Source organism: Triturus cristatus, chromosome 10 (assembly GCF_964204655.1).
Source record: "Triturus cristatus chromosome 10, aTriCri1.1, whole genome shotgun sequence".
Lineage (NCBI taxonomy): Eukaryota > Metazoa > Chordata > Amphibia > Caudata > Salamandridae > Triturus > Triturus cristatus.
The window spans coordinates 754,248,236-754,392,414 of NC_140593.1; the positions used below are offsets into that span (position 1 = coordinate 754,248,236).

The 144,179-nt window shown below is 45.7% G+C and overlaps 1 protein-coding gene across 4 annotated transcripts; it reads left to right on the forward strand.

Annotated features, from left to right (window-relative positions):
• The first annotated feature begins 26,154 nt into the window (after nt 1-26,154).
• On the forward strand, nt 26,155-117,025 carry LOC146789955 (uncharacterized). Of its 4 annotated transcripts, none has more exons than XM_085628269.1 (3): nt 26,156-26,270; nt 83,885-83,979; nt 107,977-117,025. In XM_085628269.1, the coding sequence occupies exon 3, from the start codon at nt 108,120-108,122 to the stop codon at nt 113,274-113,276; it is 5,157 nt and encodes a 1,718-aa protein (XP_085484395.1). In that variant the 5' UTR covers nt 26,156-26,270; nt 83,885-83,979; nt 107,977-108,119; the 3' UTR covers nt 113,277-117,025. The 4 variants fall into 4 exon arrangements, with proteins under 4 accessions (XP_085484393.1, XP_085484395.1, XP_085484394.1 ...); XM_085628268.1 differs by having other exon boundaries at nt 26,169-26,270; nt 83,880-83,979; XM_085628267.1 differs by lacking the exon at nt 83,885-83,979 and having other exon boundaries at nt 26,155-26,270.
• The last annotated feature ends 27,154 nt before the right edge of the window (nt 117,026-144,179 follow it).

Here is a 144,179-nt window from a genome sequence, read left to right on the forward strand (position 1 = left end):
AGAGATCATCACCACTAAACCTTCGATCACATTCAGACGTGGAAGAACTTTGCGCAACAGGCTTAGCCCTACCGTTCCTCATTCTGCCCCTACACGCTCTTGGCTCACACCACACACCATTGGCTTCCACAAATGTGGATGCTGTGGTGTTTGCAAATGGGCATTGAATGGAGTCAAGGAATTCTCCAGCCATCATAAACGCCGTTTTGAAATCAGGTCTAACATTAATTGCAACACCAAATTCGTTGTGTATGTGCTTGAGTGCACCTGCAAGAGCCAATACGTGGGCAGCACCATCAGAGCCCTGAAAGAAAGAATCAGCGAACATGCCAGAGCCATTCACACCAACGACTCAAGATACCCCATGGCCATACATATAGGCTCTTGCCCCACTCAAGGAGCTCACAAGAGATTTTCCTTTTTTGGAATTGACATTGCCCAACCCAACATAAGGGGTGGCAACCGTGAACTAAGATTGAGACGCCTTGAAGAAACCTGGATAATGCGTCTTCACACAGTGAGCCACGGCCAAAATTCTGACCACGAACTTCAATATTTCTTGGGTTCTTAACTTGTACTGCTCTTCTTTCTTATCTCCCACTCATTGCTTTTTTGCCCTTTTTTGCTGACTACTCCTCTTGTGCTCTTTAAAAGCTTTTTTAACTTTTTTCCATACTTTGTTGTCCACTTCTTCCCTCTAAAAACTTTTTCTCTCTTCCTTCCTTGTTTTTCTCCACTAGTACTTTAGCCTTATTTTCCTATTTCTGAACTTTCAATTATTTTGTTCGTTTGATACACTGCGAAATATATACTATTTCTAAGACATGTTATTTCTTTTTAAACGTTTACTTTTTGTTACTCATATTCACAGCACTTATTATTCTCTTTTAGTCTATCTTTCTGCATTAATTGTAATTATGTGTATTCTATAATTATGCTTCCTCCTCTTTTTCTATCTTTCCCTACATTCATCTTGCCACTCCCCCTTTTTTTCTACTATGTCATGTACATTTCGTGTTTACTTGCTCACAATTTATTTTGTTCTGTCTTTAACACTTGTACTGTTGATGTGGCATTTGCCCATTTCGCGATTGTGTATTCATGCTTTTTGCTATTTAAATACTTTTTCACGTCATTTTGCTTGCAACAACATGATTCATTGGGCGTAGAATCTCCTTTGTTTTACCTACGTCACCAGAACCCTCACTTCCGGCTTTTTTCACGAAGGTTAGCCTTCTAGTCTTAAGTTGTATTTTCCTTTATAACCGCTTTCCGGTTTTCCCTCCATCCTCCCGCACTTTGGCAGACAGATCTCCTACTTTGCACCGTCATATACAGGTATTTGTTTTATCCCCGTACGCATTGGCCCTCATGCCGTACCTTTGTTGTGCCCTTTAGTTCCTCATTCCTACCGTTTCCTTCCAGCCCATTGGTTTCCTGGTCGCACCGACCCATGGGAGACCGCTTTACTTTTGATCCCGACGGCTTTTCGTTATTTTCTCGTGACATTGCTCATCGTGGTGAGTTTTGTGTGCAGTTTTTCTTCCGCACTACGTTGCTATTGATTTCACTAGTATACCCTCCTCTCAGCCTGCTCCTACATTTTCCGTTTTGCCTTTTGCTTTTCTTCACAACCCTGCTGTTTTTTCATAGTCTTAGCTGTCTTTTGACATCACCTGTCGACTTAGACTTGTTGTTTTTAATCTTATTTACATGGTGCCACGCACCGCTTGTTAGTTGCATGTTCTAGCGCCTGTGTACTCTTTTCATAACTTTTCACTCTGTTCTTTTTACGGCACCCATACCTCGTTTTCTGCCCCTTTGCCTCACAGTTGTTGCATCTCTTGACGTTTAATGTTCTACATGTTCTCGCATCTGCAGTTTTAATTTTCCGTGGTTTTGCGCCATTGGCTGTTTTTCTTAAATACGATTTTTTTTCTAAATTTGATTCAGCTGAATGTTTCCACCACTTGGTTTGCTTAATATGTCAAGACATTCTCTACAATTTGTTTCGTACCAATATTATTTCAATTAGGCAGCACCACTTGTTGAGACCGTATTTATCCTAGAGTTGTTCATTTCTCATGCTTTTTGTCATTAAGTCTCCCTTTATGAACCCTTACCTTTCTTTTCAAATTCTCTTGCCGTTTTCCTTCTCCCTTTTTGTTTTTACCCCTTTTTCATTGGCATTTGTCCTTTTTCATATAGTGTAATGTCACTTATTGTGTCACTTTATTTACCATGCTCTGGGTTTGTTTTTCCTTTTTAATTGACTTTATGTTTAGTCACCACCATGTTTATTTTTATTGTCACTCCGTTCCTTTTGCTTTGTGGTTTTTTGATCCAATATCATATTGTTTCCCAGCCCTGAAGAGTCACAGTTGTTCTACTGTTGACGAAACACGTGTCGGCTGGCGCCCTTTGTACTGATGAAAGACATCGTTTGAATTAAAACAACATCTTTCTATTGTTCTTTGAACTTTGTTGTTTTTTCTGTAATCTCATTAACAAAATTGTCACGTGTGCACAGGATTTGCTTATATTTGTTCTGGTATGGGCTTTTGCCCACACCTTATACAGGGGTTTTGGGTATACCCCTGACCTGTTTGCACCGTTAAGCATTGGTTCTTTGTTCTTCTTACTTCATCTGTCCGTTTATCTGCCTTAGCACCATTTATCCTGTCTCCAAAACCCTCTCTGGTCCATAAACTAATGAAAAGACTAGCCATTGCCGTGAAGGTCTGAGTGATGTGGAGCGTGCAGTTTCTCACCAGATTGCAGCTGCTACACAAGATCTACATAATGAATGGTACCAAAACTTTGATCTGAGAGATGCTGTGAAATGGAAAGGCCTGTTCCAAATGATCCTGGCAAAGACTGTTTTGAAATGTGGTGTCCTTCCAAATTGGGTGCATGCCTCTCACACACGTACGGTCCTGTGTCCCACTGATGAAACAGCTCCTCTTCAAGAAAAAATGCCGGCAGTGGTCAAAAGTCCACAGAAGAGGGTCAGTCAAGCTGTAAGGGAACACACAGAGTTTGAAGCAGCACTAGAAAAAACTGAGGTGGCACTGGAAAAGCAAAAAGTGGAAACTGACTCAGATGAAAGCAGTATCCAAAGGGTGAAAGAGTCAGATGCAGCCTCAATAGAAGAAATTAGTGCTGTGGGCCTACGAGTGGAGGTAGGAAAAAGCTGGCTGAAAGGGAAACCACAAAGTTTGCAGTGGTCCCTTGAAAAATCATTTGCACCCATAGCTGAAACATCTGAATCAAATTGAAAATAAAAGTGAAAGGCTTGGATTGGAAAAGTGCACGGAATTGATGGTGCTCTGTCAACGTTTTTCAGCACCTGAGTGGTCAAAATGCATGGAAAAAGTAAAGGATGCCACACTGTTTGAGCCACCCTGAAGGCAAGCACGTGACACGGAGCCAAAAATTTGCTGAAACAGATAAATGAGAACTGTCAAACTGTTCCAAGAAGCTACTTACAGAAATCTGCACAACAACATTTGAGCTTGGCTATATATGATCTGCTTACAGACCAAATTTGTGTGGCCTTAGAAATAAAGGTAACATGGTTATATGCTCAGCTTTTGTAATAACCAGTGATAAAGAACATACTAATTTAGAAGGGTTTTTTTTTAGACACCTGTGTACTAAAGATGAGTAGTAATATTTTAGGTAGAGAAAAACATATATTTGACTCAACTAATGATGTGGTTTTTTTTTTTAAACAAAGGTAACGTGAAATTTAGTGTGATAAATTTCGAAATCATTTAAGGTACAATGATTTGATATTTATCAAAAGGGTGAATTGATGGAGCTTAGATTTCACCTATAAAATGTATGCATTATTATATGACAAAAAGCAGCAGACATGATTTTTATAATGGCACGCAGATTGTGGAAAAGCAAGATTGAAAACATAGGGCTTCAGTTTGGAGGTGTTTTTATGTGAAAACATGCTTAATTAGTTGAACAGCCATGCTTATATGTGATTAATCCATATGTAATCTCACCATGGAATGCACATTAATTTAGAAAATGTATTTGTACTTTTAAAATTGCATCATGTATTTTTGCAAGAGTAGAAATGTGCTGAATTGTGTTTCACAGTGTAGAAAACCACGTGATTTTAGTTTGCTTTAGTGGACTAAACTGAAACAGTTTGGAATGTGCTACTTTTTCCCTAGCAACTTTCAATGAACGGGCTCTGATAAAAAAAAAACCTGCCTACCGCTTCCTCCGACCTTCAAAATGTTGTAGCCTGTTTAAACGTGGAGAGAAGAACACACTTTTTTTTCATAAATCACAAGACTGAAATTTGAACAGGAACAAGCCTGATAAATGACGTATCCAGCCAGCCCATGGGGAGATGATATGTCTTGAAGTTCTGATTGGACCAGCTATAGGACTGAGCACGTGAACTTTTACTTGAAATATGGCTTACAAGTGGGAGGAGTGCTCCTTTTTGCCTTGCTATTTGCCTCTCTCCAGGCCCAGTTTCTGTGCTGGACACAGACAGGGAGGGGCTGCATTCTGTGGGGGCTATGGTGCAGCTTGAGACAGAGACACAGACTAGCACAGCGAAGCAGAGCGAAAGAGCTGAAAGGAACAGAACAGATTTAGATTTTAGGTGCTAAACTGCATTTATTTCTCTTTATGGGATATTTTTACCATTATTAATTATTGATTAACCTTGTAAGACTTACTCTTTTTCTTAGAAACTCTTTAAGAGTTTTGACTGACAATTTGCGCCACATTTCCCTTCCTATATGTGATGCTTATATGCAGACTGTAATATGTTCTGTATTCATGCTATTTTTCCTATTTTTCAATTATGTAACCTGATTGATATTTGACTAATGAATAAAGAGTCAGAGAACCTTAACTTTTGACTTAAATAAAACCCTTTAAAATAACTCACCACTCTCATTATTGCCTCTAACATTGTTTGCATTTAATTTTTATATATATGTAAAGTCTCCTGTTTGGTGAAACACGGTCATCAAAAGATCCATCATTTTTCACCCTTTACAGCGGTAAACCATAGGTGATGTGTGTAGGAGAGTAGGGTCTGCAATCCTATGATCACCCAGATTTTTTGCTTTTGCTTCATTGGTTTACGACTTTCTCCGGCTGTGGGCCTGCCAATCAGACCCACAGCCTAGCTGTTCTCTCTCGAAATTAACACACATGTACATTAGGTGCATCCACTAATTGGAACTGGGCCGCCTTGTCAGTCCCTGTCTCAGCATACCACAGGTATCCAGGGCATCGGTGTACCCAGGGCCTACCAGGGGCTGCAGCATGTATTATGCCACCCCTGGATGGCCGCCCAAATCTGACACAACTGGCTGCACGACAGCTGGGGCAGCGTGGTGTAATCACCCGTTGCTATAGGTGTAGTATTCCTACACCTAACCCTAAGATGGACACATGGATTCCCGTCAGTCACTCCTATGGCAGGCCTTATCAATCCTGAAGGCAGAGTGCAGGGAATCATGTGGGACGGTGCTCTGGCGCGAGCTGAGCCCGTCGACGGCTTGCGGAACCAAGTCCTAATAGCCGTTCCATGGTGACGCGGGCCAACCACTTTTAATGCATAATAACCCTTGCGGTTATTTGCTAACTTTGGCATCGCATCACCTACACATGTCGAGTAAGGTGTCATACAAATGGGAATACGAACCCCTCGCCAGTCCTGGCGACGGGGTTAGCATTCCCCCCCTTTTAGAGGGACACGACATGGAAGTAACCTTGAACCCCGGTTAAAGTTGACTCAAGCCTCAGCATCACAAAATGGATGCTGCCACCAGACACAAGTCTGACCTCCTGCTGCTGGGAGACCTTCCAGCGGAGGGAGCTTGGACAAAGGGTTTCCTGTCGAGGGCGGTGTTAGCACCATCCCAGACAGGGTTTGTGTATCCCAGGTAGGCAGGGCTGAAAGGAAGGTGATTGCAAGTGGCACCCCGGTGCTCACTGTGCATAGCCCGGCTCAAAACAGTTTCGGGGGCACACCAGCCCCTGAGCTGGGGCGAAGCCGGACAAAGGATAGGGGTGTAACCACCCCCCTCCTGGCTCCACCCCAAGGTAGGACCTAGTCACGGGCCAGCCCCTTTTCTTAGAATAAAGGTAGGAGCGAGTCCCCTTCCCAAATTGGATAATCGGATAATTAGACAATCGGATAACTCCGAATCACGAACTACTTTCCCCGAAAGGAACTCTTGACTATTTCTGAAGACTCTCCCTTGTGGCTAAGGAGTAGCCACCCTGCACCAGCAGGCACCACCTAAGCGCTTGCGGTTTGCTGTACGTCTCTCCTACGGATCAAGACTGCCCAGCTCGACGAGACCCGAGTTCCCTGCCATCTCTGACCTCTTACCTACCTCATCAGCCCAGCTGAGAGTCGTAGGTGTGACGAGACCTGCGGGACCGGCTATCTTCAGAACCTGCACGACGCTTATCTAGCACGCCCACCGAGGGACCCTCGAGTGAGTGCACCTAGGGTTTGAGAAGCCCTAACCCTGAGCAGCTCCAGCACCGAAGTCTGCCTCCCCAGCATCCACGAGATCTGCGTGGGGGCCCTTCCGCTCCTTGCTGTTCACCGCGTTGTCCGACCACTTGCCGACCGGCTGGTGGCCCTCTTCACGACGCTCCAAGAATATTTTCACCACCGGTCTGGTTGCTCCAGACTGGCTCTTGCTCCCCTTCAACAGAGGAGTACCACGGACCCTCCTGGTCCACTCCAGACGCCATCTTGACTCCCCCGCTTGGGTTGCCACTGCCAAGATCCGCTGCCCCATTCCTGGGCCCAGCATCATCGACAGCAGACACCTCCGTGGGACAGCTCGCCCTCCATCCTGGTCGCCGCCGCGCCTCCTGGTCCGAGGAACAGCCGAGTCCGACGTCATCCACTCACCTGGTCGAGGTGACTTCAGCCGGTACCCTCCGGGTGCCCACACGATCGCTGGCTAGCGGTTGAGAACTGAGTCCCCTCTGCTTTCAGGTTTCCTTCATCACCGATCCAGGCTTGGATCTCGCTGAACATCGTCACTGGTCGCCTGCCAGCAACTTCTTCTTTCAGGCTCCTGAGACTACAACGAGGACTCCCGACATCTTGCCGAACTTCACGCAGCCGCAGCCTCTGGGCTAGGTAACTCGAGCATTTCGGTGCTCCATCGCAGGTTCGCTCTACAAGTGTCCAGTTCCTTTTTCGTTTAGTCCCACTGATCGGATCACTCCAGAATCAGTACCTCCAGACTCTAACCATTCGCATTTCACTGTAGTGTAGATGGTCTCTCGTGCCCCTCGGGCATTTGTGTAAATTGTGCAACTGAAGTATTTTCCTAAGAGTTTTGTAGTGTGCTTAGCTCCCTGACTCATAAAGAGCCAGGGTAGTCTTGTTATAAATAAATATCCTTTTATTTTTCATAACAACTTGTGTGGTGTCCTTTCACTTGGTGTTCAAGGGGTATATGTGATGATAAACAGCTGGCTTAACACGCCCTCTAGAGTTTAGCCTAAGACTGCTCGTATCCACGCTACTAGGATAGCTGGTCTATAAGGTTGACTTACAACCAATCATCAATAAGGGTCGTTTGGAATGATACACAGTGATCACTAGAATAGTGAGCACTACATATCAGGCCAACTTCTCACATTGGTGGCAGTGGTGGGATTTGAGCTTGCTGTTGTTTTACCACACACGTATCCTAAGAATATCGAAGTGAAAGATCACATAAGTACCCAGGTACATATAACTTAACTTAGAATACTCCGAGTTCTACTGAACCGGCTGTTGTAGTGTAACAGGGATTAGCACACCCTGACTACAACTCTTAGCAAGGGATCAGTAGGTAAACCCATAGTGTAGGTAGGTGCAACACTTACACCTCACTAGAAAAGCATGTCGGTCCACGGAGAGTCTGCAGGGACTCCCTTAGTGGTTAGTGACCCTCCACAGGTCGTGTCACGATATGCAACTCTTAGCTTCAAGGAGATGAGACAACTGTGTGCCTCCAGGAAGCTAAACCAGGGTTCTAACCCTACCATCGCAATACTGATAGGTCTCTTAGAGGCGTACGATGCTAGGAGGTCCTCTAACACAGGTCCCCCCAGTGCTGATGGGAACATGCCTCCCTTAGAGGGAACCCTCGGTGACCCAGACCTCGACCTCCACACAGAGGAGGAGGACGAGGACGAGTTATCAGGAGACGAGGCAGACAAAGGTCCAGTGGTAGTCGGCAGGCTTACAAGGACCAACTTAAGCAGGCATGAGAATGGAACTGGGGGAGCCCCGGGCCCACGCTCAAGCAGGCCTAACATTGGGAACGGACGAGCTAGGTCTCTCTCCAGAGGCTCTGGCAGATCGGTTCATACACATGTCTCTCAGGCATCTTCTCAGAGAGGAATGACGTCCCCTCAGAGAAGGGAGCATGAAGCGAAGATGCGGGAAGTCAATCTGAGGATCGAGCGGGAAGAACTTGCCCTCGCCAAAGAAAGACTTGCCCTAGCCCGAGAGCAGAAATTAAGTGGGTTAGATCCCACTGGTGGCAGCATTCTCAATAGAGAGAAAGACAGGGGTATAGACACTAGACACCTGAGTAAAATAGTGCCCCCCTTTAAACAAGGGGACGACATCCACAAGTGGATAACTGCCTTGGAGAGGGCCTGCACTGTCCAGTGCGTCCCCCCAAGTCAGTGGGCAGCTATACTGTGGCTTTCCTTTGAAGGTAAAGGAAGGGACAAGCTCCTCACTACAAGAGCTAAGGATGCTAACAACTACCAAGTCCTGAAGAACACACTGATTGATGGGTTCGGCTTAACCACGGAACAGTACCGGGTGCTGTTCCGGGACACCCAGAAAATTCAGTCTCAGGATTGGGCTGACTTTGTCGATTGTGCCACTAAGGCTTTGGAAGGCTGGTTGCTGGGTAGCAAGGTTACTGATTACACAGGATTGTACAATCTTATCATGCGAGAACAGATTTTAAACAACTGTCAGAACCAATTGTTGCATCAGCACCTTGTCGACTCAGATCTGACCTCTCCCCAAGAATTGGGAAAGAAGGCAGACAGATGGGTCAGAACAAGGGTCAAGCAGAACCAGAATCAGAACCAGGGTGGTCAGAAGAAAGCAGACCAGAAGGGTAGTAACAAGAACGAACAAAATGACCAGAAGTCTTCGACAGGTCCCCAACAAACCAAAGAGGGTGGGGGTCAGGCTTCACAGAAGAAGAAGACTCAAGAAGGCCAGTCAAAAAGGTGGTGCCAATACTGTAAAAGTAAGACTCACTGGTTTAGTGAATGCACCAAGAAAGGAGGGCAAACTCCTGCCACTGCAGCCCCTAAGGCACCTGCACCCCCTAGTACAGTCAGCAGTGGTAGTGCGCCTCCCAAGGCATTAGTTGGGTTAACCTTGGGAACCGAGGGGAGTGACGACTTAGTCGGCACGCTCACTCAGGCCGTCCTTGTCTGTACAGGGGATATGGATATGTCCCCTGATGCCAGTCCCAATACTTTGGGCAAATACAGAAAGACACCTTTGATTAATGGAAAAGTGGCTCAGGCCTACAGGGACACTTGTGCCAGTGTCACCATGGTGACGCCTAACTTTGTGGACCCTGGACAGATCATGCTAGGTACCAGTTACCTAGTGACCAATGCCAGCAACGTCACTACCAATCACAGTATGGCAGTTGTTGATTTCTCCTGGGGAGGGGTAAGTTGCCCGAAAAAGGTTGTGGTTAGTTCAGACCTCCCCGTAGAATGTCTGTTGGGCAATGATTTGGAAACGTCACAATGGTCAGAACTGGAGCAGAGGACTCACATGGAGATGTTAGGCTTGCCAGCACATGTCCTTGCTGTGACCAGGTCACAGGCCAAAAGATGCCCCACTGAACAGGTGCTGGATCCTGGAAGAACGGACCAGACACCTTCCAAGAAAAGGAGCAGTAAGGGTAAGGCTTCGCCTTCCCCCTTGCCCCAGGTCGTGGATCAAGTCTCCGAGGAGGCTGACCTTAAAGAACTGAGGGAAACTGAGCCGCAAGAGCTTGAACCTGGTCAGGTTGAGTTTCTGGGCTCAGGGGGACCCTCTAGGGAAGACCTGGGGAAGGCACAGTTAGACTGCCCCTCACTTGAACCCCTCAGACAGCAGGCTGCTGCTGAGGCTGCAGGGAACGCCACAGGTACCCACAAAGTGTACTGGGACGATGGACTCCTGTACTCCGAGGCAAGAGACCCCAAACCTGGCGCGACCAGGCGGCTGGTCATCCCCTTGTCTCTGAGAGGTTTCCTCCTTACCTTGGCCCACGAGATTTCCCTTGCAGGTCACTTAGGCCAGAATAAGACTTGGGACAGAATTGTTCCACACTTTCACTGGCCCCACATGTCCGAAGATACGAAGGAGTTTTGCCGCTCCTGTGTCACTTGCCAAGCCAGTGGTAAGTCAGGTGGCACGACAAAGGCCCCCCTCATACCACTACCGGTGGTGGGGGTACCCTTTGAACGAGTGGGGATCGACATTGTCGGACCAATGGAACCCCAGACAGCATCAGGGCACACGTTTATACTGGTGGTGGTGGACCACGCCACCAGGTATCCTGAAGCTATTCCCCTTAGGACCACTACAGCACCTGTGGTGGCACGGGCCCTACTTGGAGTGTTCTCCAGAGTGGGCTTCCCTAAGGAGGTCGTCTCAGACAGAGGTGCAAACTTCATGTCGGGATATCTGACTGCTATGTGGAAGGAGTGTGGTGTCAACTACAAGTTCACCACACCCTATCACCCACAATGCAATGGGCTTGTTGAGAGATTCAACAGGACCCTAAAAGGGATGATTCACGGACTACCGGAAAAGCTTCGGCGGAGATGGGATGTCCTGATACCCTGCCTCTTGTTCGCCTACAGAGAGGTCCCGCAGAAGGGGGTTGGCTACAGCCCTTTTGAGCTTCTGTTCGGACATCCTGTAAGGGGACCCCTTTGTTTGGTAAAGGAAGGATGGGAGAGACCTCTCAGAAAGCCGGCATCAAACATTGTGGACTATGTAATCGGTCTCCGCTCGCGGATGGCGGAGTACATGGAAAAGGCATCTAAAAACCTGGAGGCGAGCCAAGAATTACAGAAAGCTTGGCACGACCAAAAGGCTGTCCTGACTGTGTACCAGCCTGGACAGAAGGTGTGGGTGCTGGAGCCAGTGGCCCCAGCAGCACTCAAAGACAAATGGTCTGGGCCCCACACCATCATTGAGCAAAAGGGAGAGGTCACCTACCTGGTCGACCTGGGAACTCCCCGGAGCCCCCACCGGGTGCTCCATGTAAACAGGCTCAAGGCATATGTCGACAGGGAGGGCATGGGCTTGCTCATGGCCACAGATGAGGGACAGGAGGAGGAGAGTGACCCTCTCCCGGACCTGCTCTCTCAGAACCCTGACGATGGGTCAGTAGATGGTGTTGTCTTTTGTGGCAGCCTCTCTGGACATCAACAAAAGGATTGTAAACAGGTTCTTCAATCCTTCCGACATATGTTCTCTCTGACACCCAGTCAGACCAAGTGGTGTACCCATGAGGTCGACACTGGGGACAGTCTGCCCGTAAAGAGTAAAATCTATCGGCAACCTGATCATGTCAGAGACTGCATCAAGACAGAGGTGCAGAAAATGTTGGAGCTGGGAGTCATTGAACCCTCGGACAGCCCCTGGGCTAGTCCCGTAGTGCTCGTGCCAAAACCTCACACCCAGGGCGGTAAGAAAGAGATGAGGTTTTGCGTGGACTACAGAGGTCTCAATGCAGTCACTAAGACTGACGCCCACCCGATACCAAGGGCAGACGAACTTATCGACCGGTTGGCCTCGGCCAACTACTTAAGTACGTTTGACCTGACAGCTGGGTATTGGCAAATCAGGTTAGCTGAGGAGGCCAAGCCCAAAACAGCATTTTCTACCCCGGGTGGGCATTATCAGTTCGTGGTAATGCCCTTTGGTTTGAAAAATGCACCTGCCACCTTCCAAAGGCTGGTGAATCGAGTTCTCACTGGGTTGGACGACTTCTGTGCGGCGTATCTGGACGATATCGCTGTCTTTAGCTCCACCTGGGAGGATCACCTGGTCCACCTGAGGAAAGTGTTAGAGGCCCTGCAAAAGGCAGGCCTCACTATCAAGGCCACTAAGTGCCAGATAGGGCAGACACAGGTTGTATACCTGGGCCACCTTGTAGGTGGAGGCCAGGTTCAACCATTGGAGAGCAAAATACAGGCCATCCAGGACTGGGCTCCTCCAACCACCCAGACTCAGGTTCGAGCTTTCTTGGGCCTGACTGGTTATTACCGGAAATTTGTCAGAAATTATGGATCCATTGTGACCCCGCTAAACGACCTGACAAGTAAAAAGATGCCAAAAAAAGTTCAGTGGACAGCAAGCTGTCAGAAGGCATTCGATGACCTAAAGCAGGCCATGTGCACAGCACCTATCCTAAAGAGTCCAGACTACTCCAAACCATTCATTGTCCAAACAGACGCTTCGGAGCTGGGTGTGGGAGCTGTTCTATCTCAACTGAATTTCGATGGTCATGACCAGCCCATAGCTTTTATTAGCAGGAGGCTGACCCCCAGAGAGAAGAATTGGTCAGCTATTGAGAGGGAGGCCTTTGCTGTGGTTTGGGCCCTGAAGAAGTTGAGGCCATACTTGTTTGGCACTCACTTCAAGATTCAGACCGACCATAAGCCCCTCTTGTGGCTAAATCAAATGAAGGGTGAAAACCCCAAACTACTTAGGTGGTCCATTTCCCTACAGGGGATGGACTTCACAGTGGAGCATAGACCTGGCACTGATCATGGCAATGCAGATGGGCTCTCCAGGTATTTCCACTTAGAGCAAGAAGACTCACCTGGTCAAGGTTAGCTTATTGTCCCAAAGTTTGGGGGGGGGGTCATGTAGGAGAGTAGGGTCTGCAATCCTATGATCACCCAGATTTTTTGCTTTTGCTTCATTGGTTTACGACTTTCTCCGGCTGTGGGCCTGCCAATCAGACCCACAGCCTAGCTGTTCTCTCTCGAAATTAACACACATGTACATTAGGTGCATCCACTAATTGGAACTGGGCCGCCTTGTCAGTCCCTGTCTCAGCATACCACAGGTATCCAGGGCATCGGTGTACCCAGGGCCTACCAGGGGCTGCAGCATGTATTATGCCACCCCTGGATGGCCGCCCAAATCTGACACAACTGGCTGCACGACAGCTGGGGCAGCGTGGTGTAATCACCCGTTGCTATAGGTGTAGTATTCCTACACCTAACCCTAAGATGGACACATGGATTCCCGTCAGTCACTCCTATGGCAGGCCTTATCAATCCTGAAGGCAGAGTGCAGGGAATCATGTGGGACGGTGCTCTGGCGCGAGCTGAGCCCGTCGACGGCTTGCGGAACCAAGTCCTAATAGCTGTTCCATGGTGACGCGGGCCAACCACTTTTAATGCATAATAACCCTTGCGGTTATTTGCTAACTTTGGCATCGCATCACCTACACATGTCGAGTAAGGTGTCATACAAATGGGAATACGAACCCCTCGCCAGTCCTGGCGACGGGGTTAGCATTCCCCCCCTTTTAGAGGGACACGACATGGAAGTAACCTTGAACCCCGGTTAAAGTTGACTCAAGCCTCAGCATCACAAAATGGATGCTGCCACCAGACACAAGTCTGACCTCCTGCTGCTGGGAGACCTTCCAGCGGAGGGAGCTTGGACAAAGGGTTTCCTGTCGAGGGCGGTGTTAGCACCATCCCAGACAGGGTTTGTGTATCCCAGGTAGGCAGGGCTGAAAGGAAGGTGATTGCAAGTGGCACCCCGGTGCTCACTGTGCATAGCCCGGCTCAAACCAGTTTCGGGGGCACACCAGCCCCTGAGCTGGGGCGAAGCCGGACAAAGGATAAGGGTGTAACCACCCCCCTCCTGGCTCCACCCCAAGGTAGGACCTAGTCACGGGCCAGCCCCTTTTCTTAGAATAAAGGTAGGAGCGAGTCCCCTTCCCAAATTGGATAATCGGATAATTAGACAATCGGATAACTCCGAATCACGAACTACTTTCCCCGAAAGGAACTCTTGACTATTTCTGAAGACTCTCCCTTGTGGCTAAGGAGTAGCCACCCTGCACCAGCAGGCACCACCTAAGCGCTTGCGGTTTGCTGTACGTCTCTCCTACGGATCAAGACTGCCCAGCTCGACGAGACCCGAGTTCCCTGCCATCTCTGACCTCTTACCTACCTCATCAGCCCAGCTGAGAGTCGTAGGTGTGACGAGACCTGCGGGACCGGCTATCTTCAGAACCTGCACGACGCTTATCTAGCACGCCCACCGAGGGACCCTCGAGTGAGTGCACCTAGGGTTTGAGAAGCCCTAACCCTGAGCAGCTCCAGCACCTGCCTCCCCAGCATCCACGAGATCTGCGTGGGGGCCCTTCCGCTCCTTGCTGTTCACCGCGTTGTCCGACCACTTGCCGACCGGCTGGTGGCCCTCTTCACGACGCTCCAAGATTATTTTCACCACCGGTCTGGTTGCTCCAGACTGGCTCTTGCTCCCCTTCAACAGAGGAGTACCACGGACCCTCCTGGTCCACTCCAGACGCCATCTTGACTCCCCTGCTTGGGTTGCCACTGCCAAGATCCGCTGCCCCATTCCTGGGCCCAGCATCATCGACAGCAGACACCTCCGTGGGACAGCTCGCCCTCCATCCTGGTCGCCGCCGCGCCTCCTGGTCCGAGGAACAGCCGAGTCCGACGTCATCCACTCACCTGGTCGAGGTGACTTCAGCCGGTACCCTCCGGGTGCCCACACGATCGCTGGCTAGCGGTTGAGAACTGAGTCCCCTCTGCTTTCAGGTTTCCTTCATCACCGATCCAGGCTTGGATCTCGCTGAACATCGTCACTGGTCGCCTGCCAGCAACTTCTTCTTTCAGGCTCCTGAGACTACAACGAGGACTCCCGACATCTTGCCGAACTTCACGCAGCCGCAGCCTCTGGGCTAGGTAACTCGAGCATTTCGGTGCTCCATCGCAGGTTCGCTCTACAAGTGTCCAGTTCCTTTTTTTGTTTAGTCCCACTGATCGGATCACTCCAGAATCAGTACCTCCAGACTCTAACCATTCGCATTTCACTGTAGTGTAGATGGTCTCTCGTGCCCCTCGGGCATTTGTGTAAATTGTGCAACTGAAATATTTTCCTAAGAGTTTTGTAGTGTGCTTAGCTCCCTGACTCATAAAGAGCCAGGGTAGTCTTGTTATAAATAAATATCCTTTTATTTTTCATAACAACTTGTGTGGTGTCCTTTCACTTGGTGTTCAAGGGGTATATGTGATGGTAAACAGCTGGCTTAACACGCCCTCTAGAGTTTAGCCTAAGACTGCTCGTATCCACGCTACTAGGATAGCTGGTCTATAAGGTTGACTTACAACCAATCATCAATAAGGGTCGTTTGGAATGATACACAGTGATCACTAGAATAGTGAGCACTACATATCAGGCCAACTTCTCACAATGTGGTTTTGAATAGGGAAATTACCAGGTAATTACCGCTGGATCACTCTGTGTAAATAAATAGAAAAAGAATGGCAGCTGCATGCTTTTTTCCTATTTATTTACTTTTGTTACAATCCCGGCACCCACCCTTTAGCTTTTAACATCTTAACCAGTTCCCTGCGTGCGTCGGCCAACGGCCGTCACGAGCACTACCTGGCTAGTGCTGCGCATGTCTGTTGGCCGACGCGGCCCCGCCCACTCATTAAAAGTCCTGCGGCGGAATTTGCGCCGCGGTTAAAGGGTCAAGCTAAAGCACGGATGCTGCAATTGCTTCAAACGTGCACAAACATTTAAAAAATGCTAAATTGTTTCAGTTTGTTTACTTTTGAAGCAATCGAGGCACCCATGCTTTAGCTTTAGATGTTCAAACCTGGAGCACGGTACCACCATTGTAAAAATAAAACATAAATAAACATAAAATGAAAGGCATGCGACCGGGTTCGGTCACCAAATAACAAAAATAAAATGTGGCCTCCATTATTCTTGCCAGGCGTAGCGCATTAAATAAATCTAAAAAAAAACACGACACGACAACGCTATTTAACCCCTTCGGTGCTCATGACGGAACGGTTCCGTCATGAGCCACGGTTGAGCTGTGCTCATGACGGAACCGTTCCGTCATGACCACGCCCGCGCAAGATTCCGTCAGCACAGCGGCGGAATTTGCGCAGCATGGAAGGGGTTAAGAAAATAGTGCTCGGAGGCTGTAGATAAAGCCTGCCGAGTAACAACATGTGTAACAGGGGGTGTCCTCATGGGAGGTTACAAGAAAAGGCAAGGCGGTACTAAGGAAGGACTAATAAGCCTGTTGGCAAATAAAAAGCCACTAATTACATCGGACAGGGACAAGAGCCAATTAAAAAGATGGGCAGAAAGTGGGCGGAGCTTCATGTCCTAACCTGACAACAGCATGTCTTGCAGAGACAGAGCAAGCACTGCCTAGGCGAAACCTAAAAAACTGTACTAAGCATGTAGTAGTAGCAAACACAATTTATTTTATTATTTTTTACTGTTCACGACCACCAGGTGGCCATGAACGCTGTTTGTACATGGTTAATCTCCATGATCACATCAAAAATCTTGATTACTCTTTAAGCACTGCTTGCTGACCGATTTTGAACACAACTCTTCTGAAGAGACAATATGGTTGGTATGACCTGTAGGAAAAGAAAACAGGATCCTAATAACAACAGACCCGAGAGTCTTAGAGTTCGACAATCAGAACTAGTATTTTGACAGTCTGGGCAAAATGTAAACCTAAATGGCAACAAGCAAGCTCTGCCTAAACATTCTGAAAACTGAACTTCTTGTGGGGCTCCGTCGAATGAGAGAAACATATGTGATCGTGTTGAATACCAACATGAAAGTGCTAAAATAACTTGATTCTAACAAAAGTAAACAAGCATTGCAATGCAATAGGTCTTGCGTTTGTAAAAATTAAAGCTACTGGCGTTATAAATTATAATGTTTTTTATTTATATTTTTGGGTTTACAGTGGAGTGGGTATTTAACAAAAAAAATTCCCTGTGCATCAAGTAGTTTTCAGGCAAAAATAAAAATATCAAGATAACTCTAGCTTGTTTTAAAGTAGCATGGAGGGTTAATGTGCCTGCTGCAAAGAACATGTACCATGAAGATCACCATGGCGGGTGGATAGTTGGTGGTCGGAAAAACCGACTGCAATGCATACGACATGCTCTTTGAGCCCACCGGTGCATCGGAAGGAAATCCAATCCCTACAATGGGGCAGTGCCTACCAGGCAACATCGTAGGAATTAGGATGTCCCTTTCCTTGCAGTTAACTGGCCATGAAAAGGCAGGCAGAAAGTTACTTTGTGGGTCCGTAGTGGGCTCTCCTTCCTCACTGGCCCTAAGTTGTGGGTTTTGGGGGGCAACTAACATGCCCCCCTACATATCCCTGCACCATGTAGTAGGCACCGCATGCAGGGATATGTAAAGTGTCCCCTTTTTGCTTTGCGGCATGTGCTACATTCAGCAGCACCCGCCGCAATGCAAAAGATAGGCATTGCGATAGCCGTGGTGGCGTTCGAATCCAAATGCCCCTGGTGGGACTGCTGACAGCGTGTCAGGCAGTCCCACCATCCTAATCAGCCCCCGAGTGTGAGTGAACTATGAGTAGCACTATAAAAAATTAAATGTACGTCAGAGAGAGGCTATGGAGAGATGAGGTGCACTGTTGGAGAGTGGTAGTGAGGGAATTCATGGAGAAGGAGGATATGGGGGAGGAGAGTGCCAAAAAGACTGCTGTAATGGCTGCTACCAGATCTCAAGCCGGGCCTGACTGGGAGTGTAAGTAATCCACTCCTTCCGGAAGTACAGGTCTAGTTGCGTCCCTGAACCCCGTCCATCTATCCAGGGCCTGATGTGGTGCAGTAATGTGCAACATCAGAAAAAAATGACAGAATCAGAAAGATATGTCTTAGGGAGAAGGTAAGTTGCATGAGGGAAAAGAAGGAAAGAGATGGGTAGGAAGAAAGTGAGGCTATAGTGGAAGAGGTGGGAGGGAGAGACAGACGGTGTGGTGTAAGAGGAGGAGGTGGAAAGAGGGGAGCCGCTGCGCCTTCTGCTTTTGCCTGTGAGGGGAAGACAGGACTTCATTGCCCAGGAGGCTGTGTGCTGCTCAATCTCCCTCACCTGTGCAGCTCGTCTGGGGCTACAAAACATCTTGCCACTCCCGCTTCGCGGGAGCCACTGCGCCTTCTGCTTTTGCATGTGAGGGGAAGACAGGACTTCATTGCCCAGGAGGCTGTGTGCTGCTCAACCTCCCTCACCTGTGCAGCTCGTCTGGGGCTACAAAACATCTTGCCGCTCCCGCTTCGCGGGACACGTGCAGGCGCGCGCCGGGCCAAGCCCGGGCCAAGGGCGGGCCCATTTGAGCCCGTTTGAGTCTGGAGTAGGCTGGGCTGGGCTTACTCTCTTTCGTGTGCTTCAGCATATGTTCCCTGGGGCAGCTGCGGTAAGATCTACCACTTCTATTTTGAATCACTTAGCTGCACTTGTTTGACTGTGTAATGCCTCCAGCGGCCAGCAAGATTAAAAAAGGCACTAAAAGTGGGAGCGTAATGGGAACTCTAGATCAATTTATCACGCGAGCCTCCAGTGTTCAAAGCGCGTGAAATAGCGGATACAGAACGACGGCTATCCACTGAGCCAATATTTACAAAACGTTCCTCCTTGGGTCCCATTATGAACGCACGTACGCCAACTCCTTGTTCTGACGATGAAAGGACCGCTTGTACATCTGATGCGGATCCCTGCGTGGTAGCATCGCCAACCACTACAATTATGGGGGTTGGTCCTAATAGCCACGCCCAAGATGAATGTGGGCTGGATGGGATAACTCAAGAAAAAGCGATGACCACCACAACTAGGCGAAGTCGATTCCGACACCTGCCACCTCCACGAGAAGTAAGAAAGTATCAAAAAATGTGGTTGCTGCCAAGAAGAAAAACTGTAAAGGTGGCCAGCTTAAGAAAAATAACTTTAAAAACTCTAAAACATCAAGGTGTGAGGGTGGAGGAATGACATCTCGGGAATTGACTATGGAGACCGCAGGGATTGTGGAGAGTGTGGGGACCCAGTCCGAGCCTACTGCAGTATGTCCGATGAATTTCATGGAGTCAGTGGCTCCAGTTCCATTATTTAATGATGCACTTTTGGAAAAATTAGGGGGCTTAATTACTGGCTGTTTGTCACCACTTATTAAGAGATTGGCAAATATTGAAGAACAATTGGAAATGATTGCTAACACTGCTGCTCAAAACTGTGGGGGTGTGGGAAGGAAGAGCCATTCCAATGTTGAATTAACGCCCCAAATACCATCTCCCTTAACTGCTGATTGTCCCTCTACTTCAAATGATTCAATCAATCTGGGGAAATTGCGGCCATCGGCTACGGTCCGAAGTAATAATCCAGCCGGGGGGGGGGGGGGGGGGGGTACCATTAAAGAATGCAGGTTCAGCTTTGATAAACTCTAGCGGTGGCCGTGATCAGCACTGCCAACTTCCATCTCGCCCTGAAACTACCCGTCTCCCTGCTGTATCATCTCGCAGCAATAACAAAATACCGCTTGCAAGAGTTGATTTACCACCCAAATCTAGTCCATATGTAGTTGTTTTGACTGGTGTACCACACTTGGGGAATGATACTGAGGAGTCATACCCATCACTTAAGAACAAGGTTATGTTCTGGCTCAATAAGTATAGACCATTGCCACCACACGTAACCAGTGAAGTTTTGTTTGCCAGGAGGGTAGCACGGGTGGGCCATAAGATAAAGGACACCAGGGGGGATTGTATTTTGATTAATTTTAGGAATACGTGGCCGGTGAACTATGTTTGTGGTTGGGGCCAGTATAGGTCTGTGGAAGGTATTGAGTCCCACCCATTGTCCTATTTCTATCCCACCACTCAATTGCAACCTAATTCGGGCTCTGATCGGGCTATTGATGTTGCAGGGACAGTGACAGGCGGTATTTACAGCAGAGGGAGACACTGTGAACCACCCCCTAATACAGCTTTTAGCCAGAACAATAGATACAGTCCTCTGGATTTGGCCGACTGACTGTATTTTGAGAGCCCGCAACTTGCAATTGCAGCTGAAAATATAGTCTGGTATGAAAAGAAGGGTGTCTCAGGGAGTACTGGTATGTGTAACCAGAATATTGTAGGGAGTGGTAGAATTACCACTAGGGGTAGACTAGCCAGTGGGATTTTGACTACTACTACTAGTGGCCGACCTCTGATTGTCATATCGAGAAAAGGGGCAACTGATGTAATTATGGCACCGTTTTCTCTGGTGCCACAAATAAATAGCGAGCCCAATAGTGGGGAGATAGCTGTTGGGGCAACTACGAGTTCATATCACGCGTGTAGTATTAACCAGGAACCAGGGCCTCAGATCACAGTGAAGGGACAAGAAACGTTGCAGAGTGTTTGGAACGCGTCCACCCAGAGGTTCTTAGTGTTCTATCCACCAGTTCTAATAACAACAGTATTACCCACACTACCACACATGTCGCAGATACTAGTTTCCAAACCAATGAGTCGGCAACACCCTGCCCATTTGATGGGGCATACAGCAAACCACACTGCAGTAGGCTCGCCTCAGCGCAGGTGCTGCGAAGGAGTGTGGGTGGAAACGTGGAAAAACTTAGAATTCTCTCATGGAATGTTGCGGGCTTAACCAGTAAGATGATGAGTGTTGAATGGGGTTCCCTTGTGGATGACTGTGACGTTGGTCTGTTCCAAGAGACCTGGGCTCGCACGGAGCAGCATCGGGTGGGTTTCACTTCATTTTTTGTTCCAGCAGTGTGGGGTGGGTGAGGTCGCCCCTCGGGGGGTTTAACCATCTGGATTGGTTCCCACTTGGGATATACGTGCAAAATATTAAATCCAGGCTCTGTGGATATCCAGTGTGTTGTTCTTGTCTTCCCAGATGATCACAGGATAGCATTAATTAATGTATACTCTCGTCCTGTTGGTCTAGCTAAAGAGTCCAAAGTTATAGAGGACCTGACTACTTTTATCTTAACTGTACCAAGTAACATCCTTGTATTGCTGGGAGGCGACCTGAACTGCCAATACGAGCCCTTGGTAGGCTTTAATGATACTGACCATATGGAAGAAGACCTCTATGGGGTCATACCTATGGTGCAGGCAAACCCGGTGAAAGTCTGGACACCTTTAGTAATACAGACAATGGCGTTGACTCTAACCCATTCTCTACAAGCGTGCAATGGTCGCTTTTCCTCTGACATCCCTGCAAAAATGACGTACAATAAATTTGGGCAAATGTCTCTCCTCGACTATATCATGGTAGAAGTTAGGTCATGGTCGAGAATTCTAGATTTTGCGGTTGTTTCTAGAATTGATAGTGACCACAATGCCCTGATTCTGGACATGGAATTACCTAATGTTGGTAAGATTGGTGTATTGCCCTCTGAATACAATTCAGGCGACTTAACTCTAACAAATGATAGGCGCAGAGTCAAATGGCAGCTATTGCTGAAAAACCCTGGTAAAATTGAAAAACTCTACAGCTTGGCTATTCCAATCTTAGAAGACCTTGTAGCTCTTGTTGATTCACCTCTGCCTGCAGATTTTTATGGTCAGCTGGAGGTTCTCCACAAGTGACTAATTACCAATATGGCTGAAATAGTCAATCCCTTGGTTCCCAAGAAGGAGAAGAGGGTCCTTCCTAGTTTGTGGTATAACACTGCATGTAGGAAGGCTAAAAAGGAACTACTGTCGGCTGTAAGAGCAAACAACCGGGATGAAATTAAAGTTAGAAGGACAGACTATAAATCATTAACCAGGGCTGCAAGGGAAGAATGGGAGAACGAAAAGTGGTCTTCTTTAATAGTGGCGCTAGACACTAAAGACTTTCGCAAATTTTGGTCCATAATTAACACCGGCAGTAGTGAATCAAACCCGGCCAATGACCCTAATTTAGCGGCAGATGTCTGGGAAAATTACTTCCAGGCCCTGTATTCTCCTGAGGTTTTGCCAGGTCACCCGGAACTATTTATGACTCCATCCATTGCAAATATGCAGTGTGAGGTGACCGAGTTTACGGTTGAGGAGGTTTGCAATGATATTGCTAAACTGACCTCGGGAAAGGCTCCTGGTCTTGACAAATTACCAGGCGATCATTTTAAGCATGAACCGAAAGTCTGGGGCCCTTACCTTCAGATTTTGTTTAATGCGGTCGTGGGTGGTATGCCGGTACCATACACATGGATGGGTGCAGAGATAGTGCCTATATACAAAAAGGGTTCTCCTCTCCTACCCTCTAATTACAGACCTATAAGTCTAATTGATGTCTCCCAGAAATTATTTGCAAGACTCATCTTGGATCGTCTTCAGGTGTGGAAGGAGGAGTTTGCAATTTTAAGTCCTTATCAGGCCGGGTTTCGGGCGAACACCTCCACCGTGGACCAGATTTTCCGATTACTACTATTATATTGGAAAACGGTGAAAATAGAGGGTGGCAGCCTCTATATGGTGTTTGTGGATCTCCGAGCAGCCTTTGATCTCGTGCCACGGGGTAAGCTCTGGTCTGTACTCCTCGAGATGGGCATTCCCATCGACTTATTAGAGGTCCTGATGAGATTACATGAGGCAAATTATGCCCAGGTTAGATGCGGGAAGAATGGTTCTTTGTCGTCACGGTTCCCAGTTGGCAGGGGGGTAAGACAGGGATGTGTGCTTGCACCGACCCTGTTCTGCCTCTTTGTCAACGGGGTCATTGCACATCTTAATGCAGTGCAGGACAATGACGCTCCAAAGTTGGCTGGCAATAGAGTGCCTGCTATCATGTTCGCTGATGATACCCTTTTACTATCTAAGACACCCATGGGTATCCAGCGAACACTTGATAGCTTTGTAGAATTCTGCACTCTTCGGAGTCTTGAGATAAATATTCTCAAGACTAAATATATGATTTTTAATCCGCCCCGTTCTACACGCCCGAACCCTAAACTGGGGGACACAAGACTTGAAAGGGTAGCTGTTTTTGATTGTCTGGGAGTCACTGTTAATGAAAATTTGACGTGGGGACACCAGATAACTAAGACACAACTTAAACTGGCTCAACTTTCTGGGGGAATCATCAAATTGTTAAGCAAGTCTTCTAGCAAACTAATTGGTCCTCCGTTGGAAGTCTACAAGGCACAAGCCAGGGGGTCTTGTATGTATGGGGCCGAGCTCTGGGGACATTCTAATAGGCTTGCTATTACAAAGGTTGAGAACAAATTTCTTCGGCAGCTGCTCGGACTTCCTTCGAGCACCCCGCTTTTACCGTTGAGGCTTGACCTAGGGATTAGGTGAATCGACGACGAGCTTGCATTAAAACCCCTTAGGTTTTGGCGCAGGCTCTGGGTGACACGAGAGCTGATCAGCTACAGACAAGAACTAAAAGAAATACTGTCCTTCTCTGGAGCTCAAAAAATCCCCTGGCTTATTTACATTAAGAATGAACTGACGAGAATTGGTGTTCCTGCCTTGTGGGCTGATCTAGAAAGTGAATGTAAACTAATTTCACGCCAAATGCTAGTAGCTATTTTTCGTTCTAAAAAAAAAATAGCCGCTCAATCTAATCCCTCCTCTGGTTCGGCCATTTGTTCTTTTTTATCTGTGAAGGATTCCTATCTTTTTGAGCCTTTTCTGGACGTTATATACCCCATCCTAGCCAGAAAATTGTATTTTCAGTATAGGCATGGTGTTCTCCCTCTCCGGGCCTTTACTTGTAAGTGGGCACTTCTAGCACCAATGAATTGCCCAGCCTGTGAGTATGAGAAAGAAACGGAGACTCACGTCTTTTTTTTCTGTCCGGCTTATGCTAAATCCAGGAGATATTGGCTGCTGCCCCTATGTAAAAATATGGGGTTTCGTTGTTGTATGCAAGCGCTAAGAATACTGAAGTCTGACACATCCGAATGTACTGTATTTGCTGTCTTCAAATTTTTAACAGCTATGTGGCACAAGTGTAGAAATTTGGTTTAATCAGCTATATTGCTGGTTATTAATATTGTGTATTACTGTGTATTAATAGTGGTGGTAACTCAATTTTAGTTTTTAATCCTTTTTACTTTTTTATTCACTGTTTAAATTTTTCTTGATTTTATGAATCATTTTAAATGTTCTGTCTCCCTGTGCTATTTCGGCATTTTACCTACGATTTCCAGAATGCACTGATTGAATTATTTGGTTGATTGTGATTCTTCACATGTGTTCCTTATTTTATGTGCTCACTTTTTATGGTCATTACGTACCGAAATAAAAGTTTTTGATGATGATGTTAGGATTATTGTTAAATGGGACTACAGTAAAACTTCAAGATGAGGGGGCAAAGAACCAGATCAGGAGATGTGACTGAATGGAAAGCAGCAGGAGACGACACAAAAAGAAGGCAGAGAGGTGAGAGAATGGAAAGGGGCAGGAGACAGCAAAAGCTGAAGGAGGAGAGGTGGCACAGAGAATGTCAAAGTGCCGGATGAGAGGCAAGAAGAAGTGAGAAGTGTGCAGAGGTGATCGGGAAACAGACACGGAGTAATCATTAAGTGACAAGTCCAGACTGAAGTCTGAGATGACTAGGCTGGAGAGAGAAGTGGGACGGAGGCATGGAGTAGCATGGGTTGTGTAGCTGCTCCATGTGTTACTGAAAGGTATTGTGAGATTTTTCTTTTGGGGTATTAAGTTAGATACTACGAGGATTATCTAAAGAAGGTTGGGAGAAGCTAAAATATCGTTGTGCGCAATATTAAACAACTCAATTAATAAATGCATAAAAATGGGACGGGGTACTTCACTACATCAGGCACAGAAACGGCCATTTCCTCATTCATTCGACTTGTTACAATTATTTTTCACAGTTTTGCAAAGGGAGGCTGTTTTTGTCTTTGTCCACTAGATGGCGGGATAACACCACAGCATGTATGAAGATATCGAGCCAGTAGCTGATTCTGCTTTCCCTCTTAATTTGGTGGCTCTCCCACGCTAGAGGTCCCTAAATAAGTGGCTAAAAGTATATTCCATCTTCTGTGCTAGTGCTCGCGTGCTCCTTCCTGCCTCCCTTGACAGCACATGTTGCCCACTCAGAGGAATTTCTACACCCCTGTCCGTCACAGTACCAGGCACCTTACGGCATCGTGTCCTCTCTTAACTTTTCCTATTCCAAGATGGTAAAGGGTTAAATTTGTTATTTTTACCACAAATGATTCTAGGGCTCGCTTAAAAATAGAAATAGATTAATGGAATCTAAAACCTGAGCATACTGACGATTTGGCAGCCATGGCTCTATAATTATTCAATTTCTCGCAAAGAACGATTTTATCAAAAACTGCAAAAAGGATAAATAACATATGCAATTTATTGAACAAGAACATCGAAGCCCCTTAGAGAGTCATACAGAGTACTTGTTGCCTCTCCTGTGAAATCACTAGTTTGAAAGCGAAGGGGCAGAAAGCCCCAGTACAGTAATGCCTTGGAGAGACGACGCCGCTGTCTTCCTGGCTTTGGCCCGAGTGCTCGTCATCGCCACAGACAAACGCTACAATAGTGCACAGCACTACTAAGTAGCAACCAGTAGGGCAGGTACTACTGAATAGACCCTTGCATCATCAGACCTAATGCTCGTCGAAGATCCCCGTGACCAGGAGAAACCACCTCTCCAGCCGGACTCGACCATGCTATAAACTGCCAATTTAAAACATCCCATTGCCCTCCCCTCAACCCTTCCTCCCCTCGACCCTTCCATCGAGAATTGTGTGTGGCTGTAATAAAACTTGTACAGGCGAACACGGCCGACACATTCGTTACAGTAATATGAGATCTATAAGGTATAGGATACAAAAGGCCAGATATAATCAAGCGGACTTCGCTAATTGGAGAAGTGGCTAGAAAGGTACTTATATACCGAAAGACACCGGCAGACTCTACAGCCAATGAGCACCTTCAAACATCGTGCAGGGTACAAAGCCTGGTTGACGCGCTGCCAGTGCTCCAATCCTACGCCACCTTACGTATTACGAACCCTCTCCTTCCTAGACACTCTTAGAATATGTTCAGACGCGGGATTGGTCATCATGTTACCCGGAAATGAAAACATTATTACTAAAACATCAACCCTTAAAGATTAATCACGAAGAGCAACTATGATGTTGAAGACACGGCTCGTGTGTGTAAGTAGAGGATGTACTTCTCTTGATGGCAGCTTTTACTCTTGCCTGCTTAGTGCTAGTCAAGATTGGTGGATTCCCACAATGGAAACATCTTTCCTGTCTTCTCTCTCTCCCGGTTAGCTCCACGACCCACCTGCTACAAATGAAGTACGACAGGGTGCACCTTAGAGCTACACCTAACCAGCAAGGAACTGCTTTACTTTAATATATCAGAACATGAAGTGCAGCTATCGTTGCCTTTCCACTTACTCAGCATATAAACAAACGGCCCTTAAAGTGGTATGTACCTTGGCAGTGGGTGTTTGTCGACCCCTTGAGCTAGTCACCATGTCGGCTTCGCCTTTGCTGTCGGGCTTCGCAAACATTACCACCGGTTGGGGCAGGGCTTTGAGTGGGCCGGGTCTCACCGGTCCTGAGCACTGGCAGTTTTTTAAATGATGCCTCGAAACGGGTCTCTATCGGGCTCTGTTTTGTGACCTGGAATAGGCGGTCCGTTTATTTCCAGACTGTAGTGACAGCAGGCACATCGATGTGCGCTGCTCACTTCTTACTAGTGAAGTTATGGTATGACCTCGTGCCAGGTGAGCGTTGTAGAGGAAGGAAAATCCTTAATTTTTCGCTGTGTTTCCCTTCTTTTTTGGAAACACAGGAGCAACAAAATTGTCGTGGTGTCACAAAGGCTTCAAGTGGAAGCTTTTTCAAAATTATATGCAAGCCATAGTTGCTCCTTATTTATCTTATGCAACTAACAACCATTGACAAAGCCAATATACCTGACTTGTTGTAGTTATGATGTCACTTGTATCATATATCTGGATGCAATGACGGAAACCGCAAAATACAAGCCAGGCAGCACACTATGCTAAGCACAGACTTTTTGCGTAGGTGTTTTAAGCCACGCCCTTAATTACATTAACCACGCCCTTCTGAGAGACCCCCCAATTTTTTCATCCCACTTAAAGCCCTGGGTTGGGGTACGTATCGCAGATTTGAGTTTCATACTTTCTGGTTCGCCCTTATGGCAGCAGAGAGTTTGGCGAACACAGAGAAGCAAATATTTTAAATGTCATCTTTGATATTTAGGGAAAGTGCAACTTTTTATAGAGTACTTCAGGGGGCTTGTTAACCATTTTAACTCCATTCCTGGAATATTTTAGCTCAGTTAAAACTTTTCCGGATATTTTGTCGTGCAAAAAATGAGGAAATCCTGCTGCATTCTAATTCCAGCAGCTATTATTAAACCAGATCTTGGCCGGTCCCATTAAAATATGCTATATGTAAGAGATGTATGTGCATGGTAAGAATGTAAGAGGTATATGTCTACATGAGTACTTAAGTCAATAACGAAAGATAAAGCATTTACTAATTTATTTTTGTTTCTTTAATTTCTTCCACTTCTCTACTTACCCCACTATAGGGTGTCCAAGCGCTTTAGGTTACACATATATTATACTGTTGCAATACATCATGCAACAAAAAGTTAGTCAATATACAGGGAATGTTACAGAAGACAATATGGGTTAAAAGTTGTAAAAATTGCATATTATCCGTCCAAATACACAATACGTGTTAAGCTGGCCTGTTAAGGGGGGTAGCACAAGTCCGGATTTAAAACAAGTGGCGTCTGCAGAATGCAGTGGCTAGGGTTGCCTGTACTAAGCCTTTATCGTTAGCCAAAGGAACTATTTTAGCAATGTTGGAATAACAAAAGCCTGAGGGAAAAAACCTAATAAAGTTCTTGCATTTTGTAGGCAGCTACTCAAGTCTGGTTCATAACTCATTGTGCTATATTAAAATTACTTGTAAAGTGTGGCTTAGAGGCAACACAATTGTATGTGCAACAAAAGCATTACCTCCTCGTAAGTCTTCCTCGCCATATGATTAACTCAGGGAGCTTCAGCTCCACACCAGAACCCTCCAAATCAAAAAAGTTAGCCTCCCATCCCTTCCCAATATGGCCGACCCATTACACCCCTGACCTCTATAAGAGGCGGGCCGGCCCAACCCAGCAGCCTGTTTTCTTTTGTTCTGCATGCAGATTCTCTAGAGCATGCTGTTGTATCAGGTAAGTGGGGGCGAGGTCCTGCTCTAGCAGGTCCCTGGGGAGGAGGCCCTGCGCGAGCGGGCTCATGCATTGGGTGTTTCCCCCACCTTGTGGCTAGTCCTCGCGCTTTTTTGTAGCCCTGCTGTAGTGGGCTCTGGCGGTAGCAGGCTCCTCGGTGTGTTTTCAGCCCTGCCCTAGCAGGCTGACCTGTTGTTTGGCCATTTCGATCCTCGCGCATCTCCTGGTCTTGGCTAGCACATCGGTGGGGCGTCTGGAAGTTTTTACGGCCTCCGGTCTTCTTGTCTCCTGCTCGCACAGCCGGCTTCCCGCTTGGCTGCCGGGGGTGGGTTGCCTGGCATGGTGTGCTTGCTGTCCTCCCTTCCGGCACTCTGGGGTGTCCCCGTAAATACCCGAGCTGTGTCGGGGCCTCTCTGTCCCTTATTGTGTCTCGTGGGAATGGGGAATGGGCTCGCCGGTGGCTTCATGACCTCTGAGCCTACGCTGCGGGTGATTTGCAGATTATGCCTCTGCCTCTCTCTGATGCTCGTTCTGGGGCGCACTGGGTCCTCTAGCTTCCTGTGGGCTGGGGGGGGCTCTGCTGCACGGGGGCGGGTGCTCTGCGCCTGAGGGTGCATGGCGTGGAGGCGTTTCATCCGGCAGCGTGCAGTCCCATGACCTTTGGTGTAGAGGGGGTCTTGCAGCCCTGGGTCCCGCTATGGGGTTTCCTTGTGCTCCTTGTTGACGCTCCCGGCTGTTTCACTGTTTGCCGGAGTTTGTGTGCCGGTTGTCCTCCCTGTTCGGGGCCCTTTTTCCGGCATTGCTGCTTGACTCGGTTCGGCGCTTCGGTTTCTTCCTCTTCCCGTTTGGGTCAGGATCTTTTCCGGGCTCGGCTTACGCCTCCGGCCCCGCCCTTCCTCCTCCCACTTCTCTACAGGGGGTTGGCGGCCTGTCATGCCCTGCTCGGACTCCCCTCCTCCCACCTCAGTGGGCTCTGTCCGTGCCCGGGCTGAGTGCTATGCCCCTGGGGCGTTGGGCGTCTGGTTACTGTGGTGTAGAGCTGAAGACACCAGCGCGGTGGTCAGTGGCGGCAGTATGTCTGTTTTTGCCTAGCAACTTTCATTGGTTGTTGTTGGGCTCCCCTGCTCGTGTCCAAAGTGCTGTGGCTCCTTGGTTGGTCTGCTGCGGGGTCGCTTTTTTGGCTATCTCTCTGGTCCTTCTCTGGCGGGTCCTGTTTCTCCGGTTCCGGTTTGCCGGTGGGGTGTTGGTGTTTTCCCCTTCCAGTTTCTGGTTTCCCGGTTTTTGGTGGCCTTCCTCCTTCTGCCTGTCCCCCTTCGGCAGGTTTCGCGTGGCCCCCAGGCTGTTCTTGTCGGGGTTGTCTACCTTGATAGGGGCGTTCCTCAGGGAGTTTTTTGGGTGTCTGTGTGCTTGGTTGACAGACGGGGCATGCCCGGTCTGTCCATTGAGGGTCCTCACCGTCCAGTTGGTCTCAGTGCCTCTGGGCCTTCCTTGGTTCCGTTCTTTCCCAGCTTCGCCTGTTCCTGTAGGTGTCTCTGCTTTTGCCCCAGTGGTTCCCTTTCCGCCCTGTCTGCCGGTGCGGCTGGTGGTCTTTCTGTATCCCCTTCCCGGGTGGTGTCGTCCTTTGCCGTCCTGTGGGGAATGCTTGGACCTGCAGCCATACCACCCTTAAAACTCCTGATCTTGTCTGATCCTAGATGTTAAGCAGGGTTGGTCCTGGTTAGTACCTGGTTAGTACCTGGTTGAGAGACAGCCTGGGAATACAGGTGCTGTGGGCTTTTAAGTTCCCGGTCTCTGCTGGGTCAGTTGGTTCACCTGATGGCAGGTTTTCTTGTCTGACATCTATTGGCCGCTCCTTGGCTTGCCTGGGGTTTGCCCATGCCCTGCGGGGCCTTCTTATTGCTATTTTGGGCAGTTTTTCCCCTTCCATGTTTTCTGGGGTGTTGCGGGGTTTGCCCCTTTGGCTTTTTGGCACGGTTGTGCTGTCCTTGACTGGGTCCTTTTTATTCCAGTTCCTGTTTGAGTCCCCGGTATTGGCTCTGTCTGCCTTCTCGTCTGGGCTCCTGGCTTTGCGCTTTTCTTTGGTCCCTTTTCTTACGTGGGTTCCGGGCTTGTTTGGCCTGGTCGGGGCATTTGGCCCGTTGGGGGTGCTCACCTGGGTGCTTCTCCCTTGGTTTCTGCTACTGCGGGTGTTGGTCCTGGGAGCTCTTGCTCTATGGTCCGTTTTGTGCTTCTGGGAGCACTGGCTCGCGCAGGACATGGATTTGTCTCCTGTCCCTACTTTCAATGTTTCCAGCGTTGGTATCCGTTCTAACGGTGCCCTTCCTTGTCCGGGGTTGCTGGGTTTTCCAGGTTCTCCTTCCACGGGCGGGGCCCGCGCTTCCTGTGCGTATTTTGTATCCTCTTCTTCTTTGTCCCTCGTTTTGGGGTACTGGGGCCTGCTGGCTCGGGATGCTCCCTGGTGTTGTTGACATTGCTTGTGCTCGTTTTGCCCGGCTCTTCTGTCCTTCCCGCCTTGGGTGTGTTTCTGCCTGTGGCCTTGCCTCCCTGTCCGCTCCTGTTCATGTCGGCTCTTCGTTGTTCAGGTGGGTCGAACCAGGAAATTGGCTGGCTGTGTGGCCTCCAGGGTGCTTGCTTCGGCAGCTCGCTTGCTTCTTGTGGAACGTTATGGGGCAGTTTTCCTGGCCCCATGGCGAGGCGGTCTCGCTCCTCCGGTCTGCGTTCTCCTCCCTGCAGAGTTCTGTTTGCTTTCTTGTGCATGGTGGCCCCTGGTGGGCTTTTGCTTCCTTTCTGGTGGCTGGGCCCTGGGCCTGGTCCCTTCTGCTCTTTGGGCTCCATAGGCGTCCTTATGGGTTTTCTGCTTTTTTCGCAGTTGGCTGGTTGGGTTCCCTTGGGGGCTGGGCCATTCCTGCGGCTTACTGGGTCTGTTTTTCCTTGTGCCTGCCTGGGTTCTCTTATTGGTGTTGCGCTCCCTTCCAGGGGGTCCGTTTTGTGCTTCTGGGAGCACTGGCTCGCGCAGGACATGGGTTTGTCTCCTGTCCCTACTTTCAATGTTTCCAGCGTTGGTATCCGTTCTAACGGTGCCCTTCCTTGTCCGGGGTTGCTGGGTTTTCCAGGTTCTCCTTCCACGGGCGGGGCCCGCGCTTCCTGTGCGTATTTTGTATCCTCTTCTTCTTTGTCCCTCGTTTTGGGGTACTGGGGCCTGCTGGCTCGGGATGCTCCCTGGTGTTGTTGACATTGCTTGTGCTCGTTTTGCCCGGCTCTTCTGTCCTTCCCGCCTTGGGTGTGTTTCTGCCTGTGGCCTTGCCTCCCTGTCCGCTCCTGTTCATGTCGGCTCTTCGTTGTTCAGGTGGGTCGAACCAGGAAATTGGCTGGCTGTGTGGCCTCCAGGGTGCTTGCTTCGGCAGCTCGCTTGCTTCTTGTGGAACGTTATGGGGCAGTTTTCCTGGCCCCATGGCGAGGCGGTCTCGCTCCTCCGGGCTGCGTTCTCCTCCCTGCAGAGTTCTGTTTGCTTTCTTGTGCATGGTGGCCCCTGGTGGGCTTTTGCTTCCTTTCTGGTGGCTGGGCCCTGGGCCTGGTCCCTTCTGCTCTTCGGGCTCCATAGGCGTCCTTATGGGTTTTCCGCTTTTTTCGCAGTTGGCTGGTTGGGTTCCCTTGGGGGCTGGGCCATTCCTGCGGCTTACTGGGTCTGTTTTTCCTTGTGCCTGCCTGGGTTCTCTTATTGGTGTTGCGCTCCCTTCCAGGGGGTCCTTTGTGCGCCTGAGGTCCGTGTCCCGCCTGTTTATCTCCTTGATGGTGGGGTTTTGGTGACCTTCGTTTTTTATTGTTCGGTTGGCGTGCTGGGTTCCTTTCTGCACCTCCTTCCGTTCTTGCGACTCCTGCCTGCCTGCCTGTCTGTTTTGTTTTGGCTGGTTCCACTGCTTCGGTCCTCGGGTAGATTCGACTCGCTCTGTTGGTGGTCCTCCATGCGGTGTTGCTGTGTTTCGGTCGGGCTGCGGCTCTTCCTGCTGTGGCTTTTTGTTGGGCCACTGTGGTAGGGTTGTCCTCTGTTCTGTTCTAGGCATGTTTGTTGTTGTTGGGCCAGTACAATCTGGTTCCGTGCCTTCTCTGTCCTCCTTCGGTTGTTGGTTTGGGCAGATTTTCTGGCGGCCCTACGAGTCCCGGGCATCTGGGTTCTCGGCCCTCTCTGTGTCTTTCTGTCCCGGGCTGGTTCTTTCTGCTTGTGGTTGCCTCTCTTGAGTGGTCCTTCCACTCGTCTGGTCTTTTGGGTTTGCCTGCTTCATTGGCATCCCCTTCTGGTCCATTGGTTTTTTGTGAGTTTTCCATGAAGTCGCTTGGCTTTGGTGTGTGCTCACTGAGTTAATCTTGTGGCGAGGAAGACTTACGAGGAGGTAATGCCCCGATTACTTACTGGTAATCTTCATTACTCCGAATATAGTCTTCCTTGCCACATAAGTTCCCATCCATCCCTCCCTCCCTGTCTGACTATCGGCTTTTATGCTTGGTAGTTCCAGACTGATGGGTTGGGTCGGCCCGCCTCTTATAGAGGTCAGGGGTGTAATGGGTCGGCCATATTGGGAAGGGATGGAAGGCATGGGAGGCTAACATTTTTTGCTTTGGAGGGTTCTGGTGTGGAGCTGAAGCTCACTGAGTTAATCATGTGGCAAGGAAGACTATACTCGGAGTAATGAAGATTACCGGTAAGTAATCGGGGCATTAACCCACTGAGCTTTCTACATACAATATGAATCCGTGATTTGCATGTTACATGGTGTGCTTTACAGTAGGCTCATTAACCATCTATGCCATCTTGTGGTGAACCTGAATTTTGACTAGTCAGCACACAGACCTCTCCAGAAGTAAGTGCATTACCCTCCAGGTTATCCTACTATTATTGTCCCCTGGAAGTTGTTGAGTACAAACAGGTATTTGCAGCAGGTGCCTTAGCCCATAAGATATTTTTAATTACAGTCTATTTATGACCAATTACATTAGCAAGATTAGTTTTATGGTCACATTTGTTGTTATTGGTAATTATGTTGGGTCAAAGTTAAAAAAAAAATATGAGTTGACTGCCCCATCGTAACTACACCCCCTTTCTGGTCCACTCCATGACCACCCAAATTGTGGCATTGCGGAGTACATTTTTGCCATATCCAGCACTGAACTGTTGTATTTTTGCATTGCTGGTAAGTACTGCTCTAAGGGTATTGTTGGTGACACATAGGACTACAAATACTGTAGTGGTCCTTGTGTGGGTGTATTCTAAGTTAACTACTCTGCTCTCCAACATAGGAAACATAGGCCTCCCCACACAAAAGGAGCAACTATCGGTTATTGACTCAGTTCCTGGGAAAGGAAGGGGTGTGGGGAAAATCTGCATTCGATAACTAGCTTGTCTACTCAACCTAACTAATGTTCTTGACTCATAAACCGATTTAGGGTGAGAGAGGTCAGTACTGGACAAAATGTATTTCATTACTTGTGCAATGGTCTAGCGATACCTTTGGAATGTTTTAGTATTTTGCTGTGTAAATTGTACTGTGCATCTTTTATGGTTATTTTAAACCGAAATAAAGATTACATTGAATTGAATCGATTAAAAAAATTATGTGATCCCGTGCAAATATTTTAATTCACTGAGCTACCATTTTCTCCATTATTACATATGAGAGTACCTTCAAATATGCAAGTTTAGCATGTCTACTGTACATAAAACTATTTTGTTTGATTTAATAGTTTAAACATTTACTCCATATATAAATCAAATCTAGCCACTTATAGGATACACATGACCCCTGACTTGACTCTTAGTTCGCTAACAGCATTGTCATCAGGGCGGGGCAGTAATGTTTCTCACATTATGTTTAAAATCTACCTCTTTCAATAAAAATGCAACTAAAGCGTGAAGTGGTAGCACACTGTCATTTGCAGTCAACACATTTTCCATTGAAATAGCCACAAAAGTTCTCACTGACATTATGTTTTACTGATAAAACTATACAGTGCATAAAAATAAGGTTTTGAAATCGAATCTCTGCAAATATTTGTCATTTGCACATCACAAAATAGTGTTCTGATTTGTTTTTCCCCTATTTAAATCTTTGTTTGCATCACACTTCTGAATTACAAAAAAGTGCTTTCGTAATTCCCAATATATTTTGAAATATTTGTACTATTATTCATAAGCAATTTAAATGTGAGTTAGAAAAAAAACTGACATCCTACAGCCTTTTGTTTCACCATGGATGTCATACAGCTCACTTGACAAAATCCGCTAGCTGTAGTAAGGAAAAGTATACACCATTTTCTAGGATAAGATAAGCAGCAGTTGGTAAAAAGACAGACATTTGACCTCTGTCATTGAAAAGGCACTGCATGTGTCAAGATAGAAACAATATTTAAAGGCATCTTTATTGCTAATTCACTTCCTGAATTAACAGAACACCTGTTTCTTTCCAGCTCCGGTTCACTTGCCAGAACGGGCCAGTAGGTGCTACAAATTGCTCGATCTGATAAAATCTGACTCACCATAGCGATTGGCCGAGTAGATTTTTCTAGGCCTGTTGGGGATCCCCAAGCAGCTCCCTAACAAAGTCAGTGGGTGCCCTGGGTGGGACAGGGGCACAAAAATAAAAAAGCAAGAAGAAAGTGGAGAGTGGCTGTAAGAAGCTTATGAAAACAGCAGGCGGACCGGCTAATTAATAACTCCTTGAAGAAGCACTCTATAATGCCCTTCGCTGGGCCGTTTACATGTTTTTCTTTCCTTACGTTTGCTCCCGGATGGCAGGGTTATCTCCAACTGGTTCACAAAGTGTCAAGGGGGCTGCGGGGAGTGCAACAGCCCTTCCAGAAATATATTTAAATGTCGTCCCAAGTCTCATGGCATATTGAGTTCTAGGCCTCTGTTGGGGTTTACGCTGTTTTTAAAAATGTACTTTCTGAGCGGGAGTTGTTGCTCTTGTGCCCTAGAGTGGGGAGGGACTCCAAAAACTTGGTTTTATGGCTGCCTTTTGTGATCTGAAACAAGTTGAAGAAGACTGACATACATGTTTGTAATCATTTTGAACATGAATGACTTTTTGTAAGATTGATTTTAATAGTGATGATATGGTGGTATAGGGCTAAAGTGTAACATTATTATTGTTATTAGTGTGGTGACTCCCATACAAAGCCAATAGGGCTGCTTTATATTGATGTTGTGATCCCTTGTCTGACCAAGCCAGTAAGCCTGCCTTATGTATGATGAAACTCTGTTATAGTGGGAGGTTAAGTGTGGTTTAGGTGGGGGAGCATTCTGATTATGGTGTTTAGGACCCATTGGGGTGTATTATGACATGAGATTGTCACCAAAGGTACGCCCATCTATCTGAATGTATGTATTTGTAATTAAATTCACAGTATTTAGTAGTGTGTGTGAAATAAATGTACTTTCCTCTTTAAAATAAAAAGCCCTGACTGGAAATGATTTAGTGTTGTTGTTCAGCGTCAACTAATGAAGATCCCTAGCCTACACTGCCTCCCCTGAGTAGGCCTTGGACTGATCTGCCTTACTACCCTGAGATGCATCTAGTCTAATGGGATGAACCAGTGCCCCTCAGGACCTGGGTGTACAGGAATGTGGAGAAAGTTGGTTCTGTCGGGTCACAGAAATGATTCTTGGTATACTCCATAAAATGCAAAACAACAGTACTCAAACTCTTCAGTGATAATCAAGGAAAAAGTAGAAAAAACAAGGAACATGAATCACTGACGCACCAAATTTGAATCCATCACAGACTGTATTTAAGTAAAAATCCATATATTCATTGACATTTTATGATGTTGAACTGACATTACACGGGTGTCAGAGTTCATGAACATACAATTTGTTCATACGGCGCAGGTGCTATGGTGAAAAAGTGCAAAAGAAGGTGCTAAATGTCAACATGATCTCTATACAGTGCTGTACGAATTGTTGAAAATGATCATTTAGAGGAAATCCATCCCTAGGTACATGAAGCTCTGAACCACTCGGGTTTTAAATTTCCATTTCACGTGCAGCGGAGAGAGTAGGACGTTTCGACCCCAAACGTGATTTACTAATAAGCATACCGGGTCTTCCTCAGGACAAGGTGATACAAGGGACAGCCAGAGTTAATGGAGGAAAGATCTTCAGGGATTGGTCCATATTTGGTTGGACTCTGGGACATTGAATGAAGTATGTGTATGTTCACGAACTCTGACAGCCGTGTAATGTCAGTTCGACACCATAAAATGTAAAATAATATATGAATTTTTCCTTAAATACAGACTGTGATTGAATCAAATTTGGTTTGTTGGCGATTCATGTTCCTTTTTTTTTTTTTTTCTCCTTTTTTATTGATTATTACAGAAAATTTTGAGTACTGTTATTTTGCATTGGTTATTATTGAGTATACCAAGAATCATTTCTGTTACCCGACAAAACCAACTTTCTCCACATTATTACCCTGAGAGTCAAGTGCTAGTATAGTGTACTTGGTGTCCAATGAGCTTGATACTTGTGTACAACTCAAATCCTTCACAACTAATAACCCAATGTCTTACACCATTGTTCAGCAATTTTAGCACAAATTTGTTAGTGGGAGCTGATGGGCAAGGAAATTTGACTTACTGTGCTTTAATGTCTAGGTCCTAACTCTGGTTGCCCACTTATAATGTTGGGAGCTGGTTATGGTCCGTCGATAACACGAGTGTGTTTGCTGGATAGCTTGGGTTGGCATCACAGAAGACTCTCTTTTTGGCTATTTTAAAGGTGTTTCCCCTTTCAATTGTTTTATGTTTAATGTGGGCCACTGCGTTTTGCCCAAACTGTGGTGTTTGTTTTTTGCTTAACAGGTGGAGGCACTGACTATTGCAACATGTATTGGCAATGCCAATAGGACAGCCTTGTAGTGGAAAGAGCCTCTGCAGTCACCAGGAGGTTTAGGCACTGGAGTCATCCTACATGCAGTCTGATACTCATCTTTGCATTCATTCAGTCATACATCCCTTACATACACCCTCCCATAATAAAACGAAAACGCGTATATAATATAAATTAAAAGACAAAAAATTGAAAAAGCAGAACATGTAGTCCCAAATTTAGCGCACATATGCTTGCAATAAAAAAATTGAACACAGCAGCAGGCAGTCGTGTTTCAAATAATAGTATACCTAGTTTATCATTTTAACTCTCCAAGATGGCTGATGACTTTAGAAGCAATGTGTTGGCAGCTTTAGAGCGGTAAAACAAAGATACACTATGCAAAATACCATTCACAATATCTGCATTAGACTGACAGACCATCTTGAAATGGTACAAGTGCATAGAGCTCTATATTGATCCAAGATGACTGAACTGATGCTTCTAAATTTGGCTGACACCTAGGAACTGTTAAAATAGTGATACAGAATCGACAACATCATTCCAAGGTGGCCACCCAGTTTAGAAGCAGTCGCTGCGTCGAATGTGGCTTACTTCAGATAAAAAGAGCAGCAAGTGAACAACCCCATAGCACTGTTTGAGGAGCTGCAGGATACTCTAAAAATAAAACAAAAACAAACAATAATAGAGAAACCACATGAAGGATGAACTATAAAAAGAGAAAATTGGATAACCTAATGACTGGTCTACTGACCATGACAATGAAATGCTCTTCTTTTCAGTTGAATGTGCAAATGTGCTCAAGAAAAATATAGTCATTTGTAGGAAAACTGATCCAGTTGCTGAAGGGGCTCAGCCCATTGTCCCATGCCGTATGCTGTCCCGGTTGGAAGCAGAATGTGAATAACGATTGATTAAACCGATTGTAGTAGAGGAATGACCCATAGTCCCTCTATGTATGTGTATTTTTGACAAACTGCTTTTGATTACAATACCCTGGAATAAAATTAAACCTTTCATGCACTCCTCAGAGGGTCTAGCGTGGATTATCACAGCGCAAATCCTTTACTCTTCAGTTTTGTCACTGGGGTAGCCAGTGCCAAAGTCGTTAGATGGAACCATATTCTGTGAAAATTGATTTAACAAAATACCTCTCTAAAGGCTTTAACACCATGTCAAACCAATTCACATTCTGGCTTTAATAAAGGCTTTTCACACTAAATCGTGTAAACAGACCCAATATATGGCATCTGCCTTCTTTCAGTCAAGTTTATAATCTTTATAATTGTCTTGTCACCCTAACCAAGTCAAGTCTACTCTAAGAATAACATTTTCCTCGAGCCAACCACCAGGCCTAAAATTACAACTATATGGAAAATGTTCATTGTCAAGGCAATATATAATCCCTCCACTACCTAGGCAGATTCAAAAAGCTCACCAAACGAACGCCCTACAGCCTCTCTTACGAAAAGTTCATTGCCCCCTCCACTCCCCCCCCCCCCCTCAATCAGAACCACTCCAAAAGAGTCAAAGAACTGACACTTTGCCTAACACCACCAGTGTTAATATGCACCTTGTCAGGTGTGGGGCACGCAGTCATGCATTTATAATGGCAAACAGAATAAAAAGTGTCAATTCTTTTTTATATAAACCTGGAAATTAGTCAAATTATCCCCCCCAACAAAGCAGCTCCAGAGCAGCATTATTTGTCAGTGTGAAATGAAATATGCTATGATGTTTAAGGGAATGATATGGCACTGAAATCTTTTAATTTGGTCAGGCCACGATGATAATAGTTCCACGGCTACTGTACCGCTTCACAAATCTGCCGGTAATCCCACTCAGAGCATTCTTCCGTGATTTAGACTCGCTCCACAGTACACTAATATGGGGAGCAGGCAGACACAGGATAGCACTTGCCAAATTACAATTTCTCCACTCACCGGGAGGACTAGGCACACCCTCCTTTGAATCGTACTTCCTGGTGGTGCAACTGCAGTGGTTGTCCTACTGGACGGCAGGCAGACACATGGGTGAGACGCATACGGCGACCTGCCGGACTCCCATCCCAGAACTCCGTTGTCTACTACCACCAGATACCAAACCGCGGCGCACATACCTGATACAAGTGTCGGTGGCCCACAGGTGTATGAAGAGGATACATCGGATGTCGGCGGGGGCACCACAATGCTCCACTCTACTTCCCCTTTTTTGCTGGCCCAGACGAGAAATGTACTATACATCAGGCATGCTCCGCATCTGGACAGAACACTCACTGACTGAGATAGAGTCCCTGCTGGAGGACGGACAGCTGAGACCTTTTGGTCAAATAATGGATGAATATGACCAAGAAAAAAATTGGGATGCGTTTAAAAACAGAAAATGAAACGTTGAAGTGTCATTTTTAGGTCTCGCCTAGCGTTGCTGCGCACATAAGTAGCTCGCTCGGCGAAATTTAATGCAGATGAGTACTTTCTGAAAAGGGCTTGAAGCCCCGCCCCTTATTCTCATTGGCTTGCGTCACCGTTTATGTTAAACAGTGCGCCGGCATTGGAATTAATTTATCCAGGGTGCCTCCTTTTCACTTTTTTGGCCGGCCCACCCTGACTGGCTCTCCTGCTTTCCTTCTGTCGTAAAGGACTTTCTTATCTTTATGGGGCCATGTGTTTTAGAAACCCATGGCCCCATAAATACAAGAGATCCGTGGAATTTTTTCTATGTATCCTGTCCTGCTTATGGGTGTATCTTTCTTGGTATGAGTTAATGGATGTTTCGCTCCTAAATTCCACATACTTTAATCGAGGTTCTATCGGGTTGAGCTTTTCAGAGGTTATTTTCTTTTCATTCTGTGCATTATATTATACAGTTTGAAAGAAAATGTGCGGGTGTTCGGGGTTGTGGGTCGGGATGGGCTGTTGGTCAGATGTCTTACTGGGGATCTGACTTAGCCTCCCAATTTTCAGTCCGGTAGGGGTGTCTTCATGCAGGAGTGCTCTGCGACCGCATGGTCCTGGGACTGTCTCACCGAGAGCCGCTTGGAGGTCGGTCTAGCCTGAAAATATTCTCTTGTCCCCTTTGGAAAATCGGTATGATGCTGCGCGTAGCAATGCAAGGACTTGATAGAGACAGGTGTGGGGGCGGCGGCTGCCGTTGTGAAATGGGTACCCCACGATAACTAGAGGGAGCGACACTTTAAAGACCAAGTTCTGATAATTCCGGACCTAAGCAGGGCAATGCGAACTAAAAGACGAGCTCTTCAAATCGTCAAGGAAGAGTTCACGCTGGGTATGAGGGCGCTGTACCGAGGGGAAGAACGTGGTGTTCTCACACCCGCAAGAAGCCAGGGCATTTGCAGGCTGGGTGAATTATCCAACACTGCTTTGCGAAAAAACAAGGCATTTGAAGTTCGGGTGTCTAGAGAATGTTTGAGAATTCGGACCGATTCTCTGGTGCGTAAGCTCTCAATGAGCTTGAAGACTGAACTGAGGAGGTAGATGGTTTTTCTCCACCTCCCCTTTTTTCCCTCCATCTTCCATTCCTTAAGTATTCCCTTTGAATAGAGTTTAAAAACATGCCATCAGTGTGCGATGTTACTCCTATCGGTGTGTAATTCTGAGATACTTGATTGCCCTTTTAATTATAAAGGGCTTTGTTCTCGAAATCCTGGCTTGGTGAAAATGACTTTATTGACCCGTATGTAGTCTGTGTCCAATAGAAATGCTTTGAACCTAATTGAAAACCCATTATTCATAACTTAAAATAATAGTATTTGCTCTCTTCTCTTTGTTCTTATAATGAGGCAGCAAAGAGACTGTTTGAGGGGATATTTTATGAACAGAAAGCTGTATTTATTGCTTCCCTTGAAGCCTAGCTTATAACAGCGTGCACCTCTTATCACCATGGCCCTCGTCCCTGAGTCCACCCCGGGCCTTGGGGTCTCAGACTGGGGAGGAGGCTTGGCTGCAGGGAGGAGGGGATTCTTCAGTGGCATTTACGACGATGATAACCAAGTCTCTTTTCCCTGAATTGTATTTTGCGTTATTGTTAACATGCACTCAGGGCTTTAAGTGGGATGGAAAAAACTGGGGGGGTCTCTCAAAGGGGCGTAATTAGGGGCGTGACTTCAAAACGCGTGAGAGAAAAATCTGCACCTAGCATAGTGTGCCACCCGACTTGTATTTTGCTGTTTCTGTCATTGCGTCCAGGTATGATACAACAAGTAACCTCATACGTACAGTCAGTTTGCACTCTGGTTTACCCTGAATTAAAACTTTAGTCTGCAGCAAATTGGCGCAGCCATTGGAGCGGGCCTCGGCAATTTCTGGCCGAGGAGAGGAGCATGGCGGCGGCAGGCTGAACGCCGGTCGTAGGAACGCCGAGGGATGACTCGCCCTGGTTTTTTTTTTTTTTAGGCATGAGAAGACCTAGGCGGTATGAATATTTATCCTTAAGAGTGCTTTGAAGGCTGTAAGAGTACGGCGAGGCTGGTGTGTGGCCTCGACCTCAGTTTCGATTTAACTTGTGTGTCTCCTTCGCTCGTTTCCCACTATCCCGAGTTTTGGGAATTATCTTCCGTGTTCAAGGCGGCAGGCACTAAGACCCTGTGTCCAAGGGACGGGTGGTCCATATGGTGTGTGGAGGGGCGGAGAAGGCGGAGCTGACACTTCAGGAAGCCGGACCTGCTCCGGGGTGGCTATTTGGACATCGCCGGACGGTTTTTTGGTCTCGTACCCGCTTTGCTTTATCATTATTGCAGTTTCGAGGACCTGCCTGCAAGCGCACTGTTAGTGCCCCACGTTTCTGCCAGATTGCAGCGCCTACGCAACCTACAGCGGTAAGGAGTTTAGGGAAAGGGGAGGTCGAACAGAGGGGGTGCATGGAGCAGGAACCTATAGAGATAACCGCAGATATCCCCTCAAGAGAAGGGGGAGTATCAGTGCTGTGTCTGGACTACGAGCTGGAGCAAAGGCAGAGGCTGCGACAGGCCGTAAAAACGACTGTTTTACCGAATTCTGACTTTTCGATCAGTCCTGCTTCTGCCATTATTAAACCTACAAAAGTCCGCAGAAAACAGCCGTCAGTACCACTATCACCATCAAAGAGTCACAGAAATCGATATCTGTTAAGGTCACAGCAGGAGTTGTGCCTGAAGGGCAGACAGGATTCAGCGGATAAAGAGCTTCTGATGCCTCAAAACTTCAGCAAGGAGAAGAAAGCGGGTAGTTTTAATAAAGGAAAAGGGTTGAAAGGTGGTCAACAGTTCCAAAACAGTTCACCCTCACTTAAGTCTTTTTTTAAAATAATGGAGAGGGTTGCTAGTTCTGGCCCGCAGATGGATAGAGGTACAGCGGCTGAAGGGACCTCGGGTCCCCCTATCTCTACAGAGAATAGATTTGCGCTTTTGGAGGGCCTGCATGACAACGGGGGTGAGGAGGCGAGGGCAGGTAACACTCTTGACTCAGGTTTGTTAGCGGAGCAGTTAGCAGGCAATTTTACAGTCAGTCCCCCTTCTCCCTTTCCTTTTCCTCAGACCATATGTGCTTTACAAGCACTGCAGGCTCCGCAGATTTCTGCAAAAGAGACGCTCCTTTTGCCCCAACCACCCATAATAGAGTGCAGTACTAACAGCCACCCTAAGAACTTAGTTCTGTTAGACGCCTCGATACAGGGGGATAGACAGAGACCTGAGAATCCGGATGGAGATAGGCTGGGAAATCTCTTTCAGTCACTGAGAGGGGACCTAATGTCCAAATTTGAGATCTCAGAAAATAACCAAAAAGCTATCCAGGATAGGTTTGATTCATTGGAGTCCAGACTGGATGACCTTGCTACTCGTACAGGAAATTTGGAGCTGAAAGTCACAGCCCTATCTGAGTCACCTCGGGGAAACGCTAAAGACATTGACATTCTAAAAACTCAAAATAGGACCCTCTCCATAGATTTGGAGAGATTGGAAACGCAAGCCCGCAGAAATAATCTTAGAATCCTGAAGATACCTGAGGGAGAAGAGCAGGAGGACATTAAGGGGTTTGTTTGTAAGTTACTCAAAGAGGGAGTCCTAAAAGATCGGCCCGATATTGTCCTTGAGACTCAGATACAACGGGTGCACAGGGATCCTTTTAAGTTACATACGGATAGGAAGGCACCCAGGAAGATTCTTGTTAATTTCCTATCTTACAGTGTCAAGGAGCTGATTTTAAGCAGATGTCTATCCCGCTCAGTCCTTCAACATCGGGATAATCCATATCTTATTCGATCAGATATAGGGGGAGAACAGCTCAGAGGCAGTGGGAACTGGGTTCCAGAATGCCGGAGTTAAGATCATATGGAGCACAAGTTCAAATGAGGTTCCCCGCCCTATTAAAAATCATGTGGCAGAACAAAATGTATAACTACACTCTGCCGGAGGACGTGGATGATCTTTTATCCCAGATGAGACTGAAAAAATCATAAGTAAGATCAAAATTGGACTGGGGACATGAATATAGGAAGGAGGATGGAGAAGAACATATGTGTATATATATGGACATCATAAGAAAAGTGCGAAGTAGTTATGTTACAAGTTACCGGAGGGAGGGAGAATAAAGAAGAGGTTTAAAATTAAAAAAAAAAAAAAAATAGTTAGAAAAATAAAATAAAAAAGGGGGCGCACATAAAAATAACACTTATTCTTACTAGGTAATATCTCTACATAATTAAATCATGTCGCTTGGGTTAAAGTGAATCACTTAGTTGGGGGTTGTCCTTCGGGGTTTCCTAAAAGGCGGCTTTTTCGCCAGGTATGAGGGGAGGGTTCCTCGGGGGGGAGGTGGGGGGTCACTGGGTGGAGTGGAAAATAGGAAAAATTGTCCTCACATGCAATCAAGACATTATATGTTTCCAAACTGGGGATGTTAAGTGGGCACAGGTCGGGCTATGAGTAGGGCAACAAGTTTAAAAATTATCTCCTGGAACGTGAATGGTTTAGGGGGAGGGAGAAAACAGTCCAGGGTGCGTGAATACTTAAAAAATTTGGACCCCCATATCATTTTATTACAAGAAACTCACTTGGAACTGAACCCGTGCAAAATGATATTTGCTGGAGAAGGGTGGGTTCAGGAAATCTTGTGCTCAAGGCAGAAAGGGGTCACCAGAGGAGTAGCATTGATTGTTATGGCAAACAGAGGGATCAGGGTATTGAAGTGGGATACTGACCAGTCGGGTAGATGGCTGGTGGCATCCCTTTCGATATGTGGTACTTTGTATACGTGTGCTATTTATTATGGTCCGAATGAGGATAACCCCGGTCCTCTTTTGAGGCTAGCGGCCGGACTATTAGGGACATCGGCCCCGGTTTTTTTAGGGGGGGATTTTAATTTGGTTTTTGACCAGGTTTTAGATCGGACCTCCAGGGCTAAGTATCAAACGCCCTTTAAAATGACCTCAGCTTTGGGAAATATTATGAGAGACTTTAATTTGCTGGATGTGTGGCGTTCTAAATATGGTGAAAGGAGAGGATATTCATTTTACAGTAAAAAATATAAAGTTTTCCAGAATTGATTATTTCCTACTAGATCAACGATTGCTCGCCGATATAATCTCAGTGAGCCATACTCCCGTAGGGATTTCAGACCATTCTGTAATAGAATTAGTCTTTCTGCTGAGTTCTAAACCAGTAGAGTCCAGGTGGACGTTAGATAGGGCACTTCTTTTGGAAACTGATGTAAAAGTAGAACTAACAGAGAGAATTAGGGAGTTTTTTATATTTAACATTGGTTCCTCTGCAGTTCAAATAGTTTGGGAGTCCTTTAAAGCCTTTCTTCGCGGATTGTTGAGTTCTTTAATGAGTTATAGGAGAAAGATCTTGAAAAGAAAAGAGTCGGAGGACTTTAAGGCAATAAAGGAAAAAAGATCTTGAACTACAGCGGGCCACTGTTTCAGACAGGGGGGGAATCCCTAAGTTGGAGAGAGAACTATTAGACCTGCAAACATCATTTAAAGCAACCACAGATAAGATCATAAAGGAAAGATGGGAGGTTAGTAAATTAAAAAATTTCGAATATGGAGAAAAATGTGGAGCCCTCCTGGCCTGGAAATCCAGAACAGATAGTTAGGAATAACATTAAATTGTTAATTCAGAGAGAATCAGCCCTCCCAATCATTGAGGATATGGCCATCCGAGAGGAAGCAAGGGGGTTTATGCAGGGTCTATACAAGGAAGACAACAATAGTGGACCTGAGGAGGTTAGAGCTTGGTTAGGTCAGAGGGATTTGCCCCAGTTATCCGATGAGAATAGGTCTTATCTGGAGAGTGAAATCACGGAGGGGAAAATAAGAAACCAACTCAAGAAAATGAGTCGTGGTAAAGCAGCAGGCCCTGATGGGCTGCCGACTGAGGTTTACCTGGATTTTCTTGATGTGATGGTCCCGGTGTTAACCATACTTTTTAACAGTCTGTTTAAACACGGTCATAGTATCCCCCCTTCTTGGTTTGAAGCCACAATAACTCTCATAGCCAAGCCGAACAAAGACCCCCAAAAGATAGAGTCCTACAGGCCTATATCTTTATTGAATTCTGATTTAAAGATCTACTCTGGGATACTGGCCACGAGACTTGCTAAAATTATATAAAAACAATTATCCACCCAGATCAAAGAGGGTTCATCCCTGGGAGGCAATTGAATGAATTAACATTCCAGGTGATCGGGGCAATTGATTTTGCGGAAGAGAGGGGGTTGCCATTAGCAATAGTCGCAATCGATGCGGCCAAAGCCTTTGATCAGGTTAATTGGGAGTATCTTTGGGCAACAATGGCCAGATTTGGTTTTCCACAAGTTTATATAGAAGGGTTCAAATCACTTTATCAGAGTCCGCGAGCTAAGGTCTTGGTAAATGGGGGTCTATCAGATTGGTTTAACATCTTCCGCGGAACCAGACAGGGATGTCCTTTGTCCCCTTTATTGTTTGATATCTACATAGAGCCTTTTGTCTCTCTTATTAGAGCTGATCAAAAAATTTCACCTTTTAAAATAGCAGATTTAGAGCTTAAAACAGCGTTGTATGCGGACGATCTTCTGCTATATACTTCTAATCATACTGAGGCAATCCCTAGACTATTTGAATTAGCTGAAGAATTTGGACGGCTATCTGGGTATCAAATTAATAAGGGGAAGACTGAAATAATGGTGTGGAATAATTCAACAGGCATCCCGGGGGCCAGAAATAAAATCAGATACCTGGGAATTTATCTTACCCAGAAACTGACTGATATTCCTAAAATCAGTTGGCAGTTAGTCGTTAAGGAGATTTCTAAAACGCTATTAAAATGGGCCAATTTGCCACTGAATTTGTATGGGCGAGTCAATCTGGTTAAAATGACAATCCTCCCTAAAATAACTTTTTTGTTCAATGCTATTCCGCTGGCTTTCCCTATAAAAGATATTACGAGCCTACAAGGGAAAATAGGATCCTTTATATGGGCCTCGAAATCGCCTAGGATTGCATGGAAGAAATTAAGGAGGGGATTAAAGATAGGGGGTTTGGCCCTACCTGATCTGTTGTTATATTGTCACGCCTTCCATCTTAAGAATTTCAGATTATTGGCTAACAAATTGGACTCTTCTTCACAGGGTCGCCTATTTCAGGCCCTATTGTATGACCAGCCTCAGGGTCAGGAATTTTTCCTTTTTAAATTTGGTGATCAAAATTTTTTTAAAAAGGTTCGCCTTAAGATCCTGCAGACAGCATTAAGCAACTGGATATATTTCCGGAGAACGTTGGGGATCCCCTATTATAACATTCATGCCCCAATCTGGGATTCGCCAGGTACTCCGGAATGCCTGCAGGACCAACTATCCCAGCCACTTAGGAAAGCAGGTTGTAGGAGATGGGGTGACCTCTGTCTTGATTCGTGTCTTATGGGCTGGGAGGCTATAGCGGCTTTGACCAACGGGTCTTTAACAAGATTTAAATATTATCAACTTTCTGCCTGGTGGTCAGGGCAGTCGCTGGTGTTTGAAGATGAAAGGGGGATCTTAGATGCTGTCTGTAGAGGCGGAGTTTGGAAACGGGAGGTTTCATTTTGGTATAGGTCACTATTAGGTGTAAAAGAAACTCTGAACCAGGAACTGGGGGGCCTTTGGGGCAATGTTTTAGGTGGCGGTCTGGAGACGGTGCAAAAAATTTGGATGGACTCATTTTCTATCTCACAGAGTTTAATTAAACCAGCAAATCTGAGGAGAAACCACCTGTTTACGGCATATAGGATTTACTGGACTCCGGCAAAGCTATCTAAGATCACGTCCAATAATTATCATTGCCCCAGATGTAAACACCCGGCAGCGGACGATTTACATATGTTTATGGAATGTTCAGAACTCTCGGGTTATTGGGATGCGGTCTGTGGTTTCTTGGAAAAGGTTTTAAAAACCCCTATTACATGTTCTCTTAGTCTGATTTTCTTCGGTTTGCTACCAAATTATAATATTAATAATTATGCCTCACAATTTATATTCTATGTGATAGTTATAGCCAGAAGAGAAATATGTAAAGAATGGAAATCAGAGGCCCCCCCCAAGATTTGCTGATTGTTTAAAAAACATCATTATGGTTAGCAAGTCTGATATGGCCTGTGAGGCCGCAAGCGCCGAGGGGGTGTGGTCGGCCCTGGTTGCTTGGTTGAAAAACTAAGGGTGGTCCTATGATTATGCCAGAGGTTTGTGGTTCAGTCCTCCCGAGTTCCCAGGGTGGCCCAGTTTAGTGAATGAGAATGGGAGTCGGACACGATGACAGCCTACCTCTGGGAGATCTCTTTTCTTTTTCCACACACTGTGTTAAGGGTGGTAAGGACATCGGAGAGTGTGGAAGGTATGAGGATCTTCCACCTAGAGTTTAAAATATCTGGTGGCATGTATGAGGACAAAAAAAAAAAAAAAAAAAAATTGGCGCAGCCATTAATTATCACACGTGCGGCAGCTCTGTGACCCACCCCCTTCCCCCCCAAATTAAGACTGCTCCAGCAAATGGTTTGGTTATAGGGTGGGTGTGAGACCTCACGGGCGTTAGGACACTGCAGCGTTGGGTAGGGACAGTCTAGGGCCACCACTCACTGGGAGCACAATGTGTACGAGAACAGCAGGGGGCCTGCTGGCAGGGTTGAGGTGACATGGCAAAGCAGACAGGCTTTTTTCACAACTAGCGCTTTTTAACAAACGCCGTTTCTAAGCATTATAAATAACATTTTACTATGACACAATGTATAGTATTTAGATTTATCTACCAAGGAGGAAAAGAAAGCTGCGAATGCAATGGGCGTATAGCAACTATATTTACCATCCCACCGGCGCGTGATACTTACTCTATGCACCTTGACTTAATGTCAGTGTTTTATAACCACCAACATTAAGGACAGGGATGGGACAGTGACAGGGAAGTACAGGTGCAAAGCATGGGTCAAGTCGAGTCCGAATACACATAGTTATTATACACTGGAACCGTCCAATTGGAAGGGGTTTGGGGTACCCCGGCAGAGCTGCATCAGAGTCAGGGTGTACTCGCGGAGCAGAGGTGGGATTAGGGGCGAGGACGGGGCTGCGTTGGTAGAGGTGAGTGTGGCTCAAGTCCAAGGTGGCAGGAGGGAATTTGGATCAAGGCTGGACTGCAGTGGCCGAGCCACGCGTGGGTGTGGACTGAACTGCAGGGTTGAGTTGCACTGATGAAGCGGACTGAACCATGGTCGAGGTGCAATGAAAGAGCAGAGTCTGAATCATGACTGAGGTGTGTGATGTTGGGTGGGCTCCAACATGTACGAGACGGGAGGGGTGTTGGCAAGCTCCCCCCCCACGGTTATGGTGGTTGTTGCTGCAGTCACGTGCAGGGGGGACAGAAAATAAGAGGTCGAGACTCGGTGGCCCGCACCCCCTCATGGTCGTTTTTTCTCCTCTACGATGCCGTGTCACGAGTCGAGTTTCGTACCCAGGACACACTGCGTCATCAGACCTGTCGGCGCCTCATCACATTGACCCCTACGCAACAGGGTGCAATGAAAGAGCCGAGTCTGAATTAGCGCAATGCCGGAGCTTGGTCAGGGGCCAGGTGAAGGGCTGCGGTGTGCCCAGAGAGGACTCTATCAGGACTGAGGTAGAAGGGCAGAGCTGAGTGCCTCGGGTTTGAGGTGTAATGGTAGAGCTGAGTCGGGATCAAGCTCGAGGCACACTCGCACTGTGCTTCTCACAAACTGCTGAGGGACTGCTCAAGCACTAAAAAGCGATAAAGCGAGCACACGTCCAGGCCTCATGGGGGGCGGGGGGTAGTTTTATACAGCGCGAACTAGACCTGATAGATCGGGTATCAAAACGCTTTACATGAGCACCAATTTCGTTACACAGGTACACATTCAATTTTCTTAGGCACGGGGAGATTAAGTAATTTGCCCAGAATCGTAGCCAAGACTCGAACCCTGTTCTCCAGCTTCGACGTCAACCGCTCTAGCCGTAAGGCAACATCCTCTCCCCTCATAGTCTCTGAAGTGTTGTGGGGGTCTGGGCCCACGACGCTGAACAAATACACAGTACGCCAGGTAAGGTAGTATCGTTAGCTCAACACTAACTCCGCCTCGGGGTCCCGGGCTTTTTATTAACTTAATCACGTGGTCTCAACCTTGGTCGAGACCACTTCTACACACGTTGAACTGAGGTTTTGTACATTACTAAATCACCCCTATCGCGACAAGAGGCGTGGGCTGTCCCATCGCCTCTCGCGATATTACATTCCTCCTTAACCAGGAGACAACTTAAAACAAACATCAACACAGTCCACATTCCATTCTAGTCCTGACCATTAACTACCGGTCATACCATAACAAAATGAAACAGTCTTACTTGGGGTTGGATTGCAGCAGCTCACCCTGGCTGCGACCCGACATCTGGTCGCCGATTAGCCACTAGTTACAAAGTCTTTGTATCTTTGAGAGAGCTTGGGGCAGGGCTGGAGGTGATACCGGCTTTGACTGCTGCGCATTTGCGAATCTGGAGCCTGGTTAGCTGGATCAGGAATGGAAGTCCCACTCTGCTTTTCCTCCGAATCCCGGGCTGATGGTGGTGAGGACGGCTGGTTGGTGGATTGACCAATAGGGCTTGGCTGTCCATGTCCAGCACTTCTGTTCCTCTGCGTTGCAGGTCATCTTTGGGGCGCCCCATCTTGTTCAGAAGTGTCCACTGGGTCGCTATCTTCTGTGGGAGGGACTTTCTTGAAGAATGACACATTTCGGGTCACTGTCTCAGACCCTCTCAGAGCGGTCACCTTGGTGCCCTTGATGGCAATGACAGTCCATGGGGTTGGTTTGAACGGTGTCCGGAACTTTCCTCCGGGATGCCGATCTTGTACAAGCACTTAGTCACCCAATACGATGGGGCTCTCTAGGGCGCGTCTCCTCTGAGATGCCGCCTCGTTGGTTTTTGTACGCCTTAGGTCTGATAGGTTCGGAGGACTTGCGGCTTTTTCCCATGTGGAATGGTGAGGAATGGTGTCCATGACTGCTCGGCCAAAGCATAGGCGGCTCGGGGACACCCCTGTGGTGCAGTGAGGGGTGAGTCGGTATTCTCGCAGGAACTGATACACGGCCCGTTCTAGGTTGAGCCCTTCTGCCAGCGCAATCTGTATGGTTTTATTTAAAGTCCGCATCAGCCGCTCTACCTCACCATTGGCTTGGGGCCACCTAGGCGTAATTTTTCGGTGCTTTATCCGATGGGATGCGAGGTACTTGTCAGTCTTGAGTTCTCCAAATAGCCCGTGAGTGGCTATCACTTTATCGAGTTTGGGAATGACTTCTGCTGCGGATGTTGAGGAGACTAATTCTACCTCTGGGTATCTGGAGAAGTCATTGATTACCACCAACATGTGTCGTCCTCCAGGGAGACTGCCGAAATCCGCGCTGAACTTAACCCATGGGCTGCTGGGGCCCGTTTCGGTGACCACCGGTGCTGGCCTGCTTCGGAGACTGGTGGCGAGGCATGCGGGACAGTGTTCAATTTGTTGGTCGAGGCCGGGAAACCACACTTTGCTCCGAAGTCGGTTCTTGGACTTGACGATCCCCTGATGTGCTCCATGGGCTAGGAGCGCTGCTTGTCTGGTGAGGCTCGCAGGTAGGACTAACCTCGGACCACGCAGGAGACATCCTTCCGTCGACACCGACAACTTGTGACGGACTTGGTGTAACGATTTGAGCGTGGCTTGAGCTGTGGCTGTATGCCTGATCGACGGGTTTTGGAGATGCTGCCAGTCCCTGGAGCCAACCGCCTTGAAGGCAGTCGTCGTCTTGGGTAGCGGCTATGACTTCTTGCAGTGATATCGGAAGGGGTCGGAACCGTTCAACAACCATCCGGACGTAGTCCTCTGTGGCCGCTGCTTCTTCGGCTTCGGGAGGGGTCACTGGCCGGGCATGCCGCGACAGGAAGTCGGCTGGGTTGCGCGTGCCGGGTCGGTATTCCACTTTCAATTGGAACTCCTGTAGCTGCAGTATCCACTTTTCAATCCGTGGAGGGGGCCGGGATGATGAGCCTAGGAATAGCGCAATGAGCGGCTTGTGGTCCGTGATGACTGTAAACGGGTGACCGTACAGATAGATGTGGAAATGACGGCACCCCCACAGGATTGCGATGGCCTCTCTTTCAATTTGTGAATAGCGCTGTTCAGTGGGTGTTAGAGTTAGGCTCGCATAGGCTACTGGTGCCCAGTCACCGCAATCCTGGCGTTGTGCTAAGACGGCACCTAGACCGGTGGGGCTGACGTCTACGACCAGTTGGGAGTCAAAGTATACGAGGGTTGTGTCTGCGGACAATGCGGCCTTGGTCTGTTGGAATGCTTGCTCCTGTGTTGGGCCCCAGTTCCAGTGGGCGGTGGTCTTTGTGAGCTCTCAAAGGGGGCCTGTCAGGTCCGACAAGTCCTGGATGAACCGGCCACAATATGTGACCATGCCTAGAAAGCTGGGGACTCCCGTCACCGAGGTGGGGGCGGGTGCATCTTGTACATCTTTGACTTTGGCAGGATAAGGCCCAATGCCCCGGTCTGAAAATCGGTACCCAAAAAAGCTTATGTCTCGGCGGAGGAACTCGCACTTCTCCCTGTGGAGCGTGAGGCCGCAATCTCTCAGGCGTGTGAACACTGCGTTGAGGCGGACAATGGGTTCTTCTAGAGAAGGGGCGTGGACCAGGATGTCGTCGCTCACATTGAGCACTCCTAGCCCCTGCAGGACCGTTTTTATGATATTTTGGAATACTTCGGCTGCGCTGGAGATCCCGAAGTTTAGGCGCTTGTAACGCCACAAACCGGCGTGGGTGGAGAATGTCTTGCTTGGACGCGAGTCCGGGTGGAGCGGGACTTGATGATATCCCGATCGAAGGTCCATCTTCGAGAATCACTTGGACCCTGCAAGCTCGCCTATGATGTCATCTACTGTTGGCGTTAGGTGGCGTTCTCGTTTGATGGCGAGATTCGGGATCCGCATGTCGATGCATATGCGGATGGCATCAGGCTGCTTCGGTTTTTTCGCGACCACAATGGGCGACACCCATGGGGTGGGACCACTCACCCGTTCGATGATTCCGGCCGCTTCCAGCATGCGGAGCTCTGATTCCACTTTTGGTCGGAGATGGAAGGCAGTTCTCCTGTGTCTGAGAGCCACCCGTGCGACTGACTTGTCTATGTGTAGGCGAACTGCCGGGCCTTTGAGGCACCCGATCCCGTCGAAGAGGGGTGCAAACTCAGATATCAGCCTGTCCAAATCGTGTGCTTGCACTGCAAACGCAAACAGGATGAGTCGCAGTTCTTGGGCTGTACGACAGCCGAGTAGAAAACCTGAACCTTCTCTGGAAACATAGACTTTGGCTGACCGACAGATATCACTGTGCGAGATTTCCGTCTGGAATACCCCGCACATTCGGAGTGGGGTGTGGGTCCCAAACGCGTACACTTGAACGTTGGTGTTGCGGAGCGCCGGCGGGTTGGGCAGCAGCCTGTATGTGCAGAGGGCCATGAGATTGATTGTGGCGCCAGTGTCAATGAGCATTGTTACCGGATGCCCTTGCATTTGAACGGTGCACATGGGTGCAGCTTGCGGTGGCGCTGAGAGGGAATGTAGCATGTGCACCACGTCCATGTCTCCGCTTGAGGAATCACCAGGTGCTGGCTCCAGCGCGCGCACTGGTCGCGAAGGACCTTGCGATCGCCTTGATGGTCTTGAGCGACAGACTTTGGAGAAGTGATTGACTTTTCCGCAGGCACTGCACGTCTTCCCTTGGGCTGGGCTGGGCACGCGCCTTCGTGTGGGAGCGGGTCCACGCACCATCCACAGAGGCGGAGTTTAGGATTATGTCCCAATCCTTGGGCTGAGGGTCTTCTGGGCTTCTGCCGTGGGCCTCGCGGATTGGTTTGGACAGCACAGACTGGTTCCTCTTTGTTGGACGCCGGAGCTTTTAGCTCCATATGGGCTGCCCTGGCCTTGGACAATTCTTTGGAGCGTCCCAGGGTCAGTATGTCCTTCATCGCCATGTTGTGCTCTTCCAGGACGCGTTCACGCAGTTTTGAGGAAGCGCACCCTTGTATGAATTGTGCTTGTACCTCATCGTCTTCATCAGGCAGGGTGCACGTGCTCGCAAGTTCCTTGAGCCGAGCGTAGAATACGTCGACAGATTCTTCCGGGAGCTGTTTTGCTTGGCGGAGGAGGAAGCGTTCGTAGTCTGGGTTCGCATATGGCTCGAAATGCGCGGTGATGGCATCCCGCAACGTGGCGTAGGTTTTCGGGGGTCCTGCTTCATGTACAGTCTTCGCTATTTTGTGGATTTCTGCGAAGCCCAGATGAAGGAGCATGGACCGCTGTCGTCGCTCTTTAATCTCAGCAGCTTCAAAGAATGTCTCTAGCCGTTCCACCCATTCCTTCCATCGCGCAGCCTGGGAAGGCGGCGGACCAGTTAAGGAAAAGGGCTCCAGTGGCGGGACGGTGGTCATGGTGGCACTGTAGTGGATAAACTCAGGGGCGTCTGTGCGGCACCAGAGCGAAGACGGCAGTATGAAGCAAATGTTGAAGTCCAGGCGGCGGTGTCTTCACTGGTGGCTGACCAGCAGGAGATGGTGTCTGGGGCCACTCCGGGGCGTGCACACTACAGGTGGTACGGACTGACCTCCAGCCAAGGGTCGTGTCCCAGAGGCAGGCAGCAGCTCCAGCGCCAGCTGGGGGGAAGGATCCACTGGTGAAGTGGCGTGAAGCTGTGAGACACGGTAGGGCTGAGGAAGTCCTGGAGTTGAGCTTCCAGGATGTGCTTGGCAGCAGCACCTGAGGGAGCTGGTGGAGCTTGGTGGCCTGATGACCTGCAGGCACTGTGCAGTATGGGCGCTTGCAGCGCGCGACCTCTAGGAGGGGTGAAACACGCTCTGGTGAATGCTTCAGCGGGTGCAGTGGCGGTGATCTGCCAGAGGGGGCAGCAGAGCGCACGCGAAGGCTCACCGGGCTGATGACGGCGGTTTGCGGGGCATCGGCATACACAGGCACACTTCCTCGGCACGTTCTGGCCGCCACGATGCTTCGTTAATCAGCGGGAAGCCTCCGGCAATGCTCACTATGAGCGAGGCACACCCGTGGGAGGGGCCGCTCGGCTACCGGCAGAAGCGAGGTGACGGTAGGCGCTTGGCACGGTGGGATTGAGGTCGGGCAGCTGCAGCTGGCACCACCTCGTCGCCAGTGTAGTGTCGTGGGGGTCTGGGCCCACGACGCTGAACAAATACACAGTACGCCAGGTAAGGTAGTATCGTTAGCTCAACACTAACTCCGCCTCGGGGTCCCGGGCTTTTTATTAACTTAATCACGTGGTCTCAACCTTGGTCGAGACCACTTCTACACACATTGAACTGGGGTTTTGTACATTACTAAATCACCCCTATCGCGACGAGAGGCGTGGGCTGTCCCATCGCCTCTCGCGATATTACAGTCTCCTCTACCCGTCAGTCAAAAAATATAGTGTTCACCTCATGCTTATATATTATCAAAGCTGACAATATGCCCGAGTGTTACATTTCCGATTCTCCACATTCACGTGGTTACGCCGGATTTTTTTGTATCCAACCAGAAATTATAGAGAGGCTTGCGATATTATCTGGGGGCCATGGATTACACCCGCATTTTATATACGGCAGGGCCAGTGTGCAACCTGCAGGTCGTTTGTTGGCATCTCACTGCGATAGCAGAGCGGGGGAATGCGCTCACTGCTGACATTTACACGTAACCTGCAGTTCTCGAGCTTTTATAGTTTAGTCAAATAGCTAAGTGAGTCAACGCACCTGCTTTAAAGGTACCAATATTGCATCCCGAGGCACCCAGCTTTTATTTTCCATGTAGCATTAATGTCCTGAGATTTATTATCCTGAGATTAGCACGTGCCTCACCTTCATGGGGTTACATCCAGTAGCAACCTGATGCCCGCACTACTACTTTAACTACATTAGTCCGTTTCTAGACGGAAATGTTAGAAAAATCATATCTAGAACAACCAATAGGCGTTCTGACAAGGGAGTAGCCAGAAAATGTAAATAGCCCCCACTTTGAACTAAAGCTCTGATGCCACCAAGCAAGCAAAGCCAACGAGCTGAACCCACCCTATAATCCTTGTCTCTTCGGTCTATGCATCTATCTATTAATTCTTTCACCCTTCCATGCGCCTACTGATATCCACTATTTCACCCGTACATTCTGCCATCCATTCATTCAGTCTGTCCCCATTACATCCATCCATTTACCCAATCTGCCATCTATCCATCCACTCTGCTATCCATCCATCCAGCCATTCATCCATGTTGCCCTCCATCCATCCATCCACTCTGCAATCCATCTATGTAGACACTCTGAAATCCATCCGTCCACTCTGCCATCCATCCATCCACCCACTCTGGCATCCATCCAGCCACTGCCATTCATCCATCAATCCATCAACTCTCCCATCCATCAATCCTCTCTGCCATCCATCCATCAATCTACCCACTCTGCTGTTCATAGATCAATCCACTCTACCATCCATTAAAGTCATCTACTCTACCATCCACCCACTTTGACATTCATTGATTAATTCACCCACTCTGTTATCCATTTATTCATCCACTATGCCATCCTTCTATCTAATTTGCATCTATCCATTCACTCTGCCATCCATTCTTCCTTCATCCATTTCAACACCCATCCAATCTGCCATTTATCCATCAATCCATTCAGTATGCTGTACAACCATTCATTCATCCACTCTGCCATTCATCAATCCAGTCTGCCATGCACTTGTCCATCCATCCTTCATCCATTCACCCTGCAATAACCCATCCATCAATCCATCCACTCTGCCATTCCTCCATCATTCCATCCATTCATTTACTTAGACAAACATCCATTCACCTATCCATCCATGCATCAGTCAATCCATTTACTCTGCCACCCTTTCACTTGTCTATCCACTGATCCATTCACTCATTCATCCATCCCTTTGCCATCCTTTCACCTATCCATCTAGCTATCATTCATTCTTTCACCCACTTTTTTATCCACATGCTCATTCATCCATACTTCCTTCTCTTCCCCCTTCCTTCAAATATTCATTCTTTCCTCCCCAGTTATATTCAACCAGGCTTTGTTTATCCTTACTCCTGCTGTTCTTCTAGTGACTCTGTAGTTCAGCATTAATAATGAGCTCTTGTCTGCCGAGCTACAGACAGAAGAGGTCCATAACAAACTTCAGCCGACTGTAACTGCTAAAACGGGGGTTCACTACATCTCTGCATGGTGACGCCATGCTAATGGTAGATTGAGCGCTACACAGGTGCTAATTATTCAGCTGTTTCAATGCATGAAAAGTAAGGGAACTGTGATCCTGAGTGCAGTAGGGGCGTTGTCAGTAAGTGTGATAGGTGTCAAGAGATGTGGCTAAAAGGAACAGAATATTCTTTAATTGTTTTGCTGACCTTTCACTTAGGTAACTGTGTTGCAAGGGCATTGTGAACCATGGGTTTGTATAAAAGGGAACAAGCATTGGCATAGCCAATAGGTCTCACCTTTGGGACCTTATAAATGTTTAATTATCCAGCACAATATCCTTGGTGCAACAACATCAACTGTTGCATGGCTAAACACTTATAAGGTACCAAAGGCGAGACCTATTGGCTATGCCAATGCATGTTTGAGTAGGCAGTGGACCATGGGACCAGTGCTTGCTCTTGGAAAATATTTTTCCATTCTCAAAGGGGGAGGGATCCCATTTGGACCCTTGCCATTTGTGAATGGGTTACCACCATTTTCAAGGAGTCTGTAAAATATTAATGTTTTGCGACTGGAATTTGGTCGCAAAACACTCATACATCCTAGTCAGATTTGGAAGGGACAGCTAAAACATTCCCCTTCTAAATACAGAAGCGCAAACGCAAATTGCAATTGAGTATTGTGTTACACAATCACAATTTGCGTTTTGAACATATATGAAGCATTTTGCGGTTGAAAATGCCCCAATCGGGCTGTTTCCAACCTCAAAAATGCTTCGGACATATGCCTTGGGTTCAAACCACTAAGCATTAAAAAAAACATGCTAACATGTCTCCTTCCAAATTGCTTAGAAATTAACCAATGCAATAATAGTAAGTAAGCCAATCTGTAGTAAAAGATGGCTCTTTGGTCATCCCTCTTGCACATTGTCATCAGGATCATCAATTTCATCACCTGAACAACATCTAATCGCCCAGAACATTACATCCTTTCATTCGCTGAAACTAAAGTGGTTGTTTGACTGACCAGAAAAGGCCTCGGTACAATATGCTCAACCCTGATATTTAAAGCTTTTCACAACCTCGTTCTCCCTTTACCAAATTAGTAATATTGAGCTTGGCTAGAATTAAAGCCAGGTCTATAAACTTGATGGAGGCTTTCTCAAGTTTAGGCTATGAGAAGAGGCCCAGCAGGATGCTTTGGATGAATTTGTCATGGTGCGGCCCGTTGTTTTAGCTAATAACTTGGTAGCGCTAATACAGTGTGAAGAGAGAGAAGGGCAGGACCAGAGCATATGCAATGAATCAGTGCCAGACTATCTACATCAAGGCCATTCAGAGTCTACTCCTGCGCATATTTTATTAATACGATTAGACGCGAGATAGGCCCAATTCAAGATATTAAATTGAATACACTGAAAGTGGGCGGTACTTGACACATTGTAAGGATAGTCCAACACTTCACACCATTCAGTGTCAAGAAGTGGCTTGGCCAGGTCCAATTTTCATGTACGTCGATTAATCCAAATGCTGCAAAAAAGCTGTGTACAGCCACTTAATCAATTTACCGCCAGTTCCCATGGTATAAAGCATCTGATATACCTCGTGAGTAGTCGGTGCGCGTAAAAGAGTTTGAAATAAATCATACAGGACTTTCTTAATATATTCATAAGACCCATGGAAAGACCATAATGAGTCATAAGCACCAGACAATCCAATGGTGACAAAAAGATCACCTAGTGTTGACAAACCTGAGGCAGTCCAAGACTGAAGCTGCGCAGATTGTTTCCATCCTGATGGAAAAGGAAGGCCCAGCAAAGGGACAGCTGGAGCATAAGGCAATGCTGCCTCGCTAGTCACTCTTGTTTGATTAAGACAGGATAAAGCCTCCCAAAACAGCCTATGGGAAAGTTACAGGTAGCATTTAGAAGGAAACAATGAATAATATAATACGCCATCCCTAAAATTAGTGACTCCAAGTCCTGTTTCAAGAATGGAACAGCCCGCTAACCAGCAAGCTACCCGTTATAGCTGGGATCCAAATAATACAGCTCAAAATCCAGGAGAGCAAAGCCGCCTACTCCAACAGATATTTTTAAAGTCGACAAAGGTATGCAACATCTTCCTGCACCCCAAATCAATTCAGTAAGTAATTTGTCACAGTCTCTAAAGAACAAATGAAGACTATGCAAAGGAACATTTGCAAAACAATATAATAAACAAGGTAGTGCCACCATCTTTACCATTGCTACAAGACCCATGAGGAAAAGGGGACAAGAAGACCAAAGGGTAAAGTGGCTGCGGAGGGCCTAAACTGCTCTACCCAAGTTTCATTCCTGTAAATCTGTGGGGTAATGGTATATAATAATACCCAGACATTGAAATATGACTGCTTCACCTCTCAATATGGAGTCATGCTGCATTTGAAGGGGCAACTCATATCCTGGGAGTAAGAGGAAGATACATGATTTGCACCAATTTACTTTGAGGCTAGAGACTAGCGACATCCAGGCACCCATTTCCTGTTTAAATCTCTAAAGCTACTTTGTCCTCTTAACTTAAATGCTCTCATAACCAACACCATGGCGCCTCCCTCACTGAGTTCAAAGTCAGTGTCCAAATCCACTTACTTAATTTGGAAAAAAACAAGCCCATGCAGACTCAGTCTACCCTCCTTTACCTGCCTCAAATACATCTCCACTCGGAAAATGGTAAATAGGTACATACTGTGGATAAGGGATGCCTGATTCTTTGTTTAATTCATCTACCTTTCTCTCCAGTCAAAGCTTCTCATGTCATCAGCTTCTTCTGCATAAACACTGACAAACTTCTTATGATCTCATCTGCTTCTTGCTGCTAAGTTAGAAGAGTTACTAATTCTGCAATAAATATAAATAAGGACTGTGAACGAATGCATTTGTTTACTCCTTTATCATCGATACCCCACATAAAAATGTCTTCATTTGAAGCATTAGCCAAGCCTCTGGTTTTCGAGTAATTGGGCAGCTATTGGTTGATGGTCAGTAACTGTTTGCCACAAAAGTCTCAGAGCCTTGAGTACTCTTGCACTTCTGATTGGATGCAATATGTTATTGTTTGGACCTTGATTAAGAGTTTGCTCAGGAGATCATAGGTGTTTTTAGTCCAGAGTGCCTGCAGTTCAACAGAAAACACTGCCACTGTTCAAGCAGAGTCTTCTCTTGCAAAAGTTATAGATCTTTTTTTAACAACAAAAAAAATAGAAAAATTCAAGCAAGCATAAACAAATCCAGTACGTCTGGCATTGTCCGCCAGCCATTTGGCTTTATCAGCGATTGTTTTGTTGTGCTTTTTGTAAAACTTAATTGTTGGGGAAGCTACTGTGCCCTAATCAGTTTTTTAAAAAATAGGCTGAAATCAAAATAATGTTTTGGGTCCCAGAAAGAACACACTGCGATAGTACTTCCTGGCACTGAAATTAACTACTTTGTATGTGTGTATGTGTGTATATGTATATTCTTACCGTGTGAAATAGTAGAATGCACACAGTGAAGTTAGCCAGTGGGTTAACCCATTTCCATCTGATGTCTGCTCTAGTGGATGGAACAAAAATGTGAATGACACAACAACAGACCAATGGACGACGAGGGCTGACTGAAAGCCCCTATGAGTAACTATATTATACATATACTTTTAGTAAAATTGAAATGTCTTGGCTAAGGCCAGACTTACAAAGAGGGTCATAGCAGCTTCTGCTGAGAAATCCCTTAAACACACATGCCCCAGAAATATTCATAGTGTTTATGTTCTAAGGTGCTACAATCTTATTATATGGATTGATATTTTCTACCACTAGGCTGTGAACATTCTGAAGAACTTTGATTATGTTTGGCTCTATCATGTGTTGTAAGAAGTCTATGGTTCCACACAATGTATAATGAAAACGAGGTGCCACACACTGGCTAAATAAATGATCTCTTTGGTGGTGGTATTTTGTTACTTTCTTGTAGCCCTAAGTTCAGGTATATCCATTCAGTGCAGCACCTGCTGTCCCAGAACCACCAAAAATAAGTTACTTACTTTGGTAACTCTATCTATCTAGATTAATCACTGATTTGGGAAATTCTCCTAGCAATAGCTCCTGTGTGTAGACCACCCTGTGGCTCTTGCAAACTCTTACTGCCCTGAAAGTTAAGGAGTGGGGTTACATATAGGGTGCATCCCAGGGTGCTGACATCAGTTACATCCTCTTTGTCCTTCCTTGCCCTCAGGCACAGATCATTGTAGGTGACAGTGTGCCTAAATCTAAGTTGAGACCTTGTAACACTGTGCAGCTGTCCACTCCACAAAACAGGGATGAGAAAGGCGACTAAGAAATCTTGTGGTTAGAGTATCCATCAGAAAGAGTTACAGAAGACAATTAAATGGTTCTTCATATGGATACTTTTCAACACACATTCCTCACCTGTAGAATAGACATCATAGCAGTGGCTTTTCCCTTGCGAGTTCCAGTTCACACTCCGAGTCTTCAGGTAGGTCGAAAACACGCTATAAGCACAAGAAACCCTTCACACAGACACAACCCAATCCTGCCACTTAAAACAAGGCTAGAATTCCTCAACTGCAGTGCCTTCCAAATCAGATTTGGTTCTACAGTTGGTCCTGGTGCTCCATAAATTTGCTGCTATCATTAACCCGGTACAGTGAGAAAATGGTCCCAGTACGCATTTATTCAAACAAGAAACAAAATAGTTAAGCAAATTATGAAAACGTAAACAGAAAAACAAAAAACAATGGATGATGGTCCACTGTTATTTAATCACAATGAACCCGCAGATTCATTATTCATACAGATTGTATCACTTGTTCTAATAGCATTAGTGCCCCAAAAGGGTGAAGGTGGAAGTGATGGGGAAAGAGGGAGAGTGCTGGGGATTTAGAGAGCAAATGGATAGGTAATATATAGTGCAGGTCTCGTGATCCTCATCAAACTGAATCGATACACAGCTTCTCTGTGAGCCTCAGTAAATGCAACAAATGTCATGAGTTCACATAACCATGCTTTAAAGCCTCCCTAAACATGTTGTGCTGAAGCGCAAGCTGGCCAGTTTGAAAGCTGTCGACGTTTCGACCCCATGGTGTCGTAGGTAGCTGAGAAACCTTAATGGGGGTCTTCCTCAGGACAAAGGGGTTATGAGGAGGAGGGGGGCATCTAAGACCTAAAACAAAAAGAGACTTAATGGTCTGAACACAGAAAAATTCATTTCAAGGACTAAGCAAAAAAGGAAAAAGAATTACCGTGAAAGAGACTCACGGCGGGGTAAACATGGTCACATGGGCGCGTGGGCTCCACAGTGGAAAGAACGGAATGACATACAAATGACCTAAAGCAGAAAGAGTTAAAAAACATCAAAAGTGGTGGCGGGCTGTGCAGCCTCGAATGTAGTGCCAGAATAATGGCTGAATAGTCAAGCATGAGCTTAAACTTACAAAGGGGGAGTAACTCGCTTGTCCCTTCAAGGAAAACTCCAGTAAAAGGCCACCGTAGATGGCCTACCTAAACGTTTCAATCTAAGAATTAAAAACAAAACCCATCATTAACCCAGCAGCAAACTGTGACCTTCAAGACAGCCATGCTGTAGATCTTTTAGACACTGCTGGCTCTATTTGGTGCCTCTTCGGACTCCACAGATCCATTGGGGCCCTTTAAATAGACTTCCACCAGCAGGGTCTCCACCAGCACTGGCCCAGGCTTCTACTCCACCTCCAAGTTCCACACCAGTCCCTCCCATGCTGGCACTGTTGCAGACTCCAGTCCTGACCAAATGTTGTACCAGCCCTACATTTTGCTATGACATTACCAAGGCACAGCTATTGGTCATTCAAGTGTCATTCAATGAAATTCTCAGCTGCCTCCGAAATACCAGTATTACCAGAGTCTTGAGGCCAGTTTCGGTTCCAATTCTGAGAAGGTTCAGGGCTAACCAAATAATACTGATAATGACGAAGAAGTGAACAATCTGCTGCCTCCCTCATTACACTGACAAAGGACTTTGCTGACAATTCCATCAATAGTACAGAAAATATTTGAGGACACGCTTACTAGCAACATCAACTCTCCCTGACCGTGCAGCAACCAGCCCAGCCTTTCAGGTAGAAGATGAGGTTTAACCGGTACATTCCAGCAGGGACAACGTTCACTTACTCCCTTCTTCTCCACTGCTGCAGGGCCCAAGTCACTTTGATTTGCCCTAGCAGACCCACAGGCAACCGGAAGCAGTCAGGATGTGACATTTCCTCTCCGGCTGGAAATCCATCACATCATACCAGTGGGTTTTGGAAATTGTTCAAGGGGGCTATGCCCTACCTTTCATTTTTTTCCTGCCTCATATTCCTCCAATACCAGATCAGATTTCAGCAACACAGTAATCTTAATGCAGAAGCCAACTTCCTGCTGGCCAAGAGTAGCATTGAATTACTGTCTGACTTGCAGAAAAGTGCTGCACATGCTACTTCCTTGTGCTGAAGGACGGAGGCCTAAGACCTTTAATGGACCTTCAGTCACTGAAAATCTTTCTGAGAAAGGACAAGTTCAAAATGCTGCCTTTGGTGCCAATCCTCTAAGCTCTGGATCCTGGTTGGTGTTCCTTGGACTTGCAGTGACAATATTTGCATATACCCATCCTTTAGTCCTACAGACACTACCTGCAGTTCAAGGTCCGGTCAGAGTACTTCCACTTTGGTTTGCTGCCCTTCTGGGGTCCACAAACATCATAGCGGTGTCCCAGCACTTCTTTAAAAGGTCAGCAATGCATGTATTTCCACACCTCAATGACTGGATAGCTACAGTCAGTCACAGCCCACCCTTGGACAATGGCTGTTCTCTTGACCTACTTGGGGTTTGCCTTCAGTGAGCCAAAGTCCTAACTGAGCCCCCCGGAGGGGATTTTCTTCATAAAGGTTATCTGGGCACAATGGTGTAAATACCTTTCCACAGCCATAGATAGTTCAAGACATTCAGGAAATGAACCGATGTTTCAGACTCCATTGTGGGTCTCCTTGAGGATGTTTCTGAAGCTTCTTCTGCTCCTAGCCTCCTGCATCCCTCTTGTCCCATATGCCAAATTGCATATGCATGCCCTCTGACCCTCAAGGTTAAGTGAGCTCAATACTTGGGCTGTCTCTCTGATTCCATCCACATCTCACATGAGACTACTTAGGACTACTTGGGATCTTCTGTGGTGGTATATGAACTCCATCCTGCCACTCTCCCTTCCCTACCTAGACTTCGTGGGAGTGACTTCTGGGAGAGGTGGAGATTAGAGGCCTCCAATAGAGTAACCGCTCCATATCAATCTTTTGGAGCTTTGAGCAGCTGGCTCTGAAAACCTTCCTGGTGATCATAGTGGGAAATCTGAGGCAGACCCCAATACGAACTCCATGTGGTGCTGCAGTAAGCAGGTTATAGTAGAGTCTTGGATCTAGTGCCAGGAGGCCTTGTGCCTTTAATGATGGCTGAAACAGCGTCAGACCCTTTCGGTGGCCAACCATCTGGATTGATCCCTGAATGCTAGAGCAGACATCAGCTGGCAGACAAAGGATGGCATTTCAATCTGGAGGGAGCACTAAGAATCTTTATACAGTAGGGCCCTGATTACATCTGTTCACCACTTCCAAGAAGATGCAGTGGCAAAACGTTTACGTACTAGAGATGTCTCAAGTAGAGTGCCTCCTGTACGCAATCCCGCCTAAACGTTCCTGTCTAGAGTACTGAAGAAAATCAGGACGAAATAGGCCATAGTCCTCTTAATAGCCATAGACTGGACCATAAGGGTGTGGTACTCCTATCTCTTGAGCCTGAACAATTGCCTTCTGATCTTGCTACCTCTTCAGGAGAATAAGCGGTTACTGCCAATTCTTCCGAGTTGCTACCTGAAGTCCTGGATGGCAACCTTGCAGCCAGATGTCCCTCAATGAAATCAATTTACGCTGGATGCTGGGAGAGGTTTGTGTTCTAGTATGGGACCCATCATCTCGATTCTCTGCAAACTTTCTGATGTACTGTGGCATAGTTGAGGCTCATTTGCACACCATTTGAGCCGATGCCTAGCTGTTCACTACAGCTGCTAATCAAAATTGCCTTTCATATTGTGATCACTTCTACGCACTGTTAGTGAGTTGCAAAGGCTATCACTGCAAACTCCCTACACCACTTTCTTTCCAAGCAAATCATTGCTGAGGACCATGACTGCTATCCACTAAAATGTGTTGTTACTCATTCATGCTGGTCAATCAACCAGCCAGCTCTTTGTTGGTTTTGCTTGCACAAAGAAAGACAGAATGGTGCAGAAGAGGGCTGTAAAGGTGGACAGTCCTTTGTAATACATGCTATGCATTGGCCAGCAAACAGCCCCCTGAAGATCTGCAGGACCATTCTACCAGGGCAAAAGCTGAAACAACTGTACAGACAAGGGGAGTGCCTGTCCTGTACATCTGTCAGGCTTGATGTTGGAGTTGCTGTATATATTCACAACACCACTCTGCCTAAACATTCATGTCCACCAAGTGGGTCATTTTGGCTTTCAGTCTTCTTTGGTTGGGTACACTCCTCAAACCCTCAACTGTTGGGAGTACAAAATGTCTGCGGATCCACACAAAGCTACCTGTCTGTACACAGGAGTCATTGCTGAGGGTGTTTTGTGGATCCAGTCTAGTTGCTGCAATATTCCGTAGGTGAGGAATTTACAGTTAGAAGTATCCATCAAAAGTAATGGTTAGAGAGCCTACGGATCATAAGATTAGCCCCTTTGAAAATTAGTCCCACTGTAACTGGTCAAGAAGTAATTTTTATAGCCATTGGTGCGGCCTCAGGAAACTTTGCTTTTTCTTAGCCAATATCAAGGCCCTCATTACAAGTTAGGTGCAATAGGGTACCTCTGAGTAAAGTATTTAGCACATGTTGTAAATTCCTCTTATTCTGAATATTTGAATTTATAAATGAGGCATAACCTGCAGAATCGTTTTTTACCACACTAAATTCTGAATGTTTTGACTTTTTTATGGTTCTTTTTGCCCTGATACATTTTTCTCCAGTTCGACCTGCTGAAGTCAGAGAAAAACTGTGAAGGTGAAACAATTATCGCACAATGTGCAATTCCAAACCCATTGCAAACAAGTGTTAGCGCAGGGATCAAACTGAACTGGGAATGCATTGGTTTATGTTTGGTGACCAATAAGAACGGTCAACCATGATATCACTGGAGCGTACAATGTTTAGTGATGATTCAAACAGTTGTACATTTGCAATTATCAGCCTTGGTGAATGATGTTCAATACAAAACACAGGTCAAAAGAAGAAATTCCCAGTGCATTCCTCTTGGCCGCAAAGGATAGGGGTGCATTAAGTGTTACCAAAAAGTTGGGCAGATCTAGGTCTAGTGCTTTTTCACCAACAGATGCAATACTTTTAACTGCCTGTGTATGCTCTTGATCATAAAGGGATTAAGTTGTGTTTTTTGTTTGGGCAAGTTCAGCTGTGCTACAGAGCCTTAGCTCTCCTGAAGAGAATCTTTCATCAAGTGGGCTCCATACAGCTTATGGTGGAGCTTTGTGTATAAAAAAGAACTGCTTGGTATTAAATTGCATTTGTAAGCATTCTTAGTGCAGATGATATATCTCCCATACATTAGTGTCTCTTCCTCATTTCAGTTCATGACGGTGTGAGGCAGGATTTCTTCCGTAGCCACCACAGTCACATATTTTGCATAAAAAGCCCCTTCCTGCCAATAATGCTCCTATATTTGTTTTGTCTCGCAGACAGAAACTATACCTGCTGGCAGTGGTAATATCTAGTCTGCATTATTATGCTTGCCGAAGAAGATTTTGGATCGGTCTCAAGGTTGATGTGTTTTTTGCGGGGCAACACAATGCTTGGAGAAACATCTTGTTTCTTCGCATAGTGGGAGGTCTCTTGGAAGATACCAGGACAGTGTCCAATCAGCTTCTGTGTGGCTGGGGCTCTGTTTCTGGTTCAGAGGGAACTGCTCTTTTCGCCTGAAGGAAAAAGTTCCTGCATCAAGGTAGAGGCCCGGTGGGGGGCACTTAGCATATATTTATATATGTTCCAAGACTTATTTGTGGTCAAATTGGATTGGTTGACTTGTGCCCCTTACTGATTGGTGTTTGTGCAAAACACAGAGGGTATTTATTGGTTATCTTCATGTTCTCTGGCAGATATATACGGTCTCCTTGGGTGTTTCTCTTTTATTGGCGTATCACAATGGGGAGTAAAAGACGTGCTAAGAGGAAGAATGTCCTATACACCTCATTGGAGGATGAAGGCCAGATACCAACAAGGAGGCCAAGTTCGCAGTCTTCTCAGCCTGATGTTCCTTCTTTTATGACTTCTGAGGAGGTCCAGCAAATGATTGAGGAGGCAGTTTCAAGCTTTATCCAGCAAGCCTCTGAGGAAGTTCCAGTCCAAAAGGACAAGATCTCCTTTGCCGCATTCTTTGTCAGGCCTTTCAGAGCTAGATGTCCCAACAACATCTTCTGGAAAATACATTAGAAACAAAGAAATGACTGAGATCATGTCGCATGTGAGGGGAAATTTGAGTTTTACTGCTTTCAACCTGAGGGGGATAATGCAATCTTTTCTCTCAATATGTTCAGCCTCATTCACTGGCAATTCCTGTTCACAGCAAGATTAAGGACTTGGTTTTGTCTCAGTGGAGGGGTTTGGATAAGCTCTATATTCTGAGATTCCTTCAAAAACGTTATATGATGGAACAATCCGAGGAAGCTTCCCCTATTCAAATTAGGTTGATGCCATTCTTGCAAAGCTAATCGGGAGAACATCTTTGAATCCAGAAGATTGTTCCCCAGTGAATGCAACAGATAAGGTTGAATCAGGTTTGCAGAAAGCCTTCTCAGCTGAAAATTTGGCTTTAAAATCAGGAACCATACCCTGCTTATGTTGCACAATACATGTTCAGAGACTTTGATAAGTTGTGGGATGCCTTGCAGAAAGGTACGGACTGTGCTAACCTACTAATAGCTTTGGAGTTGCAGTCAAGTCTGTTGTAGACATGTAGTCTGATATTAAAGCTACTGTCATGGCAACAGGTGCAGTAGTTTCAGTGCGAAGGAATCTATGGATGTGTTAACAGAAAACTTGTGCAACAGATCTGACTGCCCTCTTAATTGATGGCAACCTGCTATTTGGTTCTCAACTGGATAGCATAATCACTAAGGCTGTTAAAGATCATAAGCATGAACTGCTGTATAAGTATTAATCTTCCACTCCACATAAGAAGTCCTGGGGTCTCTCAGCTAAATCATCTCCTAAGAGAAAGCACTAACAAAGAAAGTCCTATTACAAGGGAGAATTATCCAAGCAACCAGTATCAAAAGATAAGTCACCCTGACAGCAATGGAACCCCTGTAGAAGCGAGAATTCAGTTCTTTCTTCAGGATTGGGAACTGACTATATCTGGCTTATGTTGTTGTAGTTACTTTATTCGATATATTACAAAAATATCATAAAAGTTTGGTACAATAAATATAAAAACAGTTTTAAAAACCCACTACAACTATATGCTTTGAACCTTATACAATTAAAAGCAGTAAAAAATGGCAATAAATATGCATATACAGTGTAAACAAAGACCCCCATTTGTCAGTACCTTTGGCAATGGTATTCTTTATGGGCAACAGGGATAAGTTTATATCTTAAAATTGTTGCACCTTAAGGAGCTTGCGTCTAATCCTCCAGGCCCAGCCCAGGTATTTAGCAGTCCCACAGATGACACTAGGGACTGATGTGTCATAGATCAAGATACGCAATGCCACCCTGGCAGACCTGGTCCCCATATTTTTACAAACCGGTGTCAACCATCTCGCTCTTGGTTGCCGGTATGCTTTGCATGCAAACAGAAAGTGACCAGTAGACTCCAAGGGCGAGGCACAACCGGGACAGCCTTTCGGACTTACGGGTGCCGTGCTCCATCTAGATTGAAACTCGAAGAGTGGGAGTGTACCATATCTCATCTTGAGATAAAGGGACCTATCTTCAGGAGATTCAATAATGTCAAGAAACGGTTCCATGCTAGGTGCAGGTTTCACATCCAGGAAATTCAAAGTTAGCTCACCTCCCTGATTTCTTAGGGTATTAGTCATAACCCATTCCCAGTAAGCCTTCTTTATCATAGATTTGGGTAGGGGGAGCTGGGTTACCCAGGCCTCTTCTAGACCTATCTTCTGGAGCTCCTTTTTCAAATTTGATACCCAAGGGATCTTACGCTCAGCTCCAAGTTTTATTAGCTCGTCGAGGGCAGATGCATAGTGGAGGAGTTCAGGGGTTCTCCGGAGCCTTGCCCAGTATAGTAATGGGCGCAGCCTGGCTACATTGCTAATGTTTTGTCTGCCAAGATCATAACGGAGAGGAACTAGTGGGGTAGACAGAGGGAGCGACAGTAAGTCTCTGAAGAACTTATTCTCAGATCTAAGCAGCTCTGTTAGGTTTTCGAACCCCCACAGTTCCGCCCCGTATAGGGCAGCTGGCATTGCCTTCCCCTCATAGACCTTAACTGCCGCAGCAATGGGCCTGGTGTAAGAGAGTCTCTGGTGTTTCGCTATTGCCCCTGAGGCTCTCTTATGGGCAAGAAGCATTTTCGATAGATGGGGAGCCCATTTTAGCTTATTGTTTACCCTGACTCCAAGGTAATCAAAAGCCTCAACTAGCTCAAGAATAGTGTCGTTAAGCTTAATATTATTCCTAAAATTTCTAGAGGGTGATAGTGCCATTAGCTTGGTTTTAGAAGTGTTTATTTTCAAGCCCCTGGTGTCACAAAAATGGGAGAAGCGGGAGAGCAATCTTTGTAGGCCCATAGGGCTTTTAGATATCAACAGAGTGTCGTCAGCAAAGAGCAGGGTGGGTGTTTTTTCCCCGCACAGGGTTGGTGCATCGACCGTGTCCTCTCTCAAGTGGTCTGCCACCCCATTTATAAAGAGAGAGAACAGGGTCGGGGCTAAAACACAGCCCTGGCGTACTCCTTTCTCGACGGTAATCCTCTCTGTGAGCTGTCCCTGATGCCCCCATCGGACTTTAGCAAAATTCCCTTCGTGAAGGCGTTTGAGGAGGTCCAAGATTAGGGGGGGGATGCCCAAGTCATACAGGACCTGCCACAGCTGTAATCGTGGGACCAGGTCAAAGGCCGTTTTTAAATCAATAAAAGCCAAATACAGGCTGCCTTTTTCAATAATTACAGATTTCCAATGTATGGTGCAAAATCTGAAGACCTGGTCAATGGTGCCAACCCCCTCCCTGAAACCGGCTTGAAAATGGCTCAGGATACCCTCCTCATCTATCCAGGTCTTGATTCTAGTGAGGAGGACTCTGCCGACCACTTTTTGTAGGACATCGATTAAACTAATCGGTCTGTAGTTGGCAGGGTCCCCCCTATCCCCTTTCTTATAAATGGCCACCACCTCCGCCCCCTTCCAAGAATCCGGGACCGGGCATCCCAAAGCTAAATTATTTAAAATGCGTAGAATGAATTCTGCCCATAGGTCTTTGTCGTGTAGCAAGAGATCGCCAGGGAGGCCATCAGGTCCTGCTGCTTTTCCTGGGGCAATCATATTGATTGCAGAGAGGACCTCTGATAGACCAAACGCGGCCTCTATCTCCAGGGGTACCAAGTTCTCAATTACCGGGGTCAGGTTCTCTGGAGCCATTTTTTCCCCAAAAGAGTAAAGAACAGAGAAGTGCTGGTGCCATTGACTCCCCGTTATATGATTGGGGATTGGGTCAGCTCTTCCCTTGGACCGGACATTAATGAGACTCCAGAAGGGAGTTGAGTCTTTTTGTAAGGCAGCGGCCTTTAAATCCTGCCAATGACTTTCCTCCCATAGTCTCTTTGCCTTCCTGATAGTTTCATAATAAGTTTTTCGGGCTTTAACAATGGCCGGTTGAACCTTATGTTTAATGGCTTCGGATAGAATCTGTCTTTTTTCCCTGCAGTCCTGTGAGAACCAAAGGTTTTCTGATTTGGGGGGAGGGCACTTACGGTCCCCCTTTTCCTCCATCACAAAAAAGTTCCCCACCCTAGTCACTGTTTGGTGATAAACCTCTAAGAAGTGTTGGGGAGAAGGGGCCTGTGAAAGACACCCCCTGGGTATATCCAGGGCTATAGAGCCTTCTTCCACTATCCTTTTTATTTTTCCCAGGTCCAATTCGCGTTTTACCACCCTTGGCCACTTAAGACGCCTATTACAATTGGTCGGGACAACCTCTCTTGCCCCAGGCCTCTGTTTGTTGGAATGCTCGATGGAAGTAGTAACAGACTCACGCTTGAGCTTCATGGACAGGGGGCTGTGATCGCTCTCACACCTGTTGATTACTTCCATGTCGATAAGATCTGGCCAAAGCTCGATACCCAACAGAATGTAGTCAATGCGCGAGGGAGCTCTAGTCCTCGTGAAAGTAGGGGCTCCCTGACCATCTGAGCAAGTTCGTCCATTTGTGGCCCTCAAATTGAACTCCAGTGTTAGCGCATTAAGTTGCAGAGCCCTCTTAGACCATTTCTTTATTGGCGGGAGAGTAAGTTGGGGTATGCCCTGCTTAGAGTCGGCATCTCCAATGCCCAGGATGTCGTCGCTGCTCAGGGGCTCAAAAGTGCAATTAAAGTCCCCGGCAACGACGACATCCACCTTGAAAGTGAATGCTGTTAATTCGGACTCAAGAGCCGAAACAGCAGAGCTTTCCCGTGCTCCAGGGGTCCCCCTAGCATAGATGTTGAATATTTCAAGCGGGGGTTGGTCGTCGACCCCGTTGATGGATAAATGGAGGAGGTCGCGAGATGTAATTACATGCCTCTTGATTGCCCAGTTCAAGTTGATGTTAATCCAAATTAGGAGACCCCCCGATGGGCGTCCTCTTATGGATCTGATTGCGGGGACAAAATGAGTGATGAACCCTGATCTATGCAGGGGTACCAAACTCCAGGTTTCCTGAAAGAGGATAACATCAAACTTGTCGATGAAATCGCTCCAAACAGGATCTGCGAGATTCTTCCCGAGCCCCGCAATGTTCCATGATAAAAAATTGATAACGCTCGAGGGAGCAGGGGTTAGGGGGGTCCTCAAGTCCACCACCTGACTATCTTGGCATCCCTCATTGATTACCAGAGTATCAATTGTTTCACCCAAATCGTTTGAGGACAGGTTGGGGATGGGAATAGTGTTTGAATCCAGCCCCCCAATGAAATGAGATGTGAAAATATGTGCAGGGGAAGTCATGTAGAGATTGGTTAGTCAATCCACCTGTCCTAAGCCTGAGTCCTGTCCCCCCCTCTGTTCAGACCATACGGGGAACCTACGAACCTGGATTGAAGAGAGAGCGGGAGGAGATGACCTAAACTCCAGGAGTAATAAATTTTCTGCTAAGACAGGGTCCCCAAACACAATCTCGATACAATCTGTAGAAGCATCCGCCCGTGATAGCCTTTTTGCCCTTGTGATGTCCTCTCTAATGATTGATCTACACCCTCTAACATGTCTCAACCAGTGTATGACTTTGTTGTGAAGAGATACACTGTTTTCAAAGGTGGACCTTGGTGACAATTTTGGAACATGGGACATAAAGACAGAGGAGTTGGCGTGCACAGGTTGGAAATTTGCCGAATTGGCTGGGGAATGGAGTGGTTGGTTGTTATTGCCCTGTCTATGAGATGGAAAGAAACGAGGGGGGCGTCTATTAAAGGTCTTAACATTCTGTGTGCTTGCTGGGTCTGGGCATCTTGTAATATCCGCATATGAGTTAATCTGGCCGTTTATTCTAGATGTAATATCCGCATTATGAGCCCCCTCCTGTACATGACCGGCATTAGTTTTGGCAGGAATTGGCTTTGGGGGAGCAGGCTTCATCCTGCAGGGAACTGCCCCAGAAGATGGTAGTGGTAGAGGAGAAATCGGGGGGGGTGCTTGACCTAAACTAAGACTCTCGACCCTCTTGGTAAGGGCCCCCACTAACTCCTCTAATTTCTTAATTCTCTCAAAAAGAGTCGCTAAGGAGTCAGCATCAGATGTAACTGGGGCCTCGGAATCCTCAGCAAGTATTGCGACAGAGCTAGTTACTTGAAATAAATCAGGATCAAGGGGGGCAAACCTGTTAGAGCATAAGATGGATTGGGGGGCACAATGAGGAGTGTCTAAATCTCCTTCTATACCATTCATAGTGCCCACGGTCTGTTTAGATGATATTTGAGGGTCAGAGGTGATTATGTCGGGGGGTGAGATAATACTTTGCTGTTTAATCAAACACTGAGTATGGAACATAGATGGGATCGTGCGAGTAGAGTTAGAAGGTGTTTTAGTTAACTGATCCTCCGCCTGCCCACCAACTAGCGAATCTTCACAGTCATTAACTATCCCCTCAATTCTTGTCAGGACGCAATTCATGGCAGAGTGAATACTTTTCTTCGCTTTTTTACCCTTTTTACTACTGGCCATGGATCCTCCTTCTACAGCTTTCCTTTTACCCATAGTACACGATCCACAACTGGAGGAGTTACCACAAACACAGAGGAAACACACACTAGTTTATGGAAGTCTTAATAGTAATGGAGCGTAAATGTCACAAGCCCCCTCCAAAACTGTAAAGAGCCTTTTAGCGTGGCACAGTACCTCAGATCTCAGTCAATACGATGTCATCAGTGCACTCGAATTTGGGGGGGTGGCCCGACCCGACCTCCAACGTCCTCGGACGGCCTTAGACGGCCCGCCCTTTGCCCGGGCTTTGCCCGGCGCACACCCGCGCGCGTCCCGCGTTGCGGGAGGCGCGAGTTGTTTTAAATCAATGCCCGGTCACAGGGGGCGGTGACGCTGCTGCTGGGCCGGGCGCTCGGACTTCTGGGGCTGGTAGTGTGCTCCGGACGGCTCCTCAGCTTCCCCTGTATCGGCGATGCGTCTTCAGTTATCCAGTATTCCCAGATCAGCAGGTCAGCCGGATATGACCCCAATCGTAGAAAGTAAGGGAGAGTTGCACCTTGCGCAGAGTGACTAGGGAGCCAAATGGCAGGTCTGGTTCATGCCCATGGAGACCCCTTTCCTTCAAGTAGCCTGCCAATGGAGATGCCCGGGCCAATCTCACCCCTGGGAAGAGCACGGTTTCTCCCAGCCGGCCTAGGGCCCCACAGTATTGTGTTCGGGACTTCCTTGTGATTGCCAGTCGAAGGGCCCGGAGCACAGGACCCCACAAACTCAGTTCTCTCACACCGTATCCCCACTTGTAGAATCCAGATCAGTGCAGCCGCCGCCGCCGCCGTAATTCGGGCACTCTGCACGTACTTGCCGCCTCAGCCGCGCTTCTCAACAATATGGTGCTCTCAGGGGTGGAGGGGCCTCGCACACTGACCTCCGATCCTGTCTCTGATTGCCACTGAGTTCCTTTCCAAGGTGTCCACTGGGCTCACGCGCCACCACTCTCCGGTTGCAGATCTCGCGTACAGGGTCGCTGCGGGGAGAGGCAGTGTCACAAGTCCCCAGCACTCTCCTATGGTCCTTTGCTCACGCCTCTGCTTCAGCGCGAACGGCAGCGTTCACAGCACTCCCGCTGTCCATCTGGCTTATGAGTACTGGATATCATCGGGCATGGTTTACGCATTACAATGTATGGAATATCCACTAGACACAGGGTTGATTGTGACACTGAGGCAAGGAATCCTGTGAAGAAACAATCTCTTCCAGAGGGCTTATGCAATTGTTACTGAACTAGGCAGGAATAATCCTTGCATCTAAGGAGGATGAGGGCCAGGGAGCATTCAATTCTTAACCTGGTCAAGAAAGTTTCAGGGACTTTCAAACCTGTTGTAGACCTAAAGTGGGTAAACTCCTGAATAAAAACGACTCACTTCCGTATGGTCACCTTACAGTCCATCGTTCCTCTGGTAAACAAGCACAATTTTCGAACCTCAATTTGATTTTCAAGTTGAGTATTTCAACATTCCCATCAGACACTCATCAGTGAGTCCTCATGTTTGCTGTAGAGGATCCGCATTTTTAATTCATGGTTCTACCCTTCAGTTTAAAATCCTCAGCAAGGGTATTCACAAAAGTGTCCATGCCTCTAGAGATGGTTTACACCAAGAGGGAATGTTCATTCAGTCTTACCTAAACATTTGGCTTGTGCAGCCAGGTATCTGGTGGCCTGTCTGACAGAAAAAGCAGGAGCAAGACCTTCTGGTGAATTGGGAGAAGTCAAATCTATCCCAGAAAGGAGATTGAAAAGATTCTTTCTCACATTCAAAACATAAATACAATAAGTGCACCAAGAATGGCATCATGGATGCAGGGAGATTTGGTGGCTACAGTGTTTCTAGTTCCCTGGGCAAGGTTGCACATGTGTCAGTTAATGAGGTTCATCTTCTAGCACTGGAGTTCTCCTCAGGATCGCAGCATGCGTATTCCAGTGAACAGGAGAGGAGGTTGGAGTTTGCTTGGTGAATGATCAACATGTGGCGTCTCAACCCCAAATTGCTATTCTACGAAGCTGCATTTAAAGAGGTGGTGCACGCAATTGCTGACTACCTTGCGATTAATGACACACCACATACAACAATAGCGACACTATGGGACGCTCTCAAGGCAGTGGTGTGGGGAACATATATAGCCATAGCTAAGCAGGTCAATAGGGAGCGCAAGACAAATTGCGACAGACTGGCAATGCAGGTGAGGGTGTTGGAGGAGACACACGGACAGACGGGTTCTCACCAAACACGGAGACAGCTGACTATCGCCCAGAAACAATTCAAAGCCTTCAACTTGGCTATGGCGGAGCATTCCCTGCTCGGAACGAGACAGAAATACTATGCAGGGGGAACAAGACTTCAGAAGCTACTGGCACATAGACTGAGGGTCCAAACGTACTCTAAATGCATACATAACTTGATAGGCCAGGATTAGAAAATCAAGACGAGGACATAGCAGAGGAGTTTGGCCAATTATGTGCGCAAGTGCATAAGAAGGACACGCCCCTCACTGCGGGCTGCTCCTTAGATGACGCAGTTATAGCTAACACCACTCCCCGAATCAACAGCGGAACCATTGGAAGCTGACATAACAGACCAGGAGGTAACGGAGGCAATAGGGAGACTTAAGCTAGAGAAAGCCCTGGGCTTTTATAAGCAGTATGCAGAGCTTATCTCCCCTGTGCTGGCGCGGTTGTACAACTCTTTCAGCTCCACAGGAACACTTGTAGACTCCATGTGTGCTGCAATAATAACAGTTCTGCTGAAACCTGGTACAGACCCTCAGTTTTGCATCCTATAGGCATATATAGCTGCACAATGTGGATGCTAAGATTTTCATTGGGATTCCGGCTCGTAGATTAGGGCAACACATGCCTGGGTTGGTGAACCCTGACCAATCCGGGCTTATACCGGGACGCACTTGTGGAGATCACACTAAGCTCCTCTTACATTTGTTGAATGAGACCCAGCGGTCTAAGGTTCCAACACTGTTTCTTTCAATAGAAGCTGAGAATACGTTTGATTGAGTCCACTGGCAATTTCTCTGCATGGTCTTGGACGCCTCTGGGCTGGGTCCACGTTTTCAGAAATGGATTTGGGCTGGGTATGCAAACCCACAAGCGCAAGTCAGAGCCAATAACTCCCTATCCTCTACATTCCCAATCTCTAGGGGAACGCGACAAGGGTGTCCACATTCCCCACTCCTGTTTGCATTTTGCATGGAGCAGCTGGCAGAATGATTAGACAACACCCCCTAATAGAGGGAGTCTGGATGGGTGACCAGTCACACAAAATAACTCTCTACGCAGATGACGTTCTGCTAACTATCACTAAATCCCACCAGTCACTGCCACCACTGCTGTAGGAACTTGAAGCATTTGGCGGAGTCTCCGGCTTTAAGGTGAACAACTCCAAATCCCAAGCACTAAACATCACCATTCCGCATGACGAACAGACATACCTTACAACAGAATTCCCCTTTACATGGGTTAAGCAGGGAATCCTCTTTCTGGGCATAGGTATATTCACCACCATTGAAGCCTCTGTCTTGCACAATTATTCTGAATTACTGACCTTGGTGAAGGCTCTCATTCAGTGCTGGCACGGGGCCCCCATCTCATGTGACCAATAGCAGATGTGAAGATGTCACTGCTGCCCAAAATCCTATATCTCATGCAGGTGATGCCATTACAACCGCCTACCTTTATGATAAACAAGCTGCAGTTGAGTATAGAATCTTTTACCTGGAAAGGTAAGTGTGCCAGAATGGCCTAGATTTGTATGTATCTTCCGGAAGCAGAGGGAGGGCTGGGTGTACCACACCTATTGCATTACTGTCAGGCCGCCCAGCTATGCTTCCACGTGGAAGGGCAACGTCCACTCACAGAGAAGCACTGGTGGTTTTTAGATCAAGCTGTGGCTGGAATCCACATCTGAAAGATACTTTGGCTCCCACGCAGAAATTATCTGCTGGGAGTGTACATCTCATCCTGGGGTCAAGGCCACAATACCAGTGTGAGAGGGACGGGCGGAAAAAGAATCTCAGAGGCTTAATGTGTGACTCAATTGTGATGACAGAAAAAACAAAACGTCACAGTCAGGACTTTCTCTTCTTCGGTGGGTTTTCTTTCTTTCAGGTCTTCTTTCCCTTAGGCCAGAGCTTCAGCGTAGGGACGTCCCCAGGAGTTACCGAGAGAAGAGAAGAAGAAGAAGGCGGTAAGTATGACTGTCACGCAGGTCTAAGTTCTTCAGGGTGAAGACCTTCACCATCCCCGGGAGTGCTGAGGTGCTATGTGACAAAAGAGTGCAAAAAGCTATAGTAAACAAGAAGAAAAAAAAAACTCTAAGTCACAGTTGTGCTATGGCTGCAATCCGGTCCCTTATCTTCAGGGATCGGGTTTACGCCCAAGATGCGTGGTGTCTATCCAGAGGGTCGGGTGCATGCAAAACACTAGGGCCCATAGGGCCAAAACCATAAAAGACCAACGATAAGTGTGCTCTTAAGAAAGGGGTGGTCCAGATGCACGGGTAGTGGAGTAATAAGCAGGCATACCTACAAAAAAAAACATCCTGGAATACCCCTTGTGCCCCTAGCAATACCCTCCCCAACCTTTTACTCCCTTCCCATTCCCTAGTCACATACCACGGGTGCTGCAACTCTCCTGCATGAGAGCGTCCTCCGGGGATGTCCACCAGTCTTCAGATCAACTCTCAATGTCTTTGTTGGTTTCCTCCTCTCTTCTAACGGCGTCTGCTCTGCTTTCCGGCTGGTATTCTTCTCTTCTTGGGATGGCGGGGCTCCTTTCCTCCTCCCCCTCTTAGCTCTTTCCTGGTCTGAGGAACAGGGATATAAGCGATGGCTGCTATTTTTTCTTCTTGTGGTTTTATGAGTTCCTCCCCAAGAGATAACCCAGGTATTTCACTGACCTTGCTGCTAACCTTCTCTTAGCTGGGTTTATAGTCAAGCCCCAGTTCTTTAGGGCGTGAATGACTTCTGTCAGATGGCTTAGGTGTTGTTCCCATGAAGAGCTGTTAATGACTGTCATCCATATAAGCCGTGGCAAAGGCGGCACAAGGTTTAAGCACTGTGTTCATCAATGTTTGGAAGGTGGCGGGGGCCCCATGTAGCCCAAAGGGAAGTATAGTAAAATGATACAGGCCACTGGGGGTGGAGAAAGATGTCTTCTCCCTGTCTTGTGGTTGCCAATACCCCTAACATAGATCCAAGCTGCTTATGTAGCGAGCTGTTCCTAGTCTCTCAACCATTTCATCGACCCGCGGTAGCGGATATGAGTCGAATTGGGATACCTTATTCACTTCCCGAAAGTTAATTCAAAACGTGAAAGACCCATCGGGTTTGGGGACCAGAACAATGAGTGAATTTCATCCACTGTTGGATGGTTCTATTATCCCCATGTGCAACATTTGTTGTACTTCTTTTTCTATGGCTTGTCTACAGGACTCAGGTTTGTGATAAGGGCGTAATTTTATCTGTTTACCTGGTTAGGTAGTGATGGCGTGTTCTATCAGGGAGGTTTTCCCGGGGTTTAGGGAGAATACCTCCTGAAGAGGTCGTAAATGGGCACCCAATGCCTGTTTTTGAGCTTCAGGCAACTCAACATCAATACTTTGATGATATAAAGGAACGGGGCACCTAGTTAGGCCTACTCTCGCGGGTAAGGGCCCTTCCCATTTCTTCAATAAATTAATGTTAAAAATCTGGGTGTTTGCCTTTTTCTCAGGGTCCATCTCAAGGCGGTAGGTTACGGGGGTCTCCCTTTCTATTATGCAGAATGGACCCTGCCACTGTCCTAACAATTTATGGTCGGAGGTGGTCATCATCAATAAAACAAACTTATCCACCTCCAACGTACTTTCTTTTTTTTTTTTAATCGTACTGTACTTGCTGGGACGCTTGAGCTTGTTCCAAATGGGTTTTTACAATACTACGGATCTGCTGTAGGTGCGTTTTTAAATTTAGGACATAATCCGGAAGGGGTCTGACGCTTTCAGGTTCTTCCTCTCATTCTTTCTTCAACATATCTAGTAATGTATGCAGTTATTTACCATACAGTAACTCGAAGGGAGAATAACCAGTACTTCTCTGTGTTTTACAGCGAATGGCAAAGAGAGCAAGAGGTAGCATGCCTTCCCATTTGCTGGTTTCTAGGTCTAGAAGTTTTTTTAAGGTGGTCTTGAGAGTGGCGTTGTACCTCTCCACTAATCCGTCGGTTTGGGGATGATACGCTGCCGTACGGATTGTTTGATATCTAACAGTTGACAAACTTGTTTCATTAATCGGGATGTAAAGGGAGTCCCCTGATCCGTTATGATTTCCCTAGGAAACCCCACCCGGGAAAATATGGCAATCTGTAAGGCAGTGGGGTATCGCAATGCCACGGCTTCAGGAAAGCGAGTGGCATAGTCTACCAGTACATACCTACAGTCACTGCGAGAGGGGAGTAAGGGCACGATTATATCCATCCCTACTCTACTGAAGGGTTCCTTGATGAGGGGTAAGGGTTGCAATGGAGCTTTCATAGGTAGGGCCCTTCTATTCTTCTGACATATGGGACATTCCTTACAATATCTGCGGACCTGTTGATAAATACCAGGCTAGCAGAACCTCTCAAAAATAGTTTTTTCCATTTTCTCCTCCCCAAGTTGTCCCCCCGGTAGGTGAATATGGGCAAGGAACAACACATTTTCCCTATACTGTTGAGGGACCAGTAATTGGAACGGCTGGTCTCTTCCCCCTTTTCTGTACAACAACCCCTTTTTTATAGTGAATTGGGGGCCTACTTGCTCTGGATCTTCTGCCTCAGCCACCACGACCTCTGGGAAAGAGACATTGCTTACAACAGTTCATTACTAGTACTATACACCTGCTCATCAAGCCCAGAGGCAAAAAGGGACGGACGATAAATGTTGGCAGCAGTGCAGCCATTCCTGCATGCTCTCCCACTTACTGTGGCACGGTCCTAAACTTCACTGATACTGGGAGGAGGTGCTGGCAGATGTAGATCAGATGTTCGACACCGAACTGCCCCGTTCCCCTAGCTATATTCTCCTGGGGTTGCCCAATGTCCAAACATATCCACTACTTTCCACTAAGGGGAGGACCATTACCTTGGCGCTACGAGCGGCAAAAGAGGTCCTGTTATCAAAATTGGGAACAGACACAATCCCATCACATTTGAACTGGCTGCACAAATTACGGGATTTGGTGGGCATGGAAAAGCTGCAGCAGTGATTAACCATACACAGCCCCAATGTTTTTTTTTTTTTTTTTTTAAATCTTTTTATTAGTAACAAATTCCAATCATCACAGGTATAAATTGCAGACAGTTGAATCTTAAAATATCAGGCATGGATTACTGAACATAATCTTACAATCATTCAGTCATGCAAAATGTGAGATGTTTCCCCTTAGCCGTTTCCAATTCTACAGTTGGAGATATACAAGGATTTCCACGGTATGCATTCCACCCACTCCATTTTCTGTACCATTTCTTAGGGCATCCTCTGCATTTAAATACTTCTTTTTCTGCTACCATACATTTGTCCAGCTCAGCCGAAGTGAAATGGCTGCCTCCCCCGGCGACATTAGTGCAGTCATCGTCAATGTCACCAATGTCGGCTTGCAACCGGCTGCGAAGAGCTAGGAAAGGGTCGGGTGGGTTATTACACAACTTGCGGTACGTTAAGGAGATTGCCTTGACAGGGAGTGATTCAGAAAGTAGACGGTCCATAAGTGGAGACGATTCCTGAAGGTTGCTAAAGTCGGGAAGAACAGTCGTTAGAGCATGACAAACTTGCAGGTAGCGTAACACCTCCCCCTGGGCCATTTCGTATTTCTCCTGCAGTTCCAGAAACGAGAGGACCTTGCCCTTTTTCACAAGATGCCCTATATTGGAAAGACCGATCGTGTCCCATTTGTCAAACCCCAGTTGATGGCACAGGAGTCCTAATTTCTGGGTGTACCACAACGGAGTGGACTCCGTTAGTACATCTGTCCAGCCCAATCGTTTGGTCGCTTGGTGCCAGAGTTGTACCGTGCATGCTGTGGGGCCCACAAACCTCCCTGGTCTCTAGATAATATGCTTGGTTCTAAGGTGTTTTCTTCTCTAAAGCAACAGAAGGCAACGCTATGATGTCTTTTTCTGTTCTTGGCATTGGGGTTGTTAGCATAATCCTTAGTTGCCTCGCTGTTTTTATTGCTTGCTAAATGTCATAGCATCATGAATTTAATCAAGGTAGGGGCGCTGGCGTAATGTCTAAATTACTTACTTGGTAATTTCACTACTCCGAGTCCTACTCCCTTGCTTCAATTCATAGGGCCCTCCCGATTCGTGCCAGTCCAACAGAGTTTTTGCTTGGGGTGAGCTTGGTTATTTACAGGAGGATTGATGGGGGTGGGGGAAGGAGCTTTTTATGCAAAAGTGTGGTGTTGTGGTGTCTAAGGAGGTAATCCTGCCTCATACCATCATGAATTGAAGTGAGGGAGTAGGACTCAAAGTAATGCAATTAGCAGGTAAGTAATTGAGACCTTATACACCTACTATCAAACATTAGTGCATGCAGGAAATACTTATCAAGAATGTCACAGAACAACATTTAATCTGTTTGATTTGACACAAAGTTTAGAGAGTATGTTTTTCGTAGTGGTCATAAAAAGGCAGCACAGGCAAGAACACTGCTAATTGTTTTGACAAGTGCTTTCTTTACCAACTACGTGTTCAACCCTCTGATATTCTGGTTTTATATGTAGAAAGAAGTAAACAAAACGTGTTAAAAAACAAAAACGATTTGAAGATGAATGATTAAGTCAAACTTGTTGGCGAACAGCACTACCCTTTCTCCCAGCAACGTATTTATCTCATTGGCTAGATATTTATTGTGCAACTCAAAAGCCTGAGCCAGTATTGTGGTCGGCATTTTACAAAAGAGCTGTTCATGCAGCCAATAGTTGTTCAGCTGGGCACTTCCACACCATTCTCACCGGTCAGTTGCACTGCATCGTCACGCAGAGCACCAACTTGTTTGGTTTTGATTTCAAGCTGATTGCATAGTATCAATATGTTTTCTGTGTTAAATTGTCATATGTCTATTTTCCCCAGGAGGTTTTGGCACAGTCAGCCACCCTCTTAAGTGACTAAACGTTTTACTGAAATCCTAGGGAGCCACTGTTACTATTTACTACCTGTTTGTGCTATGGCACACCTTTAACTTGGTGCGCCGGGCACAAACAAGGACAGTGTGCCCTATCACACATAAGGCTCTTCCCCCAGGGAACCGCCAAACTCACGGCTGCCTGGGGATGCACATCATTGAAAGGCGGCGTAGCTGTTTAAAGATGCTGGTCAGTTTGTCTCTGTGTTTTGCCACCTGTTTATGAAAGCGGAACAGAGATCACCCTGCAGGCCGGTGCATTAAGTGACTGCAGTAGGATGTCCAGGGGGTCCATGGGATGTACTTCCCCTACGTTACAGGGGTCACCTGTTACACGGTCTGTAATACAGTTTAAGATCCTCAGGCAGTCTTATCATTCATCCTCACTCGTTTCATTTGGATCTACTCAGCCGTTGAACACTCCACCAAAATGTTGATCCACTTATGAAGGCAAGGCGGCCTTGCACTGAGCTATTCTATGGCTGTTCTTCTCTTGCCCAAGAGAGTTTCCAAAATAATTTTTTCTCTGTATATTTTTCCCTTTTTTGGACCAGATTTACTAGGCATTCGATAACTATTTGTTCAGGCAGTCCTATGCCTTACAGTAGTAATGACATCTATCCAGTTATCAAAACAGTTGACAGAACTGGAATTAAACCACTGACTGTCCATGACTGAACAGATTTTGTGTTAACGGTTACATTTCTGTAGGATCACACAGTTAGACTTAACAATGCCTGTTGTTACTAAACACTTGGTGACAATTCAGTGTATAGTATGCTCTAAATACATGTATATTATTCTATTAACACTTAAATTAATGTGAAAAGTAGGATACAGACTTGCCACTCTATAAGACCCTCATTTGAGTGGATGAGGTGCATACAATAGATGATTGAGTACAATGTTGCTATTTAGTAAAACAGCAAAAATTTTAGTTCTGAAAATCCTCCAGCAGTCTTACCTTTTAAAGTGACTGGGTTGGTGAAATCCGTACTATGCCACCAAGAGACACAGGTTATTTTTGCATCTTCGGCACTTGATAAAACGTTTGTGACCTTGGAAATTATGGAGTCGCTTTACCTGCCTTTCCTTAGTAGCAGGATGAATACCAGCATTAAGGGCTAAATAATACAATTGAATTATACTGCTTAGCTTCAAGTCTCAAGAAGTAATACATTTCTTGGTTTCTTCCTCTACATGTCTTCTCTTTGACTTGGCTATAGAGCAGCAATTGAGTTTTCACCAATATTTCCGCCGTGAAACCAGTGCAATGAATGAAGCTTTCTGCACAAAGAAAAGCGGAATCCAGTTTGAAATCTGAAGGTCAGTAGTGCATCATGGTTAGATGTATGGTATCTCCCAAACAAAGTGATCCAAAGTTGAGGAATTAAACTTAAAAGTGCTGGGGCGGGTATTTGTGGGAGTTTGTTTAAGGGGCATAAGTTATTGACAATACCAGTGCATTCAGATCTCTATGCCTGGTTTAAGGAGAGTGCTGGGCATTAGCGCAGGGTTCACCAAGTTTGACAGTGCCTCCCTAAACTTCAGTAATACTGCTGCCTAATTGCAGAGCTTCCCAATCCAGGACCAGCATTTTAAGACTGCACTGCAAGATATTCTAAATGTCTGATTTACACAAATAGTGGCACTAATGTGAGACACTAATTTGGGGTAATACGTAATCTGCTGCAAATTACATATTGCATCTTTGTATTAGTAACAGGCTTGTTATCATGGTGTAGGAAATGCTTCTTTTCCCCCCATTTTTGTTGGGTTACCCCCACTTTTTGCTAGATGTTCTTGCTGGGTGTTGGTCTGTGCACACTGGGACACTGCAGTCCAGTGCCCAGTACATGTGCTCTGACCCTTAAAGGAAATTCAAAATGCAATACCCCTCAGGTCCTGTGAGTTGAATGTCAGTAGTGGGCTACAGCACATATTGTGCCACCATTAAAGTGACATGATAACACATGCCTCCAGACCTGCCACTGTGGCATGGGTTTGTAGTTTTGAACTGCCATTTTGAACTGTCAAAGTAACTCTTTTGACAGGACTAAACCTACCTTTTTTAATACTTTATAAGTCACTCTTAAGGTAGGCTCTATCAGACCATATGGCAGGGTGCATAGTATTTAAAAAGTAGGACATGTATAATTAATGTTTCACTTTCCAATGTCGTTTTTCAGTGTAACAAGGCTGACTCTCATAGAAAAACACTGGTAAGACGTTTATAGTGTTGACTGTGGATGAAATGCTGACTGTGGGCGCCGGGTGTGCTTGGGCAAACTTCAGGGCACCTATGTACTTGGCCTTGATGGGCAACAAGACGTACCTCCAGTTCTCAATGGAAAACTGACAGTATTAGTACAGGATAATAATTTTCTGTCTCGGTGTCTCCCAGTGGGTCTTTGCCAAGAGCTGTCCAAGGATGCAGACTTCTTTCAACAGCAGAGTCCACTGATTCCTGTACCTGAAACATTCTAATTTCAGCAGTGGCAAAGGACGGTATGAATCAATCAGGTGTTTGTTAAGCGCGACTCCTCACTCAAGGCGCTGGGGGAAAGGGGGGCGGGGTCGCAGGTTCCAGTCCATCAAGGAGGGGGTCTGTCGAAGAGCCAGGTTTTGAGGTTTCTTGCGAAGATGGGGAGCGATGTTATCAGTCTGAGGTAGAGCAGAAGGTCGTTCCAGGCTCTGGCCGTGCGGAAGGAGAAGGCGCGGCCTACCGACCTGATCTTTATGGTGCGGGGGACCACGGCATAGGAGAGCTGGGCTGATCGTAGGGTCCTTTGGGGTGCGTGGAATTTGAGTCGGCTGTTTAGGTATGCTGGTCCGGTTTCGTGAAGGGCCTTGTGAGTGTGGGTTAGCATCTTGAAGGTGACTCTAGCTTCGATGGGGAGCCAGTGGAGTGTGCGCAGGTGCTGGGAGATGTGGCAGTTTCTTGGCAGGTTGAGGACCAGTCTTGCGGTGGCGTTTTGGATGTTCTGTAGCTTGCGGGTGAGGTTTTTGTTTATTCCGGCATAGAGTGCGTTGCCGTTGTGGAGCCTGCTGGTGACCAGGGCGTGAGTGGTGGTCTTTCTGTGATCGAAGGAGATCCATTTGAAGGTCTTACGTAGGAGGCGGAGGGTGTGGAAGCAGGAGGACAAGACAGAGTTGATCTGGCGGTCCATTTTGATCTGAGTCCAGGGTGATTCCCAGGTTGCGTGTGTGGTCCATGGGGGCGGGCGGGCTTCCAAGGGCGGGGGGCCACCAGGTGTCGTTCCGTTTTGTTGGTGTTTAGTTGTAGGCAGCTGTTTTTCATCCATTTGGCGACAGCTTCCATGCCTTCTCGTAAGTTGTCTGGCGGTGTTGGGTTCGTTGGATAGGGGGAGGATGAGTTGGGTGTCGTCTGCGTATGACACAATGTTGAGTCCGTAGGTTCTGACAATGGGGGCGAGTGGATCCATGTAGACGTTGAAGAGCGTAGGGCTGAGGGAGGACTCCTGGGGAACTCCGCAGGTGGTAGCTGTAGGGTCCAAGTAGAAAGGGGGGGGGGGGGGAGTCTGACCCGCTGCGTTCTGCCGGAGAGGAAGGAGCGGATCCAGTCGAGGGTCTTGTTTTGGATCCCTGCGTCGTGGAGTCTGCGTATAAGGGTGCGGTGAGTGACTGTGTTGAACGCCGCTGAGAGGTCGAGGAGGATGAGAGCTGCTGTTTCTCCTTTGCCCAGTAAGGTACGGATGTCGTCTGTTGCGGCGAGGAGGGCGGTTTCCGTACTGTGTTTTTTTTCTGAAGACGGATTGGGAGGAGTCGAGGATGTTGTGCTTTTCGATGAATGTGGCGAGTTGGCTGTTGATGGCTTTCTCGATGACTTTAGCTGGGAATGGGAGCAGGGAGATAGGTCTGTAGTTTTTGAGGTCGGTGGGGTCTGCTGAGGGTTTCTTCAGGAGGGGGTTGATCTCAGCGTGTTTCCAGTTGTCAGGGAATGAGGCGGTTGCAGGGAGCGGTTCATGGTGTGGCAGAGCATGGGTGCGATTGTGTCGGCGGCTCTGTTAAAAATGTGGTGGGGGCAGGAGTCCGTGGGGGCCCCGGAGTGAATTGACTTCATTGTCTTCAGTGTGTCTTCGATGGTGAGGGCTGTCCAGTTGTCGATCGCTGGCTTCAGGGTGTCGGGGGTGGTTAGTGAGGGTTCAGTGTGTTGGTTGTCTTCGTCGAAGTTGTCGTAGATGCTCTTAATTTTGTGGTGGAAAAAGGTGCTGAGTTTGTCGCAGAGGTCTTGTGAGGGAGGGATGTCGGTGGACTCGCTGGTGGGTTGGGCGAACTTCTTGATGATGTTGAAGAGTTATACTGTTGTGTGCATGAGTGGAGATTCTGAGATTCCTCGTTTTTATGATGAGTTGGTGGTGGATGTTGGTGGCAGCTCTGAAGTTGTTGTGGGCTTCTGTGGATTTGGTGTTCCTCCAGGCCTTTTTGAGGTGGTGGCAAGTGCATCTGGACTCTCGAAGTTCAGTGGTGAACCATCTAGCTTTCTTGGCACGGGTGTTGTTGTTTTTCTTGAGGGGGGCTATGGTGTTGGAGCTGTCGGAGATCCATCTGTGCAGGGTTCGGGCTGCGGTGTTGGGGTAGTCATTTTCTGCGATGGTTGGGGTGGAGTTGCTGAGTGATGAGGTTCGCTGGTCGTCGGTAATTCTGGTCCAGTTTCTTCGTGGGAGCAGGTGTTGGTGTCTGTGGATGGTGGGTGTTCTGAAGGTGAAGTGGATGCATCGATGGTCAGTCATGGGAGTTTGGTGGTGTAGCTGGAAGGTGATAGTTTCCTGTTGTGAAGAGGGGGTCGAGGGTGTGTCCTGCTGAGTGCGTGGGTTCGGTCACGATCTGGCGGAGTCCAATGTTGTGGAGGTTGTCCAGGAGGGATGTGGTGCTGGGGTCCAGTTGGTTGTCGAGGTGGAAGTTGAGGTCTCCCAGTAGGGTGTAGTTGCTGGACGCCATGGCATGCGGGGAGATGATGTCCGTGATGGAGTTGGCGAAAAGTCCGCGGGGTCCAGGGGGCCGGTAGATGAGGGTTTCTCGGAGGGTGGAGGTAGGGCTGGCCAGTATCTTGAAGTGAAGGTGGTCCATCAGGTCTGTGGGCTCGTCGCGGACTGTGCTCAGGCGGAGGGTGGATTTGTGGACAATGGCGATTCCTCCTCCCGGGCGGATGGGGCGGTCCTTCCGGGAGATCTTGTATCCTTGGGGAATGGTGATGGCGATGTCCGGTCCCGAGGTGGTGGTGGTCCAGGTTTCGGTAAAGAATGCTACGTCTGGGGTGGTGCTGTCGAGGAGGTCCCAGATTTCGGTGGCGTGTTTGTGGAGGGATCGGACGTTGAGGAGGATGCATTGCAGGGTCTTTGGGTTCGGTTGTGTTCTTGCGGGCGGGTTGCGCTGGGTCTGTGGTCTGTGAGCAGGTGTGCCAGCAGCGGTGACAGCTGAAGGATCCGTGGGTGTCGGCTGGTGATGCTAGCTTGCAGTTGTTGTTGTGGCCTGGGTTGAGAGCGTGGAGTGCCACTGGGTCGTAGCGTTGGCGGTGCAGAGAACCAGGGTTCCTGGCGCTGGTCGCAGTCGTGTCGCGGACAGGCGCAGACGGGCTTTCCTTCGGCGTGCCGGCTGCGCTGTGGCCGCCATTAAGTAGGGGTCGGGGAGGGCTGGGAGGTGGGAGCGGGGAGGGGAGCTGGATTGGGCCGGTCGCACTGGTCATGCTGGGGGAAAGAAGCCGCGGGGGCAGCAACGGCGTGGAAAAACTGGCTGAAAAAGGAAAAAGTCAAGATAAAAGTTCCCCTTTTTGGCACATATAAACTTACACACACTAATTCACATATAGAACCAATCAGTCACCAGAACAAGACACCAGAGTCAGGACCCAGTCAGGTATTCATATGAATAGAATCCATGTATTTTATTGAAATATAGCCATATATTTTGAAACAATAACAAAGATTATGCAACAGAGTTAAAAAGGTTAAAAACACAAATTGATGTTCTATACAATAGATACTCAACAGTAAAAAAACGTGGGGAGAAAATGTAGGAAAGATGTTTTCTTATCCACTTGAACAGGAAGACATAAGATCCGGATCAACTATTCTCCTAAGCAGTTATACAGATACTTGATTATTCGGAAAACAGATGTCACTACAATCTATAGTCTGCCTTCTAAGACTTGCGTCGACGCGTTTCGGTGGAAGTCAAGAAATAAAGGACCACCTTCTTCAGGACAAATATTACAATCTCCTGAGGAGTGTACGTGCAATCTAAATCAAATAATAAAATATCAACATTAAAAACATTAACATTTATACATTATGTATTCATATTCAGAAAAACTAAATTTAATCAAACCCAAAAATCAAACATTATTAATCTTTGTAAGGACATATCTATCCTACTCCATTTAATCCCGTCAGGAGACCAGTCCTACACCTTAAAAAGTTTTAAATTAAACAGTGTTATTCTTATGGTGACTTTACATACAACCCATTCATACCAAATGGTTCAAATAGAGACCAATTATAACCATACAGTACTATCACACTTCTATTTCGATATATTAGAAACTGATATTCTATTAATCCATTTATGTACCTTATAAGTTGAACGGTACATCCAAAAAAGTAGATGCTCAAAGGATCCTTGCCCCCTCGTTTCTAAGGACAAACGTCATTCAGTGGGGTCGTATAGGAATTGACCAATGATTCTAAAGGGATTGAGACACTTATAATTAAAATACAGTCTCACTATCCTAGCATTTAGATAATATCATGCAACAATCTCAATGTTCTGATTACCTGCCGTCCTGTAATTCTGTGTTGGCTAGGGTCAGGTTTAGAGAAATAGGAATCTGAAAGAGAGGTCCATATATGTATTATCATATATATACCCCCTATGGTAATTATTTTTAGCCTTAAACTCACTAATAAATTGGATACTTCAAAAATGTGAGTTACTTTTATAAATTACCACGTTTCTGTTTTCTTTTTCAGGTGAAGAACTGCTGGGGTAGAATTATTTCAGTCCCTTAGATTTTTCATAATATCTCGGTCTCACATCAATCACGAGATTCTTTTATTTCTAAAAAAATGGAAATTCCGATATAAGTGATTCATATACTAGCTATCATTCTCTCAAACACTTTGTGACAGTATAGCACTACCTGCTTCTATCAATATCTCAAACAGGAACTAAAGAGCACCTCTGCTGCTCCATAGCGGAATTCTATAAAAAAAGGAGGAAGCCCCTTGTTACACGCTCAGCATCTTGCTAACGAGCGTTTACGTGGAGCTATAATCAAAATATTAAGTTCCAAAAAGTGGACGCAAAACATTAATTTTTAAGACTAAAATTTTTTTTTAATCAATAATGAATCTAAGTGAAAAACGTTCTATGCTACAACTGTGTAGTTATTATCGCAACCGCTGAGCCCTATGTGATACCAATGTTCATTCAGTGTCCAAAACTAAAACTCATGCTTAGGTTACTTCTTAATGAAAACTACTCTGGAAACCCTAAAAACGGACTCAAGAAAGGCTAAAAGAAACCTAAAGACTTCGTTCCACTCACCCCTCTCAACGAGTGTGAAAGCCTCACTGGATCCAAGCGTCTCGACAACCCTACCAAAACTATCCTGCCTTATATACCTCACTTGTAATGGGCAGGCTCAATCAACACGCAACAGCTGTGTAGTGTATTACCATAGGTCATGAGGGAATTCAACTTTGGCGGCCATCTTAGACTTCCCTGTGATTAGCCTCAAATCGGTCAGGGTGCCAAACTCTTGCGGTGGACATCTTAGAAGTACCGGAACCGCGGCAAAAGATACAGCTGCGGTAATACGACCAGCAGTGTGTTCATTAAAGCATAATGGTCTAATCCCAGATTTTACTGAGATTAATACTCCGCCATAAAATAGACCAGAAGTCACGAGGTAATTCAACTATGGTGGCCATCTTAGACTACCCTGAGATTAGCCTAAAACAGGTCATAGTGCCAGACTATCGCGGCGACCAAAACAACGGAAAAAAAGATGAAAAGTTCCCCGATACAGCTGCGATAATACAACCAGCAGTGTATTCATTAGAGCATAATGATCTTATTCCAGATTCCACTAAGACTAATACTCCACTATAGATTAGTCCACACAAATACAATCGAAAACGCGTAATGCTCTCGATCGATGGTGTGTGCTGTGTATACTAGAGAATAATCGGGTGTCCACATCCTAAAAATTCATCTACAATAAGTAAGTGCTGTTTTGCTAGAAACCACTAAAACTATCTAGCTACAAGGAGAGGTATATAAAAAGGAAAACCAAATCCAAAAGAATGCGCAATTAAAAGGGTACCTAATATGTTAATAAAATGTGCAGGCTGGAACCGAGAACCTAATGTCGCCAATCCCAAACTGTCACTCATAGCAAAACCCTTTTTCTCCAACCACAGGAAGAATACTGTCATCTAATCAAGCGATCCCATTCTTCCTTAGAGTTGAGGCCATTACGAACTGTATTAAAGAGCGAAATATACCATTGCTCTCTCGATTTCCTTTTTTGTTCCATGTTGCCTCCACGTGCCCCCAACCAAATCTTCTCCAGTATAAACCACTGTATATCTGAGTCATTATGACCCATTTCAATATAGTGGGGTACTAGAGGGACATTCGCCTTCCTGGTTCGAATGGCAGAACGGTGTTCTTGAAGTCTAATTCTAAACTCCCTGCCCGTTTCACGTAAATAGCCTTTCCCACAAGGACAGCGGAGAAAATACACAATATTTTTGCTCCTACAGTTGTTCAAAGATCTCGAAGAAACCTTACATCCGTTATGTTCCAGTGTGTCCGACTCGACACATAAAGAACAAACATTGCATGTGCCACATTTCACATTTCCCAATGCAGGGGCTCTATCTAATGTACTTTGTATTTTGCCCTGGCTCTCTCTGTATGTATGGACTCGCTCATTCCTCAAATTCTTGTTTCTTTTGAAGGCAAAAATAGGTTTTTCTAATTTTCTCTCTTCCTCATTATTAATGATAATGCCAATTACTGTTGATTACATTTTTGATTTGATTACTAATGTGGGAGAAGTTGCTAACAAAAACCACTTTCTCAAATTCCTTTTTATTATTCGCTGGCTTAGTCAACATAGCTTCTCTGTTATAGAATCTCGCACGCTTGAACGAGTGAGTAATACGTTTTTTCGGATAGCCTCTTTCTTTAAATTTCTTTTTCATAGTATCAGCATGCTTGTAGAAATCATTAATGTCTGAGCAGTTTCTCCGAAGACGGAGAAACTGACTGAAAGGTATGTTGTCACGTTGAGATTTAGGATGAAAGCTGGAATAGTGCAACAAGGTATTTTTAGCCATTGATTTCGTAAACAGTTCCACCGCCAAAAAAACCCTCAACATCATTAATGAAGATATCTAAAAAGTCTACCTTAGATCTACTAAACTGAGACGTAAACCTTAAAGTGGGATCTCCCAAATTAAGCCAAAGTAAGAATTCATCCAAACGATCAACCGCACCATCCCAAATAAAAAAGATGTCGTCTATGTAGCGGTACCAACCTACCACATTTTCAAAAAAGGGGGCTAGTTCATTTGGTGGCCCCCATGCTCGCACCTTTCTTTTGTTTAAAAAGCTGATCTTTGAACAAAAAAATATTGTTCATAAGTACCATCCTGGCACAGTCAACTATAAAGTTCTTCTCAACTCCTTCCAGATCAATCCCCTCAATAGCTCTGCGGACCACCTCTACTGTTTCATTTTGAGGGATATTTGTGTAGAGAGACTCAATGTCCAGAGTGACTAGACATTGAGTCTCCCCACAAAACACCTTACCCTCAAGAAGAGCGATCATATGTGAAGAATCCCTGATATATGATTTAAGACCCATCACTATAGGACGCAGAAAATGATCAACATATTTGCTTAAGGGCTCAGTGAGTGCATTGATACTATTGACTATTGGTCTCATGGGTGGATTATCACGGTTTTTGTGAATTTTGGGGAGACCATACAGGGCGGGAATCCTTGGTTCCTCATTATTTAGAAATTTAAATTCCTCTTCGCAAATCCATTCCTTTTCTTTAGCTTCAGTCAGAAGAGTACGACAATCCCTAGTCAAATTGGCTAGTTGGCTTCTGGAAATAGGTTCATAATGTTCTGTCACAGCAAGCATTTCCAGCATCTTCTGTTCATAATCAGAAGTATTGAACACCACTACTCCTCCACCTTTATCGGCAGGCTTTATTGTTACCCTAAGATCACCTATAAAGATTTCAGAGCCAGCTTCTCTTCTCTACTCATGTTACTTTCAAATTGTCTGGGGTTCTCCGATAGAATGAGTTGTATACCGCATTCAACTGCCCTTTCAAAAATCTCATGGTTTTTACTAACCATAGCTAGGGTGGGGGTGAATCAAGACCGGTTTGAGGCCTGAAACATTGTAATTATCCCTAACGGGGCGATCCTCAAAGAACCTTTTGAGTCTGATTTTCCTAAAGAAAGCTCGTAAATCTTTTTCCAATTGATATTTGTTGATACCTGTAGATGGAATGAAACTAAACCCTTTACTCAATACCCTAATCTCTATTTCTGTGAGGTTTCTATTGGATAAATTAATCACTGGTGTTGTTGTCCCCTCCCCTGGTTCGTGTTGAATCTTTGTCCCCACCTTGGTCTTTGATCTAAAAAAAGAGGGAGGACCTGATTCACCAAAGTTCCCCCTGTTGCTGTTGTCCTCTTTTGGAATAATCTCCTCCTCACTGCTGGAACCTGACGTGTCGGAAAAGGTGACTTGTTTTCTTCCACCTCTCCTATAGAGATCCCAATTTAAGGTTTACGTCTCAGTTTAGTAGATCTAAGGTAGACTTTTTAGATATCTCCATTAAAGATGTTGAGGGTTTTTTGGCGGTGGAACTGTTTACGAAACCAATGGCTAAAAATACCTTGTTGCACTATTCCAGCTTTCATCCTAAATCTCAACGTGACAACATACCTTTCAGTCAGTTTCTCCGTCTTCGGAGAAACTGCTCAGACATTAATGATTTCTACAAGCATGCTGATACTATAAAAAAGAAATTTAAAGAAAGAGGCTATCCGAAAAAACGTATTACTCATTCGTTCAAGCGTGCGAGATTCTATAACAGAGAAGCTATGTTGACTAAGGCAGCGAATAATAAAAAGGAATTTGAGAAACTGGTTTTTGTTAGCAACTTCTCCCACATTAGTAATCGAATCAAAAATGTAATCAACAGTAATTGGCATATCATCAATAATGGGGAAGAGAGAAAATTAGAAAAACCTATTTTTGCCTTCAAAAGAAACAAGAATTTGAGGAATGAGCTAGTCCATACATACAGAGAGAGCCAGGGCAGAATACAAAGTACGTTAGATAGAGCCCCTGCATTGGGAAATGTGAAATGTGGCACATGCAATGTTTGTTCTTTATGTGTCGAGTCGGACACACCGGAACATAACGGATGTAAGTTTTCTTCGAGATCTTTGAACAACTGTAGGAGCAAAAATATTGTGTATTTTCTCCGCTGTCCTTGTGGGAAAGGCTATATAGGTGAAACGGGCAGGGAGTTTAGAATTAGACTTCAAGAACACAGTTCTGCCATTCGAACCAGGAAGGCGAATGCCCCTCTAGTTACCCACTATATTGAAATGGGTCATAATGACTCCGATATACAGTGGTTTATACTGGAGAAGATTTGGTTGGGGGCACGTGGAGGCAACATGGAACAAAAAAGGAAATCGAGAGAGCAATGGTATATTTCGCTCTTTAATACAGTTCGTAATGGCCTCAACTCTAAGGAAGAATGGGATCGCTTGATTAGATGACAGTATTCTTCCTGTGGTTGGAGAAAAAGGGTTTTTGCTATGATTGACAGTTTGGGATTGGCGACATTAGGTTCTCGGTTCCAGCCTGCACATTTTATTAACATATTAGGTACCCTTTTAATTGCGTATTCTTTTGGATTTGGTTTTCCTTTTTATATACCTCTCCTTGTAGCTAGATAGTTTTAGTGATTTCTAGCAAAACAGCACTTACTTATTGTAGATGAATTTTTAGGATGTGGACACCCGATTATTCTCTAGTATACACAGCACACACCATCGATCGAGAGCATTACGCGTTTTCGATTGTATTTGTGTGGACTAATCTATAGTGGAGTATTAGTCTTAGTGGAATCTGGAATAAGATCATTATGCTCTAATGAATACACTGCTGGTTGTATTATCGCAGCTGTATCGGGGAACTTTTCATCTTTTTTTCCGTTGTTTTGGTCGCCGCGATAGTCTGGAACTATGACCTGTTTTAGGCTAATCTCAGTGTAGTCTAAGATGGCCGCCATAGTTGAATTACCTCCTGACTTCTGGTCTATTTTATGGCGGAGTATTAGTCTCAGTAAAATCTGAGATTAGACCATTATGCTTTAATGAACACACTGCTGGTCGTATTACCGCAGCTGTATCTTTTGACGCGGTTCCGGTACTTCTAAGATGTCCGCCGCGAGAGTTTGGCACCCTGACCGGTTTGAGGCTAATCACAGGGAAGTCTAAGATGGCCGCCAAAGTTGAATTCCCTCATGACCTATGGTAATACACTACACAGCTGTTGCGTGTTGATTGAGCCTGCCCATTACAAGTGCGGTATATAAGGCAGGTTAGTTTTGGTAGGGTTGTCGAGACGCTTGGATCCAGTGAGGCTTTCACGCTTGTTGAGAGGGGTGAGTGGAACAAAGACTTTAGGTCTCTTTTAGCCTTTCTTGAGTCCGTTTTTAGAGTTTCCAGAGTAGTTTTCATTAAGAGGTAACCTAAGCATGAGTTTTAGTTTTGGACACTGAATGAACATTGGTACCACATAGGGCTCAGCGGTTGCGATAATAACTACACCATTGTAGCATAGAACGTTTTTCACTTAGATTCATTATTGATTTAAAAAAAAAAATTATTCTTAAAAATTAATGTTTTGTGTCCCCTTTTTGGAACTTAATATTTTGATTATAGCTCCACGTAAACGCTTGTTAGCAAGATGCTGAGCGTGTAACAAGGGGCTTCCTCCTTTTTTATAGAATTCCGCTATGGAGCAGCAGAGGTGCTCTTTAGTTCCTGTTTGAGATATTGATAGAAGCAGGTAGTGCTATACTGTCACAAAGTGTTTAAGAGAATGATAGCTAGTATATGAATCACTTATATCGGAATTTCCATTTTTTTAGAAATAAAAGAATCTCGTGATTGATATGAGACCGAGATATTATGAAAAATCCAAGGGGCTGAAATAATTCTACCCCAGCAGTTCTTCACCTGAAAAAGAAAACAGAAACGTGGTAATTTATAAAGGTAACTCACATTTTTGAAGTATCCAATTTATTAGTGAGTTTAAGGCTAAAAGCAATTACCATAGGGGGTATATATATGATAATACATATATGGACCTCTCTTTCAGATTCCTATTTCTCTAAACCTGACCCTAGCCAACACAGAATTACAGGACGGCAGGTAATCAGAACATTGAGATTGTTGCATGATCTTATCTAAATGCTAGGATAGTGAGACTGTATTTTAATTATAAGTGTCTCAATCCCTTTAGAATCATTGGTCAATTCCTATACGACCCCACTGAATGACGTTTGTCCTTAGAAACGAGGGGGCAAGGATCCTTTGAGCATCTACTTTTTTGGATGTACCGTTCAACTTATAAGGTACATACATAGATTAATAGAATATCAGTTTCTAATATATCGAAATAGAAGTGTGATAGTACTGTATGGTTATAATTGGTCTCTATTTGAACCATTTGGTATGAATGGGTTGTATGTAAAGTCACCAGAAGAATAACACTGTTTGATTTAAAACTTTTTAAGGTGTAGAACTGGTCTCCTTGCGGGAATCAATGGAGTCGGATAGATATGTCCTTACAAAGATTAATAATGTTTGATTTTTGGGCTTGATTAAATTTCGTTTTTCTGAATATGTATACATAATGTATAAATGTTAATGTTTTTAATGTTGATATTTTATTATTTGATTTAGATTGCACGTACGCTCCTCGGGAGATTGTAATATTTGTCCTGAAGAAGGTGGTCCTTTATTTCTTGACTTCCACCGAAACGCGTTGACGCAAGTCTTAGAAGGCAGACTATAGATTGTAGTGACATCTGTTTTCCGAATAATCAAGTATCTGTATAACTGCTTAGGAGAATAGTTGATCCTTGATCTTATGTCTTCCTGTTCAAGTGGATAAGAAAACATCTTTCTTACATTTTCTCCCCACGTTTTTTACTGTTGAGTATCTATTGTATAGAACATCAATTTGTGTTTTTAACCTTTTTAACTTTGTTGCATAATCTTTGTTATTGTGTCAAAATATATGGCTATATTTTAATAAAATACATGGATTATATTCATATGAATATCTGACTGGGTCCTGACTCTGGTGTCTTGTTCTGGTTACTGATTGGTTCTATATGTGAATTAGTGTGTGCAAGTTTATATGTGCCAAAAAGGGGAACTTTTCTCTTGACTACAGTCTATTTGGTGCTCTACCCCTTTTTGTGGTATAGGGCCCCTCTCCTTTATTTTGTGTTGTGAAAAAAGTGAGAAAAGTGCAAATAAGGCAGCAAAAGTGCAAGAAAGAGTGGAGGAAAGACACAGGACACAGAAGGAGAGTGAAAGGGGGAGATTGAGATGAGGGTAAAAACGAGTGAAAAACGGAGGAAAGACAGAAGGAGAGTGAAGGGGGGGAGCTTGAAATGAGGGGGAAACAACAGAAAATGGAGGAAACACCCAGAAGGAGAGTGAAGGGGGGAGATAGAAGTGAGGGGGAAAACGAGTGAAAAAGGAGAGAACGCGGAGCGAGAGAATGGAGACAGAGGTCCACTGGACCACCAGGGATGAAGCGCAGGTGAAACCTGCGGGTGGAGGAGGTCTTCGAACACCAACACTCGAGAGTGCAGGGGCTCGGGGGAAGGCCTCACTTAATGGTGGGGCTGCGAGGGAGGGAGAGCAATTTCACGGACAATGAGTCAGTGGTCTAGGTATGAAGGTCAGTGGTATGAAGACTGCTTTAGCTTTAAAACTCAAGACCCAATACAGACTTGGGTTATCAGTGAACGACCCCATGTCCTCTCTGATCCCCGTAAAGTATGGTTCTTGACTTTATCCCAGTAAAGGCCTTGCCCTACAGTAAATCCAAGTGGGTCATGTTTTTGAACAATGAAACTGATACCTTGGTGGTTCTAGATGCTTTTGGGATTTCATACATCCCGCTTGGATGTGGTACCCCATGCTGCACATGTGCTCTTTGAGACTCTTCCAGGCAGAGGAGTCTGATAAGTTGTAGCTGATCCCACTCCATTTCTCTTTGTTTCAGACATTTAATTTGCATAGACGTGTTCTCAACTTTCTGCCGGGTTGATTATTGTGTTTGCCTGATCTGCAGCTCATAGTCGTCACTCCAGACTCTTGATAGTACACCTGGGAGGCATCATGCAGTGAACTATCTCCCAGTCCTTCCTGGGACAAATCTCTAAATATCAGGCTTTGATACCATGGCTGACATCCGGTCTTGTGATGGCCCACACAGACCACGCCACAGCCCTTTAACTGGGAAAAATATGGGCAGTCATTGTATAGTGCTAATACTAGCCAGCAGCTGCTCCGTGGGAATGTTTGTTTAAAAAATGCATGTTCTAGCTGGGCTCCCACATTACGGGGATTGTCAAGAGCAGATCGGGCAATTTAAGCAGCTGGCTACACACCGGAAGGTTAGGAGATTCTCCAGAAAGTCCTTTGCTAACTACCACTGCCTCAAGTGTGTTAAGGCTACTTCGTGAATGAATAGAGACCACGATCTCTAAGGGATGGCTTGATATTGGGCAAGATGGGAGGGGGGGAACAGGATATTTTTTGTCCTGGCCAAGATTGGAGCCTTTTTCTGTACAAAAATGTTCCTCTTGCCTCTCTGAGTCTCCGGGTCCTTCAAGATCAAGGTTCACGAGGAGCCACCTCCCAAAGTTTGGTACTCTAAAATATTCCAACATCTACAGAGGGACCACATCCACCTCTCATTCAGTAAGGACCTCTTATCCATTTTGATGAGGAGAGTGCTCCACGTTCAGCCCAGTCCCACAGCACTTTCATTTGAATGGTTCCTGAGGAATTGATCCTTGGAAACGTAGAGCTGTTTTTCGTGAACCTGAAGGTTTTGGCAGCTGCCAGGAAGTCTTCCATTAGAAGTTGTGTAAAAGCAAATTGCTGAGATTCTTTTACTGGACACTTTCTTATTCTGCAAATGGTTGGTTGTCTTTGTTGAGACATCTGCTTGAAACTGGTGCAAGTGCACACCTGCAGGACTTACCTTATGGCTAATTGGCCTAGATAATCGTTCTGCATGGGTAATGAGGTTAGTCTGTGGCATGTATTTCTTCCGTTACAGTACTTTGCTGTACCCTGAGACCTCCATCTTATTCTCGGTAGGCTGATGCCAAACCTTCAAGCCAACACTTTCTTGCTTAATAAGATTTAGTTTGTGTAATACTGGCTTGGAACAAGGCCACCTACATAATACTGCAACAAACCTTTTGGACCTTAGAGCCAATTTATGATGTTCCATGGCAATAGGATGATTTTCTGGACTCTCCCTTCTTCATTCCAAAATTGTGCCTGTTTAACCTTTTAAACACCTGTTTAACCTTTTTATGACTTACCTATCCCCCAGGCTAGACCAGGTAAACTCACATCCACCAAGACAAGGACCACTAATCCTGACTCACCACTCATATGTAGCAGATATCATCCCATTGAGCCACACGAGGGTAGGATTAGAAAGATCAATTGATGAATTAGTGGAATTTGCCTTGGCCAACAAATTAGAAGCAAATTGTTAAGACAAAAACAATGTCTCAAGATTAAGTTGGGAATTGTACGTCTAGAAGTAGTCAACAATTACAAATACCTGGGTCTCTACATTGACAATAAATTGAATTTCCAGGTGCCCAAACAGTACATGGTGAAGACAAGTAAAGCGCTGACCTATGCCTTTTGTGTTCTCGCCAGGAAGCTGGATGGCCCTTCTTTTAACCCCTTCCCTGCTCATGACGGAGCCGCTCCGTCATGAGCCACGGTTGCCGTGTGCTCATGACGGAACGGTTCCGTCATGACACGCCCGTTGGCGGCCGCTCCGCCTACGCGGCGCTGTTTCCCCGCTTGTGCGGGGGGACAACGCAACTGGGCGGAGTCATGACGGAACCGTTCCGTCATGAGCACAGCCCAACCGTGGCTCATGACGGAGCGGCTCCGTCATGAGCACAGCGCCACCGCGCTGCCCCCCCCGCACCCCCCAGCACCGCGGCGGAATTCCCGCCGCGGTGAAAGGGTTAAGCCACTATTGGCTGTCATGGCTGTAAAACTACTCCAATGGTGGCTTATGCAAGTACTATAAATCAAGGATAAGTTGCTCCAATTCAGAACCAACTGCAAAGAAACACGTTCAAGCCAGTTTTGGGGCTTCTGGAGAGTGTCTCTCCCACTCAAGTTCGAATGGAATTTGGGCTTTCACAGCAAATCATAGGTAAAAGAAATCTCACCATTAAAACCTGGTACAAAATATGGATTAATCAAACCAGTCCTCTGATCAGCACTTTGACAGTCTTTGTAAACGACCCCTACTTTATCTACAGCAAATATCTGAAGTCTTCCTTGCAAGAAACTAACACAACTGATCTATGCAATTCAAATCTACCACATGCTGCCATTAACAAAGCAGCCAAATTGCACTCTCCCATTGGCTACAAGCACAAACTCGCCACTTGCCTGGATGCTAATACAATACAATAACAATTTAAAGCCAGCATATCTCAGTACGACATATCCAGCATATCTAAAAAGAAAGTTATTAGCCATCCAACTAACGGTCCTAACATCCCTGGCTGATCAACCCGTTTGGAGACATAAAGGCCCAAAAGCATGCAGATTATGCAGTAACCCCAAGGAAGATATAAATCTGGCCTGCATATGCCCAGCCCTCAAAATATCCTGTATCTTATTGCTGAAATCCATCTTTAATTACCAGGGGATCCGAACTTGTCGGATGGCCAAAATGAAGAGCCTTGATCCCTCGGACCCCCAAATCAACTGTAAACTACTTAAACTAAGTTTGATCTCTTCGGATGCAGCATAAATTATGGGATACCTTGGACGATTTAGCAACACTCCAGCACTTCAATGACCAAATAATCAGATGATCAACACACCATTGCACTTGAAATACTTTTAATTGGTTTTAGAACTGACATTCTAAAGTACAGCATTCTCTGCACTGCCTGAAGAGTGTATTATGTACTAATTTATGTGTATTCATGTACTACGTCACTTTAAATATTCCCTAGTAGTTTGAGTGGATATTTTAACATCCAGCACTTTTGTACCACTAGAAGCAAGGAATATATGTTTATTCCAATGTACTTCACACTTTTTTAGACTGCTTTACCACCCTATACAATGATGAAGAACATGCAATACTACAGGCTGTATCTAGCCCCCTCGCAGACCCAGAACCTTTAAGTCTCTTCCCACTTGACATCCACTTTAACTTAAATGAAGTGAATAGCGCTATAAATACCAGTCTGGGAGGTAAGGCCCCCGGCCCGGATGGAGTGTCCGTTGATTTGTACAAATCTAACATTTCTCTCTGGGGTCCATTATTAACTTTGGCCTTGAGAGCATGCTGTCATCATGGCTTTATTCCATCTTGCTCTGAATCGGTTTTGGTTCCAATTTTTAAAAAGTGTGACCGAAACATTCCTACATGCTATCGACCAATTTCCTTATTAGATTCCTTTCTCAAAGTGACGGGCCGTATCTTATTGAATAGATTGCAGTCATGGTCAGAAGATGCTGGGGTCATTACAGATATACAATACGGCTTTCGCCAGGGCATAGGTACAATAGAACAAGGTTCAAACCTATACTTATTGTTCAGTTATTATACCCGAGCTAAGCAGGGGAAGCTATTCATGGCATTTGTGGACCTCTGATCCCCGTTCAATTGTGTTAGACATAACAAACTTTGGACGATTCTAGAGGAAATGGGTGTAGAAATACCACTTATTAACTTCATGAGGCAGCTGTATCCTGGTGCTTGTGCCAGGGTCCGCTATGGAATTACGGGAGAGTGTACTGCTAAATTCCCAATAAGAAAGGGGTTTGAGACAAAGTTGTGTTCTTGCCCCCTTTCTTTTTACTTTATATATTAATGGCCTAGGCCAATTTTTAACTAGTCAATGCCAGGATCTCCCACTTATAGCTAAACGTCCAATTCCAGCATTATTGTACGCAGACGACGCTGTCTTAATGTCGCATACTCAAATAGGGCTCCAAAGAGTAGTGACCAGTTTTGCTACATATATGCAAAATTTGGGTCCCCAAGTGAACGTTTCAAAAACGTTCATAATGAAATGCGGATCGAACAGTGCTAAATGGCGCAATATTTTCATTAATAATACCAAGGTTGAGAGAAACTAACAGATTTCCATACCTTGGCATTCACTTTGATTACAGAGGGACTTGGTCACATGCAGTTATAGCTAGGATTTTTTTGTTTCTAAAGCCACTGCCGCCTTGCCCATTTAGCAAGCAAATTGGGCAGAAGGCCGGTCATGGAACTAATACAAATTTACAAAGATAAGTGTGTCACAACTGCCATGTATGGCGCAGGCATCTGGGGATATGTTGACTCTCAGCCCCTGCAACTGGTCGAAAATGCCTTTGTCAGATATTTTAATGGCCGTCCACAACAGCACGGCTGCTTACATCTGCCACGCAGAGCTTGGGATTCTGGATAACTCTGACCTAATTAAAATCAAGCCAATCTTATGGCACAAAATATGGGCTACAAAACATACCAGTCTTAATCGGGATATTATAACTGACTGCTTAAAGCTTGACAGGTGGCCATCTATTCCCTGGTTAAATTACATCAAAAGATTTATGGCAGATTTTGGTCAAACAGAATATTTCACCAATCCGGATAGTATCAATCTAATCCCGAGGAAAAACCTCCATCCAGCGCCAGGGCACACTCCACCCGAACTAAGCTGCCTTCCAGGGCATTTCTAGGCATTCTTCTCTCAGAATCAAGCTGGGCAGCTCTGTGGGCAAACCCAGATTAATTCTTCCCAATTACACTATGGAGTTTTCCTCAATCTCGTTGTCCAGGCATAAGGTGTCTCGTTCTATCTTTATCTTTTACCCTTCCATGTTCTCCTTTGCTGTGGAATCGATCCGCAGATTTGGACTGGGAAAGAATGGGAAAAACATTATTTATGAATAGTATTAAGGTATCTTTAAACTGTCTTTGTTACTTTGGGGCTATAAGCTCTTTCAGTTAATCACTGCCCTCCTGCGAATCACTCAACCTTCATTTGGAAGTCGTACTCGAAATGGTTCCTGTTTTTAAATCCAAGGTAACTAGCAAGTGCAAGTATGCCAGGGATGGGGATTCTCCATATAATGTAAACAAGTGTTGAGGGTTTCAGAGTATAATGCTCTTTATTTAAACCACTATATAAGCTGTTTTTATCCTTTCACTTGATTGCAGAGCTCTTCTCACACTGATTATGGGAAACCGCCTTCGTACTAAAGACCAAATTAGAGGTGTGGGGTGAATCCAGAGGGTTGTGGAAACAGTCTGTGCAGCTCAGTCATGCTTACAGTATGAGTAGTAATTTTGCACCTGCAGTGGCTACCCACATACATTTGTCCAGGATTTATATTAAGGCATTTAAGGAGGGAAACCCGGTCAGAACAATAGTAAATGTACAGAATGTGGATTCAGTAATAATGATTCTACAATGTATCCTACACTCACAGTGGAATAGTGCTTGTTAGAGCGCTGAACGTATTATCTGTAATCTTTTATAATCAGTATTCCTTTGACTGATTCCTATTACTCCGGCTGATGCTTTCTTGTCCAAAGTGACCTTGGAGCATTATTTTAAGAGGGATGAAAATATGGGGATGGGGGGAGGAGGGTGGTGGAGGGATGTCTCTAAAACCTGTTCCTTGCCAAAGAAGTGTAACAAGGAATCCTTTCCAAAATGCATGATCTATGTAATAAGTGGTGTTGCTTAAATCATGAGAAGTGAATTCTGTGCTTTGTACAGTGTGTCACCAGACCATTATTTGGGTGCTTCAGGGATTTTTGTGTTATTGAATCCAGACATAACACATCGATTGGCATATGCCTAAAACAAGCCAGGCCTATTGTCGTTGCCAGTGCTTGTTAGCAGTATCACATAAATGAGTGAAAGCCATGATTTTGTTGTGAATGTTTAGCATTGGAAACTTTTCAATTTTAAAAATATACGACCATATATTCAACATAACTAAGGCGTGTATGGTAGGGATAGGGATCTTCAGTGTCTCAATTACTCCCATTATACCCTTCACACCACTTTCTTCTGCAGTTTTTCTGTTAGACGCTTAACCCAGCATATATTTCCTTTGGTCTCATCCAATTCACCATCCCTGCCCACACAACCCACCCACTCACCTGTAAGCACTGCATTTTCTTTTCATTTGGCGATGGGCTTATTTCGACAGCTGTGTACCTCCTTTAGAAACTTTTCCACAATTATAGTTTACATATGCATGACCATAGATCTGTGCGCTTTGCAGAGAGACTAACAATGTGATTCATAAATGTTGCTTAAATACATTTATGCCCCACTGTCGGGCATTAGGAGAAACTGGTAGTGATAAACACCCACCCATAACTTGAACTTGACCAGATGCCTATAAGCTAGTCAGTTTAGAGTATAAGAGTTTAGAGTATGCACCAGGCAAGAGTCGTTAAACTCATGAAAAAAAATGGAGAACGATATTTTTGGTATGGCCACTGGTTCAACGGTTAACTTCAGCTACAAGGCTGTGGATGTCAAAGGTGTGCCCCAAGGCAGACGAGTATTTGATTGAGTGTAAAGCAGAGGCTTGGAGCTTGAGAAATGTTCTGATCAACTCTGGAGTTGAGATTAGGTGTGACAGTACCTGGATTTAGGGGAGGAGAATAGGGGTTCAGTGCAGGTAGTGCATTGGAAGGTATTGGAACTGGATTGGTGCTGGGAAATATAACCCAGGTTAAAGGAAGCGCCAGGTGGAAAACTGGGCCAGAGGGCATCTATGGAGGGGTTAGTGGTAATAAGCTGGCAATGGTGATGAATAATGCTGAGGTGACTGGCTTATTAGGCGGAGGATTTGGTATAAGTGTGACGGTAGTAATTTTAGTAGTCAGTTTTGTGCTTTTGAGGCTTTGAAACATCTCAAAGGTCATTAGCTTCCTGTGATTAGGATGGTTTGTGATAGTTGCATTACTGTACACGTTATTAGTGAATTTACTAAGGATGTCATGCTTCTGGGTTGGTGGGAAAGAAGATGAGGTAGATCCTGGTGATATCTGTCTTTAGCCTAGCATAGACATTCGCTTATAGTGTTTTGTGTTTAATCTCATTAGTTTACAAACTTGATTTCTCGTTACAGGGTGAACTCTAGTAACTGAATCTATTAATGTATTGTTAGTTAGCAACACGTTTTGTTTCAGCCAATATAGTGCCACTTGCCAAACGCAGTATCTCCAAATCTGCCAACAGCTGAAAGTAACCATTCAAAAAGAGCCGCATTACAGGTATAATGTTTGGTTATTGAGGACAGTTGCCAGGCAGCACGATTTCACTAAAACCCTTCTTAATCTCTTGTGACCCTTTACCATTCAAAGCTCTTCCCAGATAAAGGTCCGCCGGGTCCCTTTCATACTGTTGACTTTAGTTTCAGAGGTGCTTTAAACTGATAACTAAGTGAGCCAAAGAAGGGTGAGGACTGAGGCATCCTTCACCAAAGACATAAATACTACTCATGCCCCAACCACATAGAGACTGCTCATTCTTAGAATCTGAAAACATTTGGCCTAAGTATTCATTACATTAGAAGTCCAATTTATACATTTAAGAAGTTAGACTCCCTCTTAGGCAGTCTTAAAATATAAATTGTGCAATCACCTTGTGTCAATAGTGGGTATAAACTAACATGCTAGTGTTAGAGGAGACTTTTCATGGCAGTGATTTAGGAAACATAAAACGTTGGTTACTGGGTGCTGGGCTTCTCCTCATTGATGCTCAGTCCAAGGATAAGGGAGACCTAGTGAGGCATGCGGCGTGTAATGATTCATCATCAACTCATTTGCGACTGAACAGGTAAGTCAGCACGGCAGGCCTACCAATAATTAACCCTAATACAGAGTCTGAATATGTAATGGTAAATAAGTGAGTTATCACATATCCTAATGGTGTGTGTCCTCTATGTAGAGCAATGTGGCCTATTAATGTATAATTAAAAATGTATATGGTTGCTGTAGAGACTGTCGTGTAGACTGACGTACCTTAGAATGTATGGCAGTTTCTTCAGTATTCGAGAACAAAAGGCACAAGACTATGTCTCGTTATCACACTTATCTCAAAGTTCCCTGTTCACACCGGGGTCACCAGTGTTAACAAGATGTAAACATGAATAGTCCACCCATAGAAATGACCTCTATAGGGTGTAATATGTCTGGAAATGTGGCACTACAAAGAGTACATACTAAAATAATATACATACTAGCATACTAGAATAGCTTAAAAGTACAGTGGAGATTGGTAAAAAACATAGTAACATTAACACCGTGCGGTTCCAATCGCATTAGATATGGCCTGTTGAGCCGGTAGGATACTGGCTCGGCTGGAAACCTGACCCAGAGGCAAGCACACAATCCGTTGCTTCTGGCAAGGGCTTAGAAAATATCAGTTCAATATCTCATACAGTGCATATATGTAGAAATAAAATTACAAAGGCAGCAATAGGTATGGTTAGGTCGGAATTTCCATTGAAAGGCATTTTTTGATTTTCCAAATAACGTTGAGTCTATTTGGCAAATCTGCACAGAAGCTTCCAAAGAAAATGTTCATTTGATTTAAGTTGGTGAAGATCAGCTTCCTACAGATCCATCAAGCAGGGCCAAAAAAGGTTGGGGGAGGGAGGTATCAGAAGGTGCCATACTTGGGTGTGGTGTAAATCGTATTAGTAGTTTTCAAGAAATTAGCATTAGAAAAGTGTGTTTTCTAGCCCTGAAATGGAGTCAACTTGGATATGATGAAGATATTTTGACCATTAGTCTAAGAACCGAGTACTCGGAAAAAATTAATAAATAGTGAAATTCAATTGAATGAGGGCGCTACAACCCCCCCCCCCCCCCCCCCCCCCCAGTGTCCATTTTGGGTCAGCGAAAACAAAATCTGGTTTGCACATCTCAACCTCTGTAATTTGCTGGCCGCACCTTGGGGGAAAAAAAACCGCATCTGCCATTACTGGAGCAAGGACTCATCCTTGTGTTAAAAGCTTAAAAAAACTGGATCCTGATTTCTTTGTGCACATGACCTCGAGTCCAAATGTGGGATCCACAGTTACTGCAAGGAGGTCCTGGACCCTTGTTGGGCATTCTGCAGCATTCAAGGCTTAGTGAAGGGTCTGAAGAATGCTCAAACAAGGGTAAAGGAGTTTGCAGGTCCACAGACCCCTAAAAAGAGTCTGGAAATCATGAAAAAACAGGTCCAGGCTGCGGGCCAGACCCAGTGGCCAACCCAAAGGACATGCATAGTAGGTATTTACCACCTGTGGAGGGTTGGGCGCAGAATTTAACAAAAAGCTAGGACCCAGAGTGGACATTCATAAACGTTTTATGATGTGTATGATCTAAACTGCCAGAAATTCACTGCACTTTACCCGTGGTAAAAGTAAATTTCTGAGTTATTTTTTCTCCATACCTTCGCTTTATCCTTTGTTTTTTTCAGAGATATATGTAAACATTTCAATATATATCTTTATTTCGTTAAGCATTTCTCTTAATTCAGTAACTCTTTGATTAACCAGAACGATCTGTGTGCTAGCTAAGAGTGGTGCCTTTGAGAGGTAAGGTTTGTTTCCCACAATATTGGATTTGTTTTATCACATGAGTTTTGATGCACCTACAATATACTCAAACTCTGGCAGTGCTTATATTTCTGCTGCATATATTGCATTGACTCTAAACCATAAAATGTTAAACTATGCATTCCCTCACTATCTTCACTCATTAGCAAGCTACTTTTTATATCATGTTTTCCTTATCACTAAATTTCATTCTGATTCTGGAGGATCTTGTTATTCTGATTGCTTTGTGTATGAGGGGAAATGCTGCTATGTTGTCTATTTTGTTTTGAATTACATGTAACTTTGTTTCTGCAGGTGCTCATGTTTCACGGATGGAAAACTACAATTATGATCCCTTGTGTGAAGAGGCACTTCATGTTTTTTTCCAAATAAGGAGCCTCTGAATGAAGCAAAATTAGTGTCCAAGAAGCTCATCAGGATCATCTACACTTTATTCAATGGACCCAGAGAACCTTATAGGAAATATGTCGCAGCAGGGCAGCCCTTCACAGGGCTCTGCTCTCACATCACCTCTTGGTGATAAAGAACTTTGGAAGTTGTGCGAGAGAGAACTCTGGAGCCTAACAGAAAATGTCATACAGCAGAAAATTGCTAAAGGACGTTTAGCAGAATCACAGATTAACGCAGGCCTCTCAGTATTGTCCTTGATTCCCAATGAGAAGGAAGGTAGAACTCTGCCATACAGCCTTACTCAACCCTTAGCAAGTATACAGAACTTGGCAGGTTCATCTAGCTGTGAAAAGGTACCCTTGAATATAAAAGAGAACCCTATTGAGAAAGGATTATCTGGTGGTTCAACAGATGTATGCACTCCTTGTGAAAGGGAAACTGTACATTTTAAACGGGGAAAACTTGGTGGAAGTTCACCAGGTAAACCTGTCCCTCGCAAGAGGGAACGTACTAACTTGACTAAGCATTCTGCAGGTAAGGAAATTCAGCAAAAAAAGATCAGAATACATACTTGTGAAGAATGTGGTAAAAGTTTCAAATTTAAGTCTGTGTTGTTGAAACATAAGAGAATCCACTCAACAGAGAGACCTTTCAAATGTACTGAGTGTGGAGCCGCCTTCAAACAATATGGTTGTCTTCTGGGACATAATAAAATCCATACATTAGCAGGATCATTTGTATGTGAAGAATGTGGTAAAGGCTTCAACTGTAAGAAGAATCTTGTGACACATCGCTTGACACACTCCAATGAGAAGCCCTTTGTGTGTACTGAGTGCGGTAAAGGCTTTACTGTAAAGGAGAGTTTAAAGAGTCATCAGAAAGTCCACCAGAAAGCACCAGACCACAAAAAAGTGAAAAATTCTCCTCTCAAGTGCAAAATCTGTGATCAAGAATTCAAGTACAATAACAATCTCTTGGTACATGAGCGAATCCACTCGGGTGAGAAGTGCTTCAGCTGCAGGCAGTGCTGGAAGATCTTCGGCTGTGAAAAATCCCTGCAGCGCCACCAGAAACAACACAATAGAGGTCAGAAACAGCACAAACAAGAAATGGAGAGCACTTTTACATGCACTAAATGCAAAAGGAACTTCGAGTGGGAGACCAGTCTTATCATCCACCAGTGCAGTGCTCAGGCAGAGAGGCCTTTTAAGTGTGCCACGTGTGAGCAGACCTTCAAAACTGAGAGTAACCTGAAGGCCCATGGGCAGGTCCACACTGGTGAGAAGTGGTATAGCTGTGAGGAATGTGGAGAAGGGTTCAACCGGAAAATCAGTCTGAGAAAACATGAGATGATTCATACAGGACATACTCCATTTGAGTGTTCTAAGTGTGGTAGAGGCTTCTGTAGTAATTATGCATTGAGAAGACACCAGTCCGTAGACATCTGTAAGATAGAAGAGAACTTGGAGCAAAGTACAAATCTGGCGAAAGCATCTTCGATGGAGACCACTTCTGTAAAGGAGACTGTCAAGGAACTTAAATACCTCAACTGCAAGAACTCAAGTGAGGGCGATAGCCACTACAAGTGCACCATTTGTAGGCAGTGCTTCAGTCACGAGTTGAAACAGTTATTACATGAGCGCAGCCATACAGACCCTAAGAACTTCAGTTGCATTGAGTGCAGCAAAGCCTTCAAATGCAACAGGGCTTTGTGGAGCCACATAAGGACACATACAGGTGAGAACATGTGCAACAGGACTTTGTGGAGTCGCCTAAAGACACACACAGGTGAAAACACGTGCATTGAATGTGGTAAGTCGTTTGCCTTGAAGTCCTCCCTAACCATGCACAGCCGTGTCCACACAGGTGAGATGCCCTACAAGTGTGATGAATGTGGAAAGTCCTTTAAATGGAGGAGCATATTTGTGTACCACAAGATGCGCCACACGGGAGAAAAAGCTTATCAGTGTGGCCAGTGCAACAAAAGGTTTTCCAGCCACAGTGCTCTCAGCATGCATCGTAAACTCCATGCAGGAGTGAAAGCATTCACGTGTCTCGAGTGTGGCAAATCCTTTATTCACAAGTCGGAGCTTAAACGGCATCAGGTCATGCACACAGGTGTGAAGCCTTACCAGTGCAGTGAGTGCCACAAAAGGTTCTCCTGGAGCAGTGCCCTTAGTACACATCGGAAAACTCATGTAGCAGAAAAATCCTTCAAATGTGAGTGTGGAAAAGCCTTCAAAACAAGCAATGTCTTTGAGAACCACAAGAAGAGAATGCATTCGAGAGAGAAGACATACCAGTGTGACCAGTGTGCTAAAAGATTTTTCTGGAGGAGTGCATTGCTTATACACCTTAAAATACATGCAACAGGCAAGGTCCTAAAGTGTCCTAAGTCTGAGAGTACAGTTAGTATTAAGTCTGAGCTTACACCTCACAAGGTCTTGCACGCAGGAGAGAAGCCATTTTTGTGTGTGGAATGTGGCAAAAGATACTGGCTCAAGCATACCCTTAAAGTTCATATGAAAACTCATACTGGAGAGGTTCAGTGTGTGTTTCCTGAATGTACCAAAGTATTCCGACATAGGCTTGCCATGGAGCAGCACCAGAAAACACACCGCATTACAGGTTTGCTCAAATGTGCTGTATGTGAGAAAAACTTCACTGGGAAGAGAAACCTCTTAATGCATGAGAAGATCCATTCAACGGACAGGCCATTCCCGCATTTCAAGTGCAAGAAAAGCTACAAACCAATATATCAACTGAGAGCCCACCAGTGCACCCACACTGATGAGAGGCCATTTTCTTGTGAAATGTGTGGGAGAAGCTTCAGCCACAAAAAGAGCCTTCTTTTACACTGTATCAGCCACAATAAGGATAAGCAGTTGTCGTGTACAGACTGTGGGGAAAGGTTCTCCTGTAAGCAAAGCCTCTCTGTGCACCTGAAAATCCACTGTAAGGACAGGTCGAATTTGGAGAATGCATTAACTGTTCATAAAAGTGAGTACCTTGGGCAGCAGTCTGCTGCAACCACATCTAATGTGACCATGTCTTTTGCGACCAGGATTGCAGATGCTATTCCTTCAGTTGAGAAGCAAGTTGCTATAGCCGAGTTGTCTGCAATGACAACCTCTTTAACCGGTATTCCTGCTGCCAAAGCTGATGGTCAGATGCTTGTTATGGCTAACCCACTTTTGAAATCTCCTTCTTCTGTGGTAGCTGATGGTACTCCTTTGCCCTCTGCTGCCTTACAAGCTTCTGTTAAATTAGGAGAAGGCTTTAATCAAATGACCAGTCTTGCAGACCCCCTGGAAACCCACGTCATGCACACATCTGGCAGTCATCCACAGAAAGCATCTTCAGAGTCTGGTGAAATTTTCAATTCAGAAAAATTATTTTGGTGTGCCGACTGTGGGCTAGGCTGGAAAGATGAATCTATGTTCAGTGAACATCATAGGTTGTGGCATATGAGCAAAAGACCGAGGCCATGCTGGCAGTGTGGTGAGAAATTTAGCACAAAATTTGAGTTTGAAAAGCACTGGAGAACCCATACAGATGACAGGCTTTGTGGCTTGCCTGGTGGCACTGTAAAAACAATGATCTCCCCTGCTGCTACAGTTACTCGTTTGAACTTGTCTGTAGCGACTATTTCAGCTGCTATGAAGCTGGTGGCTGTAGCCAAGCGGACTGCACTAAAGGCACTTACAACTAAGCTTTCGGCATCTAAATCAGCTGCAAAGGTAATTGTAGACAGCTCTCAGAGGAAGTTTCCTGGCATTATGGTGGCTGATGCTACTTCTACATCCACTGTAGGCCATACCACCTACATACCTAATGCGCCTGGGACCCACGATCAGGCAACCACTTCACAGTCATGTGTGATTTCCTCATTCTGGTGTGTGCACTGTGCAATGGGGTTCAAATATGAGGCTCTCTTCAGAAGACATCGGAGCTGGTGGCATTTAAACAGGAGGCCCATGCTCTGTCAGCAGTGTGGTGAGACATTTAAAACAAGGTTCGACTTTGAAAATCATAGTAAAACTCACATTGCACACGAGGGTTGTGGGGAAACTCCTACAACAAATGTGCCTCTTGTCTTGCCTGTAGTGAACATGCCTGATATGCCCAAGTGTACTGTGACAGAGTTTAATGATGCCATACGCAAAGTGACCAGACCTGTGCATCACCTTTGTGAGAATGAGTCTGCTATGGTCTCTGTTACAATCCATCCTAGTGCAACCAAGTCACTTGCAACTGAGCAAGCTGTGTCAGAGCTTAATGATGCTACGCCAACTCTAAACATGCATGCATCAATTCCTGTTGCAGCAACAATATCTTTAGATATGAAGCCTCCTGTGATGATGCATGCTGTGAATGAGCTAATTGATACCAAGTGTACAGAAAAATATTCTGCTAGATGCATGCCTGCTTTTTCCAACTCTGATGCAACCACACTTAATTCAGCTGAATATACTTCAGTGACCTCTGATGCTGGCACAGATGCTGTGACAGAGCTTAGCAATAACATGCATATTGTGTCTGTGCCTGCTGTCAGACTTTGTGAGGACATGCCTGATTCAAGTGCACCTACAGTAAATACATCTACAGAGACAAAAACGTCTGCAAGACGGTCTGCTCTATCAGAGTTTATGCCTCCTGAGGAAAAACCTACTGAACGGAAACGTCCGGTCACCACATCTAATACAACAACACCCCGCGCAATAATCCATGATGAAACATCTGCTACTATGGGTGTAGTGAGCAAGCCAGCTCTGACCGAGTTTGCTAACATTACTTTTACTGAGAAAAAGGCTGCTGCAGCTAGGTTTACTACTCCCACACCTTCATTGAAAACATCTCAAACCACATCTTCTGTGCCTCCCCTTCAGGTAACAAACCCTGATACAATTACACCTATTCTAACCACATCTTCAGCTACACTACCTGTTTCTAATAGATACTTTGTCGGAGAGCATAATACCATATCCAATGTGGACAAGGCTGCTGACGGACATTGTGAGAACATACCTTATGCGAACCCTCCTTTAGCAAACACCCCTTCTGAAACCAGTTTTGTCTTGACCACACATGCTGTGACTGTGTCTTTAGCAACAGCGTCTGGAGAGACCAGACCTTATGTGTCAGGACCTAAAGAGCCCATATCTGTTGTTGGAGACATTAATGATAGAGACCAAGTGTGTTGAAATGTGTTGACAGGCTTGGTAAAGACAAATGTGCGGAAACCATACTTGCAGTAACCAAGCAAGTTGATAATGTGCTCATTGAGGGAAAGACTTCTGTAGGCAAAGTCAGTGTTGTTGCCCCAGATTTCATTACACCACCCGCTACAACCATGGGTACTGTAGCAGGATTTGGAGATCCCATTCTCACTGAGTAGGAATACGCCTGCAGGAAAGCCTATTGTGCCCACATCTAATATCTCTACACTTGCTACTGTCATTTAAACTTCAACCAACCCTATTTCAGTTGCACAGTGCAGTGACATTGTTGATTAGCAGGCTGCCCTCACCTTCACCGGCGTATCCTTTGAGTTAAGAGAACACAGATTTTGAGTAAAGTATAGTCTCTGCAGCCAACACAGTCTCATGCTTCCAACGGCAAAAATCAGCTGCAAGACAGAGTAGCCAAACCAGACCTTGCCTATTAGTTTTAAAGTTAGCCACAGGTCTCTTCGGGACCACTCCTACTTTACCACCACCCTCTGCTAATCCACTGTGCATCCAATACCTCAAATATAACACACATGATTGCCTTGATTCCGCTGACATGGTCTTTTGGTGCTGCTGTAACCTGACATTCAATGTAACCATCTCTCAACGCTACCCCCAGAAGTGGGCCTTTTGCTAAAGGAGGCCTTCCTTCCTACTCTGCCAGTGGAATCCAACCCCCTGCCTGGCTGTCCCTGGTAAATTTTTGTAGAGCTATGGAAAGGATTTGCAAGGGAACTGTAAACAGACTTGTCAATGGAGGCATAGGTACATGGATGTCAGATTAGAGGGTCTGCTTCTCGGATTTTAACAGTTGTGATTTTAATATATTGTTTTCTTCACTCTGGTTTTGTTTCATTGTGGTTCAGAGTTAATGAGCAGGTGAGAAAGAGACTCTAAAAACTGGATAAGAAATTAAGACAGCATGTGATTGGTAAGAATGTGAACAGTGTTATCTGTCCTGTTGTCCAACGGCCCACAGTCCAGCTCACAACGTTAGGTTATTTCCTTGAGACTAAGAGATCCCATTTTGGTAGCAGGTTAAAGGAAAATGTAATCGTCATGTTAACAGGACAGCCAAATAAACATATTGTTAAGAAATAACTTAAAAGTAATCAGAATGTAGTTCAAAATACAAAGTTATTAAAATATTTCTAAAGTGATCAAAAGTTATAGCAAAGCCAAATTATTCTGAATAATACGCTATTGAGAACACGGTAATATGAAAAGGCCAAAAATATATTTCCTCCTTTAAAATGCCCATGGAGCCACCTCTGCATTGATTTTTTTCTTTTTCTATTTTTTTTTCCTTTCTTTTCTGGATGGTAAGTAGCTAGCCCCAAGAAGATCTGACCATCTAGCTAAAGTCTACTACTCTAATTTCATGTATTCTGCTTCTCTAATGGGGTGTTCTAGAAAGTTTTCAGAGTTTTAAAGGATGTGGCGTAACGGCCTGAGCCGCCTACTTCGGAGCAGGTGGGAACTAGGTTCGAGTTTTGTCATCGGCATCAACATCCTGTGAATCTGGGTATATCACTTAATCTCCCCGTGCCTACAATTCAGCGCCTTGAGATACTCGCGGGTGATCCTGGATTTATTTACAAATCCTGGATTTAAATGGTTTAGCAATCCACTGACACATTTCAGGGTATATTCCTTGGCACACGTATCTTGGTGATATCGTTTTATGAAGGCATCCCACAACAACACTCAACCTTACGTCCTAGCACCTCAAAATTCAGCGGAGTTCTTCCTGGACAGAAGTACTGCTCTTAACTTTACAGGCCCCTTCGTATCCAAACCTAGAGGTCTCTGAACTGGTTTTCTAAATGGCTAAGGGTCCTTTAAGGTTATCCTCTGGTTCTCGACATAGGCCAATTACTGCTTTCCCAGCAAACAGCTCTTTTGAGTAGGCTCATTAAAGCAGCCAGAGTTGCAGAGATGGGCCTAATCAACCTTCTTGACCAAGTCATTCAAATGGCACCCCAGTTCTGTATACATATTTCAACTCAATCGGCCGGACAAAAGTCTTATGTTCCACTGTCAAGCAGTAGAAGTTGGAGCTTGCGGGGAGGCTACTGCATCTCGTTGCTCCAAGTAAGTTCGAAAGCCCAGAAGGACAATAAAGATTTCTCAGAAGGTAGCAAGTATACTATATGAAAATGACAATAAGCCAGGCAGAAAGTTTCAACACCTCCTTTCGAACTTGTTATTGCATACTGATGCTGTATCTAGTAGAAACCTAATGGTGAGGAGCGTGTATAATTTAAGAATGATTTTTCAAAAGATGATCAGGGGAATAGAAACTAGTTCTTCTGAAAGTCCGTCAGACTAGTGATTTTTCTGTGTCTAATTCTTCCACCCGTGCATCCTCCTGCACTGTATACCACCAGGACATAAAATCCATATGTTCAGTTGCAGCACACGCCAATTTCGTCTCAAATGTGAAGCAAGAATTTCGTACACTCACTTGCCTTTACAGTTTATTGCGACCGATTGATAGGACCAATGAGCAGTTTGCAAGGGGTCGAAACAGACCTGCGTTTGCGCAATACTATGCGCTGTTTTTTTGTAAATATTTGGCAAGCCTGTGTTAAAACAATTCTGCTATATATGGTTAATGCTGGTGCGTATAACTTGTGTCTTTGCTTTCGTTAAGAACAGACATTAAATGTATGTCATTTGATAAGTACAGCTGTGAACCCGGAGTTTCCTTTGGAAAAAATAAAATGGATAATCGGAGGTGCATAATAAATGTTTGAAATGCATTTTTATTCTGTGACACTGGCATGAGTAAAATGGAAATGTCTGGTATATAGGGAAAATAGTCACACTTTAAATCGCATTTCTAATAATCTTTTGGGACCATGACTATTAGGTCTATTTCTCTCCTCATCTGTCTGTTACATACACAAAGCCACTAATTTCTAGAGATAAATCTATTTACCCTTTACTTTATTGTATTCCAAAATATTGTATGTTCTTTCTCCGTCCCATTTATTTTCGCTGTTTTTGTCATGAGTTACTCTTCGTGTTAATAACCAATTGAGCATTTCAACATCAGTGTGGGAAAGTGGGTGACCCGCTGCCTGTTTATGTAATACTGGCACCGCCTGGTGTAATAAATCCCCAAGTTTTCCCCGCTTCTGCTTCTTTGACTAGGTATAATCCTGGCCAGATCCCGTAAAAATGGTTTTGAGTTGATCAACAGGTATACTGTGATCTGTATATCGACATCTACTAGCAAGTTCAGTCGTATCTCAATTTTTAATGAAGAAATCATTCAATGCCCTACAAAGGACACAACTCTGGCTTAGAGTTATCCTGTAGAGTATTTCATTGTATGTACTGCAGGAGATATTCATTAACGGATTGTTCAATCCACCTGAATTCAAATCGTTAACTTGATAGTTGACAATAGTTTGTGAGAGCAAGTATGTCACATTTAACTTTTCAATAGACTGACTACATACAGCGTGCTTGAATTTCATGCATGTGATATACATAAATGAAGGCAGCACTTATTGATTGAGGCATAGAATGTATTTCTGATGTACGGTATGGCCTTGTGTTTGTGGCGGTTTGCCCGCCTTTTCCTCTGGAAATTGGTTAAAAGCTAGCTAATTCACGTTTTGAATTGTGTGGGGGTCAAGTCTAGTACACTGAACTATGTATATTGCTTATTTAGTTGGTCATAGGTCTTGCATTAAAATATGTGGATTGATTCCAGTTATCATAAGGCAGTGGTTTGTTCTGGATTGTATAACATGGCTATCTTAATATGGAAAATTGTAAATAAAGCTGATATTTGTTCGTCTAGCTCGTATAACTGCTATACTCTGCTTTTTTGCTTCATAAAGTTCACAAGGATTGACAACGTGAATCGTTATAGCGTTTTTACATTCAAATGGTTTCTCAGCTGTGAAAGCTTGTGGCTCTTAGAAAACATGTTTCTCAAAAGGGAGGAACGGGGAGCTTTTATTCCAGGTCCTGCACATGTACTCCTAGCTAAAGGTCTGAAAAAATATCAATGTGCAGTTCCTAAAGTGAAGGAGTGTTCAGTTCTCTTATGGATTGCCCTCCCAAACCCGAAGGATATCACGCTTCATCATAGGGCTTTTGCTCCTCTTCGGGCCCGCACTACAATACCCGCCAGGCACCCGCGAAGGGCCTCTTTGCCGGAGATCTTTGGTGTGTGAGGGTATGTGGTCAGGGTAGTGTGGTGAGTGAGGTCTAGTCCTACCCTGTGTAATAATTTTTTTCTGAGGGTGCACTAACCTAATGAAAATGAGTGAGCCCTGCCTGGAAATAATGGTCCTACAGGGTCTATCTGGTGTGGATGGTCAACATGTTTCTTGCCTTTCAGGCCCTAGCGGGTCTAGCGGCAATTCATCAGGACTGGTGTTTAAAAAAGAAGAGAAAGTGATCTTAACTCTTACACTACCGCAATGCTGGTTCAGAGTATCATTGTGTAACCAGCGTTGCCATTTGGCGCCAGGGCGTTTAGCCCGGAATTATGATACCTTAAATAAAATAAAAAGTGAGAATTCAAGGTGTTAGAACGAAGATACCTGGTCTTGGTATCATACCAGCCCTATGATGAAGCATGACATCCTTCCGGGTGTGTGAGGGCAATCCATAAGAGACCTGAACACTCCCTCACTTTAGGAACTCTTAGATAACATGTGCAGCAGATACAGGAGTACTACAAGTTTACAGTTACAGCACTACAAGATAGGCCTGGCTTTTAATTGAAAGTGCCTCCTCAACTGATGATGGGTTTAGGCATTCAATAAGTACTCATACATGCACTCTGTGAATTCAGTTCAATTCAGTACTTTATTTCGGTTTGCAACCATAAAAGTTCTTACATGAATAGGTTAAAACAGTAAACTACTGTTCACATAAAAAGATATAGCAGATAGTTCTAAAAATCTGCTTAAAAACCCACATGGGCGTACACAGTTAAAAAATATACACAGGATTGCAAACAAAGACATTGTTAAAAGGACAATACAATAGAGTGCATGAGTCAGATAAAACCTCTTAGTAGTCCACAGAGACATTGATATTGAAGGAATTTAACTAGCAGCAACAATGTTCAAAGTGTAGTTTATAGTGAGATCACTCACATTAGGACCAGGGCACCTTTCAACTAAGTTGACACTGTAATAATAATAATAATAATGGTATTTGTAAAGTGCAACAGCTACCTCAAGCAGAGGTGTCCCAGCGCTGCGTGGTCACAGCAGGTGGAGTCCAACAAAAGTGCTACATTTGACTGAAAAGCCAAGTCTTCAGGGTCTTCCTGAACTCAATTTCGGACTTGATCAAGCGCATATGGAAGGGCAGGGAGTTCCACAGTCTGGCTGTCCCCACAGTTAAGGACCTGCCTCCTAATCAGGATTTAGTATAATGAGGCTTACAGAGCAGGTTCTGGGAGTTTGATCTCAGAGTGCATTTTTGTTGATATAGGCAAGCCTGCGCCTGAGATATCCCGGGCCGCTGTCTTGCAATGCACAAAAGGCCCAGAGTCAGGGACTTGAACTCTATCCTTTTAGCACAGGTAGCCAGAGAAGTTGTCTGATGTGGGGAGAGATGTGGTGACGGAACGGGATTTGACAAATTAATCTCGCTTCTGCATTCTGAACCATCTGTAATCTATTGATCAGGTAGTGGGGCAGCCCTAGGTAGAGACAGTTAGCATTGTTCCGCCGAGAAGTCACTGTAGTGTGGACTACGGCCCTTTGAATTACCTTAAACTTCTGAGCTTCCCAAAGCATAAGGCTGGACTTGGGTCGAGAAAGAGAGATCAGAATCCCATTTGACGCCCACATTTTTCGTCGTGGTTGCAGGTAAAGGTGGTGAGCCCATTTCAGCTGGCCACCAAAGTACGGAGGGTGGTGGAGAGGCCTGGCCAAAGAACAAGGCCTCTGTCTTGTCAGCATTACGTTTTAAGTTGTTATTGTTCATCCAGCAGGAAATGTCCTTCAGATACCCCTGAAATCTGGCGAAAGAATCAGGAGAGTAATCATTAAAAGAGAACACCAGCTGGGTGTCATCCGCATAGGAGACTGCCTTCACTTCCCAGGAAGCAATGAGAGTGAAAAGTGGCACCAAATAGGTGTTGAAGAGGAGTGGACACAAGGCTGGTCGCTGAGGCACCCCGTACCATAGTGGCTTAGGTTCTGATTGATGAGGTTGGAGAAAGACCCTTTGAGAGGGGTCTTTAAGATAAGGCTGGATCCAGGAGAGTACGACCCCCACAAGCCCAGCTGTTTGAGTCTTGCCAGTAGGATTGGGTGTGCCACCTTGTCGAATGCTGCAGACAGATCTAAAAGAATCAGCATCGCTGACGCTCCTATGTCTACAGTCATTCTTATGGAATCCCCCACCTCCACAAGTGCAGTCTCAGTGCTAAATCCCAGTCGGAAACGGGATTGAGTGTTGTGCTTGATGTCATGGGCTTTTATGAAACTGGCGAATTGGCGTTGAACCAGTTTTTCCAGCATTTTTGCGGGTGCTGGCAATAGTGAGATCTGGCGGTAGTTGCTAAGCTCCGAAGGGTCAGCGTTCTTTTTTTTTTTTTATGGGGGCAATAGCATAGCATGTTTACAAATATCATGGAAAATGCTGATAGAAAGCGAGGTGTTCCAAATGTGATTTAAAACTGGGTTAATCGAATGAGCCAGAGTCCTCAGAAACTTCGGGACTAGGATACTCCGGGTGCCAAACTTGCATCACAGGATTTCGTCCAATGAATCCTGCTGAGAGATAGGAAGAAAAGCTGAAAGGGTGCCTTTGGCATTGAGGGTTTTGTCTAATTGTGGCTCTTGTCATCTCATCCCCTGCTGTAAATGAGGCATATACCTTTTGTATTTTTTCCTCGAAGTAATCCGATTACTTCATACACAGGGAGGAAGAAGGCTGTATGTTACCCTCCATCGCCAAAGGATTGGTAAAGGATCTAACTATCCTGAAGATTTCTTTACCAGAGTTCTCCTTCATCAATTTGCAGAGCTTTTTCAAGGCTGTCTTTAGCGGCCAATTTGGCCGCTCTGACTTTATACTTTCCTCCAGAGGTGCTTCAGCCTTTTACACCTACTGTTTTCTGCTCGGAGGTCAGCCGGAGAACCGGGGGGGGGGGGGGAGGGGGGGGGGAGTAGAAGAGGATTATCTCAGGGTCCTAACTTATCTTATAGGTGCAACTGTATCCAGGGCGGTAGAAATCCACTTGTCAAATGCTGACAAATCGTCATTGGGCTTGCTAGTTAACTGTGGCCCACTCACAGATACAACTGAACCTAGGTTATTAGCTGTTGGCTTTTTCCAGTTCCTTTTTAACATAGTGCGATTGTCACCTCTTGGTAGTGTTTTCTCCAGGCTGAATGAAAAAAAGACCAGGCAGCGGTCCGTCCAGACCAAGCACCGGGGGGTCTCCGCTGCCATGGATGGAATGTTTGAAAAAATTAGACCCAAATGATGACCTACTCTGTGAGTAGGAACATTCACGTGCTATATAAGGTTAGCTCCTTTGAGTGACAAGGTTAGCTGAGAGGCCTGGAGGCAGCTGGGATCATCTATGTGTAGGTTGAAATATCCTAAAGCCGTAAAGTTGGGGTATTGCAATGATCTCTGAGTGATGAGATTGCATAGTTCTGGGGTAAAACTATGCGGACAGTCAGGACAATGATATATCTATAGCACCGCGAAGGAGAGAGTGGGAGAGATGTTTATGCAGAAATTTAGACCCTCCATGTTGCCCATATTCCTCAATTCCGTCGTGGAGATCTCACGATTTCTTCAGAATTATGGCAACCCCACCCTCTCACTTATCACCAGTACTGTTAGCACAGACGATACGGAAGCCGGGTGGATAGCCAGGGCCAAATTCCTCCTTAATCCATGTTTCTGTCAGGAATATCACATCCCAGGTGTTACCTGACAGTGATAGCCAGATATCGTCTGCATGTTTGGGGAGTGAGCTACAATTAATCAGACAGGCTCTAACCCTGCCTTCTGACAACCTGTGGGGGCAGGGGGTCATCCTGTATCTACGGTATGTCTCCCCTAGTTTCCTTAAGGTAAGATTGCAAGCCTCGCAGTGGTATGGGAGGCCAGTCCTCAATAGGATAGCACCGTGGTCACCTAAACACTGGTTCTCGCTTAAGCCATGAGGGAATCGCGAACCCAGGTAATGAGCTTGCTGCTCCCCATTTGAACAGCATGGCTGGCGCTAGCCGCGGTCCGGACGCGCGCAGACGAGCTTGCCTTTTGGCACGCCAGCTGCTCACGTCCGCTGTGCGTTGTCCATTAAATAGGCACCAGGGGGGAGGCAGACCCTAAAGCTAGTCCGCTCACCCTACAAAATGGCGCCTGTAAGTGTCTCAGCCGAGGGGAGGAAAGATGGCGCTCCGCACAGTGAGCACTAAGTGCTTGCCTAGTCTGGTTCTCCAAGCCCACAGTAAAAATCTAGAAGCAGCAAACTCAATGGACTCTTTAGTATCACACTCACGTATCCTGGATGGTTGCAATAGTGAATAATGCCCAGTTGCTTGCACATTGAAGTAATGCACATTTTACGTGATTGGGTGTAATAAGGGCCGAAAAAAAGAAAGTGATCCACAGATTCTTCTAACTGTGGGCAAAAGAGGTCAGTGGGGTGATGTGGAGCAAATTTTGTTCCATTTATATGTGAAAGATTTTACCAGCAAATTGCCTATTCTGAACTGTATGTACAAACTTTTTTCTTGGGCGGGGCATATGCTTTCCAGATATATTTCAAAGCTATGAAGTATTTGTGGCTCCGAAATTGCTCAGTGATGCTCCCCGCTTTTTGGTTTTTCCAAATTTATTCCAACATGCAATATCAATAAGCTTGCTTCGACTTTACGAGGATGCCTTTTAACATTAAGGCAGGAGTAAGCCAGACCTCCTCCATTCTGACAAGCACAGACCGTGGTTTTATTTTCCTGAGCCATGGAGTAGTGACAATCTCCACCAAGACTTTTCTATAGATCTCTAGTTCTGGAGTCATCCAAAGATGCACCCAGTATGTCAGAAGTCTTAATGGTATTGCCTGATCAATTCTCTTTACAGCTAAGTCAAATCATAGTGGTGTGAGAGGTGTGCTTGCTGGAAAATTGAATGGTGACCTAATAAAGTGATTTTCAATTTGGTTAAGCATAGACACATCGGCACATCCCCAGAGTTCTGCCCCATATGTTGCCCCTGACAAAGCTGTGGCCTTATATGCTTAAAGGACTGGGGTTACTGCTTCACTGGAGGTGGCCTTCTACTTCCTTCCTGTGGCCAACGCCCATTGAAGCAGGATGGTTCTGCTTTTTCCAACTGAGGTGCCCAAGATATGTTATCGGCCCGTCGCACATCCAGATAATCAAAACATTTTACTTGCTCCAAGGGCGCCCCCTTTACCCTCATTCTGCTTCTAAAGCAATGGTGGGGGTTCAATGTAATACATTTTGACAGGTTTCTCTCATGGCTTCTTGCTATGCAGAAAGATTCAAAGCAATCCAACAGTGACTGGAGGCCACGCGGGGTTCTAGATATTCAGAGCATATCATCTGCAAACATAAGATTGGGGGTGTTGGTGCCCACACATTTTGGGGCATTGTGATTACATTTTGTAACCTATTCTACTGCTCCATTAATATATAATCTAAATACCGTCGGGGAAAGCACACATCCTTGCCTAACACCACGATGTATAATTATCTTAGATGTAAGATCCCTTCCCGAATTCCACCTAACTTGTGCATATGCTTCAGAGTGTAAGATTTTCCGGATCTCTAGGATATCTTGGGATGCCATATGACTCCAGCACCGCCCATAGGTTTTCCCTTGGAAGTAGGTCAAAGCCACCCTTAAGACTATAAATGCGACGTAAAGTTGATCCTTCCTCAGGGCGACATACTTCCAGCATATCGAAGTACCTGGTTCAAGGTACTGATCTTAGCTCTGAATCCCACTGGCTAGCTGATAGAATGTGATGATCTCTTATCCACGTTTGAAGTCTGATTAGTATCTGCCTGGCAAAAATGTGTGGCTGATATCAATCGGACTAATTGATCTGTACCTGGACGGGACATCCCTCCCCCCTTCTTGTAAATAGGAATGATGATAGTTCCATGCCAGGTGGGAGGTATGTCCTCCCCTCTCAAGATGTCATTTCCAATAGCATTAAGACAAGACACCCAGATTTCAGGTTGGAAGACATATAGGTCTTTCGCGATGCCATCGGGGCCTGGTGCCTTCTCCCTTTTTTAATAGCTGAAGCGCCTGTGCTGGTTCTGCCATTCCCAATTCTCTTACAGCACGAACCTTAATCTCATCCTTCTGCTGTGACTGGTCAGCCAGACCCTCTTCAATGGGTCCCTATCTTTGGTCCACACCCTGTATAGTTCACTAAAATGGACTCCCAATGCCTCAAGTTGAACTACAGTGTCAAGATGATTTTCTATGATTCGGGTCCCAGCCACTATGAGTTTCCAGAAAAACTTGCTGACCCTATCATGGAGGAATTCTGCAAGTTCTTCCTATTGTTCTGCCTCCCACCTCCTTTTTGCTGTGTCCAGGAGTGCCTTATATGCTATTCTGGCATCGGTGATCTCCCTGTGAACACCCTTTTTTACTGCTTAAATAAATGCTCTTTTGGTGTGCCTGCACTCGCATAAATACCACCCAGGGTGATGACTGGCCCATGACCCCTCTTCCCTTCCTTGGTAAAGAGAAGTTTCAATGTGTCCATAAGACCACAATGATGGTCTTATTCTTTCTACCAACAAATAATGAATTTGTGCCTGAGCTGTGCATTATCTGCTGTTGTTGCCCAATTCACGTTCCTTCTGTTGGAGCAGTTTTCAAACCTGCTAATGGTAATATTGCCCAATGTACTTGAGTTTTGGAAGGGTCTAGCAAAAAAGGGGCACCTAATGCTTCGTGGTCACTGTAATTTCTGGAGACCACCTCCATATCAATTAAATATGGCCTTCGCAATCTATCAGGAAATATGTAATCTAGATTACTGGTATACAAACCTCTCTTGAAGGTTAGGTGTGCTGGAAAATCAGATTTAGTAGATCCATTCACAATCTTCAAATCATGGGTCACAATCAGGTCAACAATTTGACCTCCAGTCCTAGAGTGCTTAACCACTTTTTCCATGTCTCTAGCAACATTACCCTAGATGCATGTATTCGATCCATCTGGTCGATTGGAATAAGGCCAGCAGGCAGTTGTGTATTACAATCTCCTGCAATGATTTTGAGGTGAGTGTGGTGTATGGGATCGATCATGTGTGTTAATTGGGTCACCGTCCCTGAGTGATGGTTTGTTAGGACAGAGCAGATAAAATCATTGATTATAGCAATATGCCTGACAACCGGGATGGAATCTGTTGGAATAACTACGCCCAGTAGATCTCTGCACTCAGATGAAAGTATTTTTGTTTTGAAGAGCAGATCCATCCTGAGCGAAATCAACAACCCACCTGAGGGCCTCCCCACGGGTGATAGTACTGCATTATTAGAAAACTTGATGAATCCCGATCTAAACACCATATTTAATGTCCACGTTGCCTGCAATAGTACGATATTATGTCGGTCTTTGAAGGTTCCCCATTCAAGATCAGCTATTTAACGTCTGACCCGCTACATTCTAGGAAAATCTTTTTATAGTGGTTAGACTGCCCTGAGTTTACCCCAGCATGTTGAGTTGGCAGATTTGTGCTCACCCACTCTTGCTACTGTTGACCTAAGAGCACTGCTGGGTGTGCCCATTTTGGGTTTAGATGAAAGTTCTGTTATAGGCGATGTGACTGACAATGTGTGGTGAAGCTGGAGAGAACTCGTAGGTTCCAGACAATTTTCTGATAGTCACTCAGTTTCAAACAGGTTGCCCATTCGGGCCACTGGGAAAGATGGTAGTTGGTGGCAAATTTGTGAATTTGGGTTACAAGCATTACTAGGGTTGGATGCTAGGCATGGGGTGTTTACTTTGAGTCTTACAAACAGAGAGAATTCCCTTGATCACACAATTTCTGAGAGCATAAAGTACTATGTCTGAAAGAGGCGTTCTACATAAGGTTTTTTTTATTTAATTAAAAAACATGTTTATCATTATAAAACATACACAATCCTAAAACATTTCATAATACATCAAATCAAGTATGTTAAAAACTTCAAACAGTACAAATCAGTTCAATCTCAGTCATATGAAACAATATAACCCAACTATGACCAGCATAACATGGAGACAGACACAACATGTAAGATCCAATTGCTCTTCTTTACAAGTGCACATCAAAATGAGCTCTAAAATACAGCTTGTTATACATGGATAAATCAGTATATAATTTGATCTGTATTGATTCTTTGATTGTGCCAATCCACAGCGTCGACGCGTTTCGAAGGCTTACAATGATATTACCATCTTTGTCAAGACCACATAATTCTGTCTCCCACCGCAATTATTGTTTTTCCTTGGTGTAGGGGGATTTTTCTGTTTGCTCCTGGCTCTTATAGATAGTGAGATAAACACCAACTCTCCTTCTATTTGCCCTTATAAATTCTCGGATAGCTTGTTGCAATTTATCTTTCCGTGATTCTTAGGGGCTTATTTTTCATACACTGTTTCTCCCTTCGCTTATGGTCCGAAATTCCCACACCACGATGAAATATTAAAATCCTCTTCTATTTTTGGCAGCGAGTCTAAATTCCGCAGTTTTCTCTCCGTCGTGTTTGTTACCGGATCGGAGCAAAATCTTTGTGTCTTATACATGAATCTATAGGAGGTCTATGTCTATGCACTAACACTATCGTCCCTCTGGGCTTACCAACTTCAGACTGATATAATCCAGTTAGGTGACCGATACTGATCCTAGTGGCGTTTGGTATATCCTCCCTTATAACCAACCGATCTACATCTCTTCACTTTTCAAAGCCAATGAATGGCTTTATTAGTTCATGAATCCTTAGTTTCTCTGGAGTCTGGTGTGATTGTTGGGACTTTAATCATGAATGGATCGTAACGCCAGGTGGTAGCCTCTACAGATCTTACTATGTGTCTTTGTTTTCAGTACGCTCTGTCTGTTTAAAAAAAAAAAAAAAAAAGATTTAATGTCACTATTCCTACCCTTCGCCAATTGTTTCCCTTTTGCCTTAGTGGCCTTGGTAGCTAAGAGGCCTTCAACTTCTTCAAGTAATATGTTTATTTCATCTAAAGTGCACTTCTCAGCTGCGTGTCTTGCAGTGGCGGCTCCCCCATTGGGGCGTGGGGGTGTCGCCTCACTGCTTTCTCGCGGTGCGAGAAGACAGAATCATAAATGGTAATAACTACCATTTATGATTCTGCTTATCATAGTATCATAGTATGCACAACAGTGGGCAAGCCACTCCCCCCTGCCCTCTAGCAGGACCGCCCACTTTCCCTTTTTAGGTCTCGCCTGACCCAGCGCATGCGCTGGTCTGGCGCGAGACTTTTTGTGAGGGCTTAAAAAAAATGCTACCATGGCCAACCTAGAGCTACAGTGCATGTGCACGGGCGCACGCCGCGCTTGATCGCGATCACTTTCACTTTCAAGGCCGCTTTGATCTCTGTGAGCCAATGCTTGTTTCCAATATGCCTTGCGCGCGTAGCCTCTTGCCTATATATCTTTCGGGCATACATTTGATATCAGTGTCCCTTCACCCGCCTCTCAATTCGCATTCTCTCGCTGTACTGACAGCTGGCTTGATAAACTATTATACTCGGGTGACCGGCCTTCTCCTCCTCCGCACGCCTCCCCCATTGCATGCCTTACTGTCATGAGCATAGTGCAGATCACTGCCTTAGCGTCGCCATGGAAACAGAATGTAACAGCAGAGCGGCCCAGGCGCACGCAGCCAGTCCCGCAACCACCGCCTCGTCTCACGTGCACCCTTCGCCATCTCGAACTCTGTCCTAGCCCTGTCTCTTGGGCTCTGTCTGTTGACATGTAGTTGCATACCACCACTTCCTGTCGGGCTGTCCACGCGCACAGAAATATCTTCTACTGTGGCTGCTAAGCCCCTCCCGTCTCCTAGCAATAAGTAATCCACTGACAAGGGGTGGGAATATTCTACTTTTCTTGGTGCACATGTTGCACAGGGCCGATTTGGGTGAACACTGGGAGCTCTGATATATGTAAAAATGTTTCCCTCAATTTGCAACTACTAAGTAGTTACTGTATTGTGGGCCTGCATGAATGTGCAGTGTGCTTTCTTAAGCAGCATTGACACTCTCCAAATGAGATATGCAAAATACGTTTAAATATGCCTAGGGTTATGTACATTATTTACATATTCAACAGGATCTTTTTTATGAATCATGTGCAGCATGCGCATGCGTATGTTATCACTTTCAGTGGAGACTGACTTACACGACACCAAAGGCCAATGAAAAACATGCTGACCCAGTGTTATTCCATATATTTATGAGTTTGCCACACTCACCGCATAATGTATCATCTTCTGCATAACCTATTTCTATCTCCAGCGGATAAAAAGTGAGAAAATTGCTTGGCATGGGGTTAGGTGATCAGTGCTGCAACACTTTACCACCAAAGATAACTGGTCACCCTCAGTTGTTGATTTCAGCCATCAGACAGAACTGTTGCATTGTTCGCCCCTGTGTAATTTAGTCAACCTACCTTATTAATTTGACACTACACTGTTAATATTTCCAGGGGGCTTGCTCACCTTTCAGAAAGCTTTGGGACGCAGCCTGACCCGAGTAGCATAGCGCCAAAATACACCTTCTAGCGTGAGTCTCTGCGCTATAGTAAGTGCCCATAACATAACAATGTTAAAAATAAAACAACAAGTCCCACAAGGCCTAGTGCGAATGACTTAAAAGCCATGAAGGGCTGGTTTCATTCACGAGTCAAGCAACTCGGTAGAGCGTTTTAGGAGCTCACAGTGTGTACCTCTGCTGGGGAATTGGATCGAGCTGCAGAAAACCAACAAAGTAAATGCTTTTCTTCGTTTTCAATGCTGGCTGCATTTTATAGACAATACTAGGTCTGTCGTTGGCTGGCAGCCCTTTGGCTTTGTCAGGGCCTGTTCAGCTGAGGTGGCTCAGGACGGTAAGTTTTTAAAACATTTTTTTTAATTAAACCCCTCCCGCCTCCCCCTCCCACGACGACTTCCACCCCCCCCCCCCCACCGCCCGTCATGCCGGCTGTGATTGCGGGGGACCCTTTGCTTTCCGAGGCCCTTTCCTCACAGCCCAACATCTCTCCCATAGTCCCATTATGGCACCAGGCCCCACCCTTACCACAACAGAGTATGCATGCATAAATAAATACACAACACAACTTTTGTTTGGGGAAAATATTGCTGCAGGTTTATTCCATACAAAAGTATGCAATATGGTGGGCTATCTTACGGGCGATCCAAGGGCAGGCAGCTGTATAAACCTATGCTGCCCTGCCCGCCTGATGAGCCACGCACTGTGGAGAAACCAATCAGTGCTCCCCTTATGGGGGGTGATCCCCTTACTGGATCACGGGTGATCCCCTTACTGGATCATGTGACACATTGGTCCCTTATTACTCACGCCCTTTTCAGGGCGGAGCGTAGCAAGGCGAACCCCCGGTTGTTCAGGCCCACAACCGCCTGAAGGACTAACGGGGCGCAGACGTAGTTGTTCCAGGACCCTCCACACGAGGTTCCTGTGATTTGGCTCTGGCACCCCTCTTGTGCTCTTGCAGAGGTAAACTTTCTGTACCCATATGCTTCCAGATCGCCCTGTAACTCCGCCTGCAACGACAAAGAAAAACATTACAACATCCTATGTAATTTGCCTGCCAACCCCACGCTGGGTAAGCGGTAGGGTGGGAGACGGCGTGTCCGGCGCAAAGAGGACGCCAAGATGGCCAGGGGAGGCATAAATACCTCCCCCTCCTCTTTGTGCCGGAAGTGACGTAGCTGGTCTGGGGACTCCTCCTATAGTCCCCCGTCTTAGTGGGGGTGGGGGAGTGCCAAATGCGACTAAGGGTGGCCGCCCGCTTAGGGTGGCCCCCTGCGGGGGCTGCGGGCAGCTGCATAGTCCCATTATGGCACCAGGCCCCACCCTTACCACAACAGAGTATGCATGCATAAATAAATACACAACACAACTTTTGTTTGGGGAAAATATTGCTGCAGGTTTATTCCATACAAAAGTATGCAATATGGTGGGTTATCTTACGGGCGATCCAAGGGCAGGCAGCTGTATAAACCTATGCTGCCCTGCCCGCCTGATGAGCCACGCACTGTGGAGAAACCAATCAGCGCTCCCCTTATGGGGGGTGATCCCCTTACTGGATCACGGGTGATCCCCTTACTGGATCATGTGACACATTGGTCCCTTATTACTCACGCCCTTTTCAGGGCGGAGCGTAGCAAGGCGAACCCCCGGTTGTTCAGGCCCACAACCGCCCGAAGGACTAACGGGGCGCCGACGTAGTTGTTCCAGGACCCTCCACACGAGGTTCCTGTGATTTGGCTCTGGCACCCCTCTTGTGCTTTTGCAGAGGTAAACTTTCTGTACCCTTATGCTTCCAGATCGCCCTGTAACTCCGCCACAGCTCTGGAGGCGGCTACCGTCGCCTAAAGAGCCCCCCACCAAAACAGTTCCTTTCTCACTGCCACCTGCAACTTCCCGGGCCATATTCATGTCCTGTAAGAACGGATTAAAGCCCACCTGTGCCAAGTGCACCCAAACTATGTCAAATTAAGCTTTGGGTTTCGCCCGGCATGGCTCATGCCTGATGAAGCCAAAGCCCCTTGCCCTGCGCATTTACGCATGGAGCGGTGCCTGCTTCCCTGGGAATGGACCAGTGCCTCGCATGCCCTGCAAGGATGTGATGGCCTCACAGGACGCACATCAGAACATATCTTCTGCCATAAGAAACTTGGTTTGCTTTGTCAGGGAACAATTTGTTGCATCTGTCACGCTCTAAATAGTGGCTATGTGCAGTTCTGTTGCATTCTACCCTAAAGGGTGGAACGACATAACCCACGAGACCACGGAATCGTGTGTATATTACCAGAGATATTCTTAGAATCTAAGGTCCCCAGAGTCAACTGATGGAAGCCAAAGCCCCTGCTCTGCGAATTCGCGCATGGAGCGGTGTATGGTTCTCTGTGAAGGACCAGTGCCTCGCATGCCCTGCAAGGATGTGATGGCCTCCCAGGAGGGGGGCTCTACTCTTAAACGCTGCTATCTTCCTTCAAGCTGAAGTGGCTCCTACCTCCTGAAACCTTGTAGTTGCAGCTCTCTAGCCTTATGTGCACCCTATCACCTGGTTCAATGGAACCGCAGCCCACTCGTTTATAGGACCGCTTCCACAACCAGCCTATACCCGTGACTATGTGGACGGGGTATTTGGTGCATCACTGAAGTGACCTGTAGCCCGGCCCGGGAGCGGGGTGCACCTCTTAGTTGTGGTTGACCGGACATGTGCACAGACCTTCTCTATAATAAACCCTAGCGAACAAGACTGCTTTCCGCCTAGCGCACCCTATTGCAGTTAAAACAACAATTTTGAGACAACTTACGCCTACTACCAGACTTCCTTGACTAACGCTCTATCACAGATGCTAACGTCCCTGCTGACCAGCTGAGATCCCTGATGCTCTATAGGTCTTGCCCTACTCTATATATGCAGTTTCCTGCAATGTACCCGTCTGCCCTTGTCTGGACGGGAGAATACCTACGACATTGCAAAACTCCTGAACTCGCGTTCGCAGGCAGTTCCTTAGGACTTGCTCTGCTACATTGCCTGGCCTCCCAGCAGGCAAGCACCCTCGTCTGGCAACAGCCTATCTGCAGTGTTGGCCATGCAGTATCCGCAACCTGGCTCAAGACGTCCCGTTCTATACCTCAGCTAACAGACTACCTTCAGTGAGGCAAGGGTGAACGGTTGTATGTTGTGCGTCTGGCCATAGGAACCTTGCATTGCTTTGGCAGGGATCAAATTGCTGCATCGGTCACCCCCACAATAGTGGCATGTGCAGTTCTATTGCCTTCTACATACCCCACGAGACCACAGTATCGTGTGTGTCTTCCAATAATTATTAGGATCCGAGGTTCCCGGTGTCAGTTGGTGGCTATCCAACTGGTGTGGATGGGTTGTTAACCATGCCTGGCACTACGTACTACCGTAGACAAACCTCTCCTGACCTGCATCTATGTCCTTCTTACACATATTTACTGGTTTATGCCACATGGCACCCTGCTAGTTGGTGATACAGAACCACCTACCCAGCATAAGCTGAAAATCCTCATGGGGTCATGGGGATCTAAAGGAGCACACCATATCCCCCGGACGTACCTCTATGGGGACTGGCTACACCCAGCTGTAACGCCAGAGACACACCTCTTAACATCTTTACTTGTTATGCCACTTGGCCCCCTTCTGGTTGCAGCTTTTGTATTTGTAAAATGCGCATGCCCCCGGGGCACGATGACGCTGACTAGCCAGTGTATGTTACCCACTTGCTGATACTTATCCATCCTAACTGCCCGTACTTGGATTGAAGGGTTGCAGGATGCTATCCCAGGCCTGAAGACTTAATGCTCAACCCCACCTTGACCCCAGAACCTGAGGGCAACCCCAGTGGTGACCATGCCATACATGGTACATCACCCCAGCGCTTGGCTATCAATGTGTTAGGGACCCCAGTCCCAAAGATGCCCCTTCTATTGTCTGGTTCTAGCCCGCAGCTGGGTAACCCGGGGGGGAGGGGCAGACAAGTCTGTGTATCCAGAGGGGAAAGAGAGTGCAAATACCTACCCTTTCCTGGATTATGGGATGCCAAAAGGTAGAAAATACCCTGTCGCCATTTGGCACTGACGCAGTGTTTGCCACACTTTTCGCGCCACAGCACACTTGTTAGCTGTCAACTCCCACCACCCGCTTGCTGCCCTGGTTAAAGCACGGGTGGATATGTCCTACTGAGGCTACCTGACACCGGCCCTTGGCTGCAGGGGAATACCCACCCAGTGTACATGGTACCTCTTCCCTGCATAGTCTATTGAAAACGCTTCCATTCTGAACTGGTGGGACTGTCACCGAAACGTGTTGCACATTCGTTAAATGTCTCCCTTTGATGATTAGCAAGCTCTACCGCAAATGGGACCATTACCTAATCAACTTCTGCAACCACCAGGCAGGTCGCCTGCACGTGAACAAGGTCCCGGAAGCGGAAAGCGGGAGCCCTTTTGAAACAGAATAGTGGCGCACAGTCCCCGCGTTGGAGACAAGATTGACCTCGTTGTACTGCGAAAGAGGCACATGTGGAGACAAATTAACTATTCCATGCAAAACAGAGCCTAGCCGTAACTTTTGTCTATATTGAGACAAGGATGAACCATGATAATATCACTGATCTAGTCTGAGATATGTATACGCTACCTCTGGGATCTATCTCATGATTCGCCATATCTGTCTGACACCAATCACTCATCCTGTGCTTTGTGTGATCTTGGCCCACTTATGTGTGAGCAGATCCCTGCGAAGTATACTTGGCTTCTAGGCCGATAATGCACAAGTGTTAGATGAAAGATGAAACCATACTTGCCGATCACCGGCCAAAACCGACATCCATTTTACCATTTGTCATCAGTAGAACATGCCTCAATAAGACATTGATAAGGGCCACCTGCATAACTCCTGATGACCAAAAGCCTTGCTAGTCAAGCAGCAAAATCTTCGCTCAATGCAAAAATACGAAAAAGACTTCTCACGGCGCCCGCCACCCAGGCGCCGGACAGGACACCGAGGATTACAGCGAAAATCCCAGATCAAAAGTAAAGGCACCACAAACCCAACCCCCTGCGCTAGTCCCTCACCAAGACACCGCTGAAGGGTCCACCCCTGAACACTGACTAACGTGTTGAACATTCCTTAAATGTCTCCCTTCGATGGATAGCAAGTTCTACCGCAACTGGGGACAATTGCACTAATCAACTTCCGCCACAGCCTGACAGGTCACGTGCCCGTGACCCAGGTGCCGAAATGCGGAAAGCGGGGGCCCTTTGGAAACGAAATACGGCGCACCATCTCCACGTTGGAGACAAAATTGACCTCCCTGAACTGCGACGAAGCCCATGCGGGCACAAAATAACTATTCTTTGCAAACAGAGCCTGCCTGTAACTTTTGTCCCTGTTGGGACAAAGGATGAACTATGGGGACATTTAAGTACTAAGACTGACACTTTATTGCGAGCAAACCAACAATGAAGATGAGGGTGACATATCGATATCCAGATACAAGCGTATAAGCAAGTCAACTTCCTCCGAGGAGAACATGTGAAATGCATGCTAGAGGCAGTGCATGAACATTCAGCTTATGGGATACCTTGGGGACAATAGCAGGATTTGAACCCTTGTCTTGTGGTAGCGTGCTCCACCAGAGGCACAAGGATTACCACTGAGCTTGCGTAAAACAGTGCGCTAAAGCGGTCCCAAATCATCAGCCGGCGAGACCTGCAAGAACAATCCTCCTCCCCTTTGTACGTTAACACCCCAACTGGTTGGATTGAATACCAGTTACTTGGCTTTAAGCCATCCCGGATGAGGTTGGCTTCGTGCTAGATAGAGACTCGCCTTCCCTGTAGAACAGCTCATGCTGCTACTTTATCGGCAATGTTAGCTCGGGAACATTGAAGCAATGCCCTCAATTGACCTGAACAGGCCCACTGGAGGCAGTATAAAGTGAGCCACAGTACACCATCTAAACCAGAGTGCCATACCCTTCTGACATCACAAGGCATTGTCTTGTTTCCCATAACCCCAAAAACACAATGTTATGTTCACATGACCCATAACCCTCTGACATCACAATATCTGTCTTGTTTTCTATAACCTTGACACCACAATGTTCTGTTCCATGACCCATCATCCTTGGACATCACAATGTTCTCTTCACATCACAACTCACCACCCTGTAACAACACAATGCCCTTTGTCATTTGCTATAACCCTGGCATCCCAATGTTCTGTTCACATGACCATAACCCTCTGATATCACAATGCTGTGTCTCGTTTACTATAACTTCGACTCCACAATGGTCTGTTTCACGACCTATAACCCTCCGACATCACAATGTTCTGTTCCATAACCCATTCAGAATGCCCTGTCTCGTTTCCTATAGCCCTGACATCACAATGCTCTGTTTACATCCATGACCTATCACCCTCTGACATTGCAATGCCCTGTCTCGTTTCCTATAACCCTGACACCTCAATGTTCTATTCCATGACCCATCACGCTTGAACAGCACAATGTTCTCGTCCCATCACATGACTCTCCACCCTCTGACATCACAATGCCCCTTGCCATTTGCTCTAACCCTGGCATCCCAATGTTCTGTTCCATGACCCTCTGACATCGCAATGACCTGTCTGGTTTTCTCTCACCCTGACATCACAATGTTCTATTTACTTTCTCCATAACTCTACTCACAAATCCACACAATCCTATGACATCATAATGCCGGATAACTCTCCTTTCAAAGCACGCGTTGACTCAAACTGACCGTCATGCATACTCTAAAAATCTAGAACCCCATTGGCTGTATATGGGGACAGTTTTAATGAGTTTATTCTACATATACTGATGCACCAACCGACTGGCAGGATTCCGTTTATCCACGTGAACATCGCCTTAGTTGCACTGGCTACGACTTTGGTTGCTCGAAGTGCACGTGCACAAGGATGCCACATGGACAGCAGCGGCTGGAGGAATGATTGTCCAAGTGCTAGAAATAAAGTACAAATCTAACAACTGCTGATGGAGCAGCATAGAGGTATTCTCAAAGAGCAACAACAGCACACCAAGCATACATAAACACAAGTTCAGGAATTTCACAGACATGCCATGTTTCTAATGCCCATGCATGACTAGATGTCGCAGTCCAGGTTTTTTTCTTTACTTTCTTTACTTTCTCTCCAGAGCCTGTGGAAGGAGCCTTCGCCCTCCTCCTCAACCCTATCTTAAGCATTATCGAGCAGGCCTCGTGAGGAGGGCGAGGAGGTGGGAGGGTGACCTCTCCCGCTCAAGTTTAATGATTGTGTACACTGCACCTGCAAATAGACTCCTATCCAAGGCCCGTGATTTTATATTTTCGTGCACACTGCGCATGCAGGCAGTCCGTGAGTGACATCTCTGCTATGATAGTGCTATCAGAAGCCTGTTGCAATTATTTTGTGCACAGTGCCTGAAAGCAGCCTCCGACAGACAGGAGCTTTGGCCCTGGCTTGAATGCGCACCTGTTATCCAAGGCCACGGGTGGCAGTGCGCATTTAACCGGTTACGAGGTAGCGTCGCTGTCGAAGCGCTACAAGAATGAGGTCTGCTCTGCGCTGTCCGAGGTCTGCACCTCAGTGGGTGCTTCTTGCTGAAGCAGCTGCAATTGGGTAAACTTGGCACTGGCGCAGATCGCCCTGCCTCTGCACTGTGTGCCAGCCCGTGCCACAGGATGATGTGGAGACATTGATGACGAGCTGGAGAGACTAAGGCACAGAAAGGGAAAGAGAGGAAGATAGAGAGGGAATGCGGCTGCCCGCGGCCCCCACAGGGGGCCACCCTAAGCGGGCGGCCACCCTTAGTCGCATTTGGCACTCCCCCACCCCCACTAAGACGGGGGACTATAGGAGGAGTCCCCGGACCAGCTACTGCACTTCCGGCACAAAGAGGAGGGGGAGGTATTTATGCCTCCCCCGGCCATCTTGGCGTCCTCTTTGTGCCGGACACGCCGTCTCGACTGGTAGTCTTGCGCCTTGGCTTGTTCCGGGTTTGGAGGTCATGTTTTCTCTCCGCCTGGTCGGGTCTGCATATTGCGGAAAAGAGGTTAGTGGTAGTCCTCCTGCTCGGCACTTGGCCACAGCCTGCGGGTTGACGAGCAACGATTCCCGAGCCCACCGTTCCCTACCTGTATAGCTTGCTGGGGCGGGGAGGGTGCTCGGGCCTGGGCAGCGTGTATTCCTGCTGTGGCCCAGTTCCTTGGGTTTGCAGGCGGCCAGGCTGCCTTGCTTACAGATCTTATGGAGCGGCGGGGTGACGCTCCTCATGGATTGCGTGCGGGAGGCCCCGGCAGGGCTGGATTTGGAGCGGTGCGACCGGGGCCATCGCACTGGGTGCTGGCTTCTTGGTGGCGCCGGGTTTTGGAAGTTTGTTGTTCTTCTGGAGCACCTGATGCTGCGGTTCTTTACGCGGCAATTGTCAGGCCCCACATGAATGTCGAGACAACTCGTGTGATTTATTGTCTTCCTGGAGGGAGATCAGGATTTTGTATAGTTAAGGTTTCGACTTCGGTGAAGTTGGGGCAGAGGGTTAATGTGCCTGCTGCAAAGAACGTGTGCCTGGTGGATTACAGAGTGGGTGTGACGTAAGGGGATCAGCAGGATGCTGTTTTCAGGAGAGGCATTCTTTTGTTGCTTGCAATGTATAACGATGAAGTCCTTGTATTCGACAGTGAGCTCAGACGTTCATCCTAGAACTATACTTGGTTTTCACGTGGGGGGAGCGAACCGTGGGCTATGGCGAGCGCACCCCCACCACCCCGCGAAGGGTGTTGCTGATTTGCTCTCATGTTAATTTGCAAGGAATTATGTGGGTGTCCTTAACATAAGGTTCAGGCATTGCACGTGTAGACAAGAGTGTCGTGGTTAGGGTCTCGTGAACAGCTACACGGAGGCGCATGAATTTCCTAGTTTGGCCTGGGGCTGTGAGGCAAAGCACGACGGTCAGGGCTTAGCGGGACCCAGAGGGGCATGTGCGGGGTGGGATCGGCCGCACAACCTGGTCGCCATGTCCCCAGGGAGAGGGCACTGCCTCGCGGCCTAGGCTGTTGACTACAGGCATGGAGGAACGGGGTAAGCATTGGCGATCGCGACACGCTCGGTGCTAGCGTTTCACTGCTTTCCCGTGCCCGACGCTGTTCTAGGGGAAGATATCATCTGCAGGCACTGCCCCATTCCACCGCGTGGGGAGGCCCATGTAGCAACCCCCCCCCACACTTTTCATATGGAGTATGGCAGCAGGCGCCTCATGCGAGATGGGGCAACCCGGCGCTGGAACAACCCAGTGCTGGGACACTCGCTGAGGTATGGCCGTACGCGCTCCAATTGGGAATCAACTTTAAGCAACTCGCGTGGGCGGTGAGAGGGCCGCCGTTGTTTGCCCCCAGCTCCCTGCCCAGGCTGTGAAGGAAGGCTGTTATTGTAGTGTTTAATGGCTTCGGACTGGCTCACGCATCTGGCTGCTGCGGCGGCGCATTTTACTTTAACACACCGCTCCTTGGGTAACTCGAGGGGCCGGGCGCCTGCTACAGTCGTGTGTGGCAGCTTGTGTATGCAGACGGAGGGCTGCGGTGCGCCGGCTTGCAATTAGGCGGAAATGGCGCAGCGGCGCATCGGTGAGCCCTTGCCCCCGCCTCGGGGGAAACCCTTCTCGTCTGCCGATCCATGTGGCGCAAATAGGCAGGCGTCTGCTCACAAACCTGGGTTTCTGGGCATAACTTGTTTTCCCTGTGGGTACAAAATGACCGTGTCTTTGTGTAATGTAACTCCACGCTACATTTTAGGTCACCTCCTGCGAGTTTGGCGCTCTCGCTAAAATATTAAAAAAAAAAAAAAAAAGTATGGCCTTTAGCGCGTGGTTTTCTTTTCCAAAGTTTGGGTAACGCGAAGGGTTGCGTTCAGGGCCGTCATCTGCCCACCGTTTCATTGTTTTAAGATATCACGCGCAGCATCCAGTGCTCACGAGGCATGCACCTACAAGTGGCCTTTGTTTGGTTGCTCGGGACATTACATTGGGGCCATTGTGAGCGACAGTGCTGTGCGCAGGTGTTTTGATGCTGTCCGTTCGACTCAGGATGCACGGTTCGAACCTCTGTCTGTCTTGTTTGGCGTCGGGGTGGCGCTGCTGGTGACATGCGCTTACAGTAGTTTGTTTCTGTGGGCACACGCTTGCTTTGTTAGGTGTGAGCAGGGGAGGGCTTTCCCATTGCGTTTTCTCCACAAGATTGCCCATGACTAGTCTGGCCTTCCGGTGCGGTTTGACGGTCTCATGTTGGGGTGCGCACTGGAGTAACGCAGCGGCAAAGTTGTAGTGGTAGACATTTGTGACGGGGATGGACACTGAAGCGAGTGTCCTTTCGTTTTGGGTATTTGGAGCATTCTGAGCCAGTGGGGTGTTGTGGCGCCTCACACCCCCCCTTAGGGGCAGGGACTCAGGGAGGAGTCCCCCACCCATACTCGAATACAGTTTATAGTTGATGAACTCCACAACACTTTCATCACGGAATACCCCTTCTTAGGGTGCTGTCGACTACCTTGTTCTGAAATGTGCAGAGGGTAGCTGGCATGGGTAGGTTGTATGCACCGTATCATTGTTTGATGATTTTGCTCGCAAGAAAGTGTAATTCATAGTCTTTAGAATGTCACTCACAGTTGCACTGAAATGATGGAAATGCCACACATAGAAATCTGAAACCTGGGCAGCTATGGATGGGGGCGGACAGCTCTCGGTTGGCTAGGCAACTGATCTATAACTGTGGTTAATTCACCTTAGGCAAATAGAACCACTGATCAGCCAATAGTTGGGCTTGTTGTAGGTAGTGCTCCTTTTGTTAGTAAATATAGGGATGCAATGGCTTCGGTGAATATGTAATGTACCTGGCGCTCATGTGTAGCGTTTCAATGCCTTTGCATCCACATACACGTTACATTTGTATAATGGATATGTAATTCTCAATGTGCGTTGGATTATGCCATGAATGGCAGATCGGTCAGGCTTTCCAGCAGGAGCGGAATACTTAGTAAATGCGTGGTGTGCCGGTGGCCAGTCTGAATGCCATAGTCATTGCCTGAGCAAGCTGGGAAGCCCTGCAGATGAGTTTTTCTCTTAAACAATCCTTGAAGCTTGCTCAGGGCTCCCTCTGCTCTGTTGGTGTCGTTTTATGGGCCAGGTCCTTCTTTTCTTTCATAGAACTATTTTCGCTAATGTTAATCAGCAGTTTTGGATGGCGCCTGTTTCAAATCCATCACGATTGCATTGATCTGATTACTCACATTTAAGGGGATGTCCATGGTTCTTTGCATGGCTATTTAATGTTTTCAGTACACAAAAACACCCATTGCTTAAGGCCGCATGCTCCTATTGCTTGACCTTTGTCACACCTGAGCTTACCTGGAGCCCCCGTTAGCGGAGAATTCGGAGGAGAACTGGACATTACCACTGGGTCTGGACAGCCCTGGCTCCCCCGGCTACACTAGATGTGGCAGCAGGTCTCAAGCTACTCCCCTTTCCCTTCCTTGACTTAAGTTGTCCTCATTTTGTTGTACCGTATGTCCCCAGTTTGGTTCGAACTGCACTATATCGGAACTGTTTGCATGCCACTCGGTAGCGTGCCTCATCAGTATTGGTCCGCCTTGCCCATGGATGCTACCCCATGATTTCTTGGGGTCATGGGGAGCTACTAATCTGTCTCTCCCTTTGCTGTTGGGTACTGCACAGTATGCTGTTGGCAATCACTTTTCTTTTCTTTCTCTCATTTATTGAGCACTGCTCTGACTGTATGCTTAAAATGTGCAAAAATGTTAATCAATACAAAGATTTAAACAAATATATATATATATATAAAGGTTTGTCTTAAGACTGGATATCTTTTAAGACGAATAAAGAACGGGGATTGAAACTAAATAAACCGTGAGTGCGTGCTAATTGGTTTCCTACCAGGGAACCGTCGGAGGATATATATATATATATATATATATATATATATATATATATATATATACATATATATATATCCACACACAATCCTTTTCAGGGGAAAGATGAAGTCGCACTCACAGACGGTGATTTTCCAAGCTTTTATTTTCAAAATTCCTCCAGGTTGAAATGCCAATGAATGCGTTTTGTTCTCACAGAGAACTTGTTCACAGTTTGAATGACAGTGCCTGTTTCACTCAATAAAAAAGCTTTTCAATGACATGTGACTCAAGTGATAATCTAAAACCCATTCCAAGGCATTATGGGAGTCGGAGTGCCTTAAATTCACGTGGATAGAAATCAGGCGTGTCAGCCACAGTCACCACGACGAATACAACTATCTCAAGAAACTCCCCCCCTTATCCCTAGAAAGACATTAAGAGAATAATAATCATGACAGGAAAAGAGAATAAATAAATAAACTAATAAACAAAACAAACATGAAAGAGACACTGGGTGAATTTAAGGTACTACGACTCCCATAATGCCTTAGAATATGTTTTAGATTATCACTAGAGTCACATGTCATTCAAACCGTGAACAAGTTCTCTGTGAGAACGAAACGCATCAGTTGGTATTTCAGCCTGGAGGAATTTTGAAAATAAAAGCTTGTAAAATCACCGTCTGTGAGTGCGACTTCATCTTTCCCCTGAAAAGGATTGTGTGTGAATAATTTATGGCTCTGCCAAGAAGTATGCATCGGTGTCAGATGCGCCAGGGGTCCAGCGATATGTGAGCCAAAGAGGAGGAAATATATATATATATATATATATATATATATATATAGATATTCACTGAAAAACCATAGGTTTCAGGGACGGTATAGTTAGTTGGACATTTGACTCATATAAAACCAGAGAAATTCTCCTGTTATAGTTAGTTGAGCTAACTATAACTTGCGTGCCTGCAATGCACTGCTGATGACATCACATATTACATCACTCATGACATGGTCAGTGACATCACTCATGACATCACTGATGACATCTCAAATGACATCACTGATGACATCACTGATGACATCATCCAGTGAATGTGTGTTTCTGTAAAGTTAAAATATTTTTCATATATATCTATGCCAAGATCTTTTAAAAAATAAGTCTCTGTAAAAGTGCCTGAATACATTATTTAGTAGATGCATGGCTGACTCTATAAGTCACTGATTGAATGTATGTTACTGAATGCATGGATTAGTGACTAGACTGTGTGAATGTCTCTCTTAGTCTCTCACTTGGTGTGTAAGCAGGTGCATGGCTTGGTGAGTAGCTACATCAGTGTGTATATGTGTTTTCATTGATTGTATGAGTATCTGTATGGGGTCTGACTATCTATGTGGGTGTGTGGGTAGTGTCTGACTCTGTGCATACATGTCTGAACGGCCGATTTACTGGTTCTATAGATTCAAAAGTGCATCTCATAAAGGCTGTATAGATAGCTGACTGTGTGAACAGGTGTGTTCATTAGTGAATTGATGTCTCAGTAGTATATATGTGAGTAACTATATATGTTTTTACACACTATATGTGAGTGTTGGGGTGTATAATTGACTACGTGAAAGACAGTGATTGCAAGAGTGTCTACATACACGAATGTGTACATGTATTAGTGATTGTATAAGAGAGTAAGTATGTGATAGTATCTATATAAATAAGAAAAGTGACGTATGTATAAATAAGGCAGGTGTTGTGTACATATCTGCATAGGTGAGTATATGGGTGTATGATTGATTTTTGGCATGACTGAATAGATGTGTGAGTAACTCTATGGATCAGTAGCACTGTGTCAATGTATATATACGTGTATGAGTGGATATTATACTGATGTAATGATGAGTGACACCATGTATAAGTGACTGCAACAGTGTATATCTGGCTCACAATATATAGATAGGAATCAGTGGATGGATATCTAGTATCTGGTATTGGTGTGTCTATGCTTTTCAAAACTGTAGTCTCCATTTTAGAGTGAGTCTATCAAAGGTTATATTACAGTGTGAAGAGGTGTGTCAGACTATCATGTGGATGATGTCATCAGTGATGTCATTTGAGATGTCATCAGTGATGTCATGAGTGATGTCACTGACCATGTCATGAGTGATGTAATATGTGACGTCATCAGCAGTGTATTGCAGGCGCGCAAGTTATAGTTAGCTCAACTAACTATAACAGGCAAATTTCTCTGGTTTCATATGAGTCAAATGTCCAACTAACTATAATGTCCCTGAAACCTATGGTTTTTCAGTGAATTTCTAAGGTTTTTTAAATGCTAATTCCTAACTATAACGCCTGTAAAACCTATGGTTTTTTCAGTGAATATATATAGATATATATATATATATCTATATATATTCACTGAAAAAACCATAGGTTTTACAGACGTTATAGTTAGGAATTAGCATTTCAAATGTCAAATATCCAACTAACTATAACGTCCCTGAAACCTATGGTTTTTCAGTGAATTTCTAAGGTTTTTTAAATGCTAATTCCTAACTATAACGTCTGTAAAACCTATGGTTTTTTCAGTGAATATATATATATATATATATATTCACTGAAAAAACCCATAGGTTTTACAGACCTTATAGTTAGCAATTAGCATTTAAATAACCTTAGAAATTCACTGAAAAACCATAGGTTTCAGGGACGTTATAGTTAGTTGAACATTTGACTCATATAAAACCAGATATATTTGCCTGTTATAGTTAGTTGAGCTAACTATAACTCGCGCACCCACAATACACTGCTGATGATGTCACATATTACATCACTCATGACATGGTCAGTGACATCACTGATGACATCACTGATGACATCACTGATGACATCATCCAGTAAATGTGGTTTTGTTTGAAATTTAAATATGTATTATATATATACCAATCTGTATTCAAGATTGAGTGGATATATAACTGTCTGGATGGAGGATAAAGTAGCTGTCTGACTGTCTGTTTAAGTGAGTAATTAAAAGTGTCTCACTTAATACATGGATTAGTAACTAAACTATGTGAATGTGTGCATCACTGTCTCTGTTGTTGTATACCATGGTGCATCAGTTGGTCACTAACTACATGAGTGTGTATATTAGTTATTGATTATTTGGGTGAGTATTTGTATGGGACACTGAGTTTGTGTGTGGTTGGATGGGGTGTGTGTAACTCTAGGCATAGATGTGTGAATGGTTGATTGACTAGGTGTATAGGTTTAAGAGTGCATGTGGAAACAGTTGTTGGGGTGACTGAGTGTATTTATTTGTGTGTTGGTGAGCGAATATATGTTTTAGTTGTACATCTTCAACAAAGTGAAAACATAAAAGGCATTGTATGTGAGTGTTGGTGTATATAAATAAGTATACATAAGAGTCAGTGATTGAGAGAGTAACTATATGAATGAGTGTATAATTGTAATGGTGATTTTTTAACATATTAACTATGAGTTACTATGTGTTTGAATAAATGAGGTGTTGTGTGTATAATTGTGTGAGTAAATGTAAGTGTGATTAATTTTTTTCATGAGTGAGTAGGGTGACTGCATAACCGACTGCTGATGTGTCAATGTCTATATATGTGTATAAGTGCATTTGATAGTGTTCTGTTAATTAGTGACTGCATGTATTAGTCATTCTGTTGTTGAATGGGTAGTTGTGTGTGTAGACATAGGAATCAGTGAGTGGGTACGTAGTAACTGGTATTGGTGTGTCAATGGTTTCAAATATGGTACTCTGTATTTTACAGTGAGTGATGAAAGGTTATACTAGTGTATGATGAGGTGTATCAGATTGTCACGTGGATGATGTCATCAGTGATGTCATTTGAGATGTCATCAGTGATGTCATCAGTGATGTCACTGACCATGTCATGAATGATGTATGTGACATCATCAGCAGTGCATTGCGGGCACGCGAGTTATAATTAGCAGAACTAACTATAACGGAGGAATTTTTATGGCTTTGTACGAGTGAAATGTCCAGCTAACTATAACACCCCTGAAACCTATGTTTTTTTCTGTGAATTTCTAAGGTTTTTTGAATGCTAATTTCTAACTATAACGTCTCTGAAACCTATGGTTTTTTCAGTGAA

Excerpts from the sequence above, each read along its gene's own strand:
- LOC146789955 (XM_085628267.1), top strand. The coding sequence starts at position 108,120 with ATGGACCCAGAGAACCTTATAGGAAATATGTCGCAGCAGGGCAGCCCT.